This window comes from Rhinolophus hipposideros (assembly GCF_964194185.1).
Source record: "Rhinolophus hipposideros genome assembly, chromosome: 12".
NCBI lineage: Eukaryota > Metazoa > Chordata > Mammalia > Chiroptera > Rhinolophidae > Rhinolophus > Rhinolophus hipposideros.
In genome coordinates this window covers 13,771,387-13,915,565 of record NC_138058.1, presented here as the reverse complement: position 1 = coordinate 13,915,565, position 144,179 = coordinate 13,771,387, and the positions used below count along the sequence as shown (strand labels likewise).

Here is a 144,179-nt window from a genome sequence, read left to right as displayed (position 1 = left end):
TCATCTCAGCAGTGTTAGAATGACTGTTATCAAAAAGACAAGAGATAAATGCTGATGAGGATCTGGAGAAAAGGGAACCTTCGTGGTGGAGGTGTAAATGGGTACAACTACTATGCAAAACAGTATGATGGTTCCTCAAAAAATTAAAAGTGGAACTATCATATGATTCATCAATTCCACTTAGGATATCCTAACATTTGCAACAATATGGGTAGACCTCGAGGGCATTATGCTAAGTGAAATAAGTCAAACAGAGAAAGACAAATACTGCATGATCTCACTTATTTGTGGAATGTAAAAAAAAACTAAACTCATAGAAGCAGGGAACAGATTTGGGGTTGCCAGAGGTGAGGGTTGGGGATGAGGAAAATAGGTGAAGGGGGTTAAAAGATACAAACTTCTAGTTATAAAATAAATGTCAAGGGGATGTAATGTACATATAGTGATTATAGTTAACAATACTATATTGCATATTTGAAAGTTGCTAAGTGAGTAGATCTTAAAAGTTCTCATCATAAGAAAAAAAATTATAACTCTGTGGTGATGGATGTCAAGTAGTTTTATTGTGGTAATCATTTAGCAATATACACATTTATCAAATTATTATGTTGTGCACCTTAAAGTAATACAATCTTACATGTCAATTATAGCTCAATAAAGCTGGAGAAAAAATTGGCAGCATCACTTGCCCAGAGCCACAGGTGCCCAGGTCTGCCAGATGCCAGCCTCTGCCCTAATTACTGAGCTATCCTGTCTGTCCCACTTACTCCCACCCATCTCCCCTCCAGCCTCACCTCTTCTCCCGAACCACTCTGTATAGCTGGGTTTCTTTGGTTTGAAAGGACCAACTTTTATATTTGTTTTTTTCCTCAACTAATCCAATAACCTAGACTTTTTATCAGGTTACACAGGTCTTCTCCTATGTTTTTCTCTAAACTCATAACCTTGTTGCTCCTCAAAGTCTCAAGGAACAGCTGGGCTATTTCTGGCATATGTGTGAGAGTAGGTAAGGCATTGGAGGCAGACTACCTGGGATTGAATCCTAGCTCTCCAATTTATTAAATGGTGTGTGATTTCCATTATACTGCAGAGCCTCTCTGAGCCTCAGCTGCCTCATCTGTTAAAGGGGTCACTAATATCTGCCTTATTAGGATGTTAAGAAAGTAGAATAAACAAAAAAAGAAACACAGAGCTCCCAGCGTGGCACTGGCACCTGGGAAGCACTCGGCAGATAGAAGCTTTATTACTCTTCTGTCTTGTGCTGAGGAAGCAGATGGGTCTCCAGGCCTGTCAGGCACACTCAAGTTAAGACGCAGCAGGGTTCCTTCGTGCTCTGGCCCAGGCTGGGACGCAGGGCTAGTTGGGGCCCACTGCAGCAGGGCCTGAAAGTAGGTGGAGAGATTGTTTTTAAGTTAGTGTGGACCCCCAAGTGGAACATCTTCCCTCCCAAGGCAAACCCCTTCAGAACCCTTGAAAAAAATCACAGTTTCACTTTTAGCAAGCCCCTGCCACAGTGAGGGAAAGCCCCCACAGCAACCACCCCGCTCCAAAGGGAGAGTCCTCTTACTGAGTCTGTGCCTATTCATGCCCCCTGCTTTCTGCACCCTCCCCTTCCCACTGCTTAGTTCCTTAGCTCCATCCTCTCCTGCCTCCTTTATTCTTTTGCCTTTTGCGGCCCCACACCTCTCTTATGTGGCCACCTTGGGCACCACTTTCAGGTTCTCGGTCATCCATCTGCCTGCAGCCTGGGTAAGGAGCTTCATTGTAGTCTATCTTGCTGTCTCCCTGAGCAGCTCCATGCAACTCTGTACTTAGATGAGGGCTTCCAAATAAGCCTTCCCTGATATGCTCCCAGGCACATGGTAGAGACGAAGCAGATACCCTATCTAGGATTTGAGTTCCTGCCATGTTTATAGCATAAGCTGTATGCTTTATCTCTATAAACATAGTAGGCAGGTCTGTGCACTACAAAGAAAGATGATCCCCTGGAAGACATAGAGTTTGAAAATGCTGCATCTTTCTAAGAAATGATCCATGAAAGATAATATTGATAATCTGGACTTCATTAAAAGTAAAGGCCTCTGCTCTGCTAAATCAATGTCAGAAGAGTGATAGGACAAGCCACAAACTTGAAGAAAATATTTGCAAAAGACACATCTGATAAAGGGCTGTTATCCAAAACACATGAAGAACTCTTAAAACTCAACAATAAGAAAAAAACAACCCAATTAAAAAATGGGCCAAAAATCTTACAGACACCTTACCAAAGAAGATATACAGATGGCAAATACACATAAGAAAAGATGCTCCACATCATATGTCATTAGGGAAATACAAATTAAAACAATGAGATACAACTCTATACTTATTGGAATGGTCAAAATCCAAAACACTGACAGTAGCAAATACTGACAAAGACGTGGAGAAGCAGGAACTCTCAGGTGGCTTGTGGGAATGTAAAGGGTGCAGCCACTTTGGCAGGCAGTTTGCTGGTTTTTGACATAGCTAAACATACTCTTACCACATGATCCAGCAATCAAATGCTCCTTGGTATTTACCCAACGGTGTTGAAAGCGTATGTCCACATAAAAACCTGCATACAGATGTTTATAGCAGCTTTATTCATAATTGCCAAATTGGAAGCAACTCAGATGTCCCTCAGTAGGTAAATGTGTAAATAAACTGTGGAATATCCAGGCAATGGAATATTGTTCAGTGTTAAAGAAAATGAGTTATCAAGCCACGGAAAGACATGAAAGAACCTCAAATGCATATTACTGTGTGATCAAGGCCAATTTGAAAAGATGGCAGGCTTACAACTACATGACATTCTGAAAAAGACAAAACTATGCACACAGTAAAAAGATCAATGGTTGCCAGGGCTTAAGGGGGAGAGAGAGAGATGAACATGTGGAGCACAGAGGATTTTTAGGGCAGTGAAACTGCTCTGTATAGTATTATAATAATGGATACATGTCATTATGCATTTGTCCCAAACCATAGCATGTACAACACTAAGAGTGAATCCTCACGTAAACTATGCACTTTGAGTGATAGTGACATATCAACGTAGGTTCACGTAGTGTAACAAACGTGTTACTCTGGTGGGACAGGCTGATAACGAGGAGGCTACGCAAATGTGGGGGTAGGGGGTACACGAGAAATCTCTGTACCTTCCCCTCAATTTGCTGTGAACCTAACATGGTTCTAAAAAAAATTAAGTCTTTTTTTAAAAAAATGTGGCTATCTTCTAATTGAAAATAATATCAATGCTTATAAAGTATTTCCTACCTATAACCAGCAGGAGGGAAAAAGTGATACCTATTGTGGGTAAAAGTGGGGTAAGATTGGGTACATGCTGGTGGCCTGGAACGCAATTTGATACCAAGTATTAAAAGCTATAAAATTGTTTATAGCTGTATGCTCAGTAATTCTAATCTGAAAAATTTCTCCAGTAGACATAATCTTAGACTTGGCACAAGATGGTTTGAACAGAGATTTTAAATGTTGGAAGCAATTGTAATGTTCAGAAAGAAATAAAGGATTATTTAAGTAAACTGTGATAATCTATTCAATACAATTTTAAGCATTAAAATTATAAAGTGTTATAATTATGAAAACTATGTGGGGACAAGAAAAATGCTGATGGTATGTTTATAAAAACATACATTCAGCATGATTATAACATGTAAAAAAGAGTTTTAAAATCGTTAGAAGAAAATACATCAAGATGCTTTTCCTTCACTCTTTTTTTCTAGTTTTTAAATTTCTTCAATCTATTTTAATGAAATTATATTGCTTTTACAAATGGAAGACTTAAAAGCAACTCACTTTCCTTTTGTGGGGGAGAGATGCTCGGTGCAAAGCTGCATCCACCGCAGAGACAGCATTCAGAACTGGACTTTTTCCTTTTGGGGCCGAATCAAGCAGTGTGTGTATCACTTTTCGCCCCATGTTGTCTATGTCAATTATTCATATGTTGTCTTACAATTCTCTAGTTTAGTATGTTTATATCTTTCTTCACAACTATTAAGAATTTTCTAAAAATTGTGGTAAAATACATATAATGTAAAATTTACCATTTTAACCATTTTTAAGTGTATAGCTCAATGACATTAAGTTCATTCACATTGCTGTTGCAACCATCACCACCATCCATCTCCAGGACTTTTTCATCTTCCCAAACTGGAACTCTGTACCCATTAAACACCAACTAACTCCCATTTCCTCTCCTCCCACCCTCTCCCAACCACCATTCTGCTTTCTGTCTCCATGAATTTGGCTAGTTTCGGTACCTCATGTAAGTAGAATCATGCATTTGTCTTTTTTCCACAACCATTTTTAAAGCTTTCTGAGGATAGGATTTGTTGTCATTTGAAACGTAACGTGTGTTTGCTCATTAACATAATATTTACTGTGCTAGGCAGAGGCTTAATGCTCAAGAAGCATATGTGGTCTCTGTGGCTGACAGAGTAGTGGGACAGAGGTAACAAGGACAAACACAGAGAAGAAAGGACAGAGAGGGATAAGTGCATAAGTGTGGTGCCAGATAACCCCTGGGGCTTTCTGGAAAATCTGAGTGTTTGTAGGATGAATTGGGAAGTGGTCCCTGGGGAGGGTGAGGAGGAGCCCTGGGGGGGTCCAGGCAGAGGGAGGTGGGCACAGAGCTTGAGGAAGCAGGGGCCTTCATTCCGTGTGTGCATGTGTGTGAGTGAGTGTGCGAGTGCATGTAGAGGTCCCAGGGGAGATGGCAAGCCTGAGCGGAGGGAAAAAGGGCCCTGGGCTGGGCTGAGTGCACAGCCAAGACGAGGAAACGATGCTAGGACTTCATGCTGGACACTGAGGCCACCACGCTCTATACCCACGTGACCTCCTGGGCCAGGTACTCAGCAGCCCGATTTCTCAGACACGGAGGCTGAGGCACACCTCAATGCAGTTTCTCCCACAGCTAGAGATGGCTGAACAAGCATGGTCCACGCCTGGGACTACCACTTTGTTCTGTGTCTTTGTGCACCGCTGGGCGGCTGTGTGTATAGTGTCTGCTGTTCAGCAGGGAGGTGATTATTATCTCCAATTTGTAGGAGTGGAAACTGAGGCCTAGGGACAAGAAGCCAGCTGCCCAAGTGGAGGAGCAAGTAAGTGAGTGAAGAGTGAATATGTGATTGGATGAATGAGCAAATGAAAGGAGAACAAAGTCTGACCCCATTCCCCCCACCATTGCCTCCCAAGGTCCTGAGGGAGGAGGCTTTTCTTGGCTCCACTGGCCTGGGGAAGAGGAGGGGAGAGGAAGGGAGAGCGGGGCCCACCACAGAAGAGGAAAAAAGATTCTAGTCTCTCCAGAGCACACTCAAGTGTGCTTTCTTGTGCTTCTTTCCTAAAGCCTCGCCTTGACCTAACTTACTATAAATGCAACGTTATGTCCTATTTTTCCTTTAGTTATTTGCATAAATAGTCTGATTCTCTTACAAAATCTTTATGACCACAGTTGCTGAACTTTGAATAACTGTCTACCAAGTAAATAGACGACACTTATTAAAATTACCTCTTACATCGATCATTTAGGTTGTTTTTGATATTTCTAAAATACATAAACAATGCTATTAAATAATGCTAATAATACTGAGAGTGGTATTTCCTGAAGACTGATCTTCAGATCAGGGTTTCAAAGGTCTGAGCAGTTTCTTTGGGCCCTGTGTGTTTTGACTCCCTCAGTGCCTTAGGCAGCTTAGAAGACGAGGGGCAAACGCCGATGACATTACATCTGAGTTTGTAAATGAGCTTGATTCTCCTGTCCCAAGCAGGTGGGTAGGGGCCAGGGGTACTGCTGGAGGGGGGAGGGGCTGCCCTACATAATATCCCCACATAAAAGCAGCAGGTGTGCAGGCGGGATCCAGGGTGGCAGCAGCTCTGCCTGACACCCCCTGCTTGTGGGAAGCAATCACCTGCCTCAAGTGTCCCCCCCAACCCTTCCTTGGGCCATTCCCTTAACGTTCTTGGGAAAGTCCAGGGTACAAAGATTCTTACACATTTTCATCTGACTCTGTTTGAAGTGCAGCCCCAAAGTCTGTAACTGTTGTAGCAAACCCCAAGCACGCAGGCAGAGGTTTGTGGCTGGATTTTGTTGGCTGTGATCACTCTGGAATCAGAGAATGTCCCAGCATGTCCCAGGTGGGAAAAGTCCTGAGCTAGCTGAGGCTCTGGGAAAGAACCCAGGCCTGGGAGTCTGGGCTCCAGCCAGTTCAGCCTCCTATTGGCTGAAGCCTATTGGCCAGACACCTCCAGGAAGAAACCAACAGAAAACATGCAGAAGCAACAAAGGAGAAGAAAAGTGCTGTGAAGGTTCTTGGCTGCCACCTCCAAGTCTGAATGGTCAGCAGACCATAACCAGAGGTGCGGGAGCTTCCCAGAGAGGGCCACTTCCTTCTCATACTGTTCACCTCCTGCCCATCTACCCCTGCCCTTTATTGCCATTACCTGACTGTACCAGGCTGCATGACTCAGCACGTGTCTGTCAGCCACCCTCAAAGACACACTGTGGAGAACAGCTGCAGACACTGTCCTCAGGAAGGGGACACAAAGCACATTCAGTTATGAACGGGAACACGTACCTGAATAAGTGGACATCGACGGCTGGAGCTCTTGGAGGAAAAGATCCAAGACGGCTTTGATAAATTTGTAGACCAAGCAGGCCGAGGCACCTGTGTTTTTAGGTGTTTTTTAGAAAGTCTCATTTATATTATTTTGATATGCCCTTGAAAACCTGGAAGGAAATGTGGTCTTGTGGGGGAGCACTGTGCAAGCCACACAAGGGCCTGTTTTGTCTTCTTAGCTCTTCCCTTGTCGTCAGAGGGGTCCATCTGGGCCACTGGAGTGAAGAGGCAGTCACACCTGCCCCTTGTTTAGCCAGGGATACCTTCCCAGTGGTGTGGCAGAGTGACGGAGTTATAAAGCCAACGTGCTTTCCCCAATAAACAAAACGAAGAGCGACTCTAAGAGGTGAATTACTTGCAAACAATGGAATATTCTGAGAATCTGTGACATGGGTTTGTAAATGAAGAGGAAACAGGAACCACTGATCAATTCATAATGATAGTGTTGAAAGCTGCAGTTAGTCTGGGCCAGGGGAGCACCAACAGACTGCTGGGACTGGTGGCATTGCCTGAGCTCTGTCACGTGGAATGAACTCCAACGCACCTTCCTAAGCGTCTCTGTATGGATGTTACTGTGTCACTGCTGGGGGTGAAGTGTGGCAATGAATACCCACTTCTTTTATCAAAAGGAGAGTAGGTTCAAGGTTATACCTATAAAATATAGTGGCACTTGCTGCCTTGCGTTGCAGGAGGCTTCCTAGGATGGGCTAGGCAAGGGGGAGTGACAGCTGGCACACTGATGATTGGCCATGGAAATGGTCACACATAAACACCACTGAATTTTTTGGCATCCCAAAGGGCATCTTGGTGCCTCAGTGATTCAAAACTGCAGTCAAGCGTAAGCCATTGAGTAGACTTGCTTTTGAGCGGTTCTTGGAAACTTGCAGGGACTTCCTTTAAGAAAAACACTTTCTAGTTAAATGTGAAGTGGGTTGCCCAGAGAATGAGTTCCATGTCACAGAAGGTGTTTAAAAGTGGAGTGGACAAGCACTTGACAGGGCTGCCATACATGATGTTCAAATGTCATCTTGGAAGCTGAATTAGATAGACTTTCAAGCTCCTTTCCCAACATAAAGGTCTATAACTCAAAGGATCCAATTGAATCAGCCACCAAAGTGTTAGAATTTTCGTCACAATTTGCTGCTGCTTCAGTCATGACTAGAGTAGATAAAGAGCCCACACGATGGCTGACATGCAGGGATCAGGAGCGTGGGGCTTCGTTGGTGACGAGATTAGGTAAACTTGTGCAGGACCTAAGATTAAACTGCCCTTGCCCTTGACCCCATGGATTGTTGGGGGGCAGGACATCGCACTAGGTATCACTGGGTGGTGGTATTTGGGTAAAGTTCCATCTCTGCCTTTTGCTTTCCAGCCTGGTGACTTGATGGAGCTTAAGCTTACTGTCCTGCTTGTAGAATGGTAAGAGTGCCTAGTGCATAAGGGGTTAACTGAGAGAATTAAGGTAAAACAGTACAGTACCAAGCAAATGGAGATGATGACTGGCAAGTGAGGGTAAATGTGAATAAATAATGTGTGAAGAGATGGGTCATCTGGTCACCTTACACTGATAGTGAGATTGGAGGTGAGCAACCGTTCTTTGAAAACAAGTAGAAATGTGTGTTTCTGTGTGCGTGTGTGTGGTCAGACCCACAGATAACTTTTTTAAATAGATGTATAAAGTAGATAATCTCATTTATATTTTGGAGATTTTAAATTTATTTTTATTGTTTGGTTTTTGATAATTATTTTCTTCCTGTCCAAGGAAATTTGCAGCTGCAGGAAATGCTGTAGCTGAACTCACTTCTGAACGTAAGATGTCTTTTGAATGGCCCCGGACACAGAGAAATGAAACCCTCAGGGCAGTGCTGAGTCTGTGACATTTGGAGCCCATATGTAAAAGTAAAGTTCTATTCAAGTATGTTTTAAAAAGTTACAGCCTTAAAAACGTTATTTTCTTATTATCAAAATCATGCGTGTTTTTAGAGAAAATCTAGAATATAGCAAAGCAAAGTGGAAAATAAAATATTTGTATAGTCCTACCCCCAAAGATACAACTAGGCAACCTCTGCTCTATTACTGTCCAGATTCTCTCTCTTAAAAATGGGTCTATACTCTAGTTGCTGTAACAATATTTTATAGTTTTTTAAATAGTTACTTTTCTTGTCATGAAACATTCTCCTCGTATGTATATATTTTTTAAAATTGAAATTGCTTTATTGTTTTGCCTGGCTATAAATGTAATACTCAAATGGAAGAAATACACATACATAAACAAGAAGGTAAAAATGACCTGTAGTTTGCCACCACCTCCAACCCCTGTGCAGAGTTGACATTTTGGCACATACTCTTTCTGACTATTTTTTTCTAACACGTGTTTCTTACACACACGTAATTCCCTTCTCCTCCAAGATTGAGTTCATATAACATCTAATGTTTTATTACCTGATTTTTAAATTTAAAACTACACTGTGAATATTTTTTTCAGTTACTAGTAAGCACTCTTGCACAGCATTATTTTAATGGCTCTCGTTACATTGTATGGACACATTATCATTTATTTCACTGGTAATTTTTAACATGTTCTCAACATGCTCACAATAGCTGATGCATATCTTTGCTGTTAATCCTTGTGTGTAACCATAATAACCTTTTCATGATAAGTTTGTAGAAGTGGAATTGTTGGATCAAAAAATATATATATACAACTTTAAGTTTCTTGATTATATATTACCAAATTTCCCTTTATAATGGTGGTACGAATCTGTGCTCCCAGCATATGAATGGGCTCATTTATCAGCACTCTTATCTACCTGAAATATTATATTCTGGTATAATCTGGTAAAATGCATTTTAAAAATGCATTGCTTATTTTGTTTGTTGTTTAAACAACTCATATATATATGTATATATATTTGAAAATGAAAGCTTATTTAAGCAACTCATACATATATATATATATATATATGAAAGCTTGTGTTTGTATTTACTTTTTATTAGTGTTTATTAATCTTTAGATTACTGATCTTCTGGTTTTTTTCTTTCAGTATATATATTTTTAAAACATTCATTTATTTAAAGCACCTGGGGTTTCTTTTGGTGTAAGACATGAAGGGCTAAATCCTAAATTTTTCCAAAGAGTTAACCAATTGTTTCAGCACCTTTTATTTATATAATCCATTCTTTCCCCATGTATGTGAATGCCACTTTTATCATGTATTCCATATATGCTAGTGGGGTCTATTCTTGTATCACTTTATTTTTAAAATTATTTTCATTGTTTATTTATTTATTTTTACATAAGTTTCGGGTGTACAAAGCAAAATAATGATTAAACATTTACACCCCTCACAAAGTGATAACCCCCCCCAAGTCTACTACCTCTCTGACATCATGTACAGCTGTTACAATACCATTAACTAGTATATTCCCTATGTTGTACTTTACGTCCCATGATTACCTATATAAATTTAATTATAGTTGGCATTCTATATTATCCGACATCAGCTTCAGGTGTACAGTGTAGTGGTCAGGCATCTACACAATCTATGAAGTGATCCCCCCAATAAGTCCAGCTGTATCCCTTTATTTTAATCATTGGAACTAATACCTATAAATTGACCAGTATGTATCTATATAGTAGCCCATAATCTGATTGGGAGGGAGAGGCTCTTGCCTTTGAGAAAAAGCTTTTCTGATTTTAAAAGGATAGGTGAGTCATGTTCGTCATCTCTGCAATTTTTCTCTCAGCTAGGACTTAAGGATGGGAAAAGCAGAACATCACGGTGAGGAAGCAGAACTCCAGAATGCAGCAGAGCGAACCAGTAATGAAGCTTGTGGGCAAACTTTTGTTTCCCGAGCCCCCCTTCAGTTTCTTCACAGTAGAAACTGAAGATCAGCCTTAGCGATTCTGATTCTGACACTGTGAGAAGTCAGCCAAGTTCTGGGACCCTGATAAGAAATTGAAAATGAGGAGTTTGGGGAGGTGAAGGAGGTATTGTTTGTTCTCAAGCTTTTAGAAAACAAAACAGACAAAAATAATCCACAGAGTCATGCCCCATTAAGTCAATAATTTCATTGTACCAGTGCTTGAAATGCCATGTTTTAAAACGTAGAAACGAATAATACGTTTAGCTACTGTAGTAACAAATTAGACTTCTGTGAAAAAAAGTTTAAATGAATGAAAATCGTGCCCTCTCATCTAATCGTACTTATGAATAACCTGGGTGTTCACACCACGAACCCACAGCCAGAGCAGCGGTGTACCTGCAATGATGAATTGTAATTTGAGGCAAATATAGAGGAGAAAATAAATTACCTTGAACAATCAAAATCTAAAACTAAAGTATGAGGAGATATATAAAATAAGATGAAGGGCACAATAACATCAAGTTTTTACGTAGTACCAAATGAACTGACGTGAGTGGGAAATGAACGTTGAACACTAACAGGTGGTGTGCCATTATGCCACCACCATTTCTGCCCCACCCTCCATGCCATTGTGAGTTTGCCCTTATTCACGGCTCCCTTTGTGTATAAGCTTGGCGAGCTGCCCTAAATCCTATTTGGAATTAGGCAGCACAAGAATAAATAAAAATATTGATTCTTAGGCGCTTTCTGATATATTGTAAAATTGAATTTTAACAGTCAACTTAATCAAAATAGAAGAAGGAATACATTTGTCTTAATCTCCCATTACTAAAGTGAAACTAGTTCCTTTTCCAGGGGAACTTTTGTTTTTTGACACTCGTGCCCAATGTTTGCAGTGTCTACAGTGGCATTTGCCTATTCACGCAGTCATATATGTTCAGCTATAGATGTGTACAGGGTTTTCTGCAGGTGATTCTTTGCTTTACAAAAATAGGATCATATTTTAAATACTTTCTCCCTAAGGATTCCTGGCAATCTCACCAAATCATTCTTTTAAGTCATTCTTTTGATGGCTGCATGATATGTTAGGCTGTGGATGGATCACAATTTATTTAGTGACTCCTTATTGATGAACTTTCCAGTTTTTATTTTGCCCTAACAAATAAAATTGAAATAATCATTTTCGTCTATTTATTCTTATGTAATGATGCTTTTGCTTTATAGGGAACATATTCCCAGGAGTGCTGAGTTAGAGTATGTGATTTATATTAGGTGTTACTAAATACTGCCAAACTGTTTTCCAAAAGGCTACAATGCTTCATAATACCATCAGCACCCCCCGTGAATGCCCTTGTCCACATCCTCTCCAGCAGTGAGTGGGATCACTGTTTTACATTTTCATCCACCCAGTGACATTTGTATGCAAATGACAGATTTCTATTTTTCTGGAAAATGTATTCTTAAGCTTGACTGAGTCACAAGTCATTCTATGAAGACGAAATTTTGGTGTAGAGGTCATGGTAGGAGATTGAGAACATGTGAATCAACCTTCCTCTCTTAAACATGCAGATACATTCAAAGGTTTTAATTTAGTTTGGATACTAAACGCAGGGTAGAGGGTGGGGAGATTTTGAGTTAATATCAGTAGGATCTGATCAGGCTGAACGAGGGGACAGCTGTTGGTTGAAAGGCCCAGTACATCACAATAACCAGGAGTACTTTACAAGGCAAACATCCCTGCCCCCATCTCACTTGCCATACACAGGAGCACACTCACTCTGAAATGACATAGACAAAATCCCAATAGAATTATTCTTTCTTCCATTGATAAGTTCCCTATGTGCTGGGTAGGCTGGCAGAGTCCTGACAGAGGAAGATGTGAGGAACCGTTAGAGTAAGGACTGTTCTCATCTGAGTCCTAGCACGTGTTTCTTCTTACCTCCTTCAACCCCACCCTTACCCCTATACCACAGGATGGGCTGCCAGAGATGGGATTCTGAGCCTCTGGGGAGGCAGGCTTTGAACGGGGGCTCAGGGAAGGACTTCCACACAAGTCTGCTTCTCTTATGGAATTCACTCTTCCTCCCCTTCCTGAAACCAAAGCAACAGTGTGGCTGTATGGAAGGCAAGGGGATGGAAGGGACAGTTCACACTCTACCTCCTGCCTTGCCCACCCAGAGGCTCGATGATCTCCAGCCAGTCCCATCTTTTGTGCTGGCTAAGTCTCCCATTGCTCTTTGCTCCCCAGGCCCGCCAGGCTTGGCTGAGGCCTGGAGATGGGTGATGGTGGAGAGACAGGAGTCATGGCCTCTTGCTTGGCCTGGTCTTACCCAGCCAGCAGGTCTAGCCAAGCAGCCAGCTTTTGGCCCACAGGATGCTGAAGGGGGAATGGGAGGGGTATGTTGGGGGAGGTGGGCCCCCACCTCCCCGCCAACACTTCAAACCTTCCCCTCTTAACTTTGCTCCCACCCAACCGCAGAGACCTCCACAAACTCTACTGTGAGAAGCTACAAACTCTTTAATCAGCAGAACAAAATTTTTTTGAGGAGGCAATTATGTCTTTTGCCCCTGAACACAATCTGGCTGTTTACCTATTCTCTTGTTTATCGTCTGTCTGAGGCTGGCACTGGGGTGCGGCAGATGAGGTGCTGAGGGCATGCACTGTCAGTCACACAAGGGCTGGTCTTGTGTCTGTGTCCCTGAGATGGTCTAAGCCCACGGCATTGGAGACAGTGTCTGTCCATGCGTTCACACGTTAGTGCCAAGAACTCGATAGGTGCTTGATTAATATCTAATTTGTTGAGCTCGTATTCTCCAAGGTGTTTGTCGACTGTACATGGTAGAGTGAACATTCAGAAGTGGGGGCAATTCAAGTTCTCACAGTCTGGAGGTGCCCAGAAAACCTGGGTCAGGATGCCAGCAAGAGAGGCGCAGACAGGGACACCGAGGGAGGGCAGTGCTCCCAGCTCACTAACATCGGGAGCAGAACCTGCTTTCAGGAGCCTGAGGATCTGCTAGATGAGCCTTCTACTTCCTTTATTCATTCATTTAGATTCTGGCTTCAAGGCTTGGGAATGCTGACCATGTGTACAGGGGGCGAGACAGGTCCAGAGGACTCCCACAGGCCTTGGTCCCACCAGGAGATGAGGGACGGGCTAGTAAGGAGGGAACTGAGGCCTAGAAGCTAAGTACGATGAGCAAGATGTGTACCATGGAGGCTGTCTGTTCTGGTCAATGCCCGCCCCCTCCCCGTTCCAGCACTGGGCAGGCTGGGCACACAGAAAGTGCCCCAAATAACTATATTTGTACCACCAGCCAGATAGCTAAAGAGGAGCATCGACTGCAGAGGGACAGGATGAGTTCACTCATAAAGGAGGTATAGAATGGGAAATGGTCCGAAATTAAAAATATATGAAAAGAAATGTCGATGGTTTCCGTTCAAATTCAGAAGCCTTAAGCTGAGCTCTTAAAATGGGTACTTGCATGTAAAAGGCAGTAATTGAATGGGAAAAAACCTCAATCCTGGATAGCCAATGATACTGTGCAGGAATAGAAGTGCCTTTTAGCACTTCTGTGTTCAGCTTGATAAGAATCACATGTGTCATGCATATGTCTGTGAATCCCCAACTGATGCGGTATTGGGGAACAGGGTTTCCTTCTGTTTGAGTAGATGCACTGAGTTATGTAGCCAGGAGGACTCTAGAAACCAGTGACTCAAGGTCCCCGAGGAGTGACGGGAGTGACGCGTCTGAGGAGGTTTCCCAAGAAATGAGAGGAAATCTCTTTCATCCTCCACACCTGGAAAGGCCTCTGAAGACGGGGCTCTTTCTCTCTTTTTGACTGAGTGATAGATTCGGATCAGCTTCACAGCCTACACAGGGCCGGGGATCACGTTCCGATAACAAGTTGCCCACTTCCTACAGGTAAAGACACAAGCTGCTGGGGTGGAGGTGGGGATGAGTAAGGACGAAAGGAAGGAGGTGGTGTAGGAGCCCCCTTCCTCCTTTGACAGTGGCTCTGCTGGGCGCCACAGCTGCAGGCTGCTGCCCAGAATTCTTCACCCCTGCTGAGAGGGAGTGGAGGAAACCAGCCCTGCTCCCAGACCTTCCTACCTACAGTCTTTAAGGACCATAGCAAGACCAAGAAGGAGATGCTACTGGAGATCGCATTTCAAAGGAGAGAACCTAGGTTACCTATTATTGCTTGCCCAAGACGGCACCGCTAACAGAGTTAGGCTCGGTTATCCAGCCACCTCAGCATGCATCACCTTGACTTCCACGGTACAGAGTTTTAAAAATCATAATGTATGAACAAATCTCTCATTGATGGATATTTAAGCTGATTCCAATTTTTGAATAGTACAGTGAGCAGAACTTTTAAAAGAGGCTGTTTCTTTCTTTTCTTTTTCCCCAAATGTTTATTTTATCCCAATTACGAAAGTAATATATGATGGTTGTAAAAATTCATACAACACTGAAATGAACAACTCGGAAATGGAAATTCCCCAGAGTAACTGCCATTAACAGTTTAGACTATATCTTTTAGACCTTTTTCTACGGTTAAACAAACAAATGTGTCCATAGGCCTTGATATATTATTAGAAAAAAAATTAAATTTGCAGGGCAGTATTATGAGATTCCACTTTTTAAATTCTATATCTCATGCATTATATATTATAGTCATAAGGTTGCAATTTTCTCTTTAAAAAGTGTGTGCAGAAAAAAATCTGGAAGAGCAAGAAACTCAAATACTGATTTTACAACATTTCTGTAAGGTTCTGCACTTGAATTTAAAAAGTATCTCTCTATTGAAGTATAATCTATATCTATGTTCATATCTATATTTGAAAGTCGACATATCATGAGTGTACAGCTCGATGACTTTTCACAAACTGAACACACCCTATGACCAGCCCCCAGGTGGATAAGCAGGACGTGCCAACCCCCAAACCTTGTGTTCCCTTGTATTGGTCACCCTGAACCAAGAGCAACCATATCCTGACTTCGGATGTACATTTGTTTTATCTGTGCTTGAATTTTAACAGTAAGCACACTGTTAAATGTGCTTACTGGATTTATATTATGTGCTTATTGGATTTAAATGTGCTTATTAGATTTAGATGAGAATAATCTAAATCTAATAAATAAAGATGAGAATAATCAATACAGATGTTGTTAAAATATAGGCAGATAGAGTGGCCATCATTTGATACCAGCATTATGGATCTAACTCATTCCTTACTAGCTGCATGGGCTCTCTTAGAAGGCTGTATCACAATTAATCTAACTGGCTCCTTTTGGTGGACATTTGCATTGTTTCCAATTGTTGGCAAACAAGCAGCACTACAAGAAACAATTTGATGTGTATTTCTTTGTGCATATATGTGTGTGTGAGAGTGTGTGTTCGTTTTTGTTTTTAAGATAAACGCCTACAAGTGGCATTGGTAGTCAAAAGATAGCTAAACAAAAATTTTAGTTTTGATATTTTGCCATAATGGCCCTCCAGAAAGAAGTAACAGCTCAGTTTCTTCTTCAAAACAAAAGTCAGGTGCTAGGTGCAGACGTCCTTACCGCAGGCCCTGCTGCGGGCAGCCGAGCCTTCTCCCTGGGCAGGCCAAGACGAGCCTGCTGCCTGGCAGGTGCCTGTTGCACAGAAAACAGACCCAGGAGCACACCACCCCCACTCTTTACCCCACAACTCTGTCCCCCCATGAACTTTTGAAGAACTAAACACAATCATAAAGACAGTAGCAGAGAGACACTGTTAAATAGCAGAACCTGTAGCGAGTCGAGGGCCTTGAGGCCTGTTATAACTTACTTCTACGGTGGACTGGGTGTGAGCCCTCAGGGAGGGCAGGCCAGCCATCTGGGCTTTAGTCTCTTATCATTCACATGGGCCGTCTCCAAGCAAGCAGCCCACCTTAAAAGTGAACCCTGGAAGAGTCTGGTCCCAGCAACCCTGGCCCTTTTCCCCTCCCCTCAGCTTTGAGAGGCAGCCTGTCCTGTTGCCCTCAAAGCTCATAAGCAGGAAACTTTTGCTTCTCTTGAGTATACCCTTCTAACTCCCACCAACACACCCAATTCTCTTGTGCCCTCCAATCCCACAGATACCATCTCAGATGCCAGGAGATGGTCACACTGCCCCTTCTTCACATTCTGTGGCTGCCAGAGAGGCTTCTGAACAGGACTGGTTTGCCAATGCCCTCTTAAATAGCACTTCCCAGTGCAGAGCTGGGCTGGAAAAGCAGATGGGACTCTCTCTTCTTCTTTGACGTGGGCATGGTGCTTCTGTTAATGCAGCCCAAAGTTGCATTCTTTTTTTATTTTTTATTTTTTGGCTCAATAGCTCTTCTGCTGCTAAAGCCCAGGTAGGGAGCTAGATCCCTGGACTTTTTCAAAAAGCACGAGATCTTCATCTTGACTGCCCTCTCCAGTTCAGTATTGTCTCCTTGCATTTTCCTTCTCTGATCATTGAAGCTGAGACAGTATAAAAATTAATAGACATGTCACAGAGACCTTGATGTCTCTCACCTTTTCTTTGGTGAGAGAAGTCCCTGGGGTTCCGCCCTCAATAGAAATGAACAGGTGCCTGTGAAGGCAGCTTGAGAGTAGGCCAGAAGACCTCGGCTCCAGGTGCTAGGTGCCAGGTTGGTAAGCCCTGGTGCTTACCAACCTCTCAGGCCTCCTCTACACCTGCAACATGGATTACTGCATGTTGTGGGGGTAAATGAGGATGCAAAATGAGGACAGACGCATTTTATCTTTATTTCTTTCTAACCGAGCATCAACACCTTTGCCGTAGAGATGGGCTTTTGTGCTTTGACATCACATGCTCCATTTGCATCTTTTACTCAGGACTTTATTTTTACAACCAAGACATTTTCATAAAAAGAACAAGTGTGAGAAGAAAGGCCCAATAGGAAGCAACAGCTCCCCACAAAATGGGAAGGCAGAAGTCAAAGCTGAGGAACTTCCTTATGGAAGATGAAGTCACTTCCTGCACCCAAACCCACAAGTTACCAGCCCCAGAGAAGGTCTTCAGAGACTGAAATGACTGTGAGAGCCAGGTCAGCTCCTGCTGGAAGCTTCATTTTCAAGTTGTGTTCTTGTATCTCATGCTTTCTGTGGGGACAGTTAACCCCAGCCTGGAAGAACAAGGGAGAGCCATTCCAGCACTATTCCATGATTCAGGACTCAATGTCACTGCCCTATTAGGGCAAAGCAACTTGCAAGAACCTGGGTGGACAGCCAACACAAAGGCCTTGGCCCAGCCCAGGCTGAATGCAGGAGCCGGAAGTGGTATCATAGGCGGCATTTCTTACTCAATCCTCCAGTGGGCCCTTGAGTTGCAGGAAGTGATCTGGGGCTCTGAAGCCTTCTCTCTAAGACTTCCGATGACCAACTAACAAGTTGCTCCCATGCACAAGGCCCACAGAAAGAATGTGCAGTAGTTAAAAGCAGGCAGCTTCAGCAGGTCAGCGAAATTTCCATTCAGAGTGTCCCTTCTCTCTCATGTTTCCAGATCTTACTCATTACTGACCAACGTATTTTGATAGCAGGACACCAAAAGCATATTCTCTGCTCATTTATAAAACCTGAAAACAACAGCAAGTTGTAAAACCACTTATTTTCAGGCAAATGTTATTGAATTTCCTATTACAGCGACAAAAGGCAAATGAGGATGCCAGGCTCCTCTCCAAGTTAGTAGCCTGAGGCTGGGAGTTTTCTGTTAGTATGTTTTTAGGGCCTACCCTCATCATTAAAAACATTTTAAAGCTAAAAAAAAAAAAAAAAAAGAAAAGAAAAAGAAAAAGAAAGCAACCCAAAGGACTCTAGCTTTGAATAGTGTTACTTCCTGCAGTACCTTCTTTCTAAGATAAGCTATTCACAAATGTACACCAAGGGGCCAGAAGAAGGTAGCCTGCTGACAGGATGATTTTCTAAGGCCAGTTAGAGGCTGGGGAACATCTTCCCCAAACTGCAGCTTGAGTTTGGAACAGCTTATCTGTGAGGCCCATGGATTATTTTGTCCACACCTGGATCACAACAGCAAAACCAGAGGTGGTTTTCAAACTTTTTTTTTTTTAGCCACAAACCCTTTTGTTCAAATGATGTCTACAGGTAAATGTAACTGTAGGCAACAGATGAGAGCAAAGCTGTGAGCCGAGGGTGAGGAGTGCTCAGGGCCTTACCCATGACCACCCTCAACCCCTTCCCTGCCTCTGCTGAACCTCGGAAACCTTGAGTTTGCCAAAGCATGAGGTCCCACAAACTTGTGTCAAATTACTAGGGAACAAGTTAAAATGAAGGGGTGAGGGAGGGGCAGAATCCCAGGCAGTCCTCCGAGGGGGCCTCAGTCTCCATAAAAGAACATTCTGGAGGTTTAGGCTTAGACAAATACACTCAAGTTACCGTCTCTTAGGTAGGGGCTAGTTTCTAAACCCAGCACATCAGTTGAAAATTGCACACAATCAAAATTATCATTGAAAATTGCCCATAAAATATAGAGGGTGTGTTTAAGCAACGATATACACAAAAATGATGTATATAATAATGTAGAGCATATGACACAGATCATTTATATGGAAATTATAATTTTAGAGTATTTAAAAATAGACTCTGTTTCTCGGTGGTTGGCCTCGTAGAATTGCCTTTGCCTACGTGACATGACCTTGTGCTTAGACTCCATGGCACTAGGGACTGAACATGTTATGGGTGCTGATCCCAGTAAGTCCTCACAGTAGCCATGAGGTTGGTCCTCTTATCCCATTTTGCAGAAGAGGTATCAGAGGCTCAGAGAGGTGAAGTGACTCGTCTGCAGTCACATGGTTGGTGAGTGGCAGACAGGGTTCAAATCCAGATCTGCCTCTTGCTGGAGGAAGAAAAAGCAGTCCAAGACCACTATCCATGGCCCAACAGAGGTCTAGAAGTCCTTGAGGGTGGGAGCAGCCGCTAACTTCTGGCCTCTCCTGTGCTTACACAGCTCAGTGGGACGAAAAGATGAGGGTTTTTAGCCCCTTGTGTCTATGGGGGTCAGCCGGTAGGGTTTGCTAACTCCTGAGACCCAGGTGGGGTAGAGGGTGGAAGTGGGACTAAGGCAGCTCAACACCCAACACCAGGAGGGAAGGCAATGACAGTGGCGGAGGGCGCCGGCTTTGGGGTGAGCCCACTTGCTTTCAAACCCAATTCTGCTCTTTACTATCCCAAACGCTCTGAGCAGCTTTTTCAGCTGGTCTGGAAAAATAACCCTCCTAGGTCATACAGGACCAAATCGAATGAAATAATGGGCAGGGAAAGAGTTTGGGATCTTCTGCTGTGTTCTATGCAAAGGGCTGCTTGCTATCTTCAGGAGGGTGAAGAGCTGAAGTTTACCACACTTGGAATCCACTTCAACTCCTAATCAGTGTTTTTGTTTGTTTTGGTTATCTCTTTTCCTGAACTCTATCACCCCATCGATTTATACAGTCTAGGATGTGTTTGAAGGTGGCGTCTGGCTTGCGCTCCTTGCAGTTGGAGGCTGTGAGCAGCAGCAGGGACTGAGGAAGTCAGGACCCCACCCAGGGCAGAGGCGCAGGCACTTCTTCAAGACCCCAAGCACTTACTGTTTCATGAAGCGAAGCCGGGCTCTCCTCTGACGGCCTAAAAGAAGAAGCCAAGATCATCAGTTGGCATGGCTGGGCCGCTGACACCAAGCCCCCGAGAGTAAGGAGGGTGATAAAGGGGACAGCTAACACCTCAGACCACTTCCCTGGTGCCAGGCTGTGCTTCAACTTCATGGGTTTTAACTCCCTTCATGCTCACAGCAAACCTATGAGTTGGATACAACTCTTATTTATCTCCATTTTGTATGCGAGGAAACTCAGGCAGGGCGCAAGTGTGTTACTAAGTTGCCCAAAGTCACACAGCTAGTATGTGGTAAAGCCAGCATTCACACTCAGGCAACCTACTCCAGTCTATTTATCCTTACGCATGCTGTCTTGCCCTTTTTCACAGCAGGTCAGGAACGAAAGGTTGTCCAGACAGGTGGTCTGAAACGACAGCATGTGTATTCGGGAAATGTGCAAGGTTTCCCATTGGGATGAAGAAAGGACATATGAGCATGGCTATTTACAAGTTTATCTCATCCTTTGTTGCTTTTTATTTTTGATTTAATAACATACATAATATATTAAATAAATAAATATAACTAGTTGAGGTTACTGTTTAGTATTTTTACATTTTTTACTAAAAAGGTCCTTTTAATTTAAATGTTTGAATCTTCATGGAGTTCTTAGAACGGGATAAATGGATCCCTTTGTGTGTGGCAATTGTATGCAAAAATGTGCCCATGACACATTTCTCCAGGAGAGGGTCCGTAATTGTCATCACATGTTCAAAGGAGTCTGTGACCTCTAGAAGAGCCACCGATCTAGTCAATGCCCCTGCAGGCCACCCCTTCCCATTTTACAGAAGCCCAAAAAGGGTAAGAGACTTGCTTGAGGTGGCACAGGTGAGCCTGGGGTGCTGGGCTCTCAGGCAGCTGTGTGGGCCTCCCCTGCAGCTGGGGGACCCATAGAAGAAGATGGTTGAGAACAGCAGCCATGTCTGAGTTTCTCTACAGCCTCACAGAGGAGGAGGATTTTGAGTTTCTGGGAACATAACCCAAACCCCAGTTCAATCTCTTATATGTACTGCTTCCATCTCAACTGCTCACAGGAGTTTCCACTTATTGAGCTGTGCCCCAGCTGGGCACTTTGGGCAGGGCTTTACAAACAGCAACCCTGAAAGGTAGACAATATTGCCCCTGGGTGGGACAGCTGAGGCTCAGAGAGACCAGGGCATGCACCCAAGGTCACCAAGTCAGGAAGCAGCAACGTTGGATTCAAATCTAGGTTTGTCTGACTTCAGAGACAGGGGGGTCCCCGACCCCTGCAGTATGGCCTCAGGCCAAGAATCACCTCTGGAACTCCCTCCGGTTCTCAGGGTGCAAACTTTCATCAGGCTCACATCTGCCTTCCTCCCCTAGAGAAGGAAGAGCCCCCACGGATACCTCCAATAGCAAAAATGGGTCACGATGATGGCCCAACAGGGGACAACTTACAGAATAGGTGAATGGCCACACCCAAGGACACCAGCAGAATCAGGACACCGGCCAGTAGCAGACCGAGGATAAGGGGGTCACAGGGCAGGCCTGGAAGATGCGCATATTGAACATTTGAGACACACAATAAATATGAAGAGGGAACAATCAACTACAAGCCCACTTCCCAGAAAATACCAGTGTTTGAGAAGTTCCTCTTAGTCTTTTTTCTAGGCGCTTTAAACACATTGAGATAATTTTATATGTAAAATTTCATGTCTCACATCCAAATCTAAAAAAATTATTAGACAGGAGATATTTATGTTCAAAGGAAACAGACAATTTTCATGACCGATAATGGGATTTTTGCTGCTTATTTTTAAAACTTTTATTTTCATTTCGTAAGAAGTAGCTGAATATATTTTCACTGTAAAAGATTCAAGTGTATGCCCCTTGACATCCTTATTCCCTCACAGCAGTAAATGTCATTGTTAATTTGGTACCTTTCTCTTGACATTTTCACATACATAATTTACATAGACACATACAGTCTTTTAAAAAATAGAGTGGATTTTACTGTACAAATTGTTCTGCAATCATTTTGTTTTCCTTCACTTAAAACATGCCTGCCCATTGTTTTTCTAGCAGCGTAACATTTGAAGTATGGATGTACTGTGGATTATTTTGCCATCAGTGGCATTTTGTTACCTGTGTTTTACTTTTACAAACAACTCTGCAGAGAACATACTGGTATGCGTCTTCTTATGGAGGAGACTGCCTGACACAGACACTGAAAACAGGAACTAATAAACCATAGACTATGTCCATTTTAAGTTGTAATAGATACTGTCAAATGCCTTCCAAACAGGCTGCCCTGATTTCCATTCCCAACCATCAATTGTACACCCTGCTGATTATCAAAGGTTTTAATTTTTGCCAGTCCAGTGGGTGAAAAATGATATTTTACTTCAATTCCCTAATTACTTGTCAGCTTCAGCCTATTTTCATATATTGGTCACTTCTTTTTCTTGTAAGAGTTGCCTGTTTATTCCTTTGCCCATTTCGTATGCCATTGAAACAGCAGAGTTTATATTATAAATGCCCCAGATGCCTCTCTGATACCCTCCATGCCCTATGATTGGTCTCTGTCAGTAGTTGAGGGGCAGAACCAGGACTCATGGGTGAAAAGGGCGAGGCTGAAGATTTGGAATCAAGGTGAAAAAAATTAGAAAGAGTTTTGGATATTAGGGAGGGAGAGAATTTTTACTAAATACCTATTATGTGCCAAATATAATACTAACTACAAACTTCCATCTTGTGAGAAAGGAGGGTATTACTATCATTTTTATCTCTCATTTTATAGTTCAGAAAAATCAAGAGTCAAAGAGATTAAATTACATGCCCAAGGTTACCCAGCTACTAAAAGGCAGGACCAGGGTACGAACCTGGATTCTCCAAGTTCTCAAGCCGTGCGGGTCCCACCAAGACAGCTTGAGGACATGAGAGATAGTGAGGAAATGGAGTGGGCCCCTCCATGGGAGGGAGCCTGCCATCGCCAAGGCTGGAGGGTGCCATGTGGAGGGGAGATTCCTGCACTGGGTGGAAGGTTGGGTGAAAGGCCCTTGGAAGTCCTTTCCACCTCTGAGATACAAAGGTTTCTATCTGCCTCCCTCTCATCTCCTCCATGTTTTCCCAACCTGGATGAATCTCAGAAACATGATGCTAAGTGAAAGAAGCCAGGCATGAAAGACCACGTGTTGTATGAGTCCATTTATATGAAATGTCCAGAAAAGGAACATCTATAAAGACAGAAAGTAGATTAGTGGTTGCCAGGGGCTAGGGTGGGAACAGAGACTAGCTGTAAACAAGTATAAAGGATCTTCTTGGGGTGATGGAAATGTTCTAAAACTAGATTGTGGTGATGGTTGCATAACTTGGTAAATTTACTAAAAATCATTGAGTTTTATGCTTAAAATGTGTGAATTTTATGACATGCAAATTATACCTCCATGCAGTTTTTTTTTCTTTCTTTTTTTTTTTTTAGTAATGGAGGTGGGTGAAGGCTGCAGGGTGGTGCGGGGCACAGAGGTCATCTCCTTCTGAGGGAGGGTGGGTCAGGGGAGGCTTCCTGAAGGGTGGTCATAACGGAACTGGAGGCCAGCCGTGCAGCTGCAGTGCAGCATGACCATCTATCCAAAATGTGACTCCAGGAAAAGCTGTTGCTTCTGCTGAAGGCAGTGAAAAGCCTGCTTGGGCGGTGGAAGCTGCTAGCCAGAGCCACATCACTGACACGTGGCCTGGCTTTTGCACCTCACTTGGGTCTCGGGCTCTCCTTAGGTCTGGATCTTACCACATTTCTCTTGCAACAGTGGTTTAGAAATTGTCCCCCAAGACCTCCCAGTATCTCTCAAAGGACAGCCCTAAGTCCTCCCCATGGTGGCCATGTGGGTTTCATTCATAATAAGCTTTGAGCTCTGTCTGGGTGCCCTGCCAAGCTGAATGCCTTGTATATAGGATCTCATTTAATCCTGCTTTCCCTTTAGCCAGGTAAATATCCCCATTTTACAAATGAGGAAACTGAGGTTCAGAAAGGCTGACTCACTTGCTTAAGTTCACGCGGTATAGGAAGTGGTAGACTGGGATTCCAACCGAGGCCTGGCTGACTTACCACTGGGCAACACTGCCCCATGGCCCCCACCCTAAATGCAACATCCATCTATCCCTCCCTCCCACTCCAGTTGACCATCTCCACACATCCTGGTTATTCTAAACAAACTGCTAATGTTTTATCTCCATTTTGCCCCAGGATTTCACTAAGGGCTGATATAAGAAATGACGCAAGAAATCTGAAGACCTTTGTTCCATCACTTATAAAAGCGTTGCTGAATTTGTTTGTGTCCGCATCTTCAGGGCCCTGTTGTATTTGCTCTTGGTGCCCTTTTTTGCTGTACCCTGCTTGGAATCCTTTAGGCAAAACTGTGGGGCATAAACTTTGTAAAACGAGGTCACTCTGCCTCTACGTTTATGTTCCCCAAGTCTCTGCCCTCTGTACATGGATTCTGATGTTCTTTTTGCTGTGGTCTCATGTGGCAGCTTGTCGCTCCCATCTCCTCGACCTTGTTAGATGCTTCTCCCAGACTCTTTCTGGTAGGTACTTTATATATATTTAAGACAAAGCAACCCCAGCAGCATGAAGCAGCCTGGTGTGTTTGCTTGTGGTTTTTATCTATGGGTTGGAGCAGATGGCATTTTCTGTTTGTCACCAGTAACTTTTGGGGGACAGAGTTCAATAATTTTCCAGAAACACATGTGACTGATGAATTCAAGGAAAGTGTGTGTGTGTGTGTGTGTGTGTGTGTGTGTGTGTACTACAGCTGCAGTGTCTGGTGTGGATAGCACAGAGCATCAAGCTGGTTCACTCACTAACAAACATATATTAAACACGTACTGTGTGTTAGATCCTCTGCTAGGCATCAAAACTGGGAAAGTTTAAAGCTCTGATCCTTTGGGTTGGGTTTGTGGTTAGTTTGTTAGTTAATAGCTTTATTGAGATATAATTTACATATTACAAAATTCACCTGTTTAAATGGTATAATTTAATGTTTTTTTTGTAAATTCACAGAAATGTGCAACCGTCACCACAATCTAATTTTAGAACATTTGGACCCCCCAAAAGAAATCTTGTACCTATTAGCAATCACTCCCTATTGCTTCCCCAACTCCCCAGCCTTAGGCAACTGCAAATCTACTTTCTGTCTTTATGGAATGTCATATTCTGGACATTTCATATTAATGGGATCGTATAACACAGAGATTTTTGGAACTAGCTTCTTCCACTGCATAATATTTTCAAGATTCATCCATGTTGTAGCATGAATGGTACAAGGTCTGACAATTAAGTTCGAGAACTCATCCTAGAAAAAGTGCTACATACTTCATTGCTGAATATCACTATGGTCACCTTAGAAGTACTCCCCTTGGGACGCTCTGCACCAGATGCCAGCACCTAGTGCACCCATCAAAGCAATTTTGGAACTCTTTTTCTGGAATGGCCATGAGAGCTGTTGTCCTATTACCCTTGATGTCCTGAATGTCGTCAAAATGTCTTCCTTTCAATATTTCCTTTATCCTTGGGTAAATACAGAAGTCATTGGGGGCCAGATCAGGTGAATAGGGAGGGTGTTCCTATACAGTTATTTGTTTCCTGGCTAAAAACCCCCTCACAGACAGTGCCGTGTGAGATGGTGCATTGTCGTGAAGCAAGAGCCATGAATTGTTAGCGGAAAGTTCAGGTTGTGTAACTTTTTCACGCAGCCTTTTCAGCACTTCCAAATAGTAAACTTGGTTAACTATTTGTCCAGTTGGTACAAATTCATAATGAATAATCCCTCTGATATCAAAAAAGGTTAGCAACATTGTTGCGACAAGTTCGCAAACTTAATTGTCACACCTCGTACTTAATTCTTCATTATGACCAAATAATACTTCATTGTATGGATATTCCACATATTGTTAATCCATTCATCAGTTGGTGGACATTTGAATTGTTTCTACTTTTGGGCTATTATGAATAATGCTGATAGGAAAATCTGTGTGCAAATTTTGGGTGGACGTACCCTTCATTGTTTTGTCCTGTGACAATTGGTGAGTATGTCCCCCACTAGACTGTGAGCTGCTAGAGGACAGCATTGCTGTCATACGCAGCTTCACTTCTGACCCCAGCTCAGGACCAGAAAAACAGGCTCAAATATCTGCACTTGGGAAGGGCTTGCTGAAGGAAGGAAGGAAAGAAGGAAGGAAGGAAGGAAGGAAGGAAGGAAGGAAGGAAGGAAGGAAGGAAGGAAGGAAGGAAGGAAGGAAAGAAGGAACGAGGGAGGGAAAAAAGGAAGGCAGTGAGTGAGACTGTCTCCTGTTCTTCTGAGAGTCCAGGGGGACAGAAGAACTCACCTTTCCGGGTCACCGGGCTTGTGTTCCGGCACGTTCTTTTCTTGGGGGTGGTCTTCTTTGTGGGTTGGGCAGTGGTGGGAAGGACATCAACTACCGAAAGCAAGCAAAATACGTATCTTAGCCAGGTAAACAGCAAGTGGACTTAGAAACAAAATTTAAAACTGCACATCTTACCTCCAGACACTGAAGTCCTTATAACTATTCCCTAGGCTGCTACAGGGCTTGAAGGTCACAGAACAATAAAATGTTTTATCTGCTTCCCCAACTCTCAGATCTATCTGTGGGCCTAGTGGTGGGGCTTAGCTTGGTGTTTTAGAGAGAGAGGGGTTCTGGAGCTACACAGATCTGAACAGAGCCCCAGCACCCCTGATTAACCACTGTGTGACTTGGGGCAAGTCCTATCACTTTTCTCTGCCTCAATTTTCCCATCTCTGCTGAAATAAAGAGGGTCTCCACTTACTGCTTGGGGTTATTGTGAGAATCAAAGGGGACAGTGTGCCCAGCAAAGTGTGAAGGAGACGTGACTCCACCTGGCTGAAGACATGGATCCACATGGGCTGAAGCCAGAGTCCCCAAGCCCTTGGTATGACCTGTCAAGCCCTAAGTGAGTAGAGGAAGCTCACGGAAACAGGGTGGGTGTCTTTTTCTGCACGTACAATGCCATGCAGGTTGTATATATTGGGGTTTTCTTTCCTTGTCAGGTGTCTTTAAACATCATATACTATCAGAGCCAGAGGGATCTTTAGTCTAGTCTCAACCTTTAATTTCAAAGGTGAACGCCAGCAAAATTAAGGGGAGGGGCTGACCCCTAGGTCTACCCAAACCCCTCTCCTGACACCTGGGTGGGTCACTCCTCTATTTTGTTCTAATTCAGTGTCACATGCTGAAGTGTTGGGATACAGCCGTGGGACAAGTACACAGAGCACAGGGAAACGCTGAGGCACCGAGGTGCTGACAAATGGGGTGAGTACCGGGTGCCACTGAATCCAACCTTCGCCTGTGGGTTGAGGAAAGACATTTCACTGAAATGATTTTCTACAAAATTATAGGAGAGGGAATAGGGTGACACCATGAACTTAAACTCGAGAGTTAAGTAGACAGGGAGGGGCAGCCAAAAATTGGTCACTCTGGGGCTGGCTTCTTCCATATAAAAAGTGAAGGCTTCAGACCCTCACCACCCTGAGCCTCCTGTGGAAATTAGAGAAAACACGCGCTGCTCTGCCTGTGTCATGAGGTTTTTGAGAAGAGCCAGCTAAATAGAATGCACACTTACTAAGCTACCACGTGCTACTGGCAGTGCCAAGCACTTCAGCTTAAGTTTGTTAAACGCAACAGTTTTGGGGACAGACACTATTATCCCCATTTTATCCCCGAGGAAGCCAGACTGAAAAAACTTGCCCAAAGTTTGAGAGGCAGTAAACAGTACAGCCAGGATCTGAGTCAAAGGACTCTGATTCTAGGCTCTTATTGGGCCACACTGCCTCGGGTGCAAATGCCTTTTTTCACAAAAAAATCATGCACATCAGGTTGACCCAAGGCCCTGGTCATCAGAGTGCTGGGAGAAATTAGTATAAAAGGTAAAACAACACGAGCTATCATGCTCTGAGGGTGTGCTAGGGCCCGGCCCTCGGTGAGGGGGTGTCGTAGCATTCTGTTATCGCCTTCAATCCTCCAGACCCTAGCTAGGTGTGTTCATTCCCCTTACTTTACACACCAGAGGTCACAGAGGTCACTCAATGGGTCAGTGGTGAGTCTGGCAAAGGAGCCAGCTCTGTAGGACCTCAGGGTCTTGGCTGGGCACAGTAGCCTGGGTCTGATGGGAGTTTGTGGACAAGCTTGTGGCATTTTCATTTCTTCTTGCCCAGAGCTAGGTCCCTTTGATGCTTCCTGACACTCCCTCCCCACAGTTCAAATCTTCCCCCTCTCTTCTCTTTGAAAAGGACAGGTCTTTTAAACCCATTTTCAGGCTTAAGGGGCATGAAAAAGGCCCTCATTCCCCAGATACTTTGTCTACCACCTGGCTCCTTTTTCAAAATGCACTGGCCTCTGGCAGGAGGTGGACTCTGAGTCTGGATCTCCTGCCCTTGTGGAGGTGATATGGTCGCAAGTGCATACTTTGGGGAGGGATTGCCATTCCCAAGAACTGGGCAGTAGGAGGGGTTTGGGAATATCAAAACCAGGAGTGAGTGGGTGGTGGCAGAGATTGGGAGCTTCTGAAAACCAGTTGTGCTTATTTTACAATCCACCTTTCTTGGGCCCTGAAATCTCATTAATGGGAAGATTTGAGACTTACAGAAACAAAAACAATAAACCAAACCCAAACCCCAAAGCCCAATTTCCAATACAGGAATCAGTCGACAACCCCCAAGGGATGGCATGGCTTCTTGCCCAGAGAGGTTACGTTCCCCCCTCCCACCTCCTGATTTAAGACCCATAACTGGTGAGATGTGACAGGGCATCACTCTGTTTTTTGTCTTCCTTATTGTGCTGCTGTCCCCAGCTGTTCCTGTACCTCCCATGCTGAGTGGTCAAATTCCTGGGGGTCCCCCCTTGTCACTCTCAGTGCCCCCAGTGTGAGAAGAACCCAGGTGAGCAGGAAGCAGGACAGGGAGAGGCCTGCAGGGGATTGGCCCCGGCCATGGACTAACTTGGGGAGGGGGCTAAAGCCAAACGTAGGCCTTTGAGAATTTCTGCCGCGATTCCTTTGCACCCTTGCTTAATCCTCCCTGTCCAATACGGCAGCCACTTGCCACGTTTGCCAGTCTGACCTGAGATGTGCTCTACATGTAAAACACACATGGAAAGCTTAGTATGAAAAGAGAATACAAAATATTTTAGTAATAATTTCATCCTGATTACATTTCAAAATGATATTTTTGATAAGTTGAGTTAAATAAAATACACGATGTAAATCAATTTCACATGTTTCTTTTTACTTTTTTCAACGTGGCTATCAGAAAATTTTAAATTACCTCTGTGGCTCGCAGATTATTTTTACTGGATATGCTGCTGTAACTTATGAGGATCTGCAGCTTCTAAGGGCCGGAGAGGTCATGGAGGCCATCAGCAGTTCCATGATACAGATAAGAAAACTGAGGCCCAGGGAAGGGAGTGACCTGCCAAAGGCACACTGTGAATTTGCAGCAGAATTTGCAGCTGGGCTTGGGGTCCTGTCTCCTCATTCCCTCCAACTCTGGGTGTGGGTTCAAGCCATAGGCCCTCATGCAGACTGTGAGGGCATCTGCCCCTCCACTGGCCCTATGTGCGCACTCAGAGGGGAGTTCATCAGGCCTGGGGACTCAGTCCAAGCCAGCCACAGCCTCAGGTGGGCCTGATGTGGCTGGAGGACAATGCTTCCTGTCTCCATAAGAAGCAGTGATGGTTCTAAGCATCCCATTTACAACGGGAATCATAGTAGGACCTACCTCCCAGCATGGTTGGCAGTATTAAGTGAAATAACACAAAACACTTGCATGTGCTTGGCCCTAGGTAAGTCTCAAGATATATTTTCTGTTACTATTCTCTGTAGTGCTACTGCTCACGCCGTCATCACCTCCCGCAGAGTTCGGCTTGCTGAGAGCGGAGGCAGCACCCATGCCTGGCTTGTACCGGGCACACGTAGGTGCTCAATGCTCATCAATAGTATTGAGCCAGAGTCTTACCGACACTCAGTTGAGTTCCTTTCCCAAAGGTCAGCTCGGGGTTCCCCATGGTCATGCAGAAGTACATTCCACTGTCCGAAGGTTTTACATTTATGAGAGTGAGATTGGATCGGGTCACCTCTCGGGACACATTTAGCTTCTCCTGCTCCACACCCTCGCCATATACAACCCCTTTGATGGAATCCCAGACGACCAGGAACTCGTAGTGACTGACTGGCTCCTGGAGCTGTCTCAGCCAGAAGATGCGTGGGTTAGAGAAGGAGGATTTGGCTTCACAGGACAGATTCACCATTCGGTTGGTCTGAACCTGCTTGTACGTAGGACTCTGAAGGAGTACAGAGCTGCCATGGAGAGCTAGGAGAAACAGAAGAGCAAAGGCTATCAGCACGGTTTCCTGACCACAGTGGTGGAGTCTGACAGTCACCCCATGTCTAGTATCAAAGGAAAAGCCATGGAAGAAGCTGCCCAATGGCAGGGTGTGGGGGTTGTTGTAAATGCAGCTGGTGGCTCCTGGACTCAAGAGCTTAAGCAGCCCGCCTCCCAGGAGATTATCTGCAAGGCGGGTGTTTCCTCTGTCCAGCTACAAAAGCTAGAGGGGAGAGAGCGGCCATTTGGTGATTGCATGCTAATAAGCCTGGCTCTATGCATAATTATCTCAGTCAAGCCTCAAACTTACTTTGGGATTTCTACCCCCATGACACAGATGAGGAAATTGAGTCATGAAGTTACTTGTTCAAAATCCCACTTACAGCTAGTAAGTGACCTGGGATTCAAACTCAAAGATTCAAAGTCTGAAGTCAAAGCCTTTCACCTTGCCCTGCTAACAATGTATACACCTCCAATAGGCTCCAAGCAGCTGAAAGAGACCCAGAACAAGCTGGGAGATGAGCTCAGAATCACAGGCAGAGCACAGGGCTGGGCTGGCCAACCTAAAAGAGGGCCAACCACAGTTTCTGGACAGCAACGACAATCAGCAAGAGGAAATCACTGTCCGCTGGTAGGCACGATTAACGCCCATCACAGCCATTGATAGGTCACTGGTCCTCTTCCTGAGTGGAAAGACAGACACCCCAGAAGCAGGGCTGGGAGTTCATTTTAGTCTCAGACAGGAAGCACTTCAAGCAGGGGATTGTTCATGGAAAACTAGAGCAGAGCTCACAGACCTGGCCTTGAACCCAGCCTCTGCCCCCCCCCCTGCCCCCCAGCTGTGGGACCTCAGGCAAATCATGGAGCCTGTCTCTTCTCTCTAAAAGGAAGGCAGCTTGGGGCCATTGTCCTGCCTGCCTCTGAGGGTTAGAATGTCCAAGAAAGCAAACCGTAAAGCAAGTACTGTATACGGGCAAAGCATTATCCATGTGCCTTACATATCAGGGGTGGCTACTGGCAGCAAATGAAATCATAAGGAGGATTAGAAGGGCTCCTTCATAGCCAAGTCCAGCAAACTGAACTTGACTTGGTGAGCCTTTCCTTTTAGCTGTGGGGCAGAGGGAGAGCCTGCAGGCCAGGGTAGAGACCCAGGAGCAGCAAGGCACAGACCTGGGTAGGCCAAAGAGGCCAGAGGATGTGTGTGTGTGTGTGTGTGTGTGTCCAAGAGGAGCTGGCTTACTAATGTAGTGGCCCATGTTCCTACTTACACTTGCCCTCAGGTTCCATTGCCTCATAGCGGACTTCTCTAATACTGATGAAATGAACTTAAAATTTTCATTGACTCCATTCACAGACCACTCTGAGCTTCCTCTTGCATCAAGATTGGTACCCCGGGCCCAAGTGACTGCTGGGCCTTCTCTTTTCTCCCCACATATCACACTGCCTTTTCAGCAGAATAGAGGTTCTTCATTGTTTTGGGTCACTGACCTCTTAGGGGAGACAATAAGAATAGAAAATGCCAGTATGTATTAAATGTGGTACATGCATTATCTCATTTAATTTTCACCAAATTCTGTTTTACACCCATTTTACATCTGAGGAAACGGAGATCTCAGGAAGGTTAAGAACATGCTCAAGGTCACATAGCCTGTATATGGTCGATTCAGATTGAAACCCAGGTCTGTAGCCCCAGAACCTGAGCTTTGAGCCACTCCCTGAATTGAGGAAACCTGTAGTTCCTGGATCGTGGACATGTGCTTGTGTGCACATAGTGGGACCACAAATAAACAGACTCCCGAAGACCTTCCAAAAAAGCCCAGAAATGACACCTCAAGGGGTAAAAGCGTCAGAACAGGCACCAGGCTGTTTGTGTACGTTCCCTCTCCTGCGTCCTAACATGAAGGCTTCCTGGCTGACACACACCCTGGTCTCTCTCTTGTGAACACTTGCTGTTCAGCCCCTGGAGACTGAACACCCAGCAGTGGCCAAGCCCCATCTATGTGCCGGACACAGAGCCAGGCCTTTTCGCATGTATGGTCTAATTTGATCCATTTGATCGGTAACCCAGTGACTCCATTCTCAGAGGGAACTGCTGCTTCTAAAATGATCGGCAATGACTTTAGTAGATTTGAATCGCCTGAACTAGCTTCCACATCAGATGTTGAGTTTACGGGGTCAGAGGCTGGGCTGGCAGGCCTTGTCACCCCTAGCGGGATGACCAGCTTTGGGCTTTTGTGCAAGACAGCAAATCAAACACAGGTTAGTGGGCAGTTTGGGGGGTGGAGGGGCTTCTTCTAAAAGGTAGTCTGACTGGGCTTAGTCAGAGGGACAGTCTTGACACCCCCTTCCATTCCACTTGCAACATTTCAACTCCAACACTGCTTGTTACTAGAGTCACACTATACACCCAATGCCCCAGGGAATATTGGGGAAACAGAGGACCCTAAAGGAATACCCGGCCATACCTATCTGAGAACTGGCAACAACTCAATATTTGGCTGATTGTGGTACAAAAACTTGCCTGAAAGTAATGAAAATGTGTCTACAGAACCCTGCGCCAAGTGAGGGACACCAAAGCCAAAAGTGGGTCTCTGGCACCTTCCTGGGAGCACATCCTTGTAGGGACCCTGGAAAAGGGCATTTTTCCTTCCTCTCTGGACCTCCTCCCTCTTTCTCTTGTCTTCTTTCTATCTCCTTACCTCTTTACCTCCCTCCCTACTGTCCTCCTTCCCTCTTCTCCCTGTCTCCCCTTTTCCTAGCTCCAAGCTTTGGGCAGAGGTGGCCTCAGTCCTGGGGCTTCCCAGATCTCTGGGGTAATGAGCTCCCTGGAGGATTTGCCTTTCCACTCTCAGGATCTGTGGCTGCCGCTCCATCTCCAGGTGTCCCGCAGCCCTGGGCTCTGGGATCTGCATCTACCGGGACAGCCTTTTCTAAACTCCACCGTTCAGGCTCTTCGCTGGTGCAGCACAGACCACCCGCCTCAGCCCCGTGCACCTCCAGTCTCCCCAGCTTACCCGCCAGCTGTGAGGCGAGGAAGAGCCAGAGACCACGAAGCAGCATCTTGGCCTGGACACCTGGTCCCTGCCAGGCTCCGCTGAGATAGTCCAAGCTGGGGGATGGGAGGGGTGGGGAGCGGGACCGGGCGGGGCGGCAGTGGCGGGGGAAGTAAAGAGGAGGGGGCGGGACCGAGTGGGAGTCTGGTGTGAGGAAGGTTACGGCTCCGCCCTTACCCTCCCTGCATTTCAAAGGTCTTCGCAGTGTTTCCTAAGAGCCCACTAGGAATCCCCGCTTTCAGGTAAGGAGGTGACCCTGCTGTCCTGCGCCAAGCACTTGTAACGTGTGTGATCGCCTTCTGCCCTGGGAGGTGGTCAGAACAGGGTCATGACTCCGTGTGACAATTGAGGCAACTGAGGCTCAGAGAGGTCAGGATGGTCAACATCCTGCAGGAATGAGTAGTGGAGCTGGATCCTAACTCTGGTCACTTCTTTTCTTTCTGAGTAGTTATTGTGAGCCTCCTGGGTGTCCTGGGCTCAGTGGGGCCTGCAGTAACCAAGACCTTGACCCTGCCCTCAAGGGCACACACTTGTGAAGGCCAAAGGAAAGTTATCTGACCGAGACAGAAAGCATGATGCCCGCCGAGGAGGTGAGCCAGGCCCCAGAGAAGGGTCCTTAACCCTGCCTGGGGTTGGATGGAAGCCCAACCTAGCCTAGCCTGTCAGGATCCAGAAAAGCTGAGAAGATCATGGAGCTCCCCTACCCTCTCTCCTCACAGGTGCAATTCCTGTTAAAATAACACTAAAATGAGAAATTAGCAGAAGCCCAACAAAGATGACTGCTTTGAAGCTGTGTGAGTGTGAGTGTGTGTGCCCTGCTTTCCTGCTCTGTGCATGCCCTGCAGCAATGTCTGCCCGTTGAGTTACTGTGTCATCCAGCGCTGGTCAGGGAGACTTGCCAGGATCATCTTCCTGTTCAAACGGGGTTACAGAGGAAGGGGGTTGGGGAGTTGGGGGCAGGCATTCCAAGGAGAATAGGGGATGTGAGGGCCTGCAGGGAAGAGGGAGCCTGGGGAGGGCTGTGGAAGGAGGCCATGATATCAACAAGGAACTAGACACGCGGGCCCTGTGGGTCCCGCGAACAGCTTGCAGTTTATCTAAGAGGGAATGGAGTGTCACAGGAGGTCTAAAGAAGGTAGTGGGGCAGCAACACTGTCAGCTGCAGGGTCCCTGCCATCCTGCCTGGCTCCTTTGCCCACTGAGGTGACAGGCACTGCTGAGCTAAGTGCAGAGAGTTCAAAGTCACTAAAGGGGAAGGAGCGAGAGCTGAGTGTGGGCCTCTTTCCCAGACCGGTCAGAGGCGAGAGTCTCCCTTCACATTTTCCTTGTTCTCAGGAGCTAAGGCCCGAGTGTACACAGGGCAGAAAGCCCTGGGGAAACCACACATTAGTGTGAATTTTTTCTTTTTAATTGAAATGATATTCCCATAACACAAAATCAAACATTTTAAAGTGTTCAATCCAGTGATATTTAGTACATTCACAACGTAGTGTAATCACTATCTTTATCTAGTTTCAAAACGTTTTCATCGCCCCCAAAGAAATTCCTGTACCCATGAAGCAGTCACCCTCTATTGACCCCTGATTCTGTCCCCAAATTCTGGTCATCACTAATCTTCATTTTGTTTCCATGGATTTACCTATTCTGGACATTTCATATAAATGGAATCATATAGTATGTGACCATTTGTGACATTCTTTCACTTAGCATAATGTTTTTGAGGTTCATCCATGTTGTAGTATGTCTCAGTACTTCATTCTTTTTTTATAGCTGAGTAATAATATTCTGTTGTGTGTTTATACAACATATTGTTCATCCATTCATCTATTGTGTTGTTTTTACTTTTTAAAAAAATTTTTATTGGGAAATATTGGGAAGCAGTGTGTTGTTTCAAGACCCATCAGCTCCAAGTCAAGTCGTTATTTTCACTCTAGTTGTGGAGGGAGCAGCTCACTGGCCCATGTGGGAATCAAACCAGTGACATTGGTGTTATGAGCACTGCGCTCTAACCAACTGAGCCAATGGGCCACCCGTTTTTACTTTTTGTTTAACTTTTTGAGGAAGTGCCCAATTGTTTTTCTTAGCAACTGTACCATTTTACATTTTCACCAACAATGTATGAGGTTTCCAATTACCCCACATCCTAAACACTTGTTTCATATATATATATAAATGTGTGTGTGTGTATATATATATATGTGTGTATATATATACATATATATACACACACATATATATATACACACACACATATATATATAGCCATAAAGTAATATTTCATTGTTGTTTTGATTTGCATTTTCCTAATGATTAATGATGTTAAACATCTTTTTATGTACCTGTTGGCCATTTGTATTTCTTCTTTGTAGGTCTACTCAAGTTTTTTACCCATTTAAAAAATTGGGCTGTCTTTTTATTGTTGAGTTATAAGAGCTCTTTATGCATTCTGGATACTGGACCCTTCTCAGATACATGATTTACAAATATTTTCTCTTGTAATGGTGGTTGTCTTTTTATTTTATTGATAATGTCCTTTAATGCACAAAACTTTTTAATTTTGGTGAAATCCAATTTATTTTTCTTTTGTTGCTTATGCTTTTGGTGTCTTATCTCAGAATCCATTGCTAAATCCAATGTTATGAAGATTTACCCTGACGTTTTCTTCTTAGAAATTATAGTTTTAGCTTTTATATTTCCATTGTTAATCCATTTTGAGTTCATTTTTATAAATGGTATGAGGTAGGGGTCCAGTTTCATTCTTTTGCATGTGGCTATCAAGTTGTCCTGGCATCATTTGTTGAAGAGACTATTCTTCTCCCATTGAATCATCTTGACACTCTTGTTGAAAATCAATTGACCGTAGATGTGTGGGATTATTTCTAGACTCACAACTCTGTTCTATTGATCTGTATGTCTATTTTTATGCCAGCAGCACATTGCTTTGATTACTGTAGAGTGATGGTCAATTTTATGTCAACTTGACTGAGCCACGGATGCCCGAATATCTGATTAAACATTATTTCTGGGTGTATCTGTGAGATTGTTTCTGGAACAGACTGTCATTTGAATTAGTGTACTGAGTAAAGCAGATGGCCCTCCCCAGTGCGGTATCATCCAATCCTCTGAAGGCTGAAATAGTAAAAAACGCCAGAGGAAAGTTGGATTTGCCTTTCTGTAGAAGATGTGTGCCTGATGTGGTTATCAGGCTTCTCTTGCCCTCCACACTCCTGGTTCTCAGGCCTCTGGACTTACGCTGAAACCTACATCACTGGCCCTCTGGCTCTAAAGCCTTCGAACGCTGCCAGCTTTCCTTAGTCTCCAGCTTGTAGACTGCAGTTCATGGGACTTCTCAGCCTTCTAATAAATCTCTTTTATGTGTCTCCTATCAGTTCTCTTTCTCTGGAGAACACTAATACAAGTAGCTTTGTAGTAAGTTTTAAAATTGGAAAGTGTGACTTGTCCAACTTTGTTCTTTTTAAAATATTGTTTTAACTATGTGGGATCACTTATATTTCCACATGAGTTTGAGAATCAGCTTTTCCATTTCTTCAAAAAAGGTTGCTGGAATTTTGATAGGGATTGCACTGAATTTGTAGATTGTTTTGGGTAGTATTACCATCTTAACAACATTAAATTTTTCAATCCATGAGCACAGGATATCTTTCCATTTCTTCAGGACTATTTAAATTTCCTTCAGCAATGTTTTTTAGCGTACAAGTCTTTCACCTTCTTGGTTAAATTTAATCTTTGGTATTTAATTATTTTGGATGCTATTGTGAATGGAATTTTTTTCTTAATTTCCTTTTGAGAGTGTTTGCTTCCGGTATATAGAAACAACTGATTTTTGTGTGTTGATCTTGTACAAAGGTCTGAGGATCTTAGTTGAATTATTAAATGTAATGCCCCTAGGGTCTTGATTTCCTCATTTGATAAATGGGGATAAGATACCAGCCTTGCCTGTCTCACTGAGTTCTCTTCAAGGACAAAGGAAACCAGGGACGTGATTTTAAAATATATGTTCAACTGAATTTTCAGAGGTTAAGGCAGGAATTCTCAGAGGGAGGAGGAACCTCTGGGAGGGGGCACATTTTGTCAACTTATGGGGGCCTATGTTGATTGTCTCAACATTGGGATAGGGAGAGGGAGCTACCGGCTTTTAGTAGATGGCTAAGGATGCCAGATGTTCTACACCTGTGGGATGGTGTAGAACATCTGGCATCCTTAGCCATCTACTTAGCAAACAACGATCTCCCACAACCTGCAAGACTTTCAGAGTCCTTCCAGACCTACATCCAAGTAAGTGACCTGCCCCGAAACAAATTCCATTTTATACGTCAACAAAAACAGGCAGAAGGCTGGATTTGGCCTGCAGGCTGCAGTTTGCTTCCCCTTGACCTTTGATGGAGAGTGAACATGGAAGGGACTGAGAAACCTGGACTAGGAGCTCCCCACGTGGCTGAGATTTGGACCTCTGCAGAAAGCATGTGGATGCCACAGGTAAACACAGCCTACCAGTGACAAAGATATTTGTCCGAGGGCATAGGTTGCAGCTAGATTACACACACACAGAGGCGCAGACTTAATCCCTCAGAAAACTGGCAACTCTGGAAAGAGGAAAGTCCCTTCCTCCTGCTCCCTGTTTGTGATGTCCTTCCAGCACCCTCTACTGGCAGACACTAACACCAAGCCACCTGGCAAAGGAGACACATCTACAGGGTGGTTTCACCAAGAGGCGTAGAGGTAAGAGGCAAAATTTGATAACTGGCACAAAAGATACTACGACAGAGTGTTGCACCTATTTTCTCTTGCCTTTAAAAATATTTACTTATTGAAAAGGTAATATTCTCATATAGTACAAAATTTAAAATAGAATTGTACACCTTGAAAAGTTAGTCTACTTGTCACCTCTGTACCCCCTCCCCCCGCCTCAATTCTTATCCCCAGAGCTCAGACTTATCAGTGTTTTGTGTATCTTTCTGGGGCTGTTCTATGCATATGTACAATGTTTAGAGCATTGAACATTAAACTACAACAAAATTTCTGTTATGCACAGATTTTAAATGTTTCTGCAATTACATTTATTGTTTTTCTCCTTTTAAGGCTCCCTGGCTAATGTGTATTGCTCAGGAAGCCCATTCATACTCTAAGATTAAAAACCATTTTCCTATATTCTCCTCTAATAGTTTTATATTTTAATTTTTTACATTTATGTTTAAACCATCTGGATTTTATATTTGAACAGAGTCTGAGTGGGCATGTAAATGTGCATTCTTGATGCCCACTGAATTGCTTCAGTCATTTAATCCAGTCTTTCCAATGGATCCAAATCATTTATCAGAGCAATATTAACAATATTAAATCATTATTGTTAATATCAGTAACAACCGCCGAGGATAGCTTCATCCCACAGATCCCTCTCCTGTGGGCTTTCTTTGCCAAGTGGCTGCTTTTCTTTGCCGGACCTTCTTCCCTCCTTGGTGGTGTCCTGATTTTGGTTGGTCTTCTTCCTATGTTTGTGTTTTTCTGCGCGCCAAGGCTCCACCTCTGCCTTTGTCCTTTTCTCTTTGTAGGCCTCTCTATCTGTAGGATGCTGCCTCTTCCACTCTGCCCTTTCTTTTTTGCCATGTCCTCTTCCTCCCTCCTCCCTGGACCTTCTCTTCTGGCTTCCATCTTGATCTCCTGCTGAATGGCCACTGGGACAACTCTTTCTGAAGCATCTGGCATCTTCGCTGCGTTGTGCTGCATGGAAGCCAGCGGTTTCTGCTTGCACAAGTGGGTTTGGAAGCCACGGGTTTTCGAAGAAATAGTCCTGATTTTCCTGACAGTGGTTTAGAGATTCTAGTCTTTGTCTGGACTGATGAATTTTAGACCATGGGGGTAACTGGCTTTCCTCTGTTCTTAGCCTTTTGTAGGAAGAGGGGAACTTGTGAGAGCTTCTGAAGAGTCTCTGCTCCAGCATTAGAGGTTTGGATGCAGTGTGTTCCCTTTCTCTGTACACAGAGCCGTCTGTCACCTTTCTAAAGCAAATCTCTGGTTGTAACCCTCTGGCTTTCTGCCTTCTAATATAATCTTCAAGTTCATGTTGAAAAGAGTCGTAAGTCTCAGAGTTTTCCATTATATTAACTATGGATGACTCTCTGCTGGGGAAGATAAAGGAAAAACTTTATGTTAAATGTATTATTTTGCTATTCATATATTCTTTGTCTTTAAAAGAGGTTCTCAAATTTGTAGTGGAGCTTATACTATATTCATATATGTAAATACCACGCAGCCATTGATGATGAAATTGTGTATTTTTGACATACACTGAGAATCATAAAACATAATGGACTAAGAAAATGAGTCTTAAAACACTGTAAACTTAGGATCTAGAACTATATAATAAGTGTATAAAATTTATGAGTGGTCTTTCTTAATTATACTTTGACATTTTTTTGCCATAAATACTAGTACTTGTGTAATAACAATAAGAAAATCAGGTCATTTTAAGAAAAGAAAAATAGAATATCAAACAATTAAATTAAACTAAAATCACTCATAAATTCTATAAAAACAGAACTGGTTCCTGTGCTTATGTGCCAAAAAAGAAATAATGGGGGTCATCAGCATTCTTTCACTTACACATATTATATAATATGTGTATAAAATTTATATAGATGTATAAAATACATACATATATATATATTTTAATCTCATAACTGGGGTGAAAGACAGAGGATGATGTCATTTGCTGTGTTAAAATCTGGACCTATTGTTATTCCTGTTTTACAGATGAGGAAACTGAGTTCCAGACAGTTTAAATAACTTACTTAAGGTCACACAACCAGCAAGTGGAAGAGCCAAGATTTGAACCCAGGCAGAGGGGAGTTTGGAGCCTTGATTAACCTTTCCGCCATTGGCACCAACTTTCAACCTTACAGGTGTTGTAAGGGCTAAACGAGTGATGACAAATGCAGGGCTTGGAACAGTGCTGGGTACCGAGCAACTGGGCAGTGACTGTCAAGTATTAATATTCTCATTAGGATGCTGTAATGAGGGCCAGCAGCATTTAATGTGTTACCGGTGGCCTATTCTGAGAACTTGTTTCCATTTTACTTTATTGTTTTTATTAGTCTTTCCATTTAATCAAAACAAATACCTGTTTGTGCTAATCCCAGAGCTAACTCTGGGTATACATTTTACTGTATTCCTGCAGACTTTGATCTGAACTTTCATCCAATAGCCAACAGGTGTCAGGACGGATTGTACATTCTGGTTTGCAAGTCAGTTTTTTTTCCCCAAGCAATATATTTAGTCCCATTTTCTATTTCAGTGCATAAAGGATCTATCTAATTTTAAAAGGGTTGCTTGAAGTGCTAGAGCAGATGTGGACCATGATTTAAAAAAAAAAAATCAAACCCCTGCAACTTTAGGTTGCTCCTATTTTTTAGCTCTGGTCGACAAAGCAGCAGTGTTTTGCATACACTGAGTGCCCTAGGTCTGTGTGGCTATAGGGTGCCAGCCCAGAGGTGGGGCTACAGGGCCAGGGACTGGCCTGTCTGATTCTAAAACTTTGTCAGGAGGGACCTCTCCTTCCCTAAATAGAACTTGAAGTGAGACTGAATTTGCCAGGAGAGGGCTTTAATTTTATGTAGAGTGTTTGTAGTTGATTCTGGGTTCTGGTAAGGTGAAATGGAATTTTAGAGAGGCCTCAGGTCACTTCCTTAATATGGAAGGATGAAAAAGAGTGAAAAAGCAGACAGTGAAGAATTTATTAGTGCTGAATGGTATGATTAAGAGCCCAGGGTGCCTGGCCAAAGAGAGAAAGGTGCCAGAATGCGAAGACAGGATGCTTGTCCCCTGGAGGACTCCCCGACAGGCACAGGTTGGGGCTGGGTTTCAGTGCCCCCGTTTCCAGTCTCAGTGCCTTTGGGCAGGTCACAACTGGGCAGATGTGGAATTGGAACCAGATGAGTAGCTTACTCATGTGTTGATTTGCATAACTGTCTTATTCTTCCAGGGTCTGTTTCCTCCTGTGTGGTGTACCCTGTGGTGTGATATGGCATGTTCTTTGCCCACCCGTGTCACATGTTCAGTGAGCATGTACACTGAACCAGATGCTATGCTTGGCACTGGGCACATATGTGAACTAAACAGAGGTATTCTCTGCTCTGGGGAAGCTTACAGTCTAGTGTGATGGCCATACAATAAAAATCCCCACCCCCCAGTATATAAAACTCCATGACAAGTGCTGGTAAGGAGAGGAGAGGTTCAGGCTGTTTCACAGGGAGGAGGCTGGGGAAGGCAGGGGCAAAGCGAAGGGACATTGGGTAGGGTAGAGCAGTATGCCACTTCCCCACCCTCTACTCCCTGCTTAAATAGGGCTCCGAGAAGTAGAAAATCTATGTACCATCAAGTCTGGTCTATTTTAGCTACTAAATACCCTAGAATTTACCCACTGTCCTCCATCTTCTCTGCCACTTTCCCAGTCCAAGCCCCATCTTCTCTCTCCTGTGCTACAAATCAGCCTTCATCCACTCTGACCCACCCACCCTTTGAGCCATGCTCCAGGAAGCAGCCAGATGAATCTTTTTAAAATCGATCTCATTATGTCTCCTCCAGCCAAATCCCCCATACCTCCTATTGTTCTAGGATAGTTTTTATTAAGTCTCCCCCTCCCCGCAACATCTGGCCTCTACCCAATTGCTCAGTCTCCAAGGACCAGCCACAACGGTCCCCGCCCCGCTCCAAGCTACTAAATCCATGCCCCCTCCAGCCCTGAAAACTCTGCTCAACCTGCAATCCCTTACCTTGTCAACTTCTACCTTTTCTTCATGTGTCTGCTAGGTTGTCACCTCCCTGCCTATTTCCTCAGTCCTGTCTCATGGTCCTCTCAGGTTTGTTTTCTTACTTGGGATGCTCTGTTTTAACAAGAACATGGCCACACTATAGAGTAGAAAGCAAAGTTTGCAAAACAACAAAAAAAACAAAAACTACATCCAGTTGAAATTACATTCTCTAAGGCATTTCCTTCTTAGGGCTCTCTTCCCAGAAGCCAGGAGATGCCAGTCCACCCTTCTACAAGGGAACTTACGGGAAGTTTTGGGAGCTTGCTCTTCCTGCAGGCTCTCCACCTCCATTGACAGCCATCCTTCCTTTCATGGCTCAGATCAGAACCACAGGTGATAGCCACTGTCCCATCTCACAGACAGTGCCGTCAGCAGGTCCTGCCCGCATGACGTCTGCATCCAGAATCGAGTGCATCCAGAATTAGACCACCTCTCTCCACCCAAACTGCTCCTGCACTGGCCAGATTCCCATCTCCGCTGAACCAGGGCCATCACCTCTTAACTGGTCTCCCAGTTCCTGCTTACTGAGTCTACTTCCAAACCAGCAACCCAAATCATCCTTTTCATGTTATATAATCCTGGCTACCATCACTCCTCTGCTTGAAAGCCATCAGGTTTCCTCCCTCACTCAGAAGGAAACCCAAACCTCCAAGGCCCAGACACTGTTGGTTGTCCCACTGTCCTAAGGCCTCTAGTTTCTTTCTGATAACTTCCCCTTGCTCCTCCCTTCCAGCCTCACAGTTCTCCCAGATGGATGGGAGCATGCGGGTTCTTCCTGACCTCAGGCCTTTGTGCTTCTCCATCGCTAAGCCTTCAAAGCTCTTTACCTATTTATTCCCACTGGAAGACACATCATCAGCTCCCTACGTCTTAGATGGAATGTCACCTTCTCAGAGTTTTAACCTCCCCTATCCCCTGCGTCACCCTATGCCCCTTTCCTGCTGTTTTTTTCTCCATGACACTTATCATCACCTAACACAGTGCTTTGAGATATTGTTAAAATGCTGATTCTGATTCAGTGGGTCTGGGGCAGGCCTGAGATTCTGCATTTCTACCAAACTCCTGCATTTCTACCAAACTCCTAAGTGATACGACTAGCAAAGATCTAAGATAAATTTAATTTTAAAATTTGGTCTATTTTCTGTCTTGCCACACACTTATATTCCTTGGTGAGGAATAGAAGTTCCTCACCAAGCAGAGATTCCTTATTCACTGCTGTCTCCTCATCACATCAAAGTTTGCTTGACATCAAGTAGATGCTAAATAAATAAATGAGGGAAGAAGGGCCATGACCTGACCTCTCCATGTTCAGGTTCACTAGGAACCTCCGATCCAAGGAGCTGTACCTGCCTCAGCCATGCTTCCCACCCAGCCTCCTCCTGTTTGCACCTCAGACATCTTCCTTCCCAACTAGCACTCCAAATAATACCAAACCTTAGAGCAAAAGTTTGGGTCCCCTCTTACCTGGAATCACCACCATGCACTAGTTTATGAGAGAAATTTCCAGAAACAGATGGAACCCTCACCTCCTCAAGCCTATAAATCTTTGGGGTCAGTCGTGTTAAGTAGAAGTCCTGTGGAGCAGATGTTACTGGCTAGAACCTCAAAAGGAAATAAGGTGCCCTAATGCAGGCTGGAAGTTTTCCTCAGCTTTAGGAGAAGAATCCCATCTTCCTCGATGCTCAGACTTCTCTACCAGGCCCCTGGGAGCAGGGAAGCAGGGAAGCAGGAAGACACATCCCTCCCTTTGTCTCTGGTTTTTGGGCTTTAGACCTCATCCTCCCACAGCTCCAGGCTCTAGGGAGAAACAAATCCAATCAGTTTCAAGGTGATTTAGGAACAGTTAAGCTCATCACCTTGCAACACAATCAATTTATAACCTAATCAACATTATTCTATCCTGTTTGAAGAATTTATTTTGAAAAAAATTTAAATAAAATACACCATTCTTATAATGTAAAATATAGCACACATGCAGAAATGTGCACAAAACAAAAATCTATAGCACAAAGGAAATGTCCACCAAACCACCATTTAGGTCAGTAAATAGAACACTTTCCACACTCCAGAAGCCTGGCTCCTTTCCCTCCTAATCTTAACTTAGCTTGACTTTTATGGTAATCTCATCTTTGCTTTTCTGTATAGTTTATCCCTTCAGCATAAATCTCAGAATCTGATGGCTTAGTTTTGCCTGTTTCTTTTTGAACTTTATGTAAATGGAATCAAACAGCATGCACTTCTTTTGTTCAACATGTGTCTGGATTTCATCATAATGTGTTCACTTTCAGGGCTGTATGGTATTTTATTCTATGAAAACATGAATAAATATACACACAATCACAGATCATTTATCTATACATGGGTATTGTGAGTGTTTCTAGTCCAGGGCTGTTTTAAACCACACTGTCATGAATGTTCGTATCTCCTGATACACATAAGCCTGCATTACTGTAGACTCTTTGCCTTCGGGTGGAATTTCAGTGTTACATGGCATTGTATATTCAGCTTAATTAGACACAGTAAACCTCAAATGTTTTTTGAAAGAGGTTCTCCCAATTTAAATCCTCCCCCAGAAGTGTCTGAGTGCTTCACATTCTAACACTCAGACTTGTCAGAACTTACATTTTGTATCTAATTATAATAATTAAAATCAAATTCAGAATAACTAATACAAAATGAATAGGCATTTCCCTGTTTACAATGATTATGGATACCTTTTCTAATATCTCTTGGCCACTGGGATTTTCTCTTTTGTGAAGTTCAGGCCCAGGTCTCTTGAACATTTTTCTTTTGTGCTGTTTGCATTTTCCCTTATCTTTATGCTGCAAACAAGCCTTTTACTGGCTCTGTGTGCATGACATATCCTGCTCTTTGCCTTGTGTTTTCACTCTCTTTGTGGTACATTTTATGGACAGACTTTCTTAATTTTAATGTTGTCAAACTTAGCAATTAAATTCATAGAGCTAGTGCTTCCTTTGTGTCATATTTGTGACATATCTTCCTAACCTTAGACCAGGGCTTCTCCTCCACCTCCGTACTATTGACATTTGGGGTTAGATAATCCTTTGCTGTAAAGGTTGTCCTGGGCACCATAGGATGCTTAGCAGTGTCCCTAGGTCTACCCACCAGATGCCAGTAGCAACCCTCTTCCCCCAGTTGTGATAACCAAAAATGCCTCCAGACATTACCAAATGTGTCCCCTGGGGGGCAATATTGTCCCTGGTTGACAACCACTGCCGTAGATCATAAAGATATATTGTTATATGATATGTTGTAAAAGCTTCGTAGGTAGTACATAATTCAACTGGAATTGATTTTTGTGCAAGTGGTGAGGTAGGTCATGGGGTCCAGGGCAGGTCGCCCCAAAATGTGCTACTTCGGCATGCAGATTATTTTGAACTAAAGACAATCAAGACACAACATACTCAAAGGTAAAAGCAGTGAAGCTTTTACCTCTTCCTTCGCGGCCTAAAGAAATTTGGATAGGGAGCCTGTACTCGGAAAAGAGGCATTACCAAAAATACCTTTTTTTTTTTTTAACATAAGAAAAACTTCTCCACATAGCAAACAGATGTGTACTAAACATTTGTTATTCCCATCTCCCTGTGAGTTTTTTCCTCCCCTTTAAGTCCCAGGCCCCTTTCTCCTTCTCTTTAGCTCAGGATGGAATATAAACCTCAATAACCTGACCGCTGGGGAGCCCTCTCATATTTTTTGTGGGGCTCCCGTACATACAAAGTGAAATTTACTTTGCTCCTGTTACTGTCTCATGTCAATTTCATTAAACACCAAAAGAGAAGAAGGGAAAAGATTTTCTCCCCAACGGTGTTTACCAGCTGGCCAGGAGATGTCGCTGGCTGGACACTGCTCGCTTCAGGGTTGCTGCAGCAGGCAGGTCCTGGGACCTCTGAGAAGCACCAGCAGAAAGAATTCTTACCAAGCCAGTCTTCTGGGGGGTCAGCCTGCGGGGTTGGTGGAAGCGAGAATTGTAAAAATCCTTTACTTTTTCTAAATTTACATTAGCAGAAAATATCTGTGTGAAAATTTGTTTTTCTCCTGCCAATGTATCTTATGTTAATTTGATTGTTACACCAGCCGAAGAACCTAGAAGGGTAGAAGGAAAAGTTTTCGTCCCCCACACAGGCATCCTACTTCATTTGTTTTCCCATGTAGATACTCGCTATTTATTTAAGTATCTTCCTTACTGCTCTGAAGTGCTGCCTTTGTTAGTAATCAAATGTCCATCTGTTCATGGTTCTGAATTCTGTTGTATCTTTGTACCAAGACCACTCAGTCTTAATTACTATGGTTTTATAATTTCTTTATTGCTACTAAGCCAAGTTCTCTCCCTATCTTTTCCTTATTCGACAGTGTCTTATTATTCTTGGTATTTTGTTTTCCACATAAATTTAAAATTTGGCTTGTCAATTTTCAAAAAAACACTTGTGATTTTGCTTGGGATTCAAAATCTACTGAATCTGTAGATCAGTTTGAGGAGAACTGACATCTTACCAATATTATTATGTCTTTCAATATGTGGACATGGTTTATGTCTCCATTTATTTGGGGATTCGGTATCATTTTGTGTTCCCTGAGGACAGTTTATCCACTAACCCTCTCCTAGTCACAGGATTATGAAAGGCCTGAACTTTTAAGCCCTAGGCCCAATGCCACATGTGATTCTTCTGAAATTTGTGGGTTTGCATACTTATTTATGTCAGACTTTGTTTCTAGTAGCTCTGAACAAAAAGGGGGCTACCTTGGCAAATGTGACAAACTCAATAACTGAAAGTAACCACATGGGATGTTTTGATCATAAAAAATTCCTAACTGAATGTGTTATAATGGGAAATCATGCCCTAAGGCCTATATGATAGATTAATCTCTACTTTGAGCAAGCCCTATCCATTATTTTTGTGCATCTAGGAAATATACTATGGACAAAAAAAGGGATTCTATGGAAAGTAACCTCACAGGGTGATCTGATCATAAATTCCTAACGGGGCATGTCATGGTGTGTAGTCACACCGCAGGCATATAATTTCTTTAGTAAAAGATTTGTCTTTGCCTTAAGCAAGCCCTGTCCATTGTTTCTGTGCATCTGGGTTAACACATCTTTGAAACAAACTGTAACCACACTCAAGAGAGCACATAATCTTGTTAACTATCCTGTAATCCAGTCCCCACTTTGCTCTCTCCCACCTTCACGTAATCTTCCTGATGTTCCCTCTTTAATTTCAAATGCATTAAAAAAGCTGCAAAACTGTTTTCTCTGTGGAGCATTTGAGATCTTGCTCCCCAGCGTTATGTTCTCAGTTTGGCTCAAATAAACTCATAAATTCTCTACAGGTTTGGGCATTTCTTACCTTGACAATACTTAAAATGTCAGAATGATCTCTTCTACAGAACTCCAAAGATAAACACCGCTGTATAGGGCGAGACAACCCCAACATTCCTCATTATTATCTTTTACCCATATACTTCTGTAAACTACATATGTTGAATGTTAACTATCCTGCACCTACCAGTGTAAAAGAAGCATGTAACTCTCCATTTTACTTTTCATCCATTCCTAGAGATTTTCCTTCTTTGCTTTCTCCTATCTCCTTAATCTGCCACCAATGGATTTCATTTAACCTTCCTCATGACTTCTCTTTTGATTCTAATGTATAAAATAAACTGCAAAACTGCGATTCCTCAGAGCAGTATCTCAATCCTTTGAGATTTTGCTTTCAGTACTGGCTCCAAAACCTTGGCATAGCTTTGCGGCACTTTACAAATATAATGACTTTATTAAAAGAATGTTTACAGTGTGAAGAAAGGGGAGAAAGGAAGATAAGGTGGGTCCCATTTTGACACTAATTCTGATATATGTTATTTTTCCCATACCGCCATAAAATTACTGTATTTTGCTGTGTGTAATGTGCTCCTGTATATAATGCACATCCATGTTTTGGGCCCAAACTTTCAGGGAAAACGATCTTTCATTTTTATTTTTTAATTCAAATTTTTATTTGTTTACATTTAGGTACTTGTTTTTTGTATTCTAAAGAAATTTTAGCATTTATTTTTTAAACATATTATGGTTTAAGAAATTTTATGTAATAAATAATTACAAAACAGAACAGATACAAGGTATAAGAGATTCTATGTACCCGTAACAAAGTTACGATATTTACACACCATAGAAGGCCAAGAACCCTTCCCCTGTTTCAAGTTCATCGTAAGTTCAACAAAACCGATTATCATATTCCAGAGTATTATTTTGCTTATGGATATTGTTATTGATTTCTAGTTATGCTTTTAACTCATAAGCGTAAATAAAGGAATTAAAAACATTTATATAGATATGGAATTAGCCCTACCCATGTATAATGTGCATCCTTATTTCTCCCTCACAAATTTGGGCAAAAATGTGCCCATTATACCTGGCAAAATACAGTAACTCAATTCTGACACTATCTACTGGGAGATGGTGTCGTATCCCACAGGTTAAGGGCTCAGTGTTGCAAGATTCCTCCCTGTGCCCAGAGGTCAATCACTAGTCCAAGTTGTCATCCGTGCTTCTGACCAATTGGCTATATAGATCAGAGACGCCAACTCCCTCCTTAAGTTACATTAATTTGCTAGAGCGGCTCACAGAAGTCATTTTACTTACTAGATTACCAGTTTGTTATAAAAAAGATATTAACTCAGGAACAGCCAGATGGAAAAGCTGCATAGGGAAAGGTGTGGGGAAAGGGTGAAGAGCTTCCATGGTCTCTCCATGCACACCACTCTCCCTAATCAACACATGTTCACCAGCCTGGAAGCTCTCTGAACCCCATTCTTTTGGAATTTTATGGAGGCTTCATTTGTGTAAATCATGATTGATTAAATCATTGCCCATGAAACTCAACCTCAAGCCCTTGTCTTTCCCACAGAGGTTGGGGAGGTAAGGGTAAGGGTGGGTATTAGCCCATATTTAGGCCAGGAACAGGAACCTTCTTATCTTAAAAGCCATCTTGTCTTGCTTTGTATGTTGTACCTGCCAGCTTGTGTTTGCCTTAGGTCTGGAGAAGCCGCCTGGAATGTAGAAACCATCTTATTTGTTTGTCTCCTAGGGGTTTGTGATCAGTAGGCCTGGACCGGCTTCCGAGGTCCAGGGTGTGGAGCCGGAGGGCTTCCTGATGCCCCAAACCCTCGGTTGCTAGAGACAATGCAACGAAAACCCCCTGAAGCATTGAAGGGGGAATAGCCTCATTTACCCCCCTCCTATAAAATTCCACACCCCTTTTTGCTTGGGGAGGTTATAGTCTTTTCTAGCCTGACCTCCCACAGCTCATACACACCAAATAAATTCTAATAGACCAATTTTGGTCTCCTACGACTCATCCCTCCAGCCGTGCCTAACAGTGGGACTCAAAGTTACAACCCTCTAATCACACGTTTTGGCTCCAGCCTCCATCCTTAGTTGACCTAGAGGTTTTCCAAAAGTTACCTCATTAACATAGAAAAGACCTTTATTGATCTCAGCACTTAGGGAATTCCAAGAGTTTTAGGACCTCTGTGCCTGGCATAGATTAAAGACCAAATACATTTCTTATGATCTTATTGTAAGTCACAATATCACAGTGGGAGAAATGACATGAGGTGGAGGATTAAGGCACCCGCACCTCTCAGCCTTCGCAGGGTCATCGCCCCCCATTCAGCACGTCATGGGCGCCGCTTTCACCTTTGGGCACTTCTGACTCTTAGGCTCATTTTAAGTTCTCACTTTAAAGATGAAGAAAATGAAGGTTTTGATGGAGAAACTGACCTAAGATGGTTCCCTGCCACGTGGAACTGACTTAAAATGGTGGCCAGAGCGGAGAGAGAAGTCCCCAGCCTAAGCCCCAGTCCACGTCTCCACGTCCGCATAACCCCCTCCAAGCCACACCCTGAGCCAATCACCAGACGACACCTACCCCTTCCCCAACTCAAGAAAGTCCCCAACCCATAAAAACCTGCTCAAAACCTTGCTAGGGGCTCAGACTTTTGGTGGAAAGGATCCCGCTGAGTCCGCTGGCTTATAAAGCTGACTCTCCTAACTCTCTGAGTGCTGCTTGGGTTCTTTCCAGTCTTGGATTCTGCAACAGTTTAAAGAGGTTGAGTACCCTGCCCTCAGCTACCTACAGTAATCTGAACATGTTCATCCATGTCTTCTGATTCTGAGGCCAATGCCTGCCCTCACTCCATTCTCCTACCCTATGCTGGGTAAGGTTTCCCTCCTGCTGTTTTGTAATCTCTGGGCACTGGGAAGACATCTAATAAACAGAAGGCTGGTGCTACTTGTTCCAGATCAGCTGAAATGAAAGCAGGGGAAGGCTCAGGCATTACTTCTTGCTGGTGTTCCCTAGGCGCAGATACTGAAGTCTATCAGAAGGGATAGTCCTGTTGCTGTTATGGACCAAGTCCTGCACCATCCCAACCCCTGAAGGCCCTTCCAGCCCTGAAATAAACCCAGGCATGGAACATTTATAACCCCAAGATATACCTTTCTCTTCAGCTACCACCCTGGATGCCGAAAGTTCAAACAACCAAAGAAAATTCTTGCTTAGCTCATTTCATCCTCAAAGAGAAGTAAATACTGCACACTCCCCCTTTGGACTTCTCTTTTGAGAGTACTGGGGTACCTGGTGTATAGAACGTACTTGTCCTGGTTTACAACAGGTGAGGTAAGGCTGCTGCACAGCTTCTCTGATGGAAAAGAACCACACAGATTTCTATAACTCTTCTTTCCTTGATGGGCAACTCAAGGTTTCCCCCGCCTTCCTTCAATCTTGTCACAATGCACCCAAGGATGATATAAATCCATCTCCATAAACAATAAAGGTGCAAAAGCACGGCACCTTTAGCAATGTCTTTGTACTTGAATTTTTAAGTGTGAATGAGCGTTTGCAAAAGGAATTTTCTTTTACCTGTAGAAAGATCAACAGGTTTAATCCAGAAACTGATTCATAGCTTCTACCCCAAACCAAAAGTGGTACAGTTCACCCTTGAACAAGGGGGAGTGATCCTCACACAGTGGAAAATCCCCATATAACTTTTGATTCCCCCAAAGCTCAAGTTGTCCCCCAGTGTCCCCCAGGACCCCCCAGTACCAAAATCTATGGATGTTCAAGTCCCCTATATAAAATGGTGTAGATCGATGCATACAGTAGGGCCTCTACATCCACTGACTCTCTCTCAACTGCAGATCAAAAGTACTACAGGTATTGTTTGCGGGGAAAAAATCCACAAATAAGTGACCCATGACCTCAAAAGGAGCTTCCACAATTCACTAGGCATGCCGCTCTCACTCCATCACTTAACTTCAGGACTCTACTCAGTATGATGCTCTCAAGCAAACACCACATTAAAACATTAAGCCGATCAAAACAGATACCGCATCTTATCCCTAAAAGCCCGGCCCTCTCCAGGTCCTTCCTTCTTTCACTCATCTTAATTCACAGTGAGAAACCTCACCTTTGGTCTAAATCTCATCTTCTTTCTTATGTGAATATTATATTGAAAATATTAGCCTCTTTTGCAGACACTTTTGTTTGCGTCTTGGTTTATTAATGACTTTTCGCATCCTTTTCTGTGCGAGAGTCGCAAAGGCTGGAGGGTCAGTTAATTTGCTCTCCCAGTACACTCCCCGCCCCGGGGGCGAGGCCACTGTGGGTCCCGGGCAAGAATGCAGCCCTCTTAGGCGAGGCTCGTATGTAAAGCTGTGGAGTGACCCAAATGTGGTGTAAAACATAAGTTTTGCCCAGAACTGTAGGGGATTAGGGGTTGGGTGGCGGGGAGAGTGGGGAGCGAGGCTGTTTCCAGCAGAGCGGTCAGCATTCACCTGAAGAAAGTATGTTGTGGAGGTGTCGCTAACAAGAATTAATGATGGAGAACAAGGTGGTCTCACAGTGTCCTCAGTCTGGGAGGGAAGACAGAGCAGAGTGGTGGAAACATGGGCTACAGGTCAGCACTGAGGGGGACCACCTGAGGGGGACATTTTACCCAGCAGTGGGGGCACTGAGCACCAAACACTGAGCACCAATTTTGCAGAAATTGAAGCAGTTTATTGGCAGGGCGCCAAGTTAGGAGATTGGTGAGATAATCTGAACTCCCCTTTTGATGAAGGTTTTTTAAAGGAGAGGTGGAGGATTAGGGGTTAGGGGTCGAGGGTGAAGCTGATTGGTTAGTTCTTGTGGAAGCTTCAGTGGTTTTACTTAGATTAATTTAGTTCCTGATTGTCGTCTTGTCTCTGTGTGGTTCTCACTGTGGTCTAACAAGGTTGAGGAACCAAGATTCTGAAAAATATCTCATGATTGTGTATCAGTGATGTTATCTTTAAAGTAAAAAGCAGAAAGTAAACATCTTGTGACTTATGTTATTGTTTAAGCTATCACTGTTTTGTGCTTAACTAGCTACATTTTTTTTTTTTATTATCTCAAGCAAAGTGTACTTTTAAACAGTTTTTTCCTGGAATTTGCTTACAGGCTCGCCTCTAGGACATAACTAACATACTTTATAATCTTTGATTATAAGTGGTGAACATATTTTTTTAATCTTTGACTATAAACCACATGACAACCAAAACAACTGAAAACATTCATGAAAGCCTATGCCTTTATCTTTAGACTCTATGACCTAATGCCCAAACATGTTTATTGTTGACTGCCAGTTTCACACCTTCAAGGCCAACCAGTCCAACATCTTTTTCTGCCTGAAAACCACTGATCGTTACCCCCTTTCCTATCAGACCAAGGCTATAACCTCACTTTGAAGCCTCCCTCCCTACCCCCCAGCTCTATGCCCACCGTTCTCTGAATATTCTCTCATATACTCTGAGGCCCGTGACTCCCTTTTTTCTTCCAGGCCTATTGTAAACCCATTTCCTTTCCCTTGGTCCCTTCAGGAAGCCCCGAGGTCCCCTGGAGTCAAGCCAGCACCTGTGTGCCAGGTGCCTTTACTCACCACACTTCCTCCTGGATTCTACCCCAGCTCCCCAAAGGGGTGGAGTTCAACCCTCAGACCTGGAAAGAGACTGGGCGGGTCTCCAGGGTAACCCTGGACAGATTACTTAAACTCTCTGAGCCTCAGCTTTCTTTGCTCCACGTAAAATGGCTGGAGCAATGGCAGTTCCCTTTATAGTGGTTGTGGGGATGAGATGTGCAGTGATGATCAATGTCAGCCAGGGCCTAATCAGCATCGACTATTATAGGGACGCTGGTCGCCAGGCAATCCGAGATACATCTGGATATCCATCCTGCCTGTGAGCGTTGTCCTTTTCTTTGGTTTGGTTCTTATCCACAGAGTGCCATACTTTCTGCTCCTGGAGGAGCCAACTGAATTGAGTGCCGCTGCCTCCACTGATTCCTGGGGTGATAGATAGCATGGGGCAGCAGGGAAGAGCCTAGAGTACCTCCCCCAGAGTGATCAGTGCTGTGACCTTGGGCATGCAACTTCCTGTCTGGGCCTCTGCTGCCCCATCCTTCCAGTTCTGCCACATGCTTTTCTCTGGCATTCTAGGTTGCTTGCAAAGTACAAAAGCAATTTGCCCCAGCCTGAGGGCTGACCCCATTCCAGCCTTCAGAGGTGGTTTGTTTTTATTATGCTGAATATTTATGCTCTGCCAAGCACTTCACATATATTCTCTCATTTCATCCTCAAAATAACCCTCCAAGGGTAATTGTTTTATCTCCATATTATAGATGAGAAAACAGACTCAGATTGAAAAACTCACCTAAAATCCTGTAGTGTATAAGTTAGTGTTTGCTACATCATAAATCACCCAACCACTTATGATTTATAGCAGCAAACATTTATTTCTCACCATTTTGTGAGTTTGCTGGGCTGGCTCAGTGGGGGCAGGGTGGCAAAGGGGCCTTGTATTTGGGGATGGTGGTGGAAGGAGGAGTTCAATGCCAGCTAGGTAACATGGACATGGCCACGAATCTCTCATTATTCAACTGGGCTTGTACAAGGAGGCTAACTTCAAAAAGTAGCATGAGGGCAAGCACAGGCACTTTCCAAATCTAGCTCACATCATATTTGCTATCCTCCCATTGGCCAAAGCAGTTCCTAAGGCCAAGAGCCGCCGTATGGGAAGGGACGACCCAAGGGGTGGATGCAGGGAGGGAGAATTATTGCTGCCATCTCCCCCTACAACGAAATTATCATATATAACTTTTAAGTGTACTACTGGAATTCAAAACCAAGTTGTCAGGTTTGAAAGTTCTAAATTGTCTTATAGAGTTATTGCCCAAGGTCTGATAATCATGCATTGCTGAACCAAGTCAACAACTTTTTGTACACACACCTGCAACTGTTTTGCATGTTGTCGCCATTAATAAACAAAAATTACAGTTTTAAATGTTTGTTCTGCTTCATCGGTTGTTTTCTTTAGAGACTCCAAGCAAATCTGGATCTCCTTTGCTTTTATCACCTTCTCACAAAAGTCGTGTGTATTATTTTTACTTTTATTGGATTATCATTATTCTTTTTATGGTGTCTATAATCTCTTTTATTCCTGTTAATTTTACTTTTATTTCTGAGATGATTTTTTTCTTTTACTAATTTTCTCCTGTGTTTGTCAGGGTCATTGTTGAGTAACTGTGTCTGGCTCAATGAATATTTTTGACTGGTAAATATAATTTCTTTTTCTTTACTGCACATTTTATTTTCCCTGGAATTAATCATTGTCCTTTTTCAGCTGCGTAGTTTTCTAGTCATTTTATTTCAGAGTTCTTTTTCTGCTTTCCAAGTATGTGCTTCTTTCAAAGCTTTAACTATTTTCTTTTTCTCATTCAGCCTTGTTTGGCGTTAGGTTAGTTTTCATGTACTTTGTGTTCACATTTTACTGGTGTCTTGCCAAAATATTTTACAGTTCCTTTTTCTCTTATGACACTTTATGTGTGGCTAGATCATATTCCCCACCCTGACTCTCTTTTCCAAAGTTTAAATGAAACGTATTAATCTGGACTACTGGGGGGACATTTCCGTGGACAGGGAAATGGCTGAGCGTAACTTTCCCAGTTTCACGGCTTGAGGGTTCCCTCCTTGTTGTGAAGGGCTCAAACTATGACTACTTCTCTGCCTTTCAGAACTACTTCAGGTTTTTCTGCTCTATTTCTGCAAGTCTACAAGTCTTGCCTACCACAGTAGTAGTCTTACCTCAGATGTTGTATTTTGCTGTTACAATACTATCAGAATTCTGCTTCATCTTGGACCTTTCCCTGCTCCCTACTGCTTGAACCTTCTCTTTCCCTCACCCCCAGTTACTTCCCTGATCAATTTGGTTTCTCAACCTAACACTTTTCAGGCAAGGCTTTGTCCTTCTGGAAGGATATATTTGTTGGATATTTCTGAAATCCTCTGGGTTTAGATGACCATAACACTGTTCAATCTCTTCGTGTTCCTGTTGCAAGTTTTGCACTCACCAACTCAGAGCCTGTGATGACTTCTTCCAGTTTTGCGCTTCTTCTCAGACCTATTTGTCCTGTTTGGCTCAGGGGTAAATGGTGGGTCTGGAAGGGGTGGTGGCAATGAAAATGAAGAGAACTGGGCAATAGGAGAGATAATTTGATGATATAACCAGGAGAAAGTACTGGTGGGTCTGCTGTAAGAGAGTAAGGGTCAAGTGTGATTTTAGTGGGTTTTTTTTTGGCATGAACAACTGAGTTGGTGTTATTCGCATGAATGGGGAAAACTCCGGGAAGAATCACTGGTGATGAGGGAAGTAAGTGTTCTTTGGGTTTTAAATGGAAATATCAATGAATGCAGTTAGATATGAGTCTAGAACTCGGGGAAGGTCTAGTCCAGAAATAGAAATTTATAGAGGTCATCAACTGTCTTACTCAGTTTGGGATGCTATAACAAATTACCACAGACTGGATGGCTGAGCTAGCAGCCTGGCCCCTTATAAGGGCACTAACCCCATTCATGAGGGCGTTAGCCTTATGACTAATTATATCCCAAAGGCCCAACCTCCATATACCATTACATCAGGGATTAGATCTCAACGTATGAATGTGGGAGTGAGGGAACATTCAGTCCACAACATCAATATACTGATAAATTTAAAGCCATGGGCCATTATGAAATCACTTATGATGTGCAATTAGAAAGAGCAATGGTTTAGGACTGTCTCCTGATGCAATATATTCATGGTGCATTTATAGGTGGGTGGAGGAGGAACCAGTAAAGAAGACCATGAGAAGGAGGAGCTATGGGGGTACGAAAAATCAGAAGTGGTGCTAAGGAAGCTGAGAGAGGAGCATTTCAGAAAGGGGGACTGACCAACCCCAGATGGAAGCTACTGAGAGGCTGAATTGAGTACAAATGAAAAATACCCATTGGATTTGACAATAAGGTCATCATTGGAGACCTTGACAAGAGGCGCCTCAGAAGTGTGGTAGGGACAGAAACCAGATCATAATAGAGGAGAGAATGAGAGGTGAGAAAGTGTAGACAGCTGAAGTAGGCGTGTTTTGATGTGAAATAGAAAGGAGATAGCTGACAGATGATGTAGGGGGTCAGGGGAGTTTTTGTTATTTTGTTTTTTGAAGGGGGGAAACAGAAGCATGTTTGCATACGAATGGAATGATCCAGTAAAGGAAGAAATATTCATGGTGCAAAGTCCTTGAGAAGTGAAAGGGTGTAGTATCCAGTGTACAATGGGTGGGGATGGGGGGGATTTGTCTTTAATACGAGCAGGGCCAACTTTATTGGTAACAGGAGAGAAATCAGAGAACAGAATACTAGAGGGAAGTTTATAGATCTGCTGGTAGGACAATGAGTAAGTCCCTTTCTGCAGGCTACTATTTTCTCACTGGAGTGTGAGGTGAGGTCATCAGCTGAGAGAAAGGGGCCTGTATGGGAGGCAATAGAGAGGAGAAGGTTTCGGAGAGAGGGAAGACTATAAAAGACATTTCTCAGAGTGGGAAACTTACTAGGGCCACAGTTTAAAACAAAATGGCCCCTACCCCCTCTCCCTTCCTACTTCCCTCCCTCATCCTTTCCATCCTTCCTTTCTTCCTTCACTATTGGGTGGGGCCCAGTGAGATAGGAGGCCAGGCCAGGTGGTGACAGACAGAGGGGTCAGGGATGAGTAAGGCAGCAGCGCAGCACGGGTAGGGAGACTGGTTACATGCAGAGGACTGAGGGAGAGGGGTGGGGGAAGTGGGTTTAAATATGAATAAGCAAGGCACAGCAGATAAGGAATTTTATAAGTGTAAAGTGTGCCCTACCAACAACATCTTGCCTCTTCAGTACAAACTGCACGGTTATTGCTCTTCCAGAAGAAAGTCATCATGGAACGGGGAAAATCATTGATACAGAACAACAAATGTAGAAATCAATATACTTTATTATAAACATTTCCAGAAAATAAACTGATTTTATATAAAGACTCTTTGAAACTTTTAAAACTATATGTAACCTAAACTTATTTTTATTATAATGTATTTCGTTTTCCACTTTCTAATCTAGAAAACACAAAGAATTTCAAAAAAAACAAAACACAGATGTAATATAGGAAAAACAAATCATTCTAAGTTGTTGTATAGAGAAAACTAATGAATATATGAGTAAGAATACCCCAAACCCAATCAAGAAATAGATTCTACAAAGCCTGTTAATCCTCTAGTTTAAAATAAATGACTTCACAAGGGAAAAATACTTCCATCATCATAGCAATTTGATGAATAAAAGCAAAGCCACTCTCATTAAAGGAAATTACATTTTATATAAGAAAAATGCAATAATACTTTTAGAAAATGAGGCAAAGTAATTTCCATGTTGGAGATCAAGCATACTAAATAAATACTTTCTGTTCCCTTGGCCTTTGCTACAAGCTAAAGTACCTGTTTACATGAGAAAAGTGGTATGAACAAGAACATCATAAAACCAAGCTTCTCCTCAACTATTTTTTCAATTTAACCTCAGGAGAATCAACTCAAGAGCTTCAAAATCCAAGGATAGACTGGTCCCAAAGCATTTCCTCCTCTGTCCTTTCTTTGCCTTGCTCCTTTTTTTCTTTTCTACACTTACGGTCCTCTTTCTTAGAGGCGACATCTCGGCTTTTTTTCTCTTTTTGATTCTTAAGCTTTTTTGTACTGATCCTGACTGTTTCTACCTCTGTTTTGTTTCCTTGGAGGCTCTTGTCTAGATCTGTTTTATCCCAACCTTTTTTCCTCTTATGCTTGGGCCTCTTCTCCTCTGTTTTTTCTCTGCCTTCTTCTGCATGCCTTTTTCTCTTCCGATGTATCTGTTTATGAGTGGCTGGATGGGCACTGGTGGTGTTTTCTGAGGAGAGGTGCTTATAAACTCCAGGCTCTACACTGTGTGAGCTATAATTATACTCTTGCTGACTAAGGTTCAGGGGTATTGGTTTTTCTGAGAAACGATCCCTGGTGAATTGACAGTAGCTCAGGGAGTCTTGTCTTTGCCTGTTATAATGAGCTGGCAGCCACTGAGGGAACTGGTTTTCCACTGCTTGTGAAATATTGCATGTTCTTGAGTAGGTCTGGATGGTTTCAGTTGGGAATCTTTGATCAAACATTCGATGCCTGGGTCTGGAATCAAATTCTTCTTTGTACCTCCAGGTTTCCAAATAGTCCTCTCTCATTTGTCTGAAACAAGTCTTTGGTTCTAAGCCTCTGGCTTTTTGCACTTTGATATAATCTTCAAGTTCATCTTGAAAAGAGTCGTATGTCTTTGAATGCTTCATTAGGCTGACAACAAGGGATTCTCTGTAGAGAAGATGGAGAAAATTCTTACTAGATTATTGTATTCTGAGAATAATCTTTGTTCTTGAAGAGAGCTTAGAAAAAAATAACACCCAAACAAATCAAAACCTAATTCAGCATAAAAGTTAAATATCATGACATTATATGCCAAAAAGGAACATCAGGATAGTCAAATATCTTCCAGGCCATTCACAAGGAACTTTATCCTTCTCAGAAGTGGGATAAGATGGCAGAAAGGAGCTGATATACAGGATTCTGTTGAAGAGCTGAAAATGTAAGGCACGTCGAGATGTGTGGATAAGGACTAAACATCCATGGTAGGTGGCCTGATCTAAATGTTCATAGATTTTCTAAAGTTCTAATTAATCAGTTTCTTATATATTGTTTTCTAAGAGAAGTAGTAGAACCATGAAGAAGTAATTTGATCCTTAAAATCTTCAGTTAACACAAACAAAATTAAATAATCCTACATACTCACCTGATTAGAGTATTGTAGAACGTAATACTAAAAGGACATTTATAAGATGGTTTGGGAATGCCGGAAATTAGAAATTCAGCTCTGGGATAAAACTCTTAGGTATAGGGCATGAGGGAAGATGAGAGAAGAGTTCCGTCGTCTCCTCTGTAATAGGGCTTGGATTCCATTCCGCTACTTCTGATTGGTGAAAAAAGCATTCTAGAATGCCTTCTGGTTTGTTCTCTATTAAACTACTGGTGGGTGGGTTAAGGGAGGAAATGGAGGTGAAAGCTAGGAGGGCAGTTGTATCGAAGTAGAGAAAAATTTCAGAAGAAATTCAGAGTAGATATACTAGTTTTGTTTGCTTGTGATTCTTTTTCGGGGGCGGGGGGAGGGGCAGCACTATTCCTGATTCTCTTCCTTTACCCTACCTAAAATCCTGCATAAGTACAAATACAGCAGAAAATGTACTTATTATGAGATGTTAATGCCCTAGATACTTTTGGTGATACATTTTACCTCCAAAAATTAGGATGCCTCATAACCCATGCAGAACTGAACATTTCTTCCATTTAAAAGAAAAATAAGCCAGACATAGCATTCTAGACTCACTGATGATCAGCTATCTTATCTGAAAATTTGAGATTACAAAGAAAGTCTATATGAAGTCTAATTTGATGAGTCAGAAAATTTAGCTACTATTCAAATAGTATAAAAATTCTGAATAAAATATTATAACAAATATTTGATTAAATATAAGCAAAATATTTGAATAGACACTTCAGAAAACAATATATACAAGTGGCCAATAAATACATGAAAAGATATCATTAGCCATCAAGTCAATATCAATTAAAACCATAATGAGATTCCACCATGTACTCACTAGAATGACTGAAATGAAAAAGACTGACAGTGTTGGTGAGGATGCAGAACAACTGAAATTCTCATTGTTGGTGGAGATGTGAAATGGTACAACCACTTGAAAAAGTTTGGCAATTTCTGAGGAAGTTAAACATACACCTACCATACGATGTGGTTATTATTCTACTTCTAGATATTTACCCAAAAGGAAATGTATGTCAATACAAAGACTTCTACATAAATAATCATAGCAGTATTATTTGTAATAGCCCCAGGAAGGAAAACACCCAAATGTTGATCAACAGGTGAATGGATAAATTAAATAAATGGTGGTATAACTATACAATGGAATACTATCAGTGATAACAAAGAATAAACTATCGATACACTCAACAACATGGATGAACCTTGAAGACATGCTAAGTGAAAGAAGCCAGTCCCACAAGACCACGGATGGTGCAGAGATCAATAAAGAAGTAAATGGAAACTTACCCTTATCAGGCTGAGAACTTGGTGAAGAAATCTGATCATATTCACCCGTTAATTGCTTCAGTTTCTTAGCACAGACTTTACCCAAATAGTGAGACTGTGCAACAACTGGGGAGCTAAAAAACATGATACAGAGATCACAACATTTGTTTTTGTCCACTATTCCACTCCCAGTCACCTGAAACCAACCACAATCTTGTTAGAAAGATGAAATAATTCAAAGTTTAGAATTATATCATCAAAAGAGTTCAATCATCTGAAAATTCACGAAATCCATCTTCAATTTCTTATCATTTTGCTTCCTGTAAATGTGAAAGTAAAGCTCACTTTTTGAGCATGTAGTTTACCCAGAAAATTAATGTTTTGTTTATTTTACAGGAATGTACCCCAAATGTCACCTCTAAATTTGAAGATAATAATTTTTAATATACTTAATCTGAACTAAGAGTTTAAGAATAGTTTTGCTTGCTTTCAAATCAAATATCAGCTTCAGTAGAAACAATCCTGATTTAGAAGCCCTTTATTTTCAACCTACTTCATAATGTGAAATCCTTTGTGATTCTAAACTATTATTCCACATATGCCTTTTATAAAAGGTATCTGTAAAAATTCAGTCTTTGTTTATTCAATGTGGTATCGATGAATAAAATAAAGGGAGTGAAGATAGAAGATCATATTAAACATTTAAGGTAGTATTTTTTTAATCTTCATTTCATATACCACCTCATATATTAATTTCCTGAGGGCTTAGAAGACTAAGCCTTTTTGCTCATTAGAATTTTAGTATGAAAACATTCAGTAAGCCTCTAATATTAAATATGGTCATATATTTTTACTTAGTCCAGAAAATACCATTCTGAAGGAGGAGAAGTTACTGGGGTATCCGTAGGAGTCTGCACTTTATGGAAATTATCTGAGATACCATTATTGAAAGGCTGGATTGAGAAATCCAGCCTTGGAATTTTGTTTTTTATAGAAGACAGTATCAAGAAATGTAGACCATTTTAAGATAGTCACTGATTCTAGTTATACCACTAATGCCATCTGAGAATCCCATGGGGGAACACAAACCTCCAGAGCTGGTACAAACACAACCACAGGCCAGGATCACTAAACAAAGCTATAGTTATACCCACATATTAACTTCTAGAACTTCTGCTAGAAGTGTTTCTCACCACAATAAATAATCTATGTCAAAATTACTACATTTAAACTTGAGGTCTATACAACTTTCTAAAGTTCCTAACAGTTGAAATTTTATTTTATAGAAGTTTACTAGTTCATAAATACAATGTCAATCATGGAATATCAAAACATTTTCTATGCAGCCATTTAAATGAATGAGTTGGAACCACATATACTGTCATAGAGAAATGTCCATATATTATATTGAGGGGGAAAAACAATACGTAGAACTATAGCTATCTACCTACCTAATGATCTATTGATCTAAAATACAATTTTAATATAAAAACACTCAACATACAGAACCAAAAATTAAATATATACTTATGTATTTACTGTAAGGAAGGAGTAAACGGAGCTGGACTATAACCCATTCACTCCCTTTCCTGGGGAGGGGAAGAGGGAAGAAGGCAGGTGACCTCTGAACCTCTGAGTAAAGAGCCTAACAACATTTGCCAGGGGGAAGGGAACTTATTTCTGAAATGCCTTTAGTAAGATGTCCCCGGTTAAGGATTACCTACGACAGGTAAATCCAGAATCTCTGAGGCATAATCCCCTGAAGAATGTCACATAAATTCTACAGTTCTCTGGGATATAAAATGCAGATGATTTATAATTTACACACTCCCACTGTGTGAGGTGACCTTCAATTAGAAACCTCATCTATTATTCTGGACCAGAGATGCACAACCAATGTGGGAAAACCTGGTTTGAGGAGCCACCTTCCATGTACTAGAGACGTCTCTGCTTTATTAGAGCCTCTTGATTGCTTGTACCCTTGAAGTAATTAGTAAACCTTGATACCAGGTAATATTACCGATTCTTGTGGGTCTGATTTGATAGTCTGATCTTGTGTGTTAGTTCAGTACCCACAGAAAATAATCTGAAAAGATATACACTAAACTTAATGGGGTCTGGGAAATGGGGTTAGGAAAGGAGTAGGTAAGAACATTTAACATTTTGCTCTCCGCACAAGTCTGTATTGTTTTAATTTTTGCAAAGATCATATATTACTTTGTAATTAAAAACTCCAAAAAATTTTAATTTAAAGGTTCTATGGGATATCTTCAAATTAAGCTTAATTTTTAGTACCGGTGTACAGATTAAAAGGTTTGCTTAAAAACATTATGTTCAAGAACCGTAAACATTTTAGAAAGGAATTGATGAATATTTAAAAATATTTCTCTATTATATATAGTATCTAAATTATTTTTTAGTTGTGTTAAAGTATATAATGTAATTACATTTGACTTTAGAGTCAGCAAGTTAAAAAGGTTAACTAAAAAGGCTTTCAGAACTTCCCTTGATTGAGTTAGTATGTACAAGCTGACCATGATAATGTGACATTGCTTTTTCTATTAAAAATATTTGATAAGAACTGGTAAATATTGTCTTTTGGTGACAACCAAAGCTTAGTATAGATGGAAAGTTTACTGAAGACTAGTCATTTAGAAGATCAAGATACTCTAAAACAGAACAATGATTTCTCTCTCTATTCAACCCATAATACTAGATTTCTCATTTCTAAAAGTTAATGTTCTAAGCTGTGTAAATGAAAAAAAAAGGGGGTAGGGGGTTGTATGGAAAGTAACCTGACAGGGTGATCTGATCACAAATTCCTAACTGGGCAGGTCATGGTGGGTAGTCGCCCCAGGAATATAACATCTTTATTAAAGGTTTAACTTTGCTTTAAGCTAGCCCTGTCCATCGTTTCTGTGCATCTAGGTTAACACACCTTGGAAATAAGTGGTAACCACCCTCAAGAGAGCACATAATCTTATTAACTATCCTGCAATCCAATCGCTGCCTGGCTGTCCCCCACCTCCATGTTATCTTCCTTATGTTACCTCCTTAATCTCAAGTGCATAAAAAAAGCTGCAAAATTGTGACTGTCTGGAGCATTTGAGATCTTGCTCCCCGGCATATTCTGTCAGTTTGGCTCAAATACACTCATAAAAATTCTCTGCAGGTTTGGACGTTTCTTATGTTGACAACTTACACTAAGGTAAAAAACTTGGTGTCACCTTGAAGTCCTTTACCCACCAAGCTCTTTATTTTTAAAATCTCAATTAAATAGTATCATATTCCCAAATTCAAAATATCAGCCATATTTCTCCCTATCAAGTCTGGACTCATGTCAATTCTAGCTTTATAATGTTGTTGTTTTTTCTCCCAAATGTATCCCTTCATTTTTCATTTCCCATTAACACTACTTAGTCTAAGTTCTCCATGCCTTTGGGCTTTATTAAGCTTTACCACTCTGAGTTTTGTCTTCTCAAAACTCAAGGTACTACGGTGGATACGTACTGTGGGACTGTACAGGAAAAAGATGAATATTTATTGACTACTGTATGCCAAACAACATAATAGATTATTCTTTCAGACTTTTACCTCTGCAAGACAATGGGAATTTCCCACATTTTGAAGATTAAGACTTCAGGATTCAAAGAAATTAAAATAAATTGCCACGTTAATTGATTGAGCTGGATCTTAAACCTTGATTTATTTTGACTTTTTCCGTTTATATACACATAGCTGTTCCACACATTGGGAATTATAAATAAGGGAACAAGATAATTCCTAAGATCAATGAATTTATAATTTTATAAAAATGATAGGCAAAGAACTATAATGCAGGACAAAAACCGTGTTAAGTGTTCTAAGACAAAGGAAGGTACGTCTTCTTGTTGAGGGATTTGGGAAAGGCTTTGTAGAGAATGAATTTGGATAGATCCTTAGGAGATGGGTAAAATTTAAAGAAAAAAATAATGAGTGAAGAAAGGGTATTCTGGGGGCAGCCGGTTAGCTCAGTTGGTTAGAGTGTGGTGCTCTTAACAAGGTCGCGTTTGATCCCCACATGGGCCAGTGTGAGGTGCGCCCCCCACAACTAGATTGAAACAAATACTTGACTTGGAGTTGATAGATCCTTGAAAAACACACTTAAATAAATAAAATTAAAAAAAAGAAAAGAAAAGAAAGGGTATTCTGGAGGATGGAAAAACATTATAAAAGCTTTATCTGCATTATAAAAACAAGATATGCTTTAAAGGCCGTGAAACACAGTGCTGTAAGAGTGGGGCCAGATCCTAATAGGCCTATTTGGGCATTTGAGATTAATTCTGCAGTCAATAGAGGAAGAAAACAGTCAAAATGGGCATGTTGGTAAGGAGGGTGTTGCAGGCAAGAGATTACTGGGCTGAACCAGGAACATGGTAGTGAGGACAGAAAAGAAGGGAAGAATTTAAAAGACATTCTACAGGTGGAATCAAAAGAATTTGATAGCTGGGGAGAGAGCAGGTATAAGAGAGGGAAGCAGGGATAATCCTAAAGCTTTGATCCTATGTAACGTTATATTTGTCAGAATGAAGGGGAGGAAGAGTTATTGCTATTGCTGTTGTTATTATTCCCCAGAAGGAGGGAAGTGAGGAGTGGAGTGGAAAAGCATACGTAGTATTCAAAAAGATGAATTTGATTTTAAAATAAACTCAGATTCCATCAATAATCTTTCATATTTTTCCTTTCTTTCCCTCTATGTCCCATTCCTCTATAGCAGGGGTGTCCAAATATTTTTCAATGTTTTTCACCAAAGGCCATATGCGGTAAAATACACAAACAGCCGGGCCACTCACTCGAGGTGAAGTACGTTTTGCCTCACCTAGTTTATTTAAGTAAACTAAATATATTTTTGGAATTTGCTGCGGGCCAATTAACAATAGATCATGGGCCGCAGTTGGCCCGCGGGCCGCAGTTTGGACACCCCTGCTCTATAGTATGTTCAATTCCTCTATGGGGAACTGGGTTTAAATAACTTGCAGGTGTTCTATGTACCTTGAAATTCCTTACAAATTAAGATTACAAATTAATGTAGTTGGGCATTTGAACCAATTGTATATGTTCAAACTTCTGTGAACATGGTGGGCAACAGGAACCATTAGAGAAAAGAAAGAAGGCGTGGTAGGAAATTCTAGGCATTATAGAAATCTTCCTTGGGAAAATTTGATGCTACTTCTATTTTAAAATTTTAGATTATTTTGCATAATGAATACTATTTATTCATTACAAAGGCTGTATTTTTTGATTTGAAGAACATAGACTGTGATTATTGTGGAGTACAGTGAAATGATCATTTCCCCTATCTGGACACTTTTCATTTTTACCACTTTATTTAGTTTATCTTTTTTTTATTAAAAAGTAGTTGTCATATTATGTATTTCTACTGACCTTTAAGTAGGATAGGAGCAAGATAATACATTCTACAAAGAATCCATCTTTTCCTTGCATCTAGGATTGATTTTTTTCATCAGCAATCTATGGTTCTAATCAGAAAGATATTAAGAATTTGACAGAGTCTCAGTTTCTTCCAAATTTAAATTCAGCATCTTTTTGAATACTCTATGCTTTTCCACTTCCTTCCTTCCTTCTTATGGGTCTGATTACTCAAATCTATGTGTACTACATAGAAGTCTTATTTTTCCATTTCATTGACATTTGAAAGATACACGACATGTCCTTCTAAACTGGAACCATTCTTCCTACAGCAACGGTTCTCAATTTCAATCATTTTGACCAAAGCATTCCATAGGCAGATAGTGAATTTTTATTGCCAAGAGGTCTAGTCGGTACATAGCCTAAAGATACCAATCACACACACACAAAATGCATTTCAAGTTTCATGTTTTATCTTAAAAACACATGAATGTCTTGAACTCTAGTCTTATAACATCTTTTATATAAAGTCTTTAATCTTTAAATAAAATGTGCTATTTAAACTTCAAGTACTTCCTGGTACACTGCTGAACACCTCAAAAACTTCATGGAAATCTGAGTATCCCCATTGTAAGAAATATGGCCCCACAAATTTCCTCTGATCTACCACATTTTCAGAGAAAAAAATGAGGTATGGTATTACTTGTACTTTTAGTAAATCTGTGTGCCTTTGAGTGTTCATTAAATTCATTTACAAGCAATTTGTTCTGTAACACTTATCCAGCATTGCTCTTACTATGTATGTAGCAGGTACTGTTTAAGCACTTATAAATAGCAACTAATTTTATCCTCCGAAGAACTCTGTGGGCTAAATACTATTATTATCCATAGTTTATAGAAGAAACTGAGACATAGAAAAGTTAAGTTAGTAAATGGCAAAGGCAGTCTGGCTCCAGAATCTGTTACTGTTTTGCTCGGCTACCTTTCTAACTAATTTAAAACTTCTCAGTTCACATTCTGAAATCTACTTCTCCATTTTGAAAACGAAAACATTTTCTGATCTCCAGGCTTTATACATTTCTGCATTAAAAAAATAGAAAAGCAAACCACAATGGGAGAAAACATTTCTTCCCATTTCATATGTCAAAGGACTCATGTCTAAATTATATAAAGAACTCTTATGATTCACTAAAACAAATTCAATGTAAAATGGGCAAAAGATTTGAACACACACTTCAGAAAAGAATCCATATTTACAGCCAAGGTGAGATACCACTGCACCATCACTAGAATGACTAAAACTAAAAAGACTGAAAATATCATGTGTTGGTAAGGACATCAGACAACAGAATTAGGATTTTGCTAATTAGGATTTAAAATGGTACAACTCTACAAAGCAGTTTGACAACTTCTTTAAAAGTTAAACATCTACCATATGACCCAGTCATTTCACTTGTATTTGCCCAAGAAAAATGAAAACATATGTCTATGCAAAGACCTGTACATGAATGTTCATGACAACTTTGTAATAGCCCAAAACTGAAATAACCCTAATGTCTGTCAAGAGATGAATGGATAAACAAAATGTGGTATATCCGTATAATAGAATTATTCAGCAATAAAAAGGAATAAAATAGCAGTGCACACATGAATTTTAAAAACCATCATGCTGAATGAAAAACACAAGAGTACCTACTGTATGATTCTATTTATAGTTTTAGAAATGCAAACTAAAGTGATAAAAGCAAGCTAGTTGTTGCTGGGGACAGAGCTGGAGGGAGGAATGGATTGTAAAGGAGCATTGAGAAAACTCCCGGAGTTGATGGAAATATTTGGCATTTTGTTTACAATGGTGGTTTCATGGCAGTACCTGTCAAAAACTCATTGACTTGTATACTTTAAATATGTAGTTTATTGTCAGTATACCTCAGTAAAGTACATTAGAGAACTTAAAGATCTATAGTGGCTGTTCTCAAAAAAGAAATAATTCCAGCTTAATGTGTTAAACTGGATTTTTAAATGTTGGCTTTGTTTTCACATTGGTCATCCACCTAAGGAAGACCAAGTCACCTATGCAGAGCTACTGCCTGTCATAGGACGTTACTTACCTCATTGCTCCTGGGAGCCAGATGTAGGGACTCTAGAGTTAGTCCTGGCATTTATTAGCTGTGTAAGCTTGGTCAATGTTTCAACCTGTCTGTGCCTTAGGTTCCTCATCTCTAAACTCGGAATATAACAATACCTCAGAGCTGTTGTGAGCCTTAAGGAAATTCATGTATATCAAGTGCTTAAAAGACTGGATGGCACATAGTAAGAGCTTTATGAGTGAGCTACTTTTATTACTTAGGATTTCATCTACAGTGGTACCTTGGTTTTTGAATGTCTCCGTTGACAAACATTTCAGTTTACGAACGCCATAAATCCACAAGTAAATGCTTTGGTTTGTGAACACGTCTTGGAAGTCGAACATGTCACCCATCTTCCGCTGGGTGCAAGATCCTGAGGCCTAGCTGTCTGCTGTTTTCGAACTTTCAGAACTCGAATGGTCTTCTGGAACGGATTACGTTAGAAAACCGAGGTACCACTGTATTCAACTGTCATAGTGAAATGTTCTCCTAACCAATTATTCCAGTTAACTATAGAAAGTCAAATAAAGGAGAGGTAAACAGGGCAGGTGTGCCAGTAAGGATTATCTAATTCTTTGTATTTTGAGCTAACTCCTGTTTTAGAGGGACTTTTTAAGACAAAAGCTTAAAGTTAGACTTTATCCTTATTTTCTTTTCTGACTTTGAACCAACTATTTGAAGATTTCAGTTTATGTCCTGTGATAACGTGTGTTCTATATACTTTAATACCCAAAAGAGTATGGAATATCAAGCAGAAACAAATAGGGATTCTAGCTATTTTATTAACTATTTACAGCCTGGTATTAATTAGGTCCCAAGCAAGAAATAGTTTTTGTTGATTGAAACTCATATGTAGTACGTTTTAGATGTACCTTCTAAAATTTTGGGGGGAAAAATCTAGCAAAATTCTGAAAACTTGATGTTCCTATTTGTGCTGCATCTACACCACGAACCTAGTTATAGATGAATACCCACAGAACCACTTACTTCCACCAAAGATATCATAGTAGAAAAAGAAAGAACATGGAATCTTTTATTTTGGAGAAATGAGACTATGTAGGTTGTTATTCAACAGCTACACAAAGCTTGGTCTTTTTTATTTCAGTAAAGATACATAAAGCCATTGTGAAAGTTAAAGTAATAAAAACACTGCACCTAAACTGCTGTGTTAAATATGAAACAAATGAGTAATATGGATTACTCATAATTCAAAACTACCTAAAAAGATATCTTAATAAAATACTAAGAACCACTCTACTTTTCCTAATTCAAGACCTATCAGAGAGACTTTGTTCCAATCCAACAACCCATTTAGAAATTGCAAAACCTGAATTTTTGCATTGTATGAAATGTTTTTAATAAGTATCAGGTTTCATTAATAAATCAACTGAATTTGAGTGAAAAATTTAATAAAATTTTTCATACCCCACAGCACATTTTTTGTGTTGTGACCTGGCATTTAAACATAATACAGCACAAAGGTTGTTTTCTTTTTAATGTTTATTAAAAATCATTAATCTTTGAAGCAAGAAAATTTTGAGCAAATTAGGATGCTAATTTGGTTAGTATTAGGTGTAAGTAAGCTCAATTCTTCACCTTTAATAAAGATACCAAATAAATGACATGGTCCATACTTTTAAATCTACTTCACTAAGAAGCATTAGAAGACATTTGACATCTTTCCATTATGTGTATCTTCTTTCTCTCAGCAATGTTATGTAACAGTCTCTGCAAAAAAGTATTTTATGGTTTTTGATGCAGATATAGTATTTGTTAAAAATCTCAATTTCTAATTCTGCGTTGCTAACATTTAGAAATTTTGTAATATTAACCTTGTAGTTTGTGCTCTTGTTAAACTCACTTATTATTCGAGTAGCCTTTTCCTAGATGCTTTGACGTTTTATATACAGATAATCTTATCATGTGCAAATAAAGACAGTGCAATTTCTTCCTCTCTAGTCTGTAAGACTTTGATTTCTTTTTCTTACCCGATTGTATGGCTAGGACCTCCAGTACAATACTGAACAGAATTGGTGAGAATGGGCATCTTCCCTTGTTCTTCTGAGTTTTGCAATCGTATAATACCATTGTAATCTTAGGAAAGACTAAGCAGAGCAGTGCAGTAAGTTTCAGGACACTTGGTAGCTGATCCTGCTATCTTTTCCAAAGCATGTTTTTAATTCCTTTTAACCCCTGAAGGTCAAATACCATTTAAGGAGTTTTTAGAAATCTTAATTGTGCTAGAAATGCAGCCCAGTACCTGTCAGCATCATGAATACTCTTAGCTATATTAGTTATTAACCTTGATTTTTCAGGAAATGAGATTAGTATCTGATTTATGAGTTTCCCAAGCTCTAGCCATTTCATACTAACACAACAATCATAAAAATAACTAAGAGCTTACTATGGCATATTTTTAATGACTAAATACCAAGGAATTAACAAAAATCATTAATTGGGAGTACTAGTTACACCTTTAATATAAAATTTATATTTTTAACTAAGTCTTTGAATACTCATAAATATGCTGTGGCTAGCTAGCTCAAGGATCACGCTTGTGAAATTAATTTTACTTGGACCCAAGGCAGCCATCCTACATCAGAATGCCATCAAATGTACGCCATTCCTTCCAAAGGGTTAATAAATGTGAATGGGTCTGTAAGAAGGGGAAAAAAAAAATCAGTGCTCAAGTCCTAACATATGTGTGATGAATATAGAGGGGAAATCTTAAGTTAGTCATTTTAACATGCTTAGTCAATATTTTTCATATTGACACCTAATAAAGGCAGTAGATCTGATACTGATAATCATTAATGTCTTTCCAGACCTCCTGCCCCCCCAATCATTCTATCCAGCTGCCAACATTAGACTTGCATGATAATGTACTCTGGTGTGTCCGTAGCAGATATGTCCTGGGCAGAGAGCAGATTTGTACAAAACAATGTACTACTCCTGATGTTTCAGGAGTCTGGCTAATCCATATTTAAAACTGCATTTTCTCCAGTTACTCTTTGTTCCCCCCTAATTTCACTGACAAACATTACTACTTAGCTCCTTAAAAGGACTGTACCTAATTCATCTGTATGTCCTTCGTACTGAGCATACCTGGTACATATGTGAAGCTCAATACATGTTTTCTGAATAAATGTAAGAAGGGCTATTAGCTAGATTTTCTGTCACTTGACTCGAATCTCTGCTTAATATCATAAAAATAAAGGAAAACATTTTTAGGTAATTGCTGTGTAAATGTGTCAATGATTCTATAAGTCAGAAATGTCCATTCTGGAACTGAGTCCATTTAATTTTTTTATTCCTTAAAAAAAGGCAGATAAGCAACAATTGTTTGTCGCGGTTTTGTTTTTACAGATTTCTCAGGAATATTGTTACTGAATGAAAAAATTTTTAACTGTCAAAAATATTTGAGAGACCTCACTGAATGAATTATAAAGTATCCTGGAAAATCTTACGACACTTTGGCTATATTATTCTATGTATGTATTTTTCCCATATAAGTCTGGTGATGGGGTATTTCTTTTGTTTTTTTTGTAATTGATTTTATTTCTCAATGTCTTATTTGTAATCTTATACCTTCTATATATTCCCTGCTTGCCAATTTTTAATCCTTACTGACATCTGTTCATTATCAAGCCCGATACAGAGGAGCTCCTCCTGAAGAGTATTACAGCTATAGGTGAAAATGAATCAACAGATGGTTTTCAAATCAGTCTTAATGGTTCCATCAGGATTTTGAAAGTGAGAGTGGAATTTTAATAACTGGAAGCATGACAATTCTTTGATACCTTTTGGAGGAATCTCCTAAAGAGATTTTTATTTTTTAAGAAAAATAAGAGAACAAGCAACATTTTTTTCTCTTCTTATTTATGTATTCTTAATTGGCCATTATTTAAGGCTTATATAAATATCTAAACTAAATATATAGAGTCTTACAAGTGTTTTAAATAGTATACCAAATATTTACCATTTGTTAAGTAGCAGTTAACTGAACAGTTAACAAAGGATATTTACCTGAAATAAAGTGATGAGGTAACTTTTTAGGTACTAAATTATATTTTGGTTTTCAAATCCTACTGAATAATCTCAATCCTAACTCAACAGAGATTTCATTGCTTTCTGAATGTCATCTGATGGCATTATAGGTCAAAGTTTCATATTTTATGAATTGCCATTCTAGTACACAGCGAAGCTGTGGAACGATTATCAACACGGAACTGTAAATGAGTTCACAATTTTAAAGCTGTCAAGGACCTCAGAGTTTGGTTAGTGCAGAGTTCAACCTCAACACTACTGACATTTTGGTAGGAAAATCCTTTGTTTTGTGTGTATGTGTGTCTGGCGGGGACTGCCCTGTGCATTTTAGGATGTTTGTAGCATCTCTGGCCTATACCAAACAGATGCCAGTAGCACCTACTCTCACCTTGCCCTTCCTTCCTTGCCCAGTGGTAAAAACCAAAAATGTCTCCAGACATTGCCAAATGTACTCTGGGTTGAGGTGGGGTGAGGGGGTGGGGCAAATTTATCCTTGGTTGAAAACCACTCAACCGGGCTAATCCAATCCCCCTTTCCATATATGACAAAACTCAAAGAAGTTTTGGACTTTGAAAGGTTGAAAGAAAAGCTTGGGATTTACTCAAGGTCATACAGCTGGTGGAGAAACTAGAACTAGAACCTATTACAAGTTAAGACTCCTGTTCCAGTATTAGTATACTACCCAGAAGTGGTATAAGAAGGTTATTGGTAGCACTGTGTGAACTGACATCAAGTCTTCAGTAATTCTGGACATATTCAAGCATCACAAAAAACAAACAGAAAATGCCAAGTCAGGCAAAAAGCTGTTTTTCCATGAGAAACTATTGCCAAATCTTCCTATGATCTGGCTATGGGAACCAAATTGTACTGTAGACTTGACACTTATAAACTGTTCAGGTTTACTTGTTGGTGAGAGGCAGGATGTTTGGTATGAACAAAAATCCAGGAGATCTTATGTTTTTTATATCAACAATGACACTAACCCAGGCTGATTGAAGAAACTAAATCTAGTCTTCCAGATTGTCCTAAGATACTTAATGGAACATCATTTGGTTGCAATGAATTTCTAACTTCCATTTTTAGTGAATGAAATTTATATAAAGTGTATACAATGTTTTAAGAAATTTACATTTTACTACTTTGCTTTTCCTCCTAAGTGAAAAGTTTAAAAGGTGATGGAATGGCACGCAAAAATAGAATATATCATGGAAGAAGGTAAAAATGAAATTATTTTTATGAGGTTATTATATTTATTGGTGTCCCTCCAGGAGAAAGTCATTAAATTATTCGACAAGACTTTGGCTTTCACCATCTTTCACTCCGGAGACAAGAAAAGCAACTTAGGGCGATACAGCAAATGCTAAAAGTTAATTATTAAGTTAAAGAGGGCTAAATGTTTTACTGAAGTACTCTGCAGTGGATTTAAGCTTCATCTAAAATCAGTTCCCAAACTGCCTTACATACAGCCTTATCTCCTAGGCTGTTCGCCGGTATAGTCTTAAATATCTCTTAGATTGAGACGATCGGGAAATAGCTTTTGGTGTTAGGGGACATGTGTTGGTGAGAACTTTAAAAACTTTTGGCAGGACCACTCCTTCCAAACCCCTGCACAAAGAGACTTGAACAAAATTTAACCGTGGCCTCCAGCAGCCTCAGGCAGAACACCTGGAAGGACGCAGTCCCTGAGGGTCTCATAGGAAAAGCTCAGGGCTGTCAAACGAGATGTACCGTTTGTTCCAGCCAACACCGGACGGAAGGGCAGGTTCCTGATCTCTCGGTAAGAGTACTTACTAAAGAGCTCTCAGTTGTGAATCCTTCCTCCTACCCTCCACGCTGTGTGTCTCCTACCACGCGGTGGCCTCTCTCCCAAGGACCTGAAAGTCATTCCTTTGAAATGCAATCATCAGGGAGGCTGGGCGGGCCTCCCCGTCACCGCGGGAGGGCAGAACCCTCATTTCCTTAATGCCATCGAGCAGCCACAGCTGACTGCATCCCCACTGACCCGCCCCGTGTAATGTTTCACTCCCTTGCATCTACTGGCACCCCACTTCTCCCCCATTCCTTCATTTCCCCTGGAAAACGCTCGGTCACCTCCGGGGAAACCCCATCCAGTCTGCTGTCCCCGCTCTACTGCCCGGCTTTGTCACCTCTGACACTGGTCCCTACCATAGTAGAACTCAGACCATCAAGATAGGCCTGCGAATCTCAGAAGCTCGTTTTACAGGGTGTCGTCTTCAAAAAGCCAAGGGCAACTCTCCAAAGGGACCCCTCCCCACCCTCCGTCCTGCACCCGGGGCCGGCCCGACTGGCAGCTCCCACGCCACCCCCTCCTCTCCGCGGACTCCTGACCCCACTTCTGAGCGTCCCACGGCCCTGCCGGGACGTCCACTTCCCCCCGCGGAGTCTGCGTCCTTCCTCGTCTCGGGCCTTGGGTCCCCTCTGGGCGCCCTCCGTCCTGGGGATTCAGGGCCCCTTCCCCTTCGCAGACCCCCGAGAACCACAGGCTGCTCCCTGGCCGCCTCTGGCCCACTCCCGCCCCCGCCTGCTCGGCGGCGGAGGCGCCCCTTTTCCCTCCACGCTCCACTCGGGGGCCCTGGCGCCCGTCTCCGCGGGGCGGGTGGTGAGGGGACTCCGGCCCCGACGCTGTCGGCCATTTCGCACTCGGCGCGCAGCGCTTCCTGCGCCGCGGAGTTGGAGGGCTGAAGCCCGGGCCGCCCCCGCCGCCGGGGCGGGAACTCACCTTCTTTGAGGCAGGGGCGGGCGTCTACAACTACTGTCCCCCTCCCCGCCAGCGCCGCCGGCCTGCCGTGAGGCCGAGGTGGAGGTGGCGGAGAGGCAGGGACGCCCGCTGCCGCCAACGCCGCCTCCGCCGCCGAGCAGGCGAGCTGGAAGGAGGGGGCGGAGACCCGGACTCCGGAGGGGAAGTCGCCGGCGCCGACGCCATGGCGGCGAGCCCCGTTAGCCCCGCCTCCCGTGTGCTCCGCCCCCCGCGCCATCCTTCTCGGGGCCCCGCGGCGCCCGGCCTGTGCCCCGCGTTCCTAGGGGCCCCTACGCCGAGCCGTGGGACGGTAAGGCGAGCACCTGGGGCCTCTCACCTTTCTGAGAGTGAATCTAAAACCAATTAGGAAAAACAAACAAACAAAAGGCTGGTATCTGGATTTCACCTCCAGAGCATCTGAAAAAGACATCATCTCCTGCTTTAGTTTGCTTTCCTTTGCTGAGGTCTTTAGCACAGAGTAGATTCAGCAAAATCCTTGGTCAGGATACGCTGTCATCCATGGTCCATAAAGGACACCTCTGTTAATATATCCATCTATGGATATACACACACATAAATACACAAACGTGAATCTCATCATCTTATTCCCCACCTCCTAAAAACATCACTACCCTGCTTGGTAGTCGTCATTTCCTTACATATATATCTTTATCACATAGATGTGAAACTAAAAAAAAGTTTAGATTGTTTTTGAATTTCCTAAGATTTGTATCTTTATGCAATATAATGGGACTTGTTTCACTCAACGTTTTGAGGTTCATCCAAGCTGTGGTATATAAAACTTATCTATTCATTTCATTACTGCATAATATTCTACCCATTTTCCTATTGATGGGCATGCCTCCTGGTACACTGTGTAAGTTACTCTTGGGTATCCTTGTCTGTCACAGCGCCATTGCCTAATTTTAGGTTCTCATCATCTTTTGTTAGAACCATGGCAATATCTACCTAATGACATCCTTGCTCTGACTTCACCACTCCAAACTACTGCTCAAATTCCTGCCAAAGGGTTCTATCTAGAAGTCGTTACTGGCTCCGCATTGTCTGACGGGAGAAGTCAAATGTGAGTACCACTGGACTTCTGTGTCCCTCCCTGATCTCATTATCCACCTATTGCCCTCACCTCCCCACCCTGCTTTCACTTTATGATCCAGCAATGTTAAACCTTTACTGATTCCTGTAAATACCAAGCTATTGCATAACTCAACTTATTGTATATGCTGCTCCCTCTTCCTGGACTGCCCTCTCCCTACTTCCTAATGAACTCCTCTCAGAAGTATATACTATCCTGAATTTAGTATTTCTCATTCCCATGCATTTCTTTATACTTTTACTACTTATGTATGTATCCCTAGGTAAAATGAAGTATTGCTTTGCATGATTAAAATTTTACATAAACGTTATTATACATAGGATGCCAAAAAAATGTATACACATTTTAAGGAAGGAAAAAACTATTAAAATTGTATTAATATATATGGATAACAAAAGATGAATACAAGTCACGTTTGACTCCTGCAATTACAAGAGGTGCTCAAAGTGGTTACCATCAGCATCCAGACACTTCTGATTACGGTGAACTACTGCTTGAGCAACATTGACCAAAGTGTCCACTTGTATACATTTTTTGGCACCCCAGGTATAATACTGTTTATTCCTTTGCAATTTGCTTTTATCACCATTTTTTTTATATTAATGTATGCTGAAATGTAAGGTTTTAACTCGTTCAGTTTTATAGTTCTATAACATACCACTGTATGAATATACCATGAGCTGTCTGCTCTCCTATCGATAGACACTGAGCTTGTTCCCCTTTTTTGCTTTTATAGACGGTATTGCTCTAACATTCTTGTGTTGTCTTCTTGTGCACGTATGTGGGAGTTTCTCTGGGATTTATACTTAGGAGATGCTGCTACTTTTTAACTAGGAGGCCTTGATAATACCCACCTCAAAGGGTGTTGTGAAAGCATACGTGGTATTGTAAGTAAAGGACAATTTCAAGCATTCAAACGGTTATTGTTGCTGTTAGAATAGCATTGAAATGTATATGAAACACTAGGACATAAAAGGCAATAATCTAGTCCCAGAATGATAAACATCAGTATACTACACATGCTTCTGTAGCTCCCTCCATACACAACAGATTGTAGTTGTCTGCACATGTCATGCTGGTTCTTTACCTTCACATCTCTGCTCATGCTGCTATGGTCCTTGGGCCTGAAATGATCTCCTCCAGTTCTGCTTCTCCTCCTCCCTACTTATCTTCTCTGGCCACATCTCTGAAGCCTTCCCTGGAGACATTTCCCCTTTTGACTCCTCTGTCTCTTTCAGCATCTTCACATGCTCTTCCCTCATCCTCTCTAAATGGTCGATGTCTGGAAGACAGGGCCTACATTTTATTCATCTTGTATCAGGATACTCACTGAGCATAGTGCCTGATACATGTGCTGATAAATTCATGGGGAATGAGTGAATTTAGGAATTCTTGGGAGGAAAGCAATTGGCAACTAAGAATTTCTTGGAGCCAAAGTTAGAAAGCCGGAAATAAGCATGCTATTTTAGTAAGAACACAGAGACCAGAGGGAGTATGAAGTTTTGTCAATGATGTAATTATACAGATATAATGGACTATTAAATAGGGAACCCACTACTGTCATCCTGGAATGTGAGTGCTAGATATGCATAAGAACTTTTTCTTAGATCTTGGCTGGAAGTGATTTTGAAATGAATGGGTGAATCAGCCAGTGAATGCATGTGGAAGCAGTGAGCTCCTCCTGGCATATTTAACATTGTGAGGCATGAAGCTATTATAATGAAGCAGGGGTTGGCAAATGTTTTCCGTAAAGGGCCATATAGAAAATATTTTTATCTTTGTGGGCCATATGGTCTTTGTTGCAAATATTCAACTCTGCTATTGTAGTGTGAAGAAAGCCATAGAAAATATGTAAACAAGGGAGTGTGACTGTTTTCTAATAAGATTTTATTTATGGTCACTGGAATTTGAATTTCATATAATTTTCATGTGTCACAAAACATTCTTCTTTTGATTCCCCACCCCCACCCCCAGCCATTAAAGAAGTTGTTGAACCTTGGCCTAAATGAATGTTAGCTCTATGTACAAAGGAGGTCACAACCAATGATAAAAGGCTGTTCTCTTATTAAATCAGACCTTAAAAAAGATTTAAAATCTTGCAGCTTTCTTGATTTGCCACTAGAGGGTGGTCTTTGCAGGTATGGGATCAGCCAGTGGGTCTTTTAATAGAGGGGATTGAGTTTTTGCAGGGTATGGTGGGTAGATCAGCTGCTGCGGTATTAATACAGGCACATAAACTGTCCCAGTGATTCAAAACTTATCACAAACCATCACTCTGGGTTTCATTTACATTTCTACCTCCCCACTTAATTTGTACATATTCCCCGAACTGCAACATATCTAACTGAAAGGAATGCAATCTGTCTCTCAAGGCCTCTGAGATTATTTGCTCAGAAGACTCAGAACAATACTATGAGTACGTACAGGCTGTGGTCAAAGATTTGGGGGCTGCAGTGTGGAATTTGGGAATATATTCTACGCAAGATTCAGGTTAACAAGTGGAGCTAATTGTGATAGGATACTTGAAGCCCATGTCTAGTCTTGTGATAACTCTCCCAAACAGCCCCTACTCTTGGACTCTTCATGTCACCTTCTTCTTCTCTTGAGGTGCACGACTGGGGACCTGGCATTACCCTTCCTTAGCATATTCTGCAACAGTTGCCTCACAAGACAAGGGATGTTGTCATTAGTTATCAGGCTGTTGGCTGGTAATGGGGAAAGGGACATTCCTGTTATATTGTATATCAACACAAATCTTATGTAAAAATTTTTGGCTCATTTGTCCTTGTTGTCTTCCATCTCCAGTTTTTTGTTTTTCTCCCACAGGAATCCAAACCTTTCTTAATGATCCTGGCTCTCCCCACAATATGCCAGCTGCACCTCTCAATCATTGTGACAAAGAAAAGTTACCCCCACACTTCTAAGATGCCCCCAAAGTGGTGGAACTTGCCTCCATTGAAAATGGCTTGTTTTCTAGATCTTGGACAGAGACACTGTATGTCTTGGGAAGCAAGGGACACCCTGAGGCAGTGAAGAATCTTTGCCCATCCTGCACAACCACAAATATCCAGGTGCTCATTTCAGGTAGGTGAAAGCCCTGTTTATAATTATCTGAGTCTAGGACTCTGTTTTATATTTAATTATAGAGTAGTTTTTGTTCAGTTTTAAAATACACTAAATTTCCCAGGGACGCAACTTCTTGTTAACTAAAGGAAGATTATACTTTCTTTCGTTTGGGACTTGACTAAAAGGCATTCGCCATTTCAGAAAATCGTGTTACAAACAATGCCCTATGTGGTATTTGTGTCCCCAAAATCAACCTACATTTTTAGCTCTCACTATCACAGTAATGCTACTTGGGAGCAAACATCTAACTTTATCATGTTTTCTAGTGTAGTTGTACCCAAACATATACACAGTGAGCACATCGTGATATATTTAATTTTCTGTGAATACATATTATTTTATTATAAGATAACTTCACTCTATTTCTCCCTTATTAGGTTAGGTTAGTGTTTTAGTTCATTTGGGTGGTAATAACAAAATACCACAGACTGGGTAGCTTATAAACAACAGAAATTTATTTCTCACAGTTCTGGAAGCTGCAAGTCCTAGATCAGGTGCCAGCATGGTCTGGTGAAGGCCTTTTCTGGGTTGCAGACTTCTCACTGTGTCCTCACATGGTGGAAGAGAAGGAACTAGGCATCTCTTTGAAGCCTCTTTTATTAGGCACTATTCCCATCCTTATAATTTAAGCACCTTCCAAAAGCCCCACCTACTAATATCATCATCTTTGGGGGTGAGGATTTCAACATATGAATTTGGGGGGAGACGCAAATATTCAGACCATTGGAATTAGTAATTTATGATTTTTTAGGTGAGAGTTAGTAAATTATGTATGAATTTCATTTTGGAGTGGCAAAAGAGATGTTATATAATATTTACTATAATGAGAGTTAAGTATAATACTTAAGGTGTTAGTTTCTTGTTGCTGCTGTAACACATTATCGCAAACTTAGTGGCTTAAAATAACACAAATTTATTATCTTGCAGTTCGGCCCTTTCCTCCATCTTCAAAGCCAGAAATATAGCATCTCTAAATGTCTCTCTGACTCTGACCCTGTGCTTTCATTGTCACATCTTCTTCTCTGACTGTGACACTCTATCTTCATCTTACATGGATTCTTGTGATTCCATTGGGCCCACTTAGATAACCCAGGATAATCTTCCTCTCTCAAGATCCTTAATTTAGTCACATTTGCAAAGTCCCTTTTGCCATGTAAGGTAATGTATTCATAGATCTGGGGATATGGACCTGGACATCTTGGGGGGGGGCATTATCCTGTCTATAATACTTTAATAATATAATACTTCTCCTGATAAGGTTGAAACTCACAGATAGAACTAAAGCACTGGGCTTAATGTTCCTTCTCTTTCTGTTCTGAGGGCAGGTAGATTTTGTCCTTGACCTTGGCTTAGGCTGAACCTGTTCCAGGGGCACAGTGTCTAGAGAACCACCTAATCCTTGCCAGGCTGAGGGAAGGTTCTGGTTGTTGCAAGGCCCTGAGTTGCCAGGCAATGTGGGTCTAAGCATTTATATGAAGCTAACCTGGATTGAAGAATTACTTTTTAATCTTTTTTTATTTCCCCTTGGAAGCATGTGATGTTTACTTTTTGGGGCACCCAACTTTAAATATCTTCAGTTGTTTTCTGGATAGTCACTGAGGTATTCTCTAGCTCCAGGGGCTATGTGTTCTGACCTATAAATCGGGATATATGGTTCCAAGATTCAAAGGAGTTTTAGGAGATGCAATTTGGTCGAAATCACATGAGAATTTCTAGCACATCTTGGGAAGATAATGTAACAGAAAAATAAAATGAAGTAAAATAAAGTAAAATAGCTATCTTTTTTCAGTTGCAGTTGACATTCAATATTATTGTATATTAGTTTCAGGTGTATAGCATAGTGGTTAGACATTTATATAATTTATGCAGTGATCCCTCGATTAGTCTAGTACCCAGCTGGCCCTATACATAGTAATCGCAATGGGTTCTTTATGAAGTACCAAGCGTTGTGCTATATTCTGTATACATATTATCTTATTTAACACTCACGACAATCCAGAGAGGTAGATACTGTCACCCTGTTTTACGGATTCTATCTTAAAGTCATAGTGGTAGGCTCAGAATTCAAATGCAGATCTATCTGACTCAGAAGCTAGTGCTTGAGAATCACTAGTCACAGAGATCCAGAACACAGAGTTCCCTAAATAGATGCATCCCCAAAACTAAAAATATTACATGGAAGATAAGCTATAGCCCGAGATCTGCAAGTGTCTTTCTTTTCAACCTGAGTGAGAGTTGGTATTTAGTTCACTGGAGATGTTAGAATTGTCCCTCCAATGTCTTCAATCTTGGGTAAGAAGAACCGAGTTCATTGGTATTTTCCTGGCAGTGAATACGTTAAAAGGGAGATTTGATAGAAAGATAGAAATGAGGGTTTTTATTTTCAAGGCCTGCCTCCTCTCATTGTACAGCCTGCACCCAACACACATGCATTATCAGGGAACTCCCAGACCTCCATGCCCTGGTGGGGGTGCTGTGGGAACCCCAGGTAATACTGGAAAAGAGGGATAGCCCTTGGAGCTAAATATACTGTTATGTATATGCCAAAGGGGTAGTTTAGTATCTGCCATCCACTTTTAGCTTTCTGAAAACAGTCCAGTCTGGGGGAGGAAATAGGGGGACAGGGGCCATCTCACTCAAGAAAGTGTAAGCCTGACTGACGTAGGGCCCCAGAGCAGCAGGCGTCACTTCTCCTCTTGGACCTTTTCAGCTGTCTACTTTGGATTGACAGAGGCATCTGGCTGCTAAAAATACCCTAGTGACCAAGTGCTCCCTATTCTAACTAAAGCTGAGCACAACTGCCATCCGAGACCGAGCTTCTTGCAAGGAACTTTTCAAGTTTTCAGGCCTAATCCCAGAGCCACACCAGTCCATGGTCATTTTCTGCTCTGTTAATTTTGCTGGGTGATGAATGACACCACACCCACATTACTGTCTTCTTGCTTGCCCATCCCTGCCTCCAGGAAAAGTGGCAGAGGGGGAGGTGAGGGCACAGGGGTGAGAGGGGGTAGGGAAGAGGAGGTGGCTTGTCCATTTATAGTCTTGCTCTTTGGGATACTGAAGGTGCTGAAATAGCAGCAATGACAAGAGACTTGGCTCCGTGCTAAGTATCTGCAGTGCTGCCTGAAAGACTGTGAGATGACAATAGGGAGAATGGAGAATGTGGAGGTCTTCACTTCTGAAGGCAAAGGCAGGAGTCTGAAGGCCACGAAGGATTTCTGGGCTGCGGACATCATATTTGCTGAGCGAGCTTATTCTGCAGTTGTTTTTGACAGGTATGAAGTGTGGGGAGTTGCCTTCTTTTCTCCTGTTGGTTTGGTGCCAGACTCAAAAATTCTTTGCTTTCAAAATCATCAGAAAAGGGATAAAATCCACGTGATTATTTTTAACAAAATGGCGTTTCCACCAGATGTTTTCTGACACGTCTTTTTCTCCAAAGAGTCATTGCCAATGTGATTTGCTGTGGTCCCTATGAGGGTTGCAAAAGTAAGCAAAGGCTTCGGGGCACTTGCTCACAACACCAGTGAACTTGGGTTCACTGGTGTGCTGGGTGTGGGAAGGGCGGAGGGAAAGGAGTGGAAAAGTGGGTGTGGTGCTGTAAAACACTTTCTTATAGAAGGCTCCATGTTTTCAGTTTCTTGGATATAAGAAATGTAGAGGATTAAATAATTGATGAGACTTTAAAAAAGGAATTGAAAATACACAAGCAACACTGGAATGCACTTAAATTTGAAAAATTAGAATATTACTGACGAAGGTGGAATCCATTTTTACCTTTCCCATCCCTAATGTCAGTCACCTCTATCTTTCCCCAGAGGTAATCCCTGTTATGATTTTAATGTGTTTCCTTCTAGAATGTTCTTGGACATACGTATACATACGTATATCTGCACTTATCAAAATGTACAGCTGTCTAGTTTGTCTTTTTTTTTTTTTTACAGAAATACTATCATTCTTCAGATGTCATTCTAGAACTTGCTGTTTTCAGTGAACATGTTTTTGTTATTTATTCTTATGGGAGTTATTAGTCTATAGATACTTCTTTTAAATATCAAAAATCTATTTATTTTACCCACATGTAGATATATCTATGTTGATTCATATGCTATATGAATCACCAATTTTTTTTTCTTTTGAACCACCAATTTTAACTGTTGTAAATATTACACCCTATAAATATGTGAAATTTTATTTATCCACTCTCCTATTAAAATACATTTGTGGTTTCCAGTTTTTGATAAAAACAAACATTTCTGCAATTAAAATCCTTGATTATGTCCACTTGTACACATGTCTGATTATTCTCTAGGACGTATGGCTAGAAGAGGAATTGCCATGCCATTGGGTATGCTGTTTTCAGTTTTAATAGACTCTCCAAAGTGAGAGTCTATTTCCCCACAACTCTGTCCATATTTAACTGCAACATTTTTAAAGTAGTGCTAAATCTTTATGTTAAAAAGCCTACACAGTGATTAAATCATAACAGTATTCTCAGAGCCCAAATTTGGGTGACCTTCCTAAGTTTTATGTGATCTGAATCATGATGGCCTCTGATAATCTAGGCTTTGTGGCTGGCTCACTGTACTGATGGGCACTGCTTTTCAGAGATAATTTGATTATAGTTGATTATGAAGACATTCTCCTTTCTTCCTGCCGACACAGACCTTCAGGGCAAAGACAGTGAATGGGGCATACAGCAGACTATCACCTGAAGAATAGACGGGGCTTAGGTGACACAAGTAGATCTTCAGAGGGAGCTCGTTCTACTTTATTAATTTATTTGTGTGTGTGTGTGAGTGTGTGTGTGTATGTGTGTGTGTTGGGGATAGAGGTAAGTGTAGTTAAGGAGTCAGTTGGACTCGGAATTAAGACATAAAAAGCTAGAAACACAAGAACTCTGAACAAGGATCTTGGCGCTGCCATCTTGCTTTTTCTAGAACTCCTCTGTTGGTCCCTCCAATTCTCCAAAGGCAATACAGCCAATCGGTTTCTTTTTCAAGAATATTTTGAGTTGAGTGAGTTTTCCTTCCATTATAAAAGTAAAACTTAGGAAGAAAAAAATGTATGTTTACATGAAGATAACCGCTCTTCAACATTGTGGTCTGTTTCCTCCCAGCTTATTTTAAAACAGAAGTTTCATTTGTTTGTATTACACAGCTGTAATCCTATTATATAAACTTATGCTTTTTTTCATTTAATACTTTAATTGTCTTTTGTATTGCTATACACTCTTCATAAACAGTATTTAATGGCTGCCTGCTATCCTACCACTCGTTTATGACTGCACATTTAAGTGATTTACATGTTTCTGTTACTATAAAGAATTCATCATTCATTTGAAGTACTAACAACAAAAACAACCTTACTGTACATTGCAGATAAACTGCTACATAAAATATTATTATTATTACAGTAGTGATAAAAATTAGGATGATTGGGGTAAATGATCTTTAAGTGATTAAAAAAAAAATCTAAGAGATAATTTTTAAAGGTGATTTGCCCAAACTTGTCACTGCAAAAGTGAGGGAGTACTCTTTCTTTGGGTATGCCTGAGACAGCCTGGACAGGTGTCAAAGGAAAACTTTGTCCATTCTGACCTCACTCTCATTTTAGGCTCCTGATGCGACTATGCCACTGTAGATGAGAAACCTGACCGAGGAGGTAGGACAGGGTCACTCACAAAAGTCATTCTATAAAAGAGGCACGTTCCAATCCATGTGTTAACCTAAAAACGAAAGGCCAAAGAGAGACAACTAGCATTTGTTTGAGACTGAAAAAAATAAAAATAAAAAATAACCATTTGGGACACACTAATTCAGGCAGAAACCCAAATAGTGTTCCAATTAGGAAACAAAGACAGGGTATTTATGAGAAAGGGAAGGGAAACAATTACATCAGTAGAAGGAAGGCATTTCTATTGGTGCAGGTAAGCTAACAGCGATGCTAATTCTAAAGAACGTTTTAATTTACAGTTCCGTAGTCGTCATATCTGCTTTCTTATTATCTTTGCAAACAGTTCTTTGGGATATAATGTTTCTTTAGGTCTAGTCCAAAGGTTATTTTGCCCTGTTTTAATATTCCAAAGATTTGAGGACTAAGATGAGCAAGGCGGTTCCTATGGGATGGCAGGTCCAGCTCCAGCTCAGTTTATGTTATTTTTTACGCATGATATTGCAAGCCAAGCTTACTTAATTCATTTGGTTCAAATAGGATGAGAAGATAAATGGCTTTAGTCTTAAGAGTGCAAGGACTTCAGCAAGTAGATCAGATCTTTACCTTTTCTCTGCTTGGTCTTGAAAGGACTCTTCTAGCCTTCTGAAGTAGAACCTCCATCTTTTCCAAAAAGTCAATTAGTTGGTTAACCCAGTTGAACCACAGACTGAGATCCAGGGGCACAATTTTTCACAATACGAATAAAATTGCACCATCATCCTCATCATAATTGTCATTATTTTCAAACAATACTTACAGGCAATAGATACATGGCCAAATGGGAATAGATTCAAAATTGACCAGGTGAAGGAATTTGAAGCATGTATTACAGTAATATCGGAGAACTGCTCCTAATAGCCGTCTGCAAATAATGACTGTCATCTGTAAGAAAGAGAATTCTGAACTATTTTTTAATTGCCAGAAGGCTGAGAACCAGGCATCTTAAGCAGAAATTACAGAGTCACATTTCAAGTGACAATGGGGGTGAGGAGGTGTGGGGAAATGCTAGTCAGAGCTCAGGCCATTTAAGAATTAAGTAGGCCCCAGACACCCTTACCTTTAGGGGCACCACCTCACAATATGTCAAAATGTAGTTTTTGCTTATCATTTCTGAATAGATTTTTATAACTTTGCTTTTGAAATTGTTATTTCCATTTTGCATTTTTGTTTTTAAAAATTTTTGGAACCATTAAAATGTATCAGTCCCAAAGCTTTTCCTGGGCCACTTACAAGCTTTTAGTCCCTCGACACCGAGCCTCTATTGCCTGATGAGTAGAACAGGCCTGTCAGTGCTGTCTGGAGATGGAAAGGGCGACTTCCAAGATTGTGCATTTCCTTGTGACAACCTGGCAGAGATGATGTATGTACAGAGTCGAACAATAGAGAAGAATTAAGTCAGATGACTAAAGATCTCTTGCAGCCTGAGATTCTAGTTGCATGATATATTCTATGTGAAAAGGATTCCAGTGCAGGAAGAGAGGAGTGCAAGGCTAATATAGGAATGGAGCTTGTTCTGATTATTATTTTATTTTAGCATCAAATACAAGAAATGTCACAGGAATGGTGCTTGTGGGCAGTCCTAGGAGCCAAAGATACTATTAGGTTATTCCTTTTAACATTCCCAGACATCTTGAGTTAGAGTGTATCTAGCCTATAGATTCCTAACTTGGGTCCATGGATCCTTAACTAGGGAAATACCTATAATTGGAGGATCGTAGTTTATATGGACATGCATGCATGCTTTTTATTTCTGGGGAGAAAGTCCATGGCTTTCATCACTTTCAAAATCACTTTCAACCCAGAAGAAGATTGAAACCTGTTGAATTTATTCAATCCTCTCTTACAGATTGGGAAACTGAGGCTTCATGAAGCCTCTGTGTGGCCTTTCCCGGTCACACAGGGGTTATTCTTCTGGGGCAGGACTGAGTCTTCTGGGATTTTCTCCAGTCATCATCTCTTACTACCCACCCCACACGTCATCCCAGAATTGCCTACTTAATTTTTTTTTGTTCTTGTCAGTCCAATTAATAATATTTAATCTTAATAAAAGAAAGCATACCCATCCATCAATTTTAGAAGAATCAAAGTCTGGTTCTGGGACCTGAGAATGGTTATATCCAGAAACTCCTATGTAAAAATCAGGAATATACATGTGATTACATAATAAAAAAAAAGTGCTTATAATAGCAATACAGTATACTAGTTTCCTGCTGTTCTTGTAACAAATTACCACAAATTTTAGTGGCTTGAACAACACAAATTAATTATCTTTCACTTCTGGAGATCAGAGATCTCAAATGGGTCCTCAGGACTAGGTTTCCTTGGCTTTTCTATCTTCTACAGTCTGCATGCTATAATATTGTGATTTATAAAAAAAGAAAAGTGCAGTCATGCATCACATGAAGTTGAGGGGGTCGGGTTTAGGGGATAGATTTGTGGGACTGAGCCCTTAACTTGTGAGATCTGATGCTATCTCCAGGTAGGTAGTGTTAGAACTGAATTGGATTTTAAGATGCCCACCTGGTGTTGGGGAATTGTTTGGAGGTTTAAGAAACCACACACATTGGAATTGGGTGCAGAATTGGACCTGCATTCCTTGGTTCTATCTTCAAAGCCAGCAGTGTAGCATCTTCTCCCCTTCTGACCTCCGGCCTCCTTTTTATAGGACCCTTGTGATTACATGGGGCCCACCCCAATGATTCAAGATTATTTCCCCATCTTAACAACCTTAATCTTAATAACATCTTCAAGGTCCCTTTTACCATGTAAGGTAACATATTTGCAGTTTCTGGGGATTAGGATAGTTATATTTTGGGGGGGCTATTTAGCCTACCACAGCCAATAATATGAATTTCCTGTTAATCCAATTAATCACAAAAAATTTAAAGTTCTTTAGATAAAAATTTGACCAGCTACTAAATGATTCTGTTTAAGGAGTTAAAGTGCTCATGAGATTATGTAAATGTATGTGTATAGGGAAAAATAAAGATTAGAATGTGAAAAAAAGCAGAGTACTTTAAAAGAAAGTATTGTTGGCAAGCTTTTTTTGAAAATCAAAGCATTTATGAGTTTCTTCAGGGCCAGTGAAGACAGCTGGGCTTTCAGCCAGTGTAATTCTATGTTGGGCCTGTGGGAACACCAGGATTAGCCGTGGCATATGTACAAAGACTCGTGTGGCCTTTAAGCTGGTAACAACTGTTGGGTGGGTGCTGGGGGACAAATGATGCTATAAATGGAAATAATTTAATAAAAGGATTAGAAAAATTTCTGAACAGTTAGTTCAGAAATGAATGAGTAACTGTTAAGGTATTCACGTTATAGCATTAAATGTTTGTACTTGATTATGAGGATAACCATGGTGGATTTAAAAATATGCCCTTAATTTGGCACTTGTAGCTGTGAAGGTAAAACGTGTTGCTGTGTCACATGACCTATTATAAGCTGTTACTGAATTTTATTAAAATAATTTTTAAATGCAGAAGTTTGGGAATAATTGTCCTTTAAACATAGATTAGATCAAATGCCAGGTTGACCACATAATGTAGTCATCTTCACGCAATTGCATTGGAAGATGTGTTTTGAGCATGAGAACTGGAGTTTGTTTGCAGCTAGAGTGTGGGAAATGCACACAGGTTTGAATATGGTGCATGAACCTCATTATGTGAGTTGTGGCAGAGAAAAATCTTAAGACTTGCTATTTTAAGAAAAGAGATGTTAAAAACTTCTCAGAACTAGAACAATCCAAAAATTTATATAGAACCACAAAAGATCCTGAATAACTAGAGCAATCTTGAGAAAGAAGAACAAAGATGGAAATATCACTCTCCTAGAGTTCAAATTATACTACAAGGTTATAATAATCAAAACTGTATTGTATTAGTACAAAAACAGACACAAAGATCAATGGAACATAATAGAGAAATAAACCCTCACTTCTATCACTTCTATCACCAATTAATCTAAAACAAAGGAGCCAAGGAAAAATGACAGTGTCTTCAATTAGTTGGGAAAACTGGACATATGCATGCAAAAAGTGAAACTGGATCTCTATCTTACACCATATGCAAACATAAACTTAAAATGGATTAAAGACTTAAATGTAAAACCTGAAACCATAAAACTCCTAGAAAAAAATGTAGGTAGTAAACTTTTTGACTTTGGTTTCAGATATATACATATACATATACATATATATGATATATATATGTTATATATATATATATATATATATATATATATATATATATACTGTATTTCCCCCAAAATAAGACCTAGCCAGACAATCAGCTCTAATGCATCTTTTGGAGCAAAAATTAATATAAATCTCAGTATTATATTATATTATTATTTTATATTATATTATACTATATTATACCATATTATATAAGACCCAGTCTTGTAGTAAAATAAGATTGGGTCTCATATAAATTTTTGCTCCAAAAGACACATTAGAGTCGATTGTCTGGATAGGTCTTATTTTCGGGGAAACACAGCATATATATATGAATTATTTATATATATATTCATATATTCATATATATTCATATATATATTCATATATGAATATATCCCCCCCATCATCTGCCTCCTCCCACACTCCGGTTCAAGCCATTGTTTCTCAGTCTAGTTGTGCGGGACACAGCTCCCTGGCCCATGCTGTTATTATGAGCCTTGTGCTCCCCCCGGCTGAGGCATTTGGTTGCTAGTCATCGGTCAGCCGCTAACAGCAGCCCTCGCTGGTTGATGGCTGCTCACGCTGGCTGCTGGCCAGTCATGCTGGCCACTGGCTGCTCCTGGCAACACACAGTAGCCCATGGCAGCATACAGTAGCCCACGGCAGCTCACGCTGACCTCCAGCTGCTCACGGCAACCCAGTTCCAGGGAGAGCTGTTGTTCACAATCTTAGATATAGAGGGCCCAACTTACTGGCCCATGTGGGAATTGAACCGGCAACCTCAGTGTTAGGAGCCTGGCACTACAACCACTTGAGCCACTGGACTGGCCCAGCAATATAAATTTTAATATGTCTCCTTGGGCAAAGAAAATAAAAGCAAAAATAAATGGGATTACATCACATTAAAAAGCTTCTACATAGTGAAGGAAACCATCAACAAAATGAAAAGACAACCTACTGAATGGGAGAAGATATTCACAAGTGATATATCTAACAAGGGGTTAATATTGAAAAAATATAAGGAATTCTTACAACTCAATATACAAAAGAAATGATCTGATAAAAAAATGGGCAGAGGACATGAATAGACATTTCTCCAAAGAAGATCCATAGATGACAAACAGACACATGAAAAGGTGGTCAACATCACTAATCATCAGGGAAATGCAAATCAAACCACAATGAGATACTGCTTCACACCAGTCAGAATGGCTATTATCAAAAAATCAACAAATAAGTGTTGACAAGGATGTGGAGAAAAGGGAACCCTTACGCACTTTTGCTGAGATTGTACGTTGGCGCAGCCACTATGAAAAACAGTATGGAGATTCCTCAAAAAATTAAAAATAGAACTACCATACAGCCCAGCATTTCCACTTCTGGGTATTTATCTGACGAAAATGAAAACACTAATTTGAAAAGATATATGCACCCCCATGTTCACTGAAGAATTATTTACAATAGCTTAGATATGGAAGCAACCTAGGTGTTCATTGATAGATGAATGGATAAAGAAGATGTGGTACATATACATGATGGAATATTACTCAGACATAAAAAGGATGAAAGCTTACCATTTGTGACAATATGGATGGACCTAGCGGGTATTATGCTAAGTGAAATAAGTCAGACAGAGAAAGACAAATACTGTGTGATTTCATTCATTTGTGGAAACTAAAATAAAATAAATAAAACAAACAAGTGAAACAAGAAGATTCATAGATACAGAAAACTAAGTGAGGGTTACTAGGGGAGCGGAATGAGTGAAAAAGGTGAAGAGGAATAAGAGGTGTATACTTCCATTCATAAAATAGATAAACCACAGAAATGTAGTGTATATCACAGGGAATATAGTCAATAATATTGTAATGAGTTTGCACAGTGACAGATGGTTACTAGGCTAAGTATGGTGATCACATTATAAGATATATAAATATCAAAGCACTATGTTGTACACCTGAAACAAATATAATATTTTATGCCAACTATACTTTAATAAAACATTTTAGACTCTTCTGTTCAAGAAGGTGGAGAGGGTAAGTGCTGTGCTCACCTCCCACAACCACATCAAAGTTACAACTAAATTATAGAACAACCACCTTGAAAACCGCCTGAAGACTAGCTGAACAGAACTCCTATAACTAAGGATAGAAAGAGGGAGCCATGTCAAGACTGATAGGAGGAACAGAGACATAAAATGGGCTAGTCCCACACCCAAATGTGGTGGTTAAGAATTGGGAGGTATATGTTGGCTGTGGATATCATATCAAGCATCTTGTCTGATCACAATAGTATGAAACTAGAAATCAATTACAAGAGGAAAACTGAAAAAACAAAACAAAAAACCCTACCTACATGTGGAGGCTAAATAACATGTTATTAAACAATGAATGTGTTAACAATCATATCAAGGAAGAAATCAAAAGATATTTTTAGACAAATGGAAATAAAAACACAATGACCCCAAATCTATGGGACACAGCCAAAGTAGTTCTGAAAGGGAAACTCATAGCAATACAAGCAGACCTCAAGAAACAAGAAAAATCTCAAAACAACTATATAACCTTCTGCCTAAAGGAACTAGAAAAAGAAGAATAATACATAAAGAAAGGAAATTGTAAAAATCAGAGTGAAAAATAAGATAGAGCTTAAATAACCAATAGAAAAGATCAATGAAATCAAGAGCTGATTTTTTTTTTTTTTCAATACATGTCTTTTATTGCGCCTTCAAAATATCACAAAGTTCAGATTCGCTCTGTGTCTTGACGTCTTGGTGCTTCTGTAGCTGGACAACTTACACCTTATTCATCAGCCTGCTGAACTGTTCCTTTTTCAGAAACATAGATACCATCCAAAAATTTTCTGATGTCCTTGTTTTTAACTGTTGTGGCTTGTTGAATCAAAGCAGCTGAATTTGATACAAGTTCAATGTCATTTCCTTCAAGAATTAACTCATCTTTCTGGGCTTGAGATACTAAACAAGCAACACCTGACCTCATCCGAACCCTGCGGATGTACTTTTCACCCAAGAAATTTCGGATTTCAACAAGAGAACCATTCTCCTGAATAACAACGTTGATGGGGAAGTGAGCATACACAGACCTCATCTTGTAACGGAAGCCCAGTGTAACACCCTTGATCATGTTCTGTACATGACTACAGATAGTGCGAACAGTAGCCAGTTCCTTTCTATTTCCCCACCATTTGTCAACCCGAAGTCTCTTCTTCTTCTTTCCGAGGAGACTGAGTTCTACATTGATGTGATTGAAGTCCCTCCGCAGGGTGCCTCTGGGGCCCTTCACGATAACTGTGCGTCCCTTCAGGGTGATGTCCACATTTTCTGGAATGTCTACAGTCTGATTGCTGAGAATGGTCTTCATCCTCGCAGTAGATTCAGCAAAAAGAAGAGCTGATTTTTTGAAAAGATAATTTAAAAGAATGATAAACCTTTAGCCAGACTCACCAAGAAAAAAGTGAGGTCCCAAATAAATAAAATCATAAATGAAAGAATAGAAGTGACAAACAACATCATAGAAATACAAAGGACTATTAGGAAATACTACAAACTATGCCCACAAATTGGACAATCTGGAAGAAATTGATAAATTCCTAGAAACATGCAATCTTCCAAGACTGAATTAAGAAGAAACAAAAAAATATGAATAGACCAGCAACTACTAATATATTTAAATCAGGAAAAAAAAAATCCCAACAAACAACCAGATGGCTTCACAGGTAAATTTTATCAAACATTCATGGAAGAATTAAAACTTATCTTTCTCAAGCTATTCCAAAAAATTGAATAGAAGGAAAGGCTACCAAGCTTATTTTATGAGGCCAGCATTATCCTGATTCCAAAACCAGACAAAGACATTACAAAAAGAGAAAGTTATAGGCCAGTATTTCTGCTGGATATAGATGCAAAATGCCTCAACAAAATATTTTCAAACCGAATTCCGCAACATATTAAAAAGATCATACACCATGATCAAGTGGGATTTATTCCTGGGATGCAAGGTTGGTTCAACATCTGCAAGTCAATTAATGTAATATATCACAAATGAAATGAAGGATAAAAATCATATGATTATATCATTAGATGCAGCAAAAGCATTTGACAAAACCGAACACCCATTTATATAAACGTTCTCAGCAAAGAACGTTTGCTGAGGGAATAGAGGGAACATACCTCAACATAATAAAAGCCATATATGACAAAACACATCTAACATTATAATCAATGGTGAAAAGCTAAAAGTGTGTTCCTTAAGATTAGGAGCAAGATATGGATGCCCACTTTCACTGCTTTATTCAACATAATATTGGAAGTCCTAGACACAGCAATCAGACAAGATGAAGAAATAAAGCCATCCAAATTGGAAAGGAAGAAGGAAAATCGTCATTTTTTGCAGATGACATGATACTATATATTGAGAACCCTAAAGATTCCATCTAAAAACTATCAGAACTGATAAATGAATTAAGTAAAGTAGCAGGATATAAAATTAAGATACAGAAATCAGTTGCATGTTTATACATCAATAATAAATATCAGAAAAAGAACCTAAGAAAGCAATCCCATTTACAACTGCATTGACAAGAATAAAACACCAAGGAATTAATTCAACCAAGGAGGTAAAAGACCTGTGCTTGGAAAACTAGAAGACATTGTTGAAAAAAATTGGAGAAGACTCAAATAAAAATGAAGCATATACTCTGCTCATGGATAGAAAGAATTAACATTGTTAAAATGTTTGCACTACCCAAAGCAATCTACAGATTCAATGCAATCCCTATCAAAATACGAATGGCGTTTTTCACAGAACTAGAACAAATAATCCTAAAATTTATATGCAACTACAAAAGACCCCAAACAGTCAAAGCAGTCTTGAGAAAGAGGAACAAAGTTGGAGGTATCACGCTACCTGTATAGTTCTCTGGGTGCTTGGATGGGATGTTCTTTAAGACACGCCTCCTCCCCCTTGATTTTTAGGGGGAGACCTCCTGGCTGGCTGAGAGTTTTTAAGCAGCCCAGAAAGCCAGAGCTGTTGGTCCAGTTCTCTCTGGCTGTGTTTTTGCAAGGCTCGTTCAACTCTCTTTGTGTTTATCTGTCCGTTAACTGGTTATGTCCATACAAGGAACTGAGCAATAGCTGCTCTTCCATCCCTCTTGACTCTGACAGATGACATAACCCAGGGCTGCAGAGCAAAGAGTAAGTGGGGACCTCCTGGCTGGGTCAGGGCACACTCAGGGCAAACAGATAGGCTTGGGGCTTCCTTTGCCCTCTGGAGAGCAGTGTCAGGCATGAGAAACCCCTATGCAAATAACACCCCTGTGAGGATATTGATCACCACTACTTTAAAGTTTGTTAGAGAATTGCTGAAAACCTATCTTTGCAAAATGTTGTGTAAATGGGACTCTTTGGATTGGGCAAAATGAGAGTAGGAGAAGAAATGAAACATCCAGGTAAGCTGTCTGGATGAAACACTCTTTCTCCTGGAATTTAAAAAGTAGTTTTAGGGCTTAATGTCTTTTGGATTCTCTCTCTCACAAAGGAAATAAAACGGGAGATTTTTCTGTCAAGGAAGTACGCTTATAGGGATTCTCTTCTACCTGAGAGGTCTTCCTGTCTGGTGGCTGCCTGAGAAATAGTGGATGGTAGAGGAGAGCAGGAGCTCAGAGATCACCTGGCCTAACCTCCCTGTATGACAGATGGATGGGGGGACCAGCTGTCATCTGCTGAACACTCATCCTGTACTGGGCTCTGAACTGGTTATTTTACTCGTTATTTCATTTAACCCTCAAAATCATTTTGAGATTGGTGGGGTTTTGAAGCTCCTTTGTAATTTTCTTTTTGCTTGAATTTTTAAGAATAGTAAGTATGCTTCATTAAAAAGTAATAGTCATTAGTCTGAGAGCTATCAAGATCTAGGTGTTGCTATTCCCATTTTCACATAAGGAAATGAGGGCTCAGAGAGGTTAGAGACTTGCTTGAGGTCACACAGCCAGTAGATACTGGAGAATAAGGAGTTGAACCCAGCTCTGACTAACTTCAGGTCTGACCTTCCACAATACCCATCCTGCTGCCAATGTAAGGAGATGGAGACCAGAGAAAACTTTTTTTTTTAACTTCCTATTCCTGCCTACCTGGCACTCTCCCATATACCCCACCACAAGGAGTAGGGTTTAGGTTTTCTCTCTTCTCTATATTTTTGCTACTCAAAGTTGTAGTAGCATGAGCATCACCTGGGAACTTATTAGAAATGCAGACTCTTAACCCCAGACCTACTGAATTAGACCCCGAATTTTACCAAGATCTCTGGTGATATGCATGCACACGGAAGTCTCCTTGGGATCCAAATTACTCAGGTTCTTCAGCATCGCAGTCCCTGCTAATGAACTTCGCAGAGAAGGCAATCCGGACTGGAAACAGATGGAAGAAATGCATAGTTCCCCTTCTTCAGGGGTTTGGAGATCCCACTAAATGGTCAGGGTCCTGTGTGAGTCCCCTGTATTCTATTCTGCTGGTCACTCGTGACCTTCCCAAGTAGGACCCCCGCTCTGTGACAAAGTTATGATGGGGTATGAATTCTATGCAATTCACTAAGTATGCCGATGTAGTTCCACTCTTCCTCTCTCGTTAGGAAATCTTAAGGGAATGCAAGGTAGTGAGGAAGGTAACATTATGGGAATAACCTTCAATCTGCTCTAACTTATAAATAAGCACTAACCTTTCATGCCCTTGAGTACTTTGTGATTATTACAAATTACTAGCAATGCACCTCACAGCAGATGGGGACATAGCAGTGTGTGATGAGTTGGCTATCTAGAGGCTAAAAACTGCCTGGACTCCAGGAAGCCCAGGATCTAGCTTAGAGCAGTAGCCTATGCCATGCCCTTAGTTTGGCTCTGTCCCTGTCTGTCCATCTCTTGATGTTATGTTGGGGCCACTGGGCATAGCCTTGGGCTGGTCCTTGAGCCCAATGCCCTAGCGTTGCCTGCTGGTTCTTGCTTGATTTCCCTGCTATGCCCACTTTCCTTTGGCTGCAGGAACATGCCATAGGCATATCGGAGACCACCAGAACAGCGTGAGATTTCCAGAAACTTGTATAAGGAACTGTTGAAGGAGCTAGGGGTGTTTAACTTGGAGAAGGGAAATGAAGGGGAAGAATGGAAGTGGTTTTCAAATTCTTGAAGGACTGACTTGACCTAGCTTGTTTCATTAGACAAGGATCCAAATGGCAAAATTAGGTTCTAGGGGTATGTTTCTACTGAAGGCAGACTCAGGCTTAACACAAGGAAGAAGTCCGCAGTAATTAGGACTGTCCAACAACGGACTAACTTATTGGAAGCAGCAAACTCTTTTTGACTATGTGCATTAGAAAATGCATGGTCAAAGATAGATACAAGGGATATCTGTACTTGTATATTATGTTGAAGGCTCTTCCTTCAGGCTCTAGAAGTCTATATTTCTAAAAGCCCCTGTTTTCTTATACTTTTGAGATCCCTATTTGACTGTCAGCTCCAACCTGAGTTTACATATCCACTTTCTCCCAGGGAGCTCAGCGCTTCCCTGAATGTCACTGAATGTCTTTTATCTTTTTTCTGCTTCAGGGGTTAGGATGTCTCTTTCCCACATTGCAGGAGCCTGCAGTTGGGGCCTAGAGATATTGTGCATCACACCAGATTAAACTCACTCTGGGGGTTAGGTTATGTCTTAAAATATGTTTCCTTCATGCTAGCCTATGATCTTGTCTGTTTGAACTGTACCTTTAACATGGGGAGACACGTGACTTTTTGATGGGAATGCTGGGAGGCCAGAAACGGAAGGGATCTCATCTTCCTACATCTCTCTCCCTCACCCACTAAATGGGCATGCATTGTCCTTCCGCGTCACTTCCACTCTCTCTGAGCCAGGAGACTACATTAGATAACATCAATGACATCAGTAACCTTGTAATTCTTAATGTGGCAAAACACACAGAACTATGAAATATTTTTGTATAAAATAGATCATGTCGTGGGTAGTTAAAATTTTTCACTCTTTGGGAAACGGGCAAGTATATTTGAACAATGAGAAACACATGTCCTACAGAATGCCCCTCCCATGCCATGGTGCCAGTGACCTGTGTCTTTTGGCAAGGGGACCGGGAGAGACTTCCCAGTTTCCTCAAGTGTCTTCTGCAGTGTGTTCCAGGAACATGTTGTGCCTCCGCTATCACAGCGCTCCGCACACCACACGGCTTTGCAAGTTCAGCTGTTCCTCTGGCAACTTGCGGTCGTTTCAGTGCCTGTAGGTCGTAGACCTACACTTGCCGAATTAAATTGAAAGGCTTATATGCAGAGCTCACTAGTGTTCCCCACATTTGGTTTACTTTACAATATCTGCTAAAAGAATTGTTACAGCTAAAAGGGACCTTTGGAAGCCCGAGCCCCTCATTTTGAAAAGAGGAAGTTTGAGGCTTAGAAAGACATGTATGACCTACTGAGCCAGTACCCGAGCCCTGGCCTCCCAAAGGCCAGTGTGGCCCTGTTCCACGGTGCTCCCCCACCTCAATCACCTGTGCTCTCCCTCTGTTTCCAGCCTCGTGAACTTTGTGTGCCACACCTGCTTCAAGAGGCAGGAGAAGCTCCATCGCTGCGGGCAGTGCAGGTTTGCCCATTACTGTGACCGCACCTGCCAGAAGGATGCTTGGCTGAACCACAAGAATGAGTGTATGGCCATCAAGAGATACGGGAAGGCACCCAATGAGAACATCAGGTCAGAGTTGGGCCATGGGGTAAAGTTTGGGATTCCCAAATGTCAGCTGGGGGGAGGTAGCTGTGACAGCATTCCCAGGCCCAGGAAAACCAGGATGGGTGCAAACCAGGACAGAGCCTCAGAGAGACTGAATATAGTCCCTTCCATGCACTCCCTGTAGGTCTGGGAGTCCATCTAAGAGGGAGAACGGCGTGTCTGTGGAGGGCTGTTCCAAACCGCAGACACTGGCTGGGGTTGGCTGCAGACTCATTCTGCGTGGCTCCCTAATGTCTAATTAAAAAAAAAAATTGATCTGGCAATGTTAAAAAGTTGGGAAATTTCACATTAAAAAAAATTATGTTTTCTGGCCTCTCTTGAAAAAAACAATGAAATCTGAAGAGTGGGCAAAATGAGCTAGAGCTCTGTAGCATCTGCCCCTTTACAAAATACTGAGTAATTGATTTCTAGTTTTATACCATTTGGTTAGAGAAGATCTTTGATGTGATTTCAATCCCTGAAATTTATTGAGACTAGTTTTGTGGCCTAACATGTTGTCTATATTGGAAAATGTTCCATGGGCCCTTGAAAAGAATGTATATACTGCTGCTTTGGGGTAAAGTGCTATAAAAATATCAATTAAATCCATCTGGTTAAGTGTAACATTTAAGACCACAGTTTTCTTGTTGATTTTCTGTGTGGAAGTCTGTCCATTGGTTTCAATGGGGTGTTAATGTTCCTTGCTATGATTGTATTACTATTGACCTCTCCCTTTATGTCTGTCAATATTTGCTTTATATAGTTAGGTGTTCCTAAGTTGGGTGTATAAATATTTACAAGGATTATATGCATATCCTCTTGTTGGAGTGATCATTTTACTGTTATGTAATGTTCTTTGTCTCTTATTATAGCTTTTGTTTTCAAGTCTATTTTGTCTGATATAAGTATTGCTACTACAGATTTGTTTTCATTCACATGAACATCTTTTTCCTACCCTTTACTTTCAGTATGTGTGTGTTTCAATCTGCAGTGGGTCTCTTGTAAGCACCATGTCTATAAGCCTGTTTTCTTAACCATTCAGCCACCCACTATCTTTTGATTGGAGCATTTAATCCATTTGCTTTTGATGTGATTATTGATAAATATGTAGTTATTTGCCTTTTATTATTCATATTTGTGTTCTTTCCTCCACACCCTTCTTCTTTTTTATTTATTTAAAAAATTTTTTCTAAAAGATTTTATTTTATTTTTTTTTAATTGGGGAAGGGGAACAAGACTTTATTGGAGAACAGTGTGTACTTTCAGGACTTTCTTCCAAGTTAAGCTGTTGTCCTTTCAGTCTTAGTTGTGGAGGGCCCAGCTCAGCTCCAGGTCCAGTTGCCGTTGCTAGTTGCAGGGGGCGCAGCCCACCATCCCTTGCAGGACTCGAGGAGTTGAACTGGCAACCTTATGGTTGAGAACTCACTGGCCCATGTGGGAATCGAACCGGCAGCCTTCAGAGTTAGGAGCACGGAGCTCCAACGGCCTGAGCCACTGGGCCAGCCCCCTACCCCCTTCTTCTTAAAGAAGTTCCATTAACATATCTTATAATACTGGTTTGGTAGTTATGAACTCCTGTAACTTTTTTTTTTGTCCGGGAAGCTTTTAAGCTCTTCTTCAATTTCAAATTATATCCTTGCTGGATAGAACAGCCTTGGTTATACGTCCTTTCTTCTCATCACTTTAAATATTCGTGCCAATTCCTCTGTCCTGCAAAGTTTCTATTGAGAAATCAGCTGAAAGTCTTATAGGAGCTCCCTTGTAGGCAACTGACTGCTTTTTTCTTGCTATTTTAAGACTCTCTCTTTGTCTTTCACCTTTGTTTTAATTATGATGTATCTTGGAGTGGACCTATTTCGGTTCATCTTGTTTGTGACTCTGTACTTCCTGGGCTTGTATGTCTATTTCCTCTGCCTGGTTAGGAAAGTTATCTGCCATTATTACTTCAAATAGGTTTTCAATTTCTTGTTTTCTCTCTTCTCTTTCTGGTGATCGAATATTGTTACACTTGATGTTGTCCCAGAGGTCCTTTAAACTATTCTCATTTTTTAAATTCTTTTTTGTTTTTGTTGTTCTGATTTGTGTTTTCTGCTACCTTGTCTTTCAAATTGCTGATTTGATTCTCTATTTCATTTAATCTGCTATTGATTCTTTCTAGTGTATTCTTCATTTCAGTTATTGTATTCCTCACTTCTGATTGGTTCTTTTTATTGTTTCTGTGTTCTTTTTTATGCTTACTATCTCTTTGTTGAATTTTTCACTACGTTCCTTGAGCATCTTTATAACAAGTGTTTTGTGCTCTGTATCTGGTAGATTTCTTGCCTCCATTTTGTTTAGTTCTTTTTCTGGAGTTTTCTCCTGTTTTTTCATTTGGGTCGTGTTTCTTTTTCTCCTCATTTTGGCTGCCTCTTTTTGTTTGTTTCTATGTATTAGGTAGATCTGCTACCTATCCCAGTCTTGCCAGGGTGGCTTTATGTAGTAGGTGTTCTGTAGGGCCCAGTGGCACAGAGTCCCTGCTCACTTGAACCTGGTGCTCCAGAATGTCTCTAGAGTGGGTTATATGTGCTCTCCTCTTGTAGTAGAGCCTTGCTTGTTGTTAGCATGTCAGTGGGTGGGAAGAACCCTCAGGCTGACTGGCTGAGCATTTACCACAACCACAGCATATAAGCTGCTTATGGGAGCTGACCCCATGGAGTAGGATTTGCCCCAGCATGCTCTGGTACCTGCCCTGACCACCCTTTGGGTTTGATGCTTACGGGGCTAATCAGGTGGTGCTCTGTTGTGGTCTGAAACCAGCCTCCAGGTGTGTTGGATTTGGGGCCTCTTGGAAGGTGCTCTGGTGTAGGCCAAGGTCAGCCTCTGCCTGTGACCAGCTGGAGCTCCCAGGTAGGAGCTACAAAGTGATCCGTGGTTGTTTCCTGCCTCTGCTGGAACTGGATACTTGTGGGAGTGGGCACGCTGAGAACTAAAGCTTGGTGCTACCAGTACTGAGCTTGGGGCAGGCAGCTCAGCAAAAGGCCCAGGGCATCCACAGGCCTGCTGCCACCTGCCATGTGCCTGCAAAGCTCAGTGACTGAAAGAGCCTTGGGCAGTGTTCACCAGGTTAATGCAGATTCAGATTTGGTGCAGTGCCGAGCTTGGGTCCACTCAGCAAAAGGCTCAGAGCATGAGGACAGCCACTGCCTGCCTGGGGTCCGGGGACTCCTGAGAATTGTCCAAAAAGGACTGCAGTGCATGCCTGGGCTTGCTGCCCACTGCCGAACATGTCTCAGGTGGCATGTGAGCTGAGGCCAGCTGCTTGCTGCTGAAAGAGCCCCTGTATTGCTTGGGCTGGGGCTGGCTGCCCACTGCAGAAAGAGACTCTGGTGGTACCCAAGCCAAAGCCTGGCTACTTTCTTTAAAAGAGCCTCCTGTGGTGGACATGCCAGGGCTGGCTCACCATTGCCAAAGTACCTCTGGCTTGTGTGAGTTTGCTGGGTCAGGGTCCCAGGGAGTCACCAGGGTGGATAAGTGGATTTCCTGGCCAATGCAGATTCAGATTTGACCATGTAGTGGGAGGGCTCAACAAAGGAAAGATGGAGCCTGCCTGTAGGCTGCACGGGAGGATTGCTCAACACAGGTATGATGGTGGCTCTCCATCCCTCTCTCTGAAGCTACACAACTCAGTTTCTCCCTGTATGTATCTGGCATCTCTTGAGCCACCATCCCTCCACTGAAGCCCAGGGGGAGTGCCTGTGAGGGAGTGACTCTGTGCTCGGGCCCATTAAGAGGACACCTGGGTTTCTAGCAGCCTTTTGTCTCACCTGGATGGACAGAGTACCCACTGTCTTTCATAGTTAGATGTTATAGGGGCTTTTCTTCCCAGCACTGGTGCTCCAGGCTGGGGAGGCTTTGCTCTTCAGGGGTAACTTCCACAGTTGAAATATCCCTCCCGATTCTCAACCACCATAGGGAGGTTTGGGGCCAGCCTGTTCCATGGGGCCAGCCTGTTCCACATCTCCACCTCTCCTACCAATCTTGACATGGCTTCTTCTTTATATCCTCAGTTATAGGACTTCTGTTCAGCTAGTCTTCAGATGGTTCTCCAGATTGTTTGTTCTATAACTTAGTTGTGATTTTAATGTGGTCATGGGAGGAGGCAAGCACAGCATTTATCTACTTTGCTATCCTATTCTCTCACAGCATGGTAATTATAGTTCTCTCTTTGCTTGCCTGTTCTCTCACAGCATGGTAATTATAGTTAACCTAAATGATCTTTTTAACTTATGTCTCTACCACTATAAGAAGAAATTCATGATAGAAGAAGTTCTATCTGTTTAGTTCAAAACTGTATCTTTGGCTCAGCACTGTGCCTGACATGCATTAAGCACTCAGTAAGAGTTTGTTGAATGAATGAATGCAGTAGGGCCTCCCTAACCCTGCGTCTCTCCATAGGCTTGCTGCGCGCATCATGTGGAGAGTGGAGAGAGAGGGCACCGGGCTCACAGATGGCTGCCTGGTCTCCGTGGATGACCTGCAGAATCATGTGGCACACTTCGGGGAGGAGGAGCAGAAGGAGCTGCAGCTGGATGTGGATGTTTTCTTGCAGTACTGGCCACCCCAGAGCCAGCAGTTCAGCATTCAGTACATCTCGAACATCTTCGGCGTGGTATGACTTCTCATTAAGTGTGTGTGTGTGGGGGGGTGAGGTGATAGCTGGTATTGTCTAGCTAAGGAGTATTCAGATACTTCCAGGCTAAAGTAGGGATGGGGGGTCAAGAGAAGGACTTGAGGGAGAACAGAGCCCTCATATGAACAACTCTCATCCCTTTTTCTGTCTTCCTGTTCTTGCTTACTGTGAGGTCATTCCTGCCCTATCTGAAATTTGTGTGGCAACACAAACTTTCCATTATCTCTGAATGGTAGATTTAGATGCATTTACCTTCTCGTTTTCTGTATTTCCTGTATTTTCTCCTTTCCATATTGAAAACAAAGACCCAATTACCATCCTTTCTTGTCCATTAGTCACTTTGAAAATAAGACCCTTCCTTTTCCAAGATGTGATGGGCAGGATAATGGGGAGCCTGGAATACTGGGTATGGGAGCCAGAAAGAGGAGAGTAAAGGCTTTTTGGAGGGTGCTGCTTTAGAGCAACAAAGCCAGGCTTCTCAAAGCCATGAGAGGCCAGGAGGTGGAGATGGGAGCCCTGAGGATCAGCAGGCTCAGGCCTTTGGCTATGGAAGTAGATGTGTTCCGTCTGGCAGGCCCAGCCCCTTCTGTGGTGCTGGTGAGTGGGCTGAAGAGGGATTTATTTTAATAACAAAAACAGCGTGATCGCACCCAACATCTCTTGAGTCCTAACCATATGCCACTGTTTCTGTAATAGAATTCTCCAGAAAAACAGAACCAACATCATATCTGTCTGTCTGTCTGTCTGTCTGTCTGTCTATCTATCATCTATCTCTATCTCTATCTATCTATCTATCTATCTATCTATCTATCTATCTATCTATCTATCTATCTATACTATATTATTGAGAAGGAGATTTATTTTAATGAATTAGCTCTTGAGATTGTGGAGGCTTGGTAAATCCAAAATCTGCCAGTAGGCTGGCAGGCAGGACACCCAAAGAAGAGTTGTGGTTTGATTCCAAAGACTGTCTGCTGGCAGAATTCCTTCCTGCTCAGGGGAGGTCAGTCTTTGTTCTATTAAGTCCTTCAACTGATTGCGTGAAGCCACTTACATTATGCAGGCTAATTTACTTTACTCAAAGTCTACCTATTTAAATGCTAATCCATCTAAAAACCACTTTCATAGAAACATACAGAATAATGTTTGACCAAATGTGTGGGCACCACAGCCCCGCCAAGCTGACACATAAAATTAACCATCAGAGCTTCTCATGTATTATTTTACACAATCTTTACAAAAAAAAGTGAAGTCCATGCTTTTAATGTCTTTATAAACAGAAAGCCTAGGCCCAGAGAGGTTACATGACTTCCAAAGTCCACACAGTGAGCTGGTGTCTATGGAAAAGCTAGGAGCCATCTGTCTGGTGCCAGAGTTGCTACTCTTAGCAGTTATGCTCCACAGCCTTGGGGTGAATGGGGGTCATAGAACCATCTTGGGTATCCTTAACATGATTTGGGGACTATGGCCACAGAATGGCATGATCACCAAAGTGCAGAGCTGAAAGGACTGGGAGATCATCTAATCCATCTTATTCAACCTACAGATGGAGAAACTGGGGCTCAGCGACAAAAGTAGTTTGACCAAGGGAACACAGTTTTTTAGTGGTACTGACAGGCTTCACTTCATGTGCGTTCTGAATGATCAATGAGATTGAATGGAGAAAGTGACACTCCTCCAATACCTATAACAAATAGCCATGCGCTGTACATATCAATATATACAGAGGGTGCCAAAAATGTATACACATTTTAAGAAATGAAAACTGTATTAAAATTGTAATACTGAATATATATACTGATAACAAAAGATGAGTACAAGTCACATTTCACTTCTGCAATTACCAGAGGCTCAAAGTGGTTCCCATCAGCGTCCAGACACTGCTGCTTACAGCAAACTACTACTGCTTGAGCCACGTTGACCAAAGTGTCCACTTGTATATGTTTTTTTGGCACTCCCGGTATATATAAATGTATACTATATTATGATAGTATGAACTTACATATTATTTACATATAAAGCAGAAATTTTCGTGCAGTTTTTAATGCATGGTTATATTTATTCTTACACATTTTTCATGCCCTGAGAGCAGATATTTAGAATATGTTTCTATAAAAAAACCAGTTATTTTTAAGGAAAAGGAAATAAAACAAGTATGTAAGAAATAACCAACTTGCTTTGCCTTGTATTTAGAGATAAATGTTGTACTCATCAAAGTTTAAAATTGTAAACAGGAAGTATAAAATATCCACCAGATACAAAAAGAGTAAAAAAGAGGTTTCACTTTTATCTTATGAGCAACTATAGGAGTTGAGGGTGGATAGGCAAAGAAAGTGGAAAGCAGAGGACACACACACACACACACACACACACACACACACACAGTACACACATGCAGAGTAGGGCACAGAGAGAGAAACAAGATAGATACTGGGGAAGACTTTTGTGAGACCCAGATACAGGAAAGAGAGACTTTAAGAATGAACATTTCTATCTTTGGCCTTTTCAGAATACAGCTACCCAAAACTTTTAAGGTGTTATTGCATTTTTTAGCAAATATGGGACTCTGCCATGGTACTAATCTTAAGGAGAGAACAGGAGACTGTTTTGTTTCCTCTCTAAGCATTTTCAAGATGACCCCGGTTTTCTATTTTTATTTTAAACCTTCAATAGTTAGCTGGTGACCTGTCTCTAGTCTCCATCTGTCAGCTGACTCTTTTCTCTTTTCCGCTGTGTAGATTAATTGCAATGGTTTCACGCTCAGTGATCAGAGAGGCCTGCAGGCCGTGGGTGTGGGCATCTTCCCTAACTTGGGCCTGGTGAACCATGACTGTTGGCCCAACTGCACCGTCATATTTAACAATGGCAAGTGAGTATGTCTTTCACTGGGGGTGGTGAGATGGGAGTGGGGAGGCCTTATGGTGTTTTCTCCACTTGACTTAAGTCAGAGGTAAACTGTTGAACCTGAACTAGCATGGTTTGCAAATGGAATGAAAACAGAAATTTCATTATAGAATAATTGTGGCTAGGAGAAATGTAAAGAGGAAGATAGTAAATAATTCTACACGGGTAATTTCTGGTCTTTGTATGTTGCTTCAGGTTGCCTAGATATATTAGGTAAACCTCTAACGACTGTTTTAAAACTTGATGCCTGGGATTGTTTCTCTAGAGGTCATTGCAGAACATCATCAACTGAGAAAGCACTTGGCGGAAGCATATTATTAGTCCAGGTCCCAACAGAAATCAGAAGGCACACTGAGAGTTTACCAGAAGAGAATTTATAAAAGGATCATTTATAGGGGAGTAGGTAGAATTTAAGAAACTATTAGGTTGATGCAAAAGTAATTGTGGTTTTACAATTATTTTTAACCTTTTAAACCGCAATTATGTTTGCACTAATCTAATAACAAAGAATGGTGAGGTGTCCAGGGTCTAGTGCCAGCATGAAACCATTATCATCACTAGACCTGGAAGGGCAAGTGGAAGAAGCACTGTTCCTGTGTTTGGTGAGAGCCGCAACCATGGGCGATGCCCTCCCCACAAACCCGACAGCTTGTCTGTGCCTGTAGAGAAACTGCTAGAACCATGGTGAGACAGAGGGATCCAGGAGACCAAAACCCCAACCTGTCCTCCCATCTTCTGATCTTCTCCGTTTGGCCAAACCCCTACCAGAAGCCAGAGGGCAAAGGAACCTGAGCGATGAAGTCCTCAGAGGTCAGTTAGCCCCCTGCCCCCAAGAAGGCACAGATCAGGGGACCGAAGGGCCAAGAATGGAATTTGGGGGTGAAGCACACATTGAGAAGAGTCAGCAAACAGGGTGACTCCTGGTTGTCCATGGCTCAGGCTGGGGGGACTTGGGGGAGCAAGGCCTGAGCAATATTGTTGTTGCTCTTAGAGACAGGCTCTTGTGACAGATGCTGTCATCAACACTGAACAGGTTTCCCCCAAAAAACTCCCTGTAAATTAAAGACGATGGTTTCTGGTTCTCAGCCAAGAATCAAGCCTAAGCCCCAATATAGCAAGAACTCTGATTTCCCGTTTCCTCCCTATTTTTGCAAACAAGGGCCCCCATCACAACAGGCTCTTAAGCAACTGAGAAAGTCACTCAAGACAGAGAAGTTTATTTTGGACCCAAATGATAATCTTTTCCCAGGTTTTATGTTTCCCTTCCTAAGCCTCTTGGGGTCACTGGCCTGGACTTGATGGAATCCTGTCCAGAGGGACTGTTGTCCAGGGTTAGCGTGGTTGGCAGAGAAGATCAGATTCAGCCACATACGGGGCTGGTCTTTCTGCATATCCCTGCCCGAAGCGATGATGCCCCAGGGCTCTTGTCACTGCATGTGACAACCGCAGGAACCTGGGAACCCTTTCTTCAGATCATCTCCAGGGTCTGCTGTGGCTCCCATGCACCCACTAACTTTGAGCAGCCACGTTTTACCCAGGCTTCTTGGTTGTTGTGCAAGAGAAGGTGATTTGCATTCACTGTCTAGCTGCCTGCCATAGTGGAAAGAACACTGGTCATGATGTTAGACGCCTAATTCTAACCCTAACAATTTTTACATATATGCTACCTGTGTGACCTAATATAGTCTCCATATGTTGTTCAAAGTCTCCATGAGATAGATATCAAAAGAGGCAACACTTATTTGTCCAAGATGCTTGTTAGTGGTGTAATAATAGCTTTCCATGTTTTTTTTTAGCACTCTACTTTTAAATGCATTGTCTCCTGAGTCTCATTATCAGGTTCTAGATGAGAACCCTGAGGTCAGGGAAGGGAAGTAAGTTGTCCAGGGCTGAGTACTTTTGAACCCAGAACCTCTCAGTCCAAATCCAGTGTACTTTCCACTATACCAGGCTGCATCTTGTCACGTGGGCCCAGCTGTCGGGGCTGGTATAGAGGTGGTTGTTATGGCCAAAGCTTTGATTGCATAACCTGGAATGCTGTGCACCCTTGCTAGCTGTGCGGGATCAGCCAATAGTAATGATTTCCATTTGGGTGTCTGTTTTGTCTTTCAGTCATGAGGCAGTCAAATCCATGTTTCACACTCAGATGAGGTGGGTCAGTTCTTGCAAACATCCCTGCTCCTCTGACCCATCTCCCTCACTTGCCTGGTTTGCTGGGCCACCTTTTCCCACGTCTCTGTGGCTGCTGTCTGTTTGTAAAGTTCTTCCACCCCCCAGAGTCTTGTCTTTGCTGAATGCTGTATTCTTAATGTTGAAATTAATTTAAATTAATCATTTTATTCCTCACCCACCCACCACCTGCCATGCCTTTGCTGTACTTTGCTTTCTTTCTTCCCCTATTTCACTCCTTATTTCTCTCACTCCTCCAACATCAAAGCATGGCAGTCCCTTCTGGTCCACATCATCTTGGCAGAAACCCACATTGTCCCTCTAAACCAGGGGTGTCCAAACTGTGGCCCGCGGGCCAACTGCGGCCCGCAACTCATTTTTAATTGGCTTGCAGCAAATTCCAAAAATATATTTAGTTTACTTAAATAAATCAGGTGAGGCAATCCGTACTTCACCTCGAGTGAGTGGCCCGGCTGTTTGTGTATTTTACCGCATATGGCCCTTGGGGAAAACCGTTGAAAAAAGTTTGGACACCCCTGCTCTACACCCTGCTCACCATGAAGTGAGGACTGCTGATATTACTGACCCACTAAAGGACTATGTTTGTTTATAACCCTCAACTTCTCACCCAGATTGGGTTGTGCAAGTTGCACCCATAACTGTGATATTTTTGATAAGTGTTTATTCATAGTTTTCTATTACTGCTTCTAGCCAACTGTGAATTAGTGTTTTAGGTTATATTTTACTTTTGATCTTTCTTAATCACAACCAGATGGCCCTAGGTGGGTCTTTTTCTCAAGCTGGGCTTGGAGTACTTGAAATGCTCTTTGGAATCAGGGCACAAAGCTGCCTGGGAGTTTGGGCTTCAGGGCTGACGGGGAGGCGTGTTTTGTGCATCTGAGCCTGTGGGCGTGCATTGCATTTGACTTTGGACAACTCATGTCATCTCCTGGGCAATTGGTTCCACATCTATAGAGTAAAGGTCAAGATGGGAGCGTCTCTAGGGACCTCCCGATCTCTAGAATAAATACTTAAATTAATTGCCTACTTGTGGATCAGTCGGCTGAACAATAGAATTGCAAAGCATTAGAGATGCAGGGGTCCTGGGGTCCAGAACGAAGTGGTATTCAATATTCATCCCCTCCTCCCTAATTCCAAGTTAGGTAAAAAGGGGTACACGTCTATGTATTTTTTTCATATTTAAGTGACATTAAATTAATTTGGTTTTGAAAAATCTCTAATATTGTTGAAATAATTTGAGATACTCCAAGACCTTGTATGAATTGGCTTAAATATAATGGGAAGTAAAGCTACTGGAAACCCTAACTGAATTGGCCACTGAATCACTGTTGGATGGGGATACGTTACGATGGTGAACTGCCTTTGTAAAAGGGGCTGGTGTGGGTAGAATTGCTTATTTACCCCACCAGGACCAAATGCCAGAGATCCACACTCCACATTGGCCCAGAATTATTTAGGACATTAGGAGAGTCCTAAAATCTAGGGCTTTGGTGCATCTCATCTGCCGTGCATTGCAGACTCGAGAGGCAGACTGAAAACAGCCATGTGAGGCCAATATGATGTGGTGAAGTCTGAATGGCACTTCTGTCCTAATCTTGACTCTGTCGCCAAAGTGCTGTGGACCTTTGGGGAAATTACTTCACCTCTCTGGGCATCAGTGTCTTCATTTGTAAAATGAGGATGTTGATCCCCTCTAGCTTGTTACATAGGGTTATAAACAGAGCTGTGAGTAGAATCACTGGGCCCTCCTCTCCCTCTCGCCTTTCATCACTTTAGTAACAGCTGCTGCCAAAAATTGGAATTGAGGAGAAAGGAAAGAAGGAACAGAAGGTGAATGGGAACTTAGATTTTACCAGCTTCCATATGAGTTGTTTTTATATATATTATCACATTTGTTTGGCATGTCAGTGTACTCCAATCTGGGAGAAAGCTTTTTTAACCTTAAGTGGTCACCTCTGATACCTGGACAAGTGTGTCACTGCTGTTCAGTAGTTGTTTGCTCAGTTGTCACCTCTGAACACGTGGAAGGGGATGCCTGTGACTGGGACCCTTCTGTTGTGCTGAAATCTTGTCCCGCCTTTGACACAGTGTCTGAAAGCCTTACTGGGAGGTAAAAGAAATGACCATGGCCCTCTCTGCAGATGCTCTCCCCAGCCTCTGTGTCCTGCCACTCAGTCTCTGGGTGATGGTTTCCTATTGGGTAATGAGGCCCCAGAATCCTGGGGAGATATAAAAGCACAGCTTAGGATCCAGCTTGCAAGGCTCATCACTTGTTTTCTGTAGCTTCTGGCCTCGTGATGGAGGGTGCATGGCTGAGAGGCCCACGGGCTGATCTCCGCTTCTTTGGCTTAGCTGGATGTCAGTTCTGCAGTGGGCTTTTGTCTTCACATTCTGTACTTATTACTTGGTAAGGTGGGGTGTACCATAGGTAATTGGAGGGTCAGGTCTAGGCTGGAAGGGGATTGAAACGCCATCTGCTTTTGCTAATCATCTTCAGCTAGAAAGCCATGTCCCCCAATAAATACAAAAGTGAACAATGCCGCGGACTAACAGAGCCAGTCTTTGTTTGCCGTCAGTGATCTCCTAAATAAGTCTCCTCACATAATTCAGGCCTAAACCACTGGTAGTCACAGAATAGGCTAAGACTGTTGGTAACTAAATGTGTGTGTTTCTGAGGGAGCAGTCCCCAAATGAAGCAGAAATGACTATTGAGTCTTCTCTTGTTTGAGTTTTTGCCTTATTATCATCTCTCCCTTCCTTTGATGACAAGTGGCTGAATGTGCAGGGATAATTGCAGACATGGGAGTTATGTATGGTTTTAAGACCAAGCCCGGCCCTCTACCAGGAATTTATTTGAGCAAATTTCAGAGCAATTCATGGAATGGAGCAGATTTGATTGTTATAGTGAGTAGAGCAGAATTATCCAGAAAACTGTCCTTTAGGTCACATCTTTTTTTATTTTTGGAGGGAAGGAGACTTTTCTCAAGTGCTAGTAGAAGTCATTGTCTTTGAAACTCAACTCCTTGAATCTTGAAAAGCACAAATGCCATTCTGATAGCCCTGGATTTGATCTACTCTTTCCTCTGCCCTGCTCCAGAATTGAGCTCCGGGCCCTGGGCAAGATCTCAGAAGGAGAAGAGCTGACAGTGTCCTATATCGACTTCCTTAACGTCAGCGAAGAACGCAAGAAGCAGCTGAAGAAACAGTACTACTTTGACTGCACGTGTGAGCACTGCCAGAAAGGGCTGAAGGATGACCTCTTCCTCGGGGTGAAGGATGACCCGAAGGTACACGCAGCTCTGCTAGGAGGGTGTTTGTGGCCACCTTCTCCAGGAGCCAGGCAAGGGTAGATCCCATAGCCAATCAACGCACCCCTGCCCACTGGTTCCCAGAGGACCAGCCTGTAACCCTGGGAAGGCTGTATGGGTGGTGGACAGAGCACTGTGGATAGGTCCCAGCTGGTGTCCTCTCAACACCACCTACTAGGTGTTTGAGTTTGGGGACATTACCCAATTTTCTCATCTGTAAAATAGGAATAATGGCACCCACTACAAGGGGTTGTTATGAGTATTAAACAAAATGATACTTGTAAAGGGTGTGGCACATAGAGCAGACACTCAATACATTTTAGTTCCCCTCTTTGCCTCTTTGTAGTTTAAGTAATGCTGAGAATTTCATGTATCATGAACAGATGGGCAAAGAGATTTGTTGTCTGGTTATCACAAAGCTATTCCGAGTCCCATGAAAGAGGGTAATGTGGAGATCGGGCAATGTTTAGTTTGGTTAATATGCTTAACTCCTGAATAGCTATTGTTTAATTGATGGTGAGACCATTGAGGAGAGGAAGGCTTCCTGAAAGCTATGTCAGGAGCTCAGCTGAGCTGGGAGAAAGCTGAGCCATCAGGTGTTGGAGTAGCCGATTAAAGCAGCAAGCCTTTAGTCCTTTCCTGCAGTGTAAGCAAGAAGCTGAACTGCATCAGGAGCTAATTCCCCCATTCAGTTTTCCCCCATGGAAAGGTACACTGATGGGGGGTCAGATGGATCAGCACCAATCTGAGAGTTGTCTCACTGCTGAGGGGCCCAGAACAAAAGGCTCCAGCAGTTTTATGGACCCTGAGGTGAAGGGTTGTGGGAAGGGCACAGAGGAAGAAGAGCTAGGGGTGAAAAAGTACTGGGTACTGAGTCAGAGTGGGGAAAAGTGTCTTCCAGGCCCCCAGTCCCTCCTCAATAGGGAGGCTTCGGTAGAAGCCCCTAAAGAAGACGTCAGCTCAAGTCCACAGATGAAGAGACCTAGGAATAAAGGCACCTGGGCTAGGAATGCAAAAATTCGAAGAGCGTGACCAGCCAGGGGACCCTCAGTGCTTGACTGCAACCCCCATCAGAAACTGCCCTGCACTGGCTGTGCGCTAAGTCTGGTGGGCGGAGGGCAGCTTCCCCCATGAGGCCTGTCAGGGAAAGCCTTTGTCATTGCCTGTGGTCAGGTCTGAAAAATCACACATAGGTTTTTAACCAGGAGCTGGACTCCTCGGGGGAGTCCAACCAAGTGAGCACTTTTATATAACTTATAGTCCTCCAGTGCAATTAGGATATATATACACAATGAATCTAACGTCTGCATCCTCTGTGTGGACAACACTTTGTCGCTGGTTAGAGCAAAGGCTACAAGCAAAACTGACTTTTGGGTACAGGCGGTGGGGCTCTTCTCACTTCATTACTCAGTGGCGTCAGTGCTAATGTTCAGATAACACTATTCCCCCACTTGATTCATCTCTCTCTTTCGTGCTCTAGCTATTATCGCCCTGTTTTTTCTTGGCGGGGGGCACTAACTTGTTTTCATTCTTAATAATATAATATTTTTTAACCCTTTGACTAAGCAGTTCTACTTTTAAGAATTTACACTATAGATATATTTGCACATATGCACAAAGATATATGTTTAAAGAGAGATATTGTAGCATTGTTGAGAACAACAAAATATTGAATAAAACCTAAATAACCATTAACAGGGAAGTATTTAAATAAACAAAATACCTGTGGTCACTAAAACTTCTCCTCCCATCTGGCTTCTTCCCCAATCTTTGTTTTCTATTTTTGGTGGTGCTCCTGGAGAGAGGATTGTCTCTCTGAGGAGTTTCTGTAGATCAGGGTTTCCTGTCTTTACTCTGAAAGCAAAGCCAGGGTTGCTGCCCAGTTCCCTTTTCAGAATAGCTTTATTACACGTGTTGACAAAATTTCGGCGAGGTTGTTTTGGAAACCTTGGCAGTTGCCTCCTTGGAAAAAAAAAATTGATTCACTTTCAGAGCTTAAAGTAACACTCTTTCTTACAACATCCAATTGAGCGTGACTATCAACCCCTAACCACTTGGTATTTTCTGAATCTCCCTGCAAGCTACTGATGACTCTAGGAGATTCACTAATAATTTTGAGTTTTAAAGGTGATGGAACTTATAGTAGATTAGAGACTAATGATCATAAATTAGACATGATGTTATGAGCCACTACTTGGGCATCAAGCTATGAATGAAACTAAAAATGTAGGTTTGAAAGATTGGTGGACCACGTGTCACCGAGCTCTGCACAACCGGGCAAGACATGGATCCTCTCTTACTTATGTGCTTGATTCAAAGGGTCTTAGGAAAGCAGATACACGCTGAAATGACTTGTCTGAAACCCAGACATGTTTCATGGTAACAGAAGGCTAAGTAGCACTTTGGGGATAAAAGGCAGCCGGAAGCCAGAAATCTCAGCCAAATCAATGATCAAAGCAAAGTTAAGTCAGGAGTGAGACCTGCAAACAAAAGTCAGAGCACGGATGGATGTATCAATTGTTGGAGTCAGGCCGTGGGACAAGTATAATTAGACATGCAGAAGAGTTCCAGGGAGGCCCAGATGATACCATGCTGAGGTCCGATGGCCTGCCGCTCGCAAAAGTTCAAAATTGAGAGACATAGTTGGTGGAAAGAGACACGATGGGAATCTGCCATCCTCCAGAATGCCGGCATTCTGAATAAACCTGCTTTTCTTTCCACCAACCATGTGTTTCGATCTTGAACTTTTGCAAGTGGCAGGCAGGCGGACCTTGGCATTGGATCAAAGATACAGAAGGGTATGGAAACAAGGGTAGTCAAAATTGAGGGATAGTCAAGAACTCTGCAGAGACCAAAGTAGGTGAGGTGGGTAGAGGAATAAATATAACACCCTTTTTCTTAAAAGATCCTGAACCTGAAGCAAGCTGTCCTGGTCAGGGTCGTCTCCTACTGCCAGATGGAACTCTCCCAGGACAGCTGGGAGGCTGAGGGAAAATCCCGATCTCCATCTCTAACTGGGGGAGGGGTGTGTTTTTATGGGAACAAATGCCCATCCTCCCACTACTTTTTGGTAGTTTTGTGAAGGTGACCTCACAACGCAATGTAAGCAGCAAATGTAAATGGAGTTGTTAAGCCCAATTCCTTATAGTGAAAAATTGGACAACTACAGAACTGGTTAAATAAATTATTCTAGCTTAATACAGTGGAAAACTCTATAGCTGTTAAAAGTGGTGACATATTTTTATAGGTATGGGGAAATATCCGTAATCTACTGAGTGAAAACAACAGAATATAGACAGAAATATGGTACCATTCCAGTTAGAAAAAAATATTTGCTACACACACACATGCATGTGTACACATACCGGGCTACAGTTCAGCCAGTACACCCTGATGAGGCCATATAGAGATACTCACTGTTGATGGTGAGGGTCTGTTCTGATTGGTGACTGCCTTTCCTGTACCTGTTGTTAAATATTTTAAATATGATTCTTATAGATCTGCATTGGAAAATGTTCCTCAAAATGCTGTGTCCATCTTTGGGTGTGTCTGGGGATTTCTACTTTTTTCTCCATACTTTTTCATACGTTGCAATTTTTTACAACTTCCACATGCTTATTTTACAGTCAGAATAAACAGTAAGTGTTTCATTTTGGAAAAAGGCTTTATCAAATTTGCCTAGGCAAAAACAAACAAACAAACAAAAAAATCAGAAAAGAGCTTCTGATATGGCATCCAGCATAGCAAGTAAACTTTTCCTTTGGACTTTGAAAATTTGGCACTTTTTCTTCAAAATTATAGTGTCCTTATGGGTTTCTTAATTATGGTATCCCTTGCCTCAAATATCAAAATCCCCCCCCGCTTTTTGTAATATCACTAGACTGTTCAGGCAAACGCAGTAAACCTAAGGGTCTAGATTTCACAGAGACAGCTGACGAATTCTTTCATAATATACTTTTGGTGAAGGCAGGGAAATATGAACTGGATGTTAAGATGCTTGGAAGGGTTTGAGTGCCCATTGACACAGGGCTGTCTTTAATGAACTCCAAAGGCAAACTTTTAGGGAAGTCCTCAGCCTCTGTTCTCAGCCCTGTGCTGGCCAGTATTTACATCAATGATGTGGACAAAGACAAAAAAAGAAAGGGCATATCTGTAGAATATATAGTTGACTTGAAGTACAGAGGAAAAATGGAAAATATTTTGGGTAACAGAATGAGAACCCAAAACACCAGAGAAAGTACAACAGGGATCAATGTCAGATTCCGCACTGGGGCCAAAAGCCCCGGCATGAGTACAGGGTGGGGATGATTGGCTGGCAGCAAGGCTCTGGGCTTGGTCAATGGAAAATACACCATGAATCGGAAGCATGATGAGGCAGCTTGAAAAGCTGTAGGGCTCTTGAGCAGCATTTACAGAAATGAGGCATTCAGGATGAGGAAGCCATTAATTTTGTACTACACTGAACATCAAAGATGGCAACTATTCAAAGATCTAACTCAATGTCCCTCCCTTTCCCAGCCCTCTCAAGATGTGGTAAAGGAGATGATACAATTTTCTAAAGATACACTGGAGAAAATTGACAAGGCTCGCTCTGAGGGTCTGTACCACGAGGTAAGAATTCATTTTTATAGGGGGTGGGGGTGGAAAGGTTCTCTAGCAAGGGAGGGAAATGGGGTGGGGTGAAGATGGAGAGGCTACCAAGTAGGTTGTTTTTCTGGAAGATGTCTCTTGGCTGAGACCAGGACTCCTCTCGCCCTTAAGCTTTGAGCACTGTTAAGGGTGTGTTCTCAGTGACTGTCTTACCCACTGAAACTGTGTCTGAGGAGAACACAGGCAGCCTGACAAATGTCCCTGGGGGATTTGTGATGTCTCAGGTTGGCATCAGATATGGAGGAATGGAGATAGCCGTGGGTTGCTTGCTTTCCTGTAATTAAATTCACATCCTGGCTATAGTTTCCTGTCTCTACAAACTGAACATTTGATGTTGGCTCTCAAAGCACCAGGAGTTCTCAACTGGCTATTCACTAGAATCACTGAAAAATCTTACTGCTCAAATCCAGACCCAGGACAATTTCACCAGGATCTCTTGAGGTGGGACCCAGACATCAGGATTTTTAAAGCTTGCAAGTGATTTCAGTGTGCATCCAAAGTTGAGACCCACTGCTAAACACTGACCTGCAGAACACTTGCATTGAATTCACCTAGACAGCTTTTTGGAGATATAGATTCCTCTGTCTCACTCCCCAAGATGCGATGTATCCAATTTACAACAGGACACAGGGAACATGAATTCATATCTTTTTTTCCAAGCTCTTTAAACAACTCAGGTGTGTAGCTGGGTTTGGATGCCACTAGGGCTTAGCAAGGGGGGAGATTGATTTCTGTTCATTTCTACCTCTTTTCCCTTACCTTCATTTTCATCCTTTACTCACTTCATTGCACATTTTTGAGCCTTTACTGGGGTGACGGATACAAGACATGCTTCTTTCCTCCCAGGAGTTCTCTCAGGTGAGGGAGATAGTCACCTGAACAAAACGTTATCAAACAATACGGAAAATCTCTGTCAGAGGCATGGGATAAGAGCTGGAACAATCAGGAAAGTTCCACTTTTTCCATTCCTCCAGTTTCTCTCCTCTTCATTATCCTCTGTTCAAAATGGTCAGAGCCAAGTGTAGGGCTGGATACTGCCCTGTAGGTTTAAGAGAACTGTCTTTAGGATGGATTGATTATCAGCCCATGTTTTGCTATACCCCCACTCAGTTGCCTCATGGGCCTCTGGGAGAGTCTCAGAGCAAAATTAGTTTCCACTCATTTTGAATGGAAAGAATTGTGTTGCATTTCACCCATGAGAGTGGCAAGGCAAGAAGAAGAGACAACAAACAACTAACATCTAAGGACCTTCTGACTTTGTAGAATGCAACCTAAGGCTATGTCTACACATGAAGGAGTCGGAAAAGCCTGACTCCAAGCTGATTGGGGTTAGGCCCTTCTTATTTCTCACCAAGACCAATGTGGTATCTGCCTGACGGGTCTTCCAGCTTTCTGGGAGCCTCCCTCTCTGCCTTTCCATTTTGTATACTTCTAGCAGGACCAATATGATTGTTCAACCTCACTGTGCATAAGGACCACCCTGGGGCTTATACAAACTACAGATGCCAGTGTCTCTCCCCCAGATATTCGGTTTCAATTGGTCTGAAGGTAGGGCTCAGACATAGGAGGTCTGACAATTAAGTTTGCAAACTTGTTGCAATGATGTTGCTAACCTTTTTTGATATCAGAGGGATTATTCATTCTGAATTTACACAAACTGGACAAACAGTTAACCACTTTTACTATTTGGAAGTGCTGAAAAGGCTGCATGAAAAAGTTAGACGATCTGAACTTTTCGCCAACAATTCATGCCTCTTGCGTTACGACAATGCACCAGCTCACACGGCATTGTCTGTGAGGGAGTTTTAAGCCAGTAAACAAATAACTGTATTGGAACACCCTCCCTACTCAACTGATCTGGCCCCAATGACTTCTTTCTTTACCCGAAGATAAAAGAAATATTGAAAGGAAGACATTTTGATGACATTCGGGACATCAAGGGTAATACGATGACAGCTCTGATGGCCATTCCAGAAAAAGAGTTCCAAAACTGCTTTGAAGGGTGGACTAGGTGCTGGGATTGGTGCATAGCTTCCCAAGGGGAGTATTTCGAAGGTGACCTTAGTGATATTCAGCAATGAGGTATGTAGCACTTTTTCTAGGATGAGTTCTTGAACTTAATTATCTGACCTCATATGTATTTTTAAAAAGGTCTCCAGGTGATTTCAGAGCACAGCTAGGGTAGAGGTTCATAGGAATGGTGGTTAAGATAAAGCTCAATTGCTTGGTGTGTGACTTTGAAAAAGCACTTACCCTCTCTGTGCTTCAGTTTCTGATCTGGTAAATGGGAATATTAATAGTACCTATCTCACTGCATTATTATGAAAGTAAAAATATATACTCTTATACATATATATCTTTATGTATATAAAATGACATAAAGATGGCTATATTTTTCATAACTCCCTGCTACCAACTAACATATATGAAAATTCCTCATTTTGTCATGTCAGTTGTATCTTCACTGTTACTCTTTCCATCCTTACATCTTAGTCAAATAGGACCATTTAGCTATTCAGATCGCAAACTGGGGCTTTCCCACCTCTGCCAGCAATTTCCTAATTTTCTCCAAAGAATGACTGTCCAGTGTTGTTGTGGTGCTCCCATATGTAAGTTAAGCATGTGCCAAGGTGCACTGGTAATGGGCACGGCCTGTGTCTCTTCTAGGTTGTGAAGTTATGCCGGGAGTGTCTGCAGAAGCAGGAGTCAGTGTTTGCCGACACCAATATCTACATGCTGCGGCTGCTGAGCATTGTTTCAGAGGTCCTCTCCTACCTCCAGGCGTTTGAGGAGGCCTCATACTATGCCAGGAGGATGGTGGATGGCTACATGTAGGTGACAATCCCGGGACTCAGATAGTCTCCTGGGAGTGTGTCTGTTCCAGGCATGCAAAGTAAATGGCCCACAGGGTGCTACCTCTCCCTCCCGCACCCCCAGCAGGCATCAGTAATCGATCCTCTTTACAATGGAGCCTTTTTACCATGGTGCTCCGAGTAATAGTGATCAAATAGTCAGAGTTGGTATCGAGAGGAAACCTGTTTGTCCTCCCTGGTATTTCCCACGTCCTCCAGCTCATCTATCGCCTGGTGGCATCTTCTGCTTTTTATTTCCTTAAGGTTAAGTCCAGCTTGATTTTAAGTGTTTGGAAAAGTTTTCCCCCCTCACAATCGGCACAGGCAATCCTGTGAGCTTTATTTTATTAAAAAAAGAAGTGTCAGCCACTCTTGCTTATAAAGTGTAACGTATAACACTCTGGCCTCCCCCCTGCCAGTTCTCTTTGTCCCCATTGGCCTGTGAATTTGTATTTCTGGCCAAATGAGTAAGTTGGCACAAGGAGGTTCATTTTTGGGGGAGGATGTTATTCATAAAAAAAAAGTGAGAAAACGATATAATATGTTAAAAGGAAGCCCTGTTAGGAAGGTGCCAGGAGGTGAAAATACAGTCCCAATAAGGACATTAAAGTTACTATTTTCCCTTGAATCCCACTGCTTTCCAGGGAGAGGGCTGAGGGCTGGGAGCGCCCAGCTTCCTGTACTAAAGTTCAGAGTGTAATCCCGACTCCTCCTCCCCACGAGGATGTGACTTGGTGGCCCAGGTCAGAGTCAGCTCTCACAGCCTCACCGTGTGGAGGTTTTGGCAACTCGCCCACCTCTCTACACCTCAGTTTCCTCTCAACGGGCCGCAGATGCTTCACGGCACTGGTGGGAAAGCAGATGGACTTAATCAATGAGGGTACTTTCTAAGTTGTCAAATACTGTGCAGATAGAAGCAAGGTTGGGATTCTGTGTTTGAGTTTTTCGTATGCTCCTACAGGAAGCTCTACCACCCCAACAATGCCCAACTGGGCATGGCCGTGATGCGGGCGGGGCTGACCAACTGGCATGCTGGTAACATAGAGGCGGGGCATGGGATGATCTGCAAAGCCTATGCCATTCTCCTGGTGACTCACGGACCCACCCACCCAATCACCAAGGACTTAGAGGCAAGTAGCATCTCAGGGCTGGGCCTCCCTGCCTCCCTGACATATCTGAGGATGAGAGCTAAGTTTTGGACTCTGCTTTTGGAAAGTCCATGTTGCCTGCTAGACCTGAAAGGAACTCAGAAATGGTTTAGCCCACTCCCCTTGTTTTACATATGAGGAAACTGAGGCCCAGGGAAGGTGAATAATCTGTCCACTGCCACATAGCTAGTGGATGGAAAAGCTGAGACTGGAACCCTGAGATGCTCCAAGCTTGGACTGAGGAAACCTGAAAAATGGTGTGTGTGTGTGTGTGTTTGTGTGTGTGCAGCCATGTACGTTAGAAATGTGCTACATGGCGTAGGCTTGCGGAACACAGGCTCTGGAATCAGACTGCTGGGACTTAGTTCCAGTTTCACCACTTTCTAGCTATGTGACTGCAAATATTGAATGTGTGGGCCTCGGTCTCCTCATCAATAAAATGGAGGAAAAGGGTAAGGTTGTAATGAGGCTTCGATGAGTTAATGTGCGAAAAGCACTGAGAACAGTGCCTGGCCAATGGCATGCTCTTAATAGCTGCTGGGTATCTTTGTGCTTTGAAGGGCTGGTTTATTTGACAATGACAGACTTCAACGAGCTGATCTCAGACAGTGTCATGTAGGGAAAGATGACAGACTTTTGTGTCATGAAATGTATGAGAACACAAATGTTATGTCTAGTGTATTAAGCTTGTCAAAGGCAGTTTCTGTCAACCTTATTTACTGCTGTATCCTGGAGCCCCTCAGCGATGCCCGGCTCTTGATAAATATTTCTTGAATGGACGTTTGGGAAAGTGAGGGCTTTTTTTGTGTGTCACATACTCTAATCTTCCTGGCTTATTGTGAACTATGAAGGAATCTTACCCATATCGTGTGTGAGGAAACAGGACTTGAAGGGATTAAATCACCGACACAAGGTCCTAGAATCTTGGGTGGGACCTAAATGCAGGGGCCAGGGTTCAAATCCAGGTCCCCACCCGACACTTCCTGAGAATAAACAGTCTCTGCTGAGAATAATCCCTCAAGCTGCTCTCTGAGGGGTCTGAGTCCCTCTTCCCTAACAAATGGATTCCACTGCCAGGCCATTAGGCCCCCACTTTGTGTGTGTCCTCTGAGGGGTACAGTTGAATCTTGGTGACTGAGAATCATTTACCCCATTGTCTGCCCTTTCCAAAAGGGCCAAGATAGGTCAGAGACCAACATGTCCCGGGGGCTTGTCATCCCTGCTTATGGTGTGTCTGCGTCCCACAGGCCATGCGGGTGCAGACGGAGATGGAGCTGCGCTTGTTCCGCCAGAACGAGTTCATGTACCGCAAGATGCGTGAGGCTGCCCTGAGCAACCAGCCCATGCAGGTCATGGCCGAGCCCAGCAACGAGCCAGCCCCCGCTCTGTTCCATAAGAAGCAATGAGGACCTGCCTTGTTTGGATGGCACCGTCGCTGGGGAATTGGGGAGATGTTCTGGAAGTAGTGGGTTTCTGGGGAGACCCTTGATGAGGAAGTCAGAGGCATGCTCAACCTTGTTGCTATGGGAATGTACTGTTCTGTGTTCCCTAGTGTCATTTTGGTTCATTTCAACTCAGTTCAGTTCAATTAACTCATCCTACAGCCCAGCTCATCCTACAACTGTTTATTGGGTGCTAGGCCCTAGAAATAAAGAGCTCCAAAAGTAGCTGGGGAGGCAAAACATAAACAAACAAAGCACTGTGTAATAATAAATGCAATGGTAAACTATATGGAGAGAGGGGTGCGGTAGAGGATGCAATGTGTGTGTGTGTGTGTGTGTGTGTGTGTGTGTGTATGCAGTGGGGAGTTTCATGGAGGGGATGATATCTGAGCTGAGGGGGAAGGTGCCTGGAGAGTCTTCGATGGGTGTTCAGCCATCTGTGCAAGTGTCTCTGGGGCTGCTGGTCTCACCCATGGTCTGGAATATTCAGGATTTGGCAGACTAGGATGGGGGATGTCCAGATTCCTCAGATAAGTATGGAGTTATGAGAAAGGGGCTGTGTTTGGGCCATTTAGGTTCTGCTCAGAGAAGTGAAACCTCTTCCGAATGGTGCAAATGCAGGAAGAGGTGGAACAGCCCCTCTCTTTCTCCAAAGCTAAACTCCCCACTAGGGCTCTGTACCCCTTGCCCTCCTGTGTCGCCGGGGCCTTGCTTCACTTTACTCCTTCTCCACCCTCGATCCTTGACATTTCTCTGTCCACTGACTTCTTCAATGTAGTCAGTAAACATGCTGGGGACTCTTCAATCATAATCTTCACAGCTGAGTATTTTTTTTAAAGGATTTGTTTTTCATAGGTATCATCTTCTCTTCACTTTCCATTTCTTCCTGCAACCACTGCAGGCTGGCTTCCTGAACTGCACTGAAAGTGTAGTTCAACTGTAGTGGGTACTTTTCGGTCCTTACACGATTTGGCATCTCTGTGTCAGTTGATACTCCCAGCGCTTGGTTTCTGGAACACCACTTCCCTGTGATGATCCAAGACTGTTTCTCAGTCTTCTCTGGCCCTGTTTCTCCACATGCCACTGATATGTTGGCCTTTCTTGTAGTTGGTTTTGTTCATTCTGGTCACCCTTGGTTTATTCTTACCTCAGTCTGTGCAAAGTCCCGGCATGAGCTCAGCAGGCCCTTGTTTTTCATTCACCACCTTGAGTTTGATATTCCTAAATCTGTCCTTCCCAACCTTGCTCTTGAGCTCCAGCCCCACCCACCCTCTTGAATATTCTGCAGGCACATTAAACTCAGCGTGTCTGAAATGAAATTTTTTCTCTTTCCTTTCTCCCCGCACTGCCCACAGTTGTCCGTCCTCAGCACACTACCTGAGAACAACTGACTCCTATTTCTGTTGTATCCCAGGCGTCAGTCAACCTTCTCTCTCATGGGTCCCTGGGGGACCCATCTTCTCCCATGCCTCTCTTTGCATTTTCTATCTAAAATACCTAAAACCTGCCAACTCCTATTCATGTTTTAACATCCAGTTTGGAAATCGCTCCACCTGTGAAGCCTCCCCTGAATGCCTTGGGTTCAGCTGGCTGCCTGTCTGAGTCTCTCATATCACCCTGGAACCTCACCTCATCCCTCTCTCTTCACGGCATTACAATTGCCTTTTGACTTATCTTCCTCCTCCATCAGATTGTGAGCGCCTGGGGAGCAGGAGCTGTGTCTTTATTCATCTTTGTATCCCCAGGAACTAGTACAGGCCCTGAAACATAGTAGGTGCTCAGTTAATGTGTGTTGAATGAATGAATGAATAAGTGAATGAATTTGCTTATCTCAGAGCAGAAGAGACATGCAACTGTGTATTTTGAGTTTTTATGTTACAGCAATCAACAAGGCTATTAAATCCACTGTTTCCATACAAATATGTGTGGCTTCTTTCTTTCTGACAATGTATTTAGAGCAGCACTGTCTAGTAGAACTTTCTATGGTGATGGAAATGTATTATGCACATATCTGTATTGTCTAATACAGTAGCCACTAGTGGCATATGACTATCAAGCAGTTGAAATATGTCTAGTATGTCTCTGAGTCTATTTCTGTTTTGTTTGCTCAATGGTATTGTAACAGGTATATAAGTTGTCAGAGGGATAGTAGCTTTGGGGGAGTGGGGTTATCACTTTGTGAGGGGTGTAAATGTCTAACTATTATGTTGCTTTGTACACCTGAAACTAATAAAAATAATAATAAAAGAAATATATCTAGTGTGAATGAGGGAGTGAATTTTTAATTTTATTTAATTTAAATTGCGAATGTGGCTAGTGGCTAGTGTATTAGCGCAGTTTTAGAGACTACTTTAGTGTAGTTTTTAAGATTATGGACACCGAGACTAATTAAGTTCATATCACAAGCTATTAGCTGGGACTGGTTACTTCACCCATGACTCAGTTTCCTTATTTCCACCTACCACATAGAGTTGCTGTAAGAATTACATTTTTTAAATGTAAAGTCCTTAGAACAGTGCCATCATAAACGCTCCATGAGCATTCCAACCATGCTTCTGTTGGGGTGTCTGCTTTCCTAATCAGAAAGTGAAGGTAAAGGGTAAGATAAGCAGTGGCATGCTGGAAGTAGTTCTTACCAGTTTGTATGAGCTAACTGCACACTTTCTTCCCCACTCTGAATTCATCAACATCACTTTGATAGCTTAACAGTGGCCATGGTGAGAATATTTACACCATGATAACCAGCTTAACTTTAGAAGTACACATTAATTTATAGTGCTGCCAATCTTTAAAATTGGGGTTTGATACATGGAAGTAGCAGAATGGGTAGTTAAAGACCACTAAAGAAATCTTTACTTAAACTGGGGTGAGATCTATGTTCTGAAATCTCTACCCCCAGAGCCATAACAAACAAGTGTAAGACCTCTGATTACTATCTATCAGCCTAAGTGACCTGCTCACTACACAACGAATGTATTGACAGACACACATATTAAAGGCCAGATAGAGCCACTGCTTTGGTGAATTGCTCAGGGTTTACTTCTCTAAAGACTGCAGAAGGGAATCCATATAGTTGGGGCACACAGCAGAGAGAATAGCAACATTTCTGAGGGCATCAGTGATGGAAGCTTCTGGACCACGTTGTGCATAGTTGTGGATGATGACATCAGGTAAACAGCACTCTGGAAGCTCCCTTGCCCCTCCCTGTCCCAGCATTGCATAAAAACCACCTGCTCTCACACTGTGCAGGATACCTCATCAGTCTCAGAGAAGCGCACTGTGCAGCATGACCACAGGCCAACCTATGGCTTCCGTAACCCTGGTATGATCTCAGTCCTCATTCTCGACCGAGGCCGCCCCACTTCACACAGCTTGGTCTGAGAACATTCTGGTCCAGGTACAGTGCTACAGTTTTCCAGATGTCTTTAGGAGTTGTATCTGTTCCCTCTTGTTGCTGTAACAAATTACCACAAACTTAGTGGCTTAAACAATACAGATGTATTATTTTATGGTTCTGGAGGTCAGAAGTCCAACATGGGTCTTGCAAGGCTAAAATCAAGGTGTCAGCAGAGCTGGGTTCCTTCTGGAGGCTTTAAGGGAAGAATCTGTTTCTTGCCTTTTTCAGCTTATGAAAGCTTCTATTATAGAAGGCCCCATTCCTTGGTTTGTGACCCCCTGTCAGCAATTACATCCATCCTTCTCTGATCCTCTTGCCTTCTTTTCACTTGGAAGAACACTTGTGATTATATTGAGCCCGCTTGGATCATCCAGGATAATCTCTCCCTCTCAAGGTCCTTACCTTAATCACATCTGCAAAATCCGTTTTGCCACGTAAGGTAACACATTCACAGGTCCAGGAGTTTGCACGTGCACATCTTTGGAGGCCATCATTCTGCCTACCCAGCAGTCTTGCTACCAAGCCTTCAGACCAGTCTTGCAGGCACAGCTGCAAGCCTCTGAGTGGAAGACTTGGGACTTGAATCCTGATTTTATCTCCAGTTTAGTTGTTTTTCAATCTAGTTGTTGTGGATGGGACAGCTCACTGGCCCATGTGGGAATCAAACCAGCAACCTTGTGGTTAGAGCTTGTGCTCTAACCAACTGTCTCACCTGGACCATTGCCGCTGTCTCTTAATGGTCTCTCTGTATTTAGCTTTGGCCCTTCTCATTATTCTCGACACCATGGCTAGAATAATTTTTCTACAATGCATTTGGTATCATGCTATTCTTATAGCTGAAAACCCTTCAATGATACCCCATGGTCTCCAGGATCAAGTCCAAACTCCTTACCAGAGTAAAAGGATATTCGTATTAGAGACTCCCTCCTTCTCTGTCTCATCTCTTGCCAAGCCCCCATTTAGGTCATACCTCCCTGCCAAACAAATACCCTTGGATGCTTTGTGAGTCAGCTGAAATGTCCCCTCCTCTGAGACATTTTTCTAGGTAGGCAGGGTCTGGAACTTTTCCACACCAACACCGTGGCACAGGTCATACTGTCGCCATTGGGATTATGGGTTAGTCTCCCTGCTAGACAGCAAGTCTCCCAGGGATCATTGTCTCCTCAGAGCTTAGTGCTGCCCAGCCTTGATTTGGCTGAATACAACCAGGTTGTAAAGAAGATACATGTAATTCCATCTCTCCATGGCTTTCTGGTAAGAAATACGAGAAAATCATGGGATGGTCAACATACCTCTCGTATGTATAGAACAAGTGCTCTGAAGATTAAGTATGGACTAAGTTAGACGTACCCTTTCTGCAAAAAAATGAAAAATAATCACTTTCTTTACCCTAATGGCTATCAGTTAAATAAGAAAAGGGGGTGGCCGGTTAGCTCAGTTGGTTAGAGAGTGGTGCTGATAACACCAAGGTTGCTGGTTCATTCCTTGTATGGGCCACTGTGAGCTGTGCCCTCCAAAAAAAAAAAAAAAAAAAGAAAAAAAAAGAACAAAAGAAACAAACACAGAAATGTCTACTTTGTGTGGATATAGACATCAAAACTGGCTCTTTTCAAATCAATTGGATCTCAGGGGAAGGAGTACTCTCTGTTGGTGGGATACACACAGCACTGCCAGAGAGAAGGAGGAAGGATTAGGAAGGAAGAGGGGTCAAAGTAAAAATAGCTGATACCATCGACAGCTGTTTATTCAATTTATTTAAAGTACAGGTGCCCAAAGAATGCAGGCCCAGAATTCTTTGGGCACCTGTACAAAATCCAAATTCAGCATCTAAAATTTATTCTCCTTTTCAGGCAAAACATATAGACAATCCCCTCCTAAAGCCAGGTAGGGGGAGACTTTGGGAATTTCGTCAGTTCTCTGGAGGCTTTGCTGAAGAGAAGACCTTGTTTCGATTACTTTCCTCTTCCTGTGGCTTGAGAGTCAGAGTACCTCAGTTCCACCATTTATCAGCTGGGTGGTCTTCAGCAAACGCCTTTTTCTCTCTGTGCCTCTTCATTTGCTCACTGGTGCTTCTCTGGGCGTCACAGAGCTTCTGCTAATGGTCTGAATGTCAAACCCAACTTCAGTTCCCTGAAGAATCCAAGTGGTGATAATGACATGTTTCCTTTGTTCGGCACTTGCATCATTTCATGGGCTCTTTATAAAAGCCGTGAGAGAAGGCGTTGTATTGTCCATTCATCGATGGGAAAACTGATGTCCAAAATCATGGATTGGTTCACTAGAACCGTATTTGCGAGCCCAATATTTTAACTTTAAATTGAAAATAAGGTTTTGTTCATTTAAAAAGATTGTTTCACAGAATTATTGCCTAGCGAAAGATTCAAACAATACAAATAATGCAAAAAGCTCTCTTGATCTCCCACCCAATTCCTGTTCTCACTGTACGATAATGGCTATTACCTGGTGTTACAACCATCCACAGTCACATACATATATGTATGTCCACATGGATAAATAATTTTTTAGTTTTTGGCTGTTGCTATATGCTTTTGGCTGTTGCTATATGCTTTTGGCTGTTGCTATATGCTTTTGGCTGTTGTTATATGCTTCTTTGTGCATATGTTTAAACATTTCTTTCGAAAAATATACAAGAGTGGCAATGGCTAGGTGTTAGGGAAAAGATTAATGAATACTGTTAAATGGTACTCCATATGCGCTGTACCAGTTTACATCTCCACCCTCTTGCAAACACTAGATGTTATCAATCTTTTACTAGTTTCATTTGTAAAATTATATCTCATCTTACATCACTCCTTGATTGCTATGAGACTAAGTATATTTCATACTGTGAATTCCTTATTAATGTCCTCAACCCACCTTTCCATTGATTTGTTGGTCTTATTAATTTGGGGGAGGCTTCTATAGTCTATCTATTAACCTCCGTTATGTAAACCACAAATATTTTCTCCCACATGAAACTGTATTTATCGTGTCTTTTTTCATTTCAAAATTTAAAAATATTGAGGTAGTAAAATGAATTAATCTTTTTCTTCATGGTTTTGCACTGTGTTTAAGAAGATCTTCAATAATTCGAGTTATTTATCTACCGTCATATCTATTTCTAATATTTCACATTTATTCATTTAGCTCTTCAGTTCATCTGGAATTTATTTTTACGAATGGTTTATTACAGGAAAGGATATGGAGCTAGATAAAGTGAAACAGGCTATGATCAAAGAAGGGTCGGCAAGCTACCGTCCTTCGGTCAGATCTGGCTGCCACCTGTTTCTGTGGCATAACATGCGAGCTAAGAATGGTTTTCACATGTGTAAATGGTAAAAGAAACCAAAAGAAGACTATTATTTTATAACACAAAAATGATGTGAAATTCAAATTTCAGTGTCCATAAATAAAATTTGATTGGAACATAACTATGCCTATTTGTGTATTGTCTGTGGCTGTATCTGTGCTACAACAGCAGAATTGAGGAGTTGTGACAGAGACTGGATGGCCCATAAAGCTGTAAATATTTACTGTCTAGCTTTTTACAGAAAACGTTGACTAACCCATGATATAGAGACTTGAATGCACATTTAGGAGTTTGACTGTAATGTGCTAGGCAATGAACTAGGAAGCATGATCAGCACTGTTTATAAGGGAGATGACTTAAAGGGTGGAGGCTTGCAGGTGAGAGAGAGAGAGGCAGGGAGATGCCCTAGGTGGTCTGTGAGACAATCTAAGTAACAAATAATTGGGTTTCAACTCCAGAAGTTGAAAGAGAAGAGGGGGAAATGTGATGGACTCATTCATTTATTAAGGCATTTGTGATATTGTGATTTATAATAAATATATATATTTGGTCATCGTCCTTAGTCCCTGACCCAAGGCTCCTAAAGTCCTTGTAAATTCCTAAGTGATAAGAACACTAAGAGCATCTTTTGTTCTAATGAGGTGACTTTGCGTGGCTCCTCGTTGGTGGCTGGTCACCAGAAAGACTAAGCCATAAGAAAAAACAGCCATATTGGATTAGGGGATTAGCCTACTTCAGTATGACGTCATTTTAACTAGTTACATCTGCAATGACACTATTTTAAAATAAGTGTGGGATTTTTCAGCCACACCCCCCACTTCTTCAGAGAGGAAAAAGGGGCTGGAAATGGAGTTAATAATTGATCATGCCTACGTGAGGCACCTTCCATAAAAATCCCAATAGTATAGGGTTTAGCGAGCTTCCAGGTTGGTGAACACATTCATGTACTGGGAGGATTCCTGATGCAGCCCAATTCCATAGGGACAGAAAGAAGCTCCTGTGTTTGGGACCCTCCCAGACCTCACCCCATATATTTCTTAATCTGGCTGTTCATCTGTATCTTTTATTACATTCTTTAATAAACTGATAAACATGAGCATTTCCCTGAGTTCTGTAAACTGTTCTAGCAATAATCAGATCCAAAGGGGAGGAAGTCAAAGGAACCTGCAATTTGTAGCCAAATTGGACAAAGGTTGTGGGGAAACTGGGGACCGATGACTTGTGTTTGGAACCTGAAGTATGTGAGAGGGTGGCAGTCTCACAGGCCTGGACCCTTAAACTGTCACTATCAGTGTCCTAAAATTGCTTGGTATGGGGAAATAATCCCACACATTTGATGATCAGAAATGTCAGAATGAAGTGTTCTGTGTGAAAGTAAAGGAGGAAAACTGGGTTTTTCTAAAAGAGCATCTTTGTTGAGAGCTTTCTGTGAGCTGGGCACAGTTCTGGGAGCTGAAAGGTATGATGAAGGTAGAAATGTCAGAGCTTGGCAGCTCTTTGGAGATGGGGAATGAACACTATATTAGTTTGCTAGGGCTGCCATAACAAAATATCAGACTGGGTGGCTTAAACAATAGAAATTTATAGCTTACAGTCTGGAGGGTAGAGGTCTGAGAGCAAGGTGATGGCAGAGCCATGATCCCTCTGAAAGGAAGGATTTGTTCCAGGCCCCTCTCCTAGCTTCTGGTAGTTACGTGGCTTGTGGTGGCGTAACTCCATTCTTCACATGGTGTACTCCTTGTGTGGGTGTCTCTGTGTCCAAATTTCTCCTTTTAATAGGGATGTCAGCCATTTTGGATTAGGGGACCACCCGACTCCCGTATGACCTCACTTTAACTAGTTACATCTGCATTGGCCCTATTTTGAAATAAGGGCACATTCTGAGGAACTGGGGGGTTAGGACGTCAACATGTGAATTTTGGGGAAATGCAACTTAACGTGTAACAACCACCAGAGCCTGGTGCAAAGTACTGTTCAGAGAAATCATTCTTCTCTCTCATTCTGCCTCTGCTCATGGCATGAAGCTTCCTCTGTCTACTTCTGGCTAAGCTCCTCACTCAGCCCTCTCCTAGGATGGAGAATTGTTCATTTGGTGGGTCAGTGCCTGCTCTTTTTGTTCATGCCCGCTGGTGGGTGGGACCACTGTGGCCACACTCATGGGCATAGGCCTCTTTTGTCTGCCCAGCAGTCCTGCTCTCTGTCCTCATGGAGAGCCACCCTTAGGGCCAGCACACCGCATACCTTCTTGCTCTAACTCCTAGGAAAGGTCATTCCAAGGCTGTTCTACAGATCCAACCATATTTCATATTCCTTGTAGGGTCATTTGAGGGGGAGGCCTGGGGTCTGCTTCAGACCTGACCCAATTAGGATGGAACATGCAGATTATTAAAGTTTATGAAAATATAGGTGATCAATGCTTCCTGATACCAATAGCCCCATCAGTGAAAGCCCATCAAGAAGAAAAGACATTTTTTTAAAAACATAGTTTACTTTATTACATTAATTTTACACAGTAAAAGTATATGAAATGCCGACTTGTCTAAATTTTCTTGCTGACTCTCTTGAAGACAATGTTACCCAATGTCATGGTCTGAAAGTAAAAAAAGAAATCGTGCGATGTTAATCTGATGTTGAATTGTAAAAGATAATTAAGTCATCAAAATCGTCCTAAATATACTAACATATGAAACAACCCAAAGATTCCTCTGTTTTTTATAGGACCAAAGAAAGAGTTGGTAATTTTTTCTAAAATCCCATGCCAAGTCTTTGTCAGTTTACTTCCTTACGTGGAGAGTTGTCCTGCCTCTTCCTGAATTCCTTTCTACATCAATGGCTGTTAGAGGAAGACCATCCAAAGCAGTCTAGTCCAATCCCATTTCTCAAAGTCCCATTACGTGCCTAATATGTACCAAACACACTTTGACTAGCAAAGAAACATGTATGTGGAAACACTTAGGCCTGGAACATAGTAGGTAGAGCATAATTTTCTTCCCAAAGCTGTGAAGCATATAAAAACATTGGATTTATTAGGTTCATCAGTGTTTGAGTTTTTGAGGCATATTCCTTTCTCACCCTGCCCCTCCCTTCCACTGATTTCCTTGAACAAGATTGTGGAAATGACGTGGGGTAATGTCATAAGAGTTAAAAAGGAATTCCTTAGCTTCAGCAGCAATGGAATGGAATGGAATGGAAACATCTAGGTTTGAACTCTGGTTCTACAACTCATTAGCTGGATGACCTTGGACAGGTCAACCTTTCTATTAAATACCTCATCCTGCCTCCCTTGCAGGAGATAAGAAGATTAGAGAAGATGGAGAACATTATTGGACATTGGTCAGGACAAGGACAGATTATCTTTTGCTCCCCTGCTCGTGCCTCCCTGCTCTGTTGTGAATGTGCTGGGGTCAGGCCTGGGGACCACATGTGTCATGGTTAATTCCCACACTCTCCCTAGTTGAGGAATTTTTTCCACTGAAAGTGGGTGATGATAGACCCATTGGGCAACATTCTACCTTTTGTTACTCCCTAAAACACAACCTGGGGCCAAGAAAGAGCCAGGGGAACATAACTGATGGAGAAACACTGCACTGAATCAGGGACAGGACATAAGTGACAGACAGGCCCCAAGGATGCTATGGCACACACAGCTGGAGTGTTCCAGATTTATAAGCTGCCATACGATGGCCATGTATATGATTCCTCTTATAAATGCCAAAAGGGCAAAAACATTTATTGAGTGCCCTGGGCTTACAGGGCATATGGAGGTCTTTATGGCTTCTTGGTTAGTGCTGAGGCAGAAGAGAAGGTTTATGGCTGACAATTACTGTAGCATCATAAAATAGAAAAAGCAATGAAAGAGCCCACCTTTTGGCCCAACAATGCCTTCCTTGCATGAGGGTTCTGCGTCAATGGGAAGAGTTATTCCATGAGTCAGAGGCCCACGGAAGGGAAGAAATGGATTTCTGCTCTCTAGGGTGTGAGTGTGTCTTGTGGCTACGTCTCAGTGGAGACAGCTGGTAGCTCTGCACGACCCTTTCCTGCCCCATCCTATTTGGGTTTGGTGAAGGAAGGGGATGGTAATAAGGAGAGAAGAAAATGGGGGTGGTTGCAGTGGTCAACCATGATGAGGAAAGTGGTGGTGGAGGGACAGATAGCCCGAAGGAACCTAGAAGAGTTGGGGAAGCCTCAGCTGGGGCTGCTACCAGCACATGTGGAGTCTTAGGTGAATTAGGAAAGAGTGCCCCTTCCTCAAGATACAGTTCTTCTATCTGTTGGAAAGGCACCCTGATGCACTGCCCTGGTTTTGTTAGAACAATACTCCTTACTGGCAGGCATTGCAAAATTATAATAAGTGCACAAATCTAAACTGTCTACAACGGGAGTGGCTCTCCGTAAGGTTGTGCAGTGTACAACTGTCGATGGTAGCCCCGTGAAGCAGACTCCATTCAGAGGAACCCTACCTCTGCCATTCCCTGGCTGTTGCCTCATTTTCCCCATTAGGACACTTAGGATTGTTGGAAAGATTAGAGATAATGTGTGTAAACTGTCTGGTACATAATGGGTCCTCAGTAAGTGGTAGCAGAGATTGACAACAGGAAAGGTGGAGGGGAAGGCTGCTCCTCCCTCTTCACCTTTCTTCTCCCCTCAGGCACTGGAAGCCGCAAGCTCAGAGCACCAACTTACATTGGTGATTATGTCTCCGTTGAGTTCGGTGGTGGACTTGATGCCTTTGAAACTTGTCACCAGTTTATTGTCACCTTCCATCTGAACCACTGCCTGCAGGGGATAGAAGAGATGGCCAGTCAAGAAGGGTCTGGGCAGGGAGCAAAACCCTTGCCAATGAGAATCGCTCCACTGCATGGGTCTCTGCTTACAACCAAACCACTCATTTATATAAGGCCAACCCCCCAGCTCTCTGGCTCTAACTAGAAGTGAGGTGCATTTAAGAACTAAAGAAAATGTCAGGACTTCTTTTGTCAGACTTCTAATACATGGTATGTGATTTAGAAATCAGCATAAGATATGTAAGTGGCGCAAATGCAAACACTAAAGTAAAATTGAGTAAAATTTCAATTCTCTAAGTTAATGGAGGGAGCAAAATTTAAAATACTGACCAGTGGGGAGAAAACACATTTTGCTTTGGTATGCATTATTCCTTCTGGTATGTTTATCTTTCCTATTGATGTATCCTTTTCAAGCTTTATGCATTCAGGAAGAGGTAACAGAAACCCAGCTGGGAGCAGAAGACACTAGCCCAGGTTACAAATTTAACTCCAAAATGGACAATTGGAAAAGGCCTGGGGTAAAACCCATGATGGTCTTCCCCTTACTATGGGCATGTCAAAAGAATTTCCCTCCTAAAATTTATCACAGATTTCCTGACCTGTAGTGCTATATCTGGAGAAGCAGACATAAAGAGGGATCAGAAGAGGTAAAAAGACCAACGTGCTGAGCCCAGTGCACAGAGGTGTCTGGGTGGGGGAGGAGCAAAGGGCTGCTCAGTGGTGTTGGCTGTACTGGGGTATGTGGAGTTTCTAAGGGAGAAAGAGGAGAGAACTTCCAGATTGGTGAACACATGGAGATCTGGGTAGAGTGGAATGCTGGAAGGGATGGAAGCTCTGAACCCTTTTCCACATACCTTGCCCTATATACCCCTTCCATCTGGTTGTGTCTGAGTTATATCCTTTTATAATAAACTGATGATTTAGTAAGTAAAAAAGAAAAAAATAGGAGGGAAGAGAGGCTCCTGGTGACAGTAACGCCAGTGACTGGATCTCCCTGCCACGGTATGCTGACCACTCACACAACCCACACACAGTGGTCACACACACTTGAACCACAGCCCAGCAGAAGTGATGTTGCCCTGCCCTCAGTTTGCGAAGGGTGATGATGTCCATTTTACAGATGAGGTGGCTGAGGCCAGGGGTTCAGTGACCACCCCTGAAGGCTTGGTCTGAGTGTCTGCCTGGGGCCCTGGTGGTCTGGTATTGCCAGCACCTCCTCCAGGAAGCCACTTCCCATGACCACCAGCTCTAGGCCCAGCAAAAGCCAGTTTACTTTGGACTCAAGAATGACCTCAGGACTCTGTTAAGGGTCTCTCACTGATGCCCACTTGCCCACTGTTAGGCCTGAGAAAACCTGAGACTTAGACTCCTGCTCTGTGCCTGGTTCCTCCATATCCTCCATTTTAGGAGAGCTCAGATTCTTGGGCCAGAGCACCCCTGGACAGACCTGGGAGAATGGGAGCGTTTTCTCTAAGCACTTCTTCCCTAAGAGCTGTCTTTGTCTATCTGCCTCTCACCCCAGAAGTGAATTCAGAGATAGGGTATCCATGGTGGGAATTGTGAGGTGGGAGCCTTGAGGAAGGAAGCCCTGTGACCAGGCTCCAGGGAAAATTCCAGAAGCAGAGTGTGGCTTGAGGGGCATTTCCTACCTTGACCTTCTCCCCAGTCATGATCTCCAGCTCACATTCCTCTCCCAAGGTGAACTCGTTTTGGATAATTTTGGACCCAGTGGTGATGGTGAGCTTGAAGTGCTTCCCATTCTGCACAATTTCTGACACGCCCTTGATGTCCTTGCCCTTCTGGATGAGGTCGTCAGGCAGACCTGATGGAAAGCATCTGAGGTTTAGAGATGGGCAGACATGGCAGTTGCAAGGCAGTGGTCACGAGAGAAACTTTGTGGTATGGAGGGGGAGAGGGACATGCAGCATCTCCCTGGAGGCCACAGGCATGTATTGGAGCCTGTGGGCAGTGTGAGCTTTGACCTCAGACAGAAAAAATCAGTGGCCTGACTTGGCCTGCCCTGCCCTGTCCACTGTCTTGCCTGTTGGTTCATAAAAGACACTCCTCTGGCCTGAAGAACCTCTTCCCTGGTGAGGACTCTGGTTCTTGCTCTCTCTCCTTCCTCACTTCTCCTCCTCTAACACCCAGAGGCTTTGCTCTCTGAGTACAAGCATTTCATCCTCTACTCCCAGGTTGACCAATACAGTTTATCTTCCAAGCCAGGTCACTCTTGGGAATGACAGGAAGAGCTATTAATAATTATGCCAGGACAAACATGCACACACTGGGACTGTCCTGGCAAATGTCTGTCCATCTAGCCCTACCTTGACCTCTTCTGTCTAGGCTCTAGAGGAAGATGGATAGGAGCTTTACAAATTTCAGAGCACATCTATGGTGTTATATGAATTGAGGTTCACAAAACCACGTTTGTTGACAGTGGGAGTGGAGGGTCCTGCTGCACAGGTGAGGGATGGGAGACAGAGAGGTGACATGACTTGCCCTTCAGGAGGAGGTAAGATCCAAGCTCTCTGCTGGCCCTGAAGGTCCTGCTCTCTCTGCCTTTGCTGTCTTTCCCTCCCTTCTCCTTCTTGGCACTATTCCTTGTCTCACTCCTTTGCTCACAAGGCTCCCTTGATCTGGAGCAAAATCCCCTTTTCCAGGCCCTTCGTGGACATCTGTCTGCTCACCTTCACCACCATCAAGCTGCCCTCCATGCCCTCCCATGAGCACCACATCCTACTGTACAATTCTCTGGGAGGCACAGGGCATTAAAGAGGGGTCTCTAGGAACCAGCACCTGTTTCAAATCCTGAGGCACTTCCTACATGAGTTACCTTGGTGGTCAAGATTACTTAACTCTTCTAAGCCTCCGTTGCTTTTACTGTAGAATGGGAAAATTAATAGTACCTAACTCAAAGTTCTTTATTGCGGATTCAATGGGATATTGCATTTTGAGGGCTTATCACAGTGCCTCGCACTGAGTTAGCACTCAGTACAGTACTTAGGAGAGCCCTTACTACATTTGTTTTTTTCTTTTTCTCTCTCTCTAAACTGTGCCCTTGGAGAAATGTGGCTCATTGTTATCTGTTTCCTTGGTATCTGTGCAGCACAGTGCTCAGAATGTGGTTTGACTTGAATCAATGTTTGTTAGAAGAATGAATGAATACATGAATGAACGAATGAACAGGGTCACACAATGAGGTACCAGCAGAGATGGTTTCAATCCAAATCAAAGACCCCGAAGAGCACTCAGTTCAGTGCTCTTTCCACTTGCCTATGGAGTAACTTCAAGTGACTGCAAAACCAATGTGCATAACCTGCCCCCGGTCTGTGTACAGCGTGAACCTCTTCTCCCATCCCAACATCGAGCCCACTTTGGTGACTAGCCACCTCCTGTAGGGCCAGACTCTCATCGCCTTGACCCCCAGCCTTGGCATCCAGCCCAGCACTCACCGATTGCCTTCATGAATGCCTCAAAGTTTTCCTGGCTTTGCACCTGGTACTTGCCGGAGAAGTTCATGGTGGCGATGAGGTTCTCTCCACAGTTGTTCTATAGCTCTGCTGGCAGGACAGTGTAGTGTGGGCTGATTTATAGGAGGCTCTTCCCCCTTCAATGTTGGCCATAGGTCAGCACCTGTCAACTCTTTATGGCCATGTTCAAATATTAACTTCTGAGAGCAATGGTCAATGATAAAAAAAAAGCAGGATGGGCACAGCGGAGATCTGCTCTACCTCATCAAACATTAATGGCTGTCAGTTAAGTGCAAAGCCCTCTAATCCTGCAGCCTTTAAGGTGCTACTCTCCCATTAAATGTGTGTGTGTGTGCATGTGTATGTATACGTGTCTATACACAGATACGTATGTGTGTGCATACGTGTGTGCATATCTCGAGCTAGACACACAGAAAAATACCAAAGAATCCCTTTAAACTAAAAATCTCACCCTATTTACATAACATTATCATTACGCAAATTTAATTTTTACAAAGTTGTCATCAGTCCCTAGAGCCATTTTGTATTCTGGGAATTCCGCCTCGATGGTTATAGATTCCTCCACAGTCCAAATCAGTCTCCTTTCTGAAGTGTTGAAACAATACATACCAAAAGGAAGGTGTAAATCATTTAAACCAGCTGTGTGGAGATTGAGATACATTTTAGTAGGCAGAGACAAGGGAGGGGAAAGAAAGAAGGGAGTACCTGTGGGGCCAACTGCATACCTCAGGGATGCCCATGCCTCCATGTTTGCTTTCACACAGCTGCCTCTGCCCTCTTTCCCTTCTCTACCTGTTCACCTCCTCTACGAATCCTCTGGGCTTGTAGAGCACTTGGGAAATACCTATACTGTAATTCCTACTGGGGATTATTTCTCTGTGTATTCTTTTTCACTGTACTTCTTCCTTGGTATTCCAAATACCTGATACTTGGTAAGTGTCCAATTAATGATGGGTCAGCAATAAAAGCCGTCAAATTGTCATGAGGCCATGGCTCTTCTCATTAGAAAATAAGAGATATAAATGGAGTAGTCGGGTTGGCACAACCTGTCAGATCACAGAATTGTTGAGGCTAGAAAACAATGAGATTGAGGTATGAGTGTTTGTGTGCACGCATATCTAACAGGATTTTGTCTTGGCTGAGAGTCCCATGTTTGAGGATGTGAATAGGGCTGGCAGTACATGACCCCAGGACCAAGAGCCAGCTACTCTCCTCTCATCCCTATCCGTTCTTTCTCCTTTTTCTATAATCCTGCTCTGCCGTTCCAGCCTGTGCCTGAGTAGATGGCAGGTTCTAGACAGAGCTGTTTCCTGGACAGCTCTCTCCCCTGCCATTCCTACCTGCAGCACAATCACCAAGATGACTATACACTTACATGCTCATCTGCCAAACTGGCCGTCCTCTGCTCTGTACCTTGGAACTCTCCGGGCGGCTAGGGCATCTGCTCTGGAAGCCAGGCAGCCCAGGGTCTGGTTCTGGTTATGCATGAGGCAGGGGATACGTGAGTGCCCGAGAGCTAATACAAGTGGACTTTGATGCCACAGGAAGACAAGCATGAGGAGACTACAAGCGTGTCAGCTCACAATAAAGGTGTGCTTTGCTGTCTCTACCCATCTCACGCGTACTCTTTAAAACGTTCAGAATTTAGATATTTGATTCAGCACTTTAGATGTTCTCTTGTCCGCTCACTTGTTCAATGCCAGAGCCCTTTTCCAGCATCCCTGACAGGTAGCACTAGCATGCATCCTGCTATGAAGAGATCACTATCTGAAAGTGTGGGCAGAGGGTACTGGTTGAATGTGCTGCCATGAGGGTTCTGGAACCAATAAAGCATTCTTTTTAGTGCAGAGTGGTGCTGCCCTGGCTGCTCGGCCCTCCTCTGACAGAGCCTAGGATACAAAGTGCCTCATAGGCCATAGGTTGTTGGGGCTGGAGAATGTTGAGCAGGTTGTATGCGGAGAACTCACAGTTATTTATAGTCTCCACAAATTCCCTCGTACCCAGATGGGAAAAGTGTCCCAAAGGATGACAGGTACATCCACGGACTTCTCTCGTTTAGTTCTGAACCTTGATTGTGTACCTTTTAACATGTTTCGTTGTATTGAGGGTGGCCCTATTAGACACTAATCCCTTCCAAGTAGGACAATCATTTTGTATTTTCATATATGTAAGGAAATGAAAAATTCATTATTTTAAGAACTGGCATCAGAATTCCTCTTGGAGGAATATGTGTGTGTGTGTGTGTGTGTGTGTGTGTGTGTGTGTGTGTTTGTGTGTAAATGACTGGATAAGCTGCTTGGGAGATTGGGAGAGAAGGTGAGTGAGACCCAAGATATATGTTCAGCAAGGGCTAAGTTGCTGAAGGAGAAGGGCTGCTTTGCTGGAGACTGGAAGAGGCCTGGTTGTGTCTTCTTTTTCCCTCTTGGATGTCAGGGGAGAAGCAAGAGAAGTACGGCAGACAGAAAGGAGAGGGACCAGAGTCATGGGTCACTAAGACGCCAGTGGCAATAAGGCAGAAAGGGTTTCTAGGAAGGCTAGTATTGAATTTGAAGCTGCTTATTTGCTGTGAAGTGAATCCCCAAGCATCTTTCTTTAATTCCCTCCTCAAATGCTGCAATAAAATGTGGACCCTGAAGAGAAAGATTCATCTGATGTGAACCCTGAGAAGGTTATTAATACCTTACAATTTATCTGCTGAGATGGACTCTCCATGGTCAAACGAGGGCTCAGATTTTATAAATCATAAGAGCCTAGTGTCCATTTACTGACTGGGGCTTCTCACATACTCTGCACATGGGCAAGAATCTCAGACTGAACTCTCGGCTTCCCACACTATGCCCTGCTCCTTTACCCCGACAATCAGCACTGCTCCATAACGGCTAACCAGGACACGTAACGTCGAACAATCAGGACTGCGAGCTTTGGACCAATAAGAAGTGCACAAATTTGGATATCTCATTTACATAAAATAGATCTAATTTGGAACCTGGGTGGGAACTTTCATTATAAAGGCTGCTTCTCCTTGGTCTTGGTAGAGCACAATTTAGGTGGCTACCTAAATCTGTGCCTCCCGAGCTGCAGCTTGTTTTTACTGAAATAAATGATTTTTACTCTTTATTACAGTCTAAAATTAATTTTGGCTTACACCTGGCATATAAATTCCATATCCAGACCCTCTCCCCTTGACTACAGATGTCAGAGGCCACACCCCACAGTGCTGGTCTCCGGGCTGTAAGGTGAAGAATGGGAAGGAGGGTCGTGAAAGTTTCTCCTTAGGGCAAGTCAGAACCCATGTCAGAGGCTGCTAGGAAGACTGGATGGGGCACTCCTTTTCTGGTGTCTGAGGAAAAGCAGGGCCTGTGAGCTGATTCACGCTGGACCCTTCTGCCTGCTTTTTCTGCTTACCCTGTCCAGGCAGTGCCTGGGCATGATTCACTCAGAGGCTGGTCAAGGGACTGCCGTGGAGACCTGACAGTTCCCACAGCAGACGGACAGCCTGACAGATGGACAGGCAGGTAGCCCAAGATGACAGACACGACGCAAGGACCTCCTCTCTCTCCCAGATCCTAGATAGGGCAATTTTCAGGCCACTCTCAATGGACTCCTTTTAGTCAGATTTCCTTTTTTTTTATTTTTTCAATTTTAATAAGATTTTATTTTAAAATAGATCTAGATTCACAGAAAGTTGAGTTCTTATATACCTCACACAAGTTTCCCCTATTATTAATACCTTACATGAGTATGATATATTTGTCACAATTAATGATATAATATCTATACATTATTATCTACTAAAATCATACTTTATTCAGATTTTCTTAGTTCATCCTTAATGGCCTTTTTCTGTTCTGGAGCCTCACCCAGGATTCCTTCTTGCATTTAGTTGTATGTCACTTAGGCTCCTCTTGACTGTAACAGTTTCTTACGTTTTCCTTGTTAAAAAATAAACTTGTTAAAAAAGGGGACCTTGACAGTTTTCAGGGATTTTGACCAGATATTTTGTAGAATATCCATCAACTGGAATATGTCTGACGTTTTTCTCATGATTATACTGGGCTTCTGGGGTTCTAGAAGGAAGACTGCAGAAATAAACTGACATTCTTATTGTACCATATCAGGGTACATACTGTCAACATGAATCACTACTGTTGATATTGTCTCTGATCACCTGGCTCAGGTAGGATTTGTTAGGTTTCTCCACTGTAAGGTTAATCTTTTTTTCTTTCTTTCTGTACTGTATTCTTTGAAAGGAAGTCACTATGTGCAGCTCACACTTAAGGAGTGAGGAGTTATGCTCCATTTTCCATTGATTTTTTCAATTATTTATATATGTCTGGACTCTTGGATATTTATTTTATATATTGGGCATATCATCCAATACTACATTACTTAATTTGTTCCTCAAATTGTTTCAGCTTTGGCTATTGGGAGGTCTTTCAGGATGGCTCTTGTGTCCCTTTGACGTCACCCTATCATTTTGGTTTTTTAAGCACTTCCTTAATTTCTGGCACTACAAAGTACTCTAAGCTCATCCTATATGATCCCTGCCCCAGCCCTAGAATCAGCCATTTTTCCAAGGAGCTCTCATTCCTTCAGAATGGATTTCTTTTTTTTAAATAACATTTTTTTTATTAGTTTCAGGTGCACAAAACAATGTAATAGACATTTATCATTTATATCCCTCACACAGTGATAACTCCCCTCTCCCCATCCACTATCCCTCTGACATTGCAGAGCCATTACATTTCCACTGTCTCTATTCCTAATGCTGTACTCTGTTTCTTGTAAATATATATATGTATATATACATATACATATATATATATATATATATATATATATATATATATATATATATATGTATGTAATTGTAGCTGACATTCATTATTGTTCAGCTTCAGCTTCAGGTGGACAGTGCAGTGATCAGGCATCTACATCATCCCTGAGGTGGTCTCTCTAACGAGACAAGTGTCCATCAGATACCCTACAAAATCTTTACAACTTATTGATTACATTCCCCAAATTGACTTTCATAACACCATGGCAATCTTGTGGTTACTGACTGTTTTCTAATCCCCTCATCTTGCCCCTTATCCCCACCACCCCTCCCATCTAGCAACCCTCAATTTTTCCTCTATGTCTCTGAGACTGTTTCTGATTAGTTAATTCATTTATTCTTTTCTTTAGATTCCACATATAAGTGAGATCATGTGGTATTTGTCTTTCTCTTTCTGACTTATTTTACTTAACATAATGTTCTCTAGGTCCATCCATGTTGTTGCAAATGGTAAGATTTCTTTCTTCTTTATGGCTGCGTAATACTCCATTGTATAAATGTACCACAGTTTCTTAATCCAGTCGTCTACAATGGGCATTTCGGTTGTTTCCACGTCTTGGCTATTATGTACAGTGCTGCAACAAACATAGGGGTGCATTATTTTTTTTGAATTAGAGTTTTGGATTTCTCCAAAACTATCTAACAGATAGATACCTAGGAATGGAATTGCTGGATCATAAGATAGTTCCATTTTCAGATTTTTGAGATACATCCATACTGTTTTCCATAGTGGCTGCACCAATCTGCAATCCCACCAACAGTGCACAAGGGTTCCCTTTTCTCCACATTCTTGCCAACACTTGTTCTTTGTTGATTTATTGATGATAGCCATTTTGACTGGGGTGAGGTGGTATCTCATTGTGGTTTTTATTTGCATTTCTCTAATGGTTAGTGAGGTTGAGCATCTTTTTCATATGTCTATTTGCCATCTGTATGTTCTTTTTAGAAAAATGTCTCTTCGTGACCTCTGCCCATTTTTTAATTGGGTTGTTTGTTTTTTTGAAGTTGAGTTGAGTGAGTTTTTTTAGAAATTTGTGATATTAATCCCTTATCAGATATATCATTGGCAAATATCTTCTCCCTTTCAGTAAGATCCCTTTTTGTTTTATTGATGGTTTCCTTTGCTGTGAAAAAACTTTTTAGTTTGATGTAATCTCACATGTTTATTTTTTCTCTTACTTCCCTTGCCCAAGGAGATGTCAGTAAAAATCTTACTCCGGGTAATGTCTGAAAAGTTTCTTTCTATATTTTCTTCTGGGAATTTTATGGTTTTAGATCTTACATTTAAGCCTTTAATCCATTTTGAATTTATTCTTGTATATGGTGTCAGGAGGTTGTCCAGCTTTGTTTTTTTTCATGTTTCTGTCCAGGTTTCCAAGCACCATTTATTGAATAGACTATATTTACCCCACCATAAATTCTTGCTTCCATTGTCGTAGATTAAATTACCATATAGGCATGGATTTATTTCTGGGCTCTGTATTCTGTTCCATTGATCTACGTGTCTGTTTTTATGCCAGTACCATGCTGTTTTGATTAATGTAGCCTTGCAGTATAATTTGATGTCAGGTATCGTTATACCTCCCACTTTGTTCATATTTCTCAAGATTGCCAGGGCTATCCAGGGTCTTTTGTGGTTCCATATAAATTTTAGGATTATATGTTCTATTTCTGTGAAAAACATCCTTGGTAGTTTGATAGGAATTGCGTTAAATCTGTATATTGCCTTAGGCAGTATGGACATTTTAACTATATTAATTTTTCCTTTCCATGAGCATGGTATGTGTTTCCATCTATTTGTATCTTCTTTAATTTTTAGTCAGATTTCTTGTGTGTGTGAGTTTTGAGGTCAAGGAGGTTAGTGACCATTTAAGAATTTGACACTTGTAAGTAGTTTTCCATAAAATTAGGAGAGGGTAATGACATCTCCCACCCACAACTAAGCAAACACAAGAGATAAGTTTAATTGGAATGACAAAGGTCAAGTGGCTTCCAAGAAAAAAAAACAAACTCTCAATTCATGGGAACAGCTTCTGATTTTGTCAACCTGGAAGACTCCAGTGCTCCTCCAGTCCCAACTAGACATCCCCTCTCCTCATGTTTCCTACTCAGATGAGCAGCATGAAGACATAGAATGGGTGACATGTCCCTTGGGGGCGAGGATATGACTGGCATTCATTTTAGGTGAGGCACCTTTGCACTTGTATCTGATCTCAGGGTGCCTGCAGCAGCAGCTTGCTCATTTCCCGGGTGTCCTAGGAGATGCCCTGAAAGCCCATGCTCTAAAGGCAGAGCTGCAGATGGGAAGGACTTGGGTTTGGGCTCAGCTCTTTTCTCTATTTGCTGTGTGATCCTGGACAATGACAGCCTTACGGACCCTCTACTTCCTTATCCATTGAATGGTTATAACATTCTCTGCCTGGGAAAGCACTGTGTAAACAGGTCCTTCAGGAATGCGTAGCTCATATTAGAGGGGGCCAGAGCCCTTTGCATTTGCTTCTCCCATGTGTCCAGCGGTATCAGGTTTCACTGGCTGTGGGCCAATTTTTATGTTTATCTCCTGGCTTGAGGACAAGCTTCTTCCATTTTTCTGGGCCATTGGGTAGTGTCTCTGGTCCCTGGTTTTCTATGGTGCAGCTGTACTACCAGGTATCTCAATTCCCACTTTGTGTCTTTTGCAGGCTCAGGTCTCATCTCCTGCTCCTAAGGGGCATGAAAACCCATGCTCCTGGTCATCAGGCCTATTTCCAGGCAACCAGCCTTGGTGACCCAGACTCAGCTCACTGCTTAACGCTCTGATTTTCAGTTCCTTCTGTGTTCCTGGCACCTGGGTATATTGCCTTCTTTCTTGTAACCTCAGCTATATATCTGAAAAAACTTTGATGGTTCAACCTGCACCTTCTAGCTGTGCTGAGTAAAGAGTTTGCATCAGCCAGTTGGCTGTGTCATTGGTCCTGGAAGTCTTGTGTTTTATTAAGTGTCAT

General features: G+C 42.2%; 6 protein-coding genes across 7 annotated transcripts; 1 reads left to right on the top strand and 5 right to left on the bottom strand.

Annotated features, from left to right (window-relative positions):
* Positions 1 to 20,114: 20,114 nt before the first annotated feature.
* CD8B (CD8 subunit beta) lies at positions 20,115 to 31,837 on the bottom strand (the record flags this gene model as incomplete). The annotated part of the gene is made up of 5 exons (XM_081068438.1): positions 20,115 to 20,155; positions 21,597 to 21,686; positions 26,523 to 26,612; positions 30,185 to 30,538; positions 31,819 to 31,837. The coding sequence occupies 5 exons, from the start codon at positions 31,835 to 31,837 to the stop codon at positions 20,115 to 20,117; spliced, it is 594 nt and encodes a 197-aa protein (XP_080924564.1).
* A 7,140-nt stretch (positions 31,838 to 38,977) lies between these two features.
* LOC308505762 (lysine-rich coiled-coil protein 1-like) lies at positions 38,978 to 39,718 on the bottom strand (the record flags this gene model as incomplete). Its single annotated transcript, XM_081068437.1, has 1 exon — positions 38,978 to 39,718. One exon carries the CDS (start codon positions 39,716 to 39,718, stop codon positions 38,978 to 38,980), a length of 741 nt encoding a protein of 246 aa, XP_080924563.1.
* Positions 39,719 to 57,780: 18,062 nt separating this feature from the next.
* On the bottom strand, positions 57,781 to 75,428 carry KRCC1 (lysine rich coiled-coil 1). The gene is made up of 3 exons (XM_081068392.1): positions 75,294 to 75,428; positions 60,993 to 61,105; positions 57,781 to 59,182 (listed from the first exon to the last, which is right to left on the bottom strand). The coding sequence occupies exon 3, from the start codon at positions 59,158 to 59,160 to the stop codon at positions 58,396 to 58,398; it is 765 nt and encodes a 254-aa protein (XP_080924518.1). The 5' UTR covers positions 59,161 to 59,182; positions 60,993 to 61,105; positions 75,294 to 75,428; the 3' UTR covers positions 57,781 to 58,395.
* A 6,898-nt stretch (positions 75,429 to 82,326) lies between these two features.
* On the top strand, positions 82,327 to 123,647 carry SMYD1 (SET and MYND domain containing 1). 2 transcript variants are annotated; one of them, XM_081068390.1, is made up of 10 exons: positions 82,327 to 82,826; positions 98,022 to 98,198; positions 102,648 to 102,861; positions 105,621 to 105,751; positions 107,899 to 107,937; positions 111,074 to 111,263; positions 115,803 to 115,895; positions 118,602 to 118,765; positions 119,748 to 119,916; positions 121,182 to 123,640. In XM_081068390.1, exons 1-10 carry the CDS (start codon positions 82,690 to 82,692, stop codon positions 121,338 to 121,340), a joined length of 1,473 nt encoding a protein of 490 aa, XP_080924516.1. In that variant the 5' UTR covers positions 82,327 to 82,689; the 3' UTR covers positions 121,341 to 123,640. The 2 variants fall into 2 exon arrangements, with proteins under 2 accessions (XP_080924516.1, XP_080924517.1); XM_081068391.1 differs by lacking the exon at positions 107,899 to 107,937 and having other exon boundaries at positions 82,342 to 82,826; positions 121,182 to 123,647.
* On the bottom strand, positions 92,213 to 92,835 carry LOC308505702 (large ribosomal subunit protein uL6-like). The gene has a single exon (XM_081068393.1). The coding sequence runs from the start codon at positions 92,815 to 92,817 to the stop codon at positions 92,239 to 92,241; it is 579 nt and encodes a 192-aa protein (XP_080924519.1). The 5' UTR covers positions 92,818 to 92,835; the 3' UTR covers positions 92,213 to 92,238.
* A 6,975-nt stretch (positions 123,648 to 130,622) lies between the features above and the next one.
* Positions 130,623 to 136,386, bottom strand: FABP1 (fatty acid binding protein 1; the record flags this gene model as incomplete). The annotated part of the gene is made up of 4 exons (XM_081068389.1): positions 130,623 to 130,673; positions 132,767 to 132,859; positions 134,517 to 134,689; positions 136,320 to 136,386. The coding sequence occupies 4 exons, from the start codon at positions 136,384 to 136,386 to the stop codon at positions 130,623 to 130,625; spliced, it is 384 nt and encodes a 127-aa protein (XP_080924515.1).
* Between the last annotated feature and the right edge of the window lie 7,793 nt (positions 136,387 to 144,179).

What these genes read in the sequence shown, in the direction of transcription:
- KRCC1 (XM_081068392.1), bottom strand. Translation starts at nt 59,160, where the DNA reads ATGAAGCATTCAAAGACATACGACTCTTTTCAAGATGAACTTGAAGAT.
- SMYD1 (XM_081068390.1), top strand. Translation starts at nt 82,690, where the DNA reads ATGACAATAGGGAGAATGGAGAATGTGGAGGTCTTCACTTCTGAAGGC. An exon ending in GCACCCAATGAGAACATCAG is followed by an intron (nt 98,199 to 102,647) that starts GTCAGAGTTGGG and finishes GTCTCTCCATAG; the next exon opens with GCTTGCTGCGCGCATCATGT. An exon ending in GTCATATTTAACAATGGCAA is followed by an intron (nt 105,752 to 107,898) that starts GTGAGTATGTCT and finishes TTTGTCTTTCAG; the next exon opens with TCATGAGGCAGTCAAATCCA.
- LOC308505702 (XM_081068393.1), bottom strand. Translation starts at nt 92,817, where the DNA reads ATGAAGACCATTCTCAGCAATCAGACTGTAGACATTCCAGAAAATGTG.